The sequence below is a fragment of the Anomalospiza imberbis genome, chromosome 1, assembly GCF_031753505.1.
Source record: "Anomalospiza imberbis isolate Cuckoo-Finch-1a 21T00152 chromosome 1, ASM3175350v1, whole genome shotgun sequence".
Lineage (NCBI taxonomy): Eukaryota > Metazoa > Chordata > Aves > Passeriformes > Viduidae > Anomalospiza > Anomalospiza imberbis.
Window position 1 is genome coordinate 88,306,290 of NC_089681.1, and position 121,896 is coordinate 88,428,185.

The following is a 121,896-nucleotide window of genomic DNA, read 5'->3' on the forward strand; positions in this document are numbered from 1 at the left end:
AGTGCTAGTGCTCTGTAGCTTACTTCTGGGCATCTCTAAAGGTGTTGCATGTGTGTCTTGCCTAAGTTTCTGGAACAAGAGTGGGACACAGGTGGAACAAGAAGTCAGAGTTTTGACTTGGTGACTTCGTTACAGAAAATATCTCATGATTTGGCAGCAGTTTTTGTTTCTGTATGTCAGATAGTTTCATATAATTTCTTCTACAAACCAAATCTGAGCTCCAGATGTCTCTCATGAAGGTAGAGAGAATGCATGGCTCTATTGATCTATCACCAACTGGAGTACCAGCAGATCCACCTGTAGTGCAGTGAACAGACAGATCTCTTGTTGACCACAGAAGTTCTCTCTTCCTGTGTGTCTTGAGGTTCTCATTTGGGATGTGGAAAGATAATGTTTCTTTTTTTGCTTTTTTTGTTTTACTGGTTAAAGGTGTAAGATCTTTAGTCTGGGTCTTAATGGTGTGTATGGTCCAGCATCTTGCAGATTAGATATCAAGGTGCCTGCAGACCTTAAATTTTATTGTAGTGTGAATGATGTCTAAATGCAGTAAACTGTCCCACATACTCCATGGTGTAAGAAAGGCTGTGTTTAAGGTGCAATTTGCCATCTTTTCCAATCACCTCTATTGCTCCTGTCTCATTGTGCTGTGTTCCCAAATTTGATCATGTGTTTTCCACAGTGTAGGCCTATTCACCGCCAGGATGGTTGGGGTCTTTTGTCAGTAGCCACAGTTGATGGGACAAAAGCCTGTTGAGAGTGGATTGCAGGAGGGGAAGGAACAGTAGGGTGGATAACACTGGTCACTGTTGCCATGAGCTGTGTTGAATTTCTGCCTCTACCACTGAGTTTCTTGTGTTGAGACTGAGAGATTCTGTTACACCAAACCTTTGCAGCCACCCACTAATGGTGAATGCTGCACTTTGCTTTGAGATACCCAGGCACAAGTTCTGAGTTTATGCAACAACAGTTGTTCCACTATGGTGACAGTCTGGTGCAAAATACTGCAAAAGTGCAAGGTACATAAAAAAACCCCAAAACATCAAGGTCTAGGTGATGTAAGCTGAAGATCCAAAATTAGCCAACAATTTTGGCACATCTTTTAATCTCTCTGTCTCTTAATCTCTCTATGCATCTGTTTTCTGCTGTAAAATGAAGATACCAGTTCCACATCAGCTTTTAATGACTCAGAAGATGAAGTTGTTAGTGTTGTGAAGCAGGCACTCGGTGGCTAAATAACGGAAAAGATGATGAAGAAACTGGTAGTAAACAGAGCCAAGCAGTGAGCACAGCTCAGTTTGCGCACTGGCTTTGTTTGCATAAACACCCTTGCTTTTGGCATCCTCCGACTTCTTGCTGCTTCACCTCACAATCTTAGCATTTAGAAGGTATTCTTAAAGCTTACTTCCTAGCTTCTAAAATACCAAACTAAAGACATTCCACCATATCGAACCACAGAGTTCTTCTGTGAGTCATTGATGTTTTGGGACCTCAAGCTGCAGCGCAGGTTTCTGTTGTGTGAGCTGGGCAGCGTGTGCTGGTGTGCCCTGCCTGGACTTGGCACAGGGCTCTGGAGAAAGGAATCTCTCCCATCATGTGTCAGAGTTTCACACTGTTGGTGAGAAAGCCCCTGAAGCCAGGATGGAATACTCACTGGCAGGAAAGGTCTCTAGAGAGGAACACCTTTAATGTCATTTCCCAGTTGGTTTTGAGACTGGTTTAAGCCATTCCTGCTGGAAGAGGAGGTGGTGTAGTGGTCCTGCCTACCTCAGATGCTTGTTGCCCTTCTCACATATTTGCTGGCCCCACCATGGAAGAAGTAGTGGCAGCCAGAGCGAGTTAGGCCAGCATCATTTGGGTTGGCTTTTTGTGCTGGGTTGGTTGTTCCCTGATGGTGTACACCCTTGCTGGAACTGGTGGTAGTGGCAGACAGGGAGAGACAGTGCAGAGGCAGGAGTTGCCTTGAGCCTCTTGCTTGAACTCATAGTGAAACTATGTTGTAAGCCTCTATTTGCCATCTGTGAGCAGCAGGCTTTTTTTGAGCTTCTTTAATTGCCCAAAAGCAGGTCTCGATTTTCATGAGGATAACAAAAGGTGTGTTCCCTGTTTCTGCTTTCTTTGCTTTGCCTTACAGAACCCTCCTTCTCCTGACGAATTTCCAGACTTCACAAGTGATGTAGATTCTTAATAGATGACTTTAGGAATTTTATTGTAGTGATAAGCCAGCAGGAAACTGAACTGGTCTCAGCTGACACCTTAAGGAAAAATAAAATAAAATACTCTCTCTAAAATTGGCATAAAACTTTCATTCAGAATGAAAAAAAAAAAGTGGCTAATATTTAACAAATTAATAAGGAGGTCCAGAAAACTAAACTTGATTGTAGCTGGCACTGACAGCTCTGAATATGTATAGATTTTTGCATATGCATGCTAAATACTGGGAGAAGAGAATTGGGATAATACAAGGAGAATCTACTGGATATAGACCATGGTGAAAATAGGTGCTTTCAGAGGGAGTTAAAATAACATGAAGGAGGAAGGTGTAAGAATGGTACTCCAGCTAACAGGATTGCAAAGAAATACCTGCAAGAATGTTGATAAAAATAAAAGAATGGAGGAAAGAGCTTAGTTCTGCTCTATTCATTTGAAGAAACAACAAATTTTATTTTTATGGAATAGAAAACCATTATAGTTGCAGTTAGATATCAGTCTTGAGCTGTAAAGAAATGGTCAAGGGTAATCGCAAAAAAATCGAATTCCTATGGAAACAAAAAAATTAGCAGTGAAGTGGGACTTGAAAGCTATGTATAAGCCAGTTTAGATTTCTTTCAGAATTCAGTGAAGTGGAAACAGTGCATGTCTTTAATTCTGCATCACCTTTACATCTGTATCTTCTTTATTGCTAATTGAGCGTGGAGTAATAAATGCTACAGAATTTGACATTTGCTGAAGCATGAACTCCAGTGTGAGGAAGGTCATGAAGAAAATGGTAGTTGTGGAAAGAGAAACAAAAAGTAAGATTTCAGCAGTTGTTCTTTCAAGCATTTCTGTTAGAGCAGGCAGTTGACTTTGGGATGAAACTAAGACCAGTCTTTTGAGACCAAGAACAATTACATTTTCTACGAACCAAGCTTTCTCATGAGCACTTAGAAGAATACAGCTTTTTGTTTAGTTCTCTGTTTTTTTTTTTTTTTTTAATCCTTGCACCTCAAAATTGATATTTGGGTTGCTGCATGTATGTAAGGTAACTTTAAATGGAGGGAGGGGGTGTGTGCGTGTGTGTGTGTGCACGTGTGTTTGTGTGTAAAAAACCAAAGCAGCAAATGAAAAACCCAGCAGCCACCACTAATAAGTAACCATCTGAAATGAACATGGAAATAGCAAAATTCCAGAGAGCCTTGGTTAAGAGAGCCTTCTTGCAGATTTATGGTCAACTACATCTTAAATGGCTGCTTTGAAAAAGGCAAAGGCTTGTGGTCTCATGTTTTCGCAATTGACTTTTTAGGGCTTCAGAACTATGCAAGTTTGTCGGTTGACTCCTGTCAGTATTTTCAAACTTTGAAGTTTTCAGTCCACTGGGCTTTGCAGTGGTGGTAGTGTTACTGATGTGTCTTATATCCAGCCCAATAAACTGTCCAAGAACATTGCTACAATTTTAAAATACCTTGTTCTAATTAATTCTCCTTAATAAAAAAGATACCAGAGGAATAAACAATAAAGCCAGTGCTACTATGCATGAAAGGGCTTGTGTGCCAAATACTTGCCTGCTGCTCCAGGTGAGGATTCTTATGTGTGGAAAGATTTCCCAGTCCTTAGCTGAGTGGACCGGCCTGCAGGACCTTGGGCAGGGAGCTCAGTAACAACACAGTTGCATGTATGTTAGGCGGAAGCATCTGTTTGACCTAACCCTTTGCAGAATTGTTGAAAAGATGGGAACTGCTTTTCTTCTAACCACAGTCAGTTGCTACCTTCCAAACACTCATAGCCCACCTTAATGTATTCAGGAAACTTTGCAAAAGACTGTTTTGAGAGTTATGTTGTTCTGTTTTGGTTTTTAATACAGGAATTGTTCTCTTTCATGGTATGTATTCTGAGATTCTTCTTACAATCAGATATTTTGATTTCAAATTGCAAACTGCTGTAAATATTTATGCTAGAAAACATAAAGGAGACTTCCTAGAGCCACACATTTTCAGAGAGCTGGTTATACCAGTACAAAGTTCCTAAGCTGCTTCATTCTTTGGTATGTTGGACTTCTGTGTTAAGCATTTTAGTTCAGTAATGGCTTATGAGATTATGGAGAGAGAAACTGGGGCTCTTAGTTGGGAAAGTAAGATTTTCCTTGCTATGTTAAAACAGATGAATAAACTGGACTTTAAGTTTCCAAATCACAAGTGTTGGGCAAAGTGCAGTTTTTCCCACTGCTGGTTTAAATGTATCATAACTCAGAATATTTACATTAAGAGGAAAGAGGGGGGAAATAAAATGCCATGGCAGATTTTTGGAGCCTTTAGTAAAGCATTTATGGGGGAAGTAGAAAATCTCTAGTTCAGTAGGTGAGGCAGTGCTGTTTGTTTTTAAATAAAAGCTTTTTAAATGCCTTTAAAGCTTCTCTCAGAATGAGGCTGCTCAGAGACTCTGCTGGCTTAGCAATTCCTGTAGGGCCTTTGGTGGCAGGCTGAAGAAGAGATGTCTTTGTAAGGATCCACAGGTTGTGAAAAGCAGAAGGAGGATTTTGCCAAAGCGAAGTTGAAAAAGCATCTGTACTGGAAAATTTAATCTTTGTCGTATGCATGTGACCAGTTCAGTAAACTGGATTTAACATCTTTGATTACCAACAGAAAGTAGAGAATGCATGTTCTTATTTTAAATACCCTATGAACTTCCCCCCTGAATTCCTAAAAGATAAGTTCCCAGCAAGTGCCCTTTGTAAATCCCAGGACAAACCTCCTGAGCTGAAACTGGGAAAGGTTTGGTTGAGCTGCAGGGAGAAAAAGCAGCGGTTCAGCAGGAGCCCGTGGTGTAGTGTCGCTACAAAACAACTGTGTGTGTGTTCCTAGTTACCTATGAAATATGTGGCTTACTCCCTGCCAGCAGTGGTAGTCATGGAATATCCAGAGCACACCGCATGATTTCCTCTGATTTTTGGCCTAATTTTTGGGGCTGGGAAGTAGGGTAAGTTAATATTAAATGGCATTGTTTTTAACTTCTGAGCTCTGTTAAGTAAGATGGAAGATTGAAGGCTTATTCTTACCCTAAACGTTGCAATGCAGACAGAATACAGAGCCAGCAAAAAGAAAAAAGTGTATGGAAGTGGCACTTAAAATATAATTGCTGTGGTCGTTCTGCTGTTCCATTACTGTAAGGAATCTGTAGCCACTGTGTTTTTTGAAGTGAAGTGCATGTCTCATATTCAGTAGATGTATGGATTTTACCTTTGTCCCTGCTTTAGGATTTCTTATAGAAAGAAGTATTTCTGTCACAGGTCCATGGAGAAAACACAATGGTGTATGTATTAATAGTGTTTAAAGTACTGTATTCTATAATTTTTTTTAGCAGAATACCTAAAATACCCAAGTGTTCCTGTAATTCTCCACTGTCAAGAGGCAGAGCAAAATATGTACATGGCATAGTCTAATGCCTGGAATAGTAAAAGAGTTTAAGGGCAGTGCTTTTGTGGCCAAGAGGCAGATTAGAAACTGTGAAAATACTAAACTTTATTGCAGGAATGATTTAGTAATTTTTAAATGTATCTTTATGTAGTTTACAATGAGGACTTGCTGCATTTGTCTCAAGTATTGCATGTATTTGTTAGGAGGTGTGATAGTACCTTTTTTGTGTTAACAGTTTATGGGACATTTAATTTTGTTTTCCCCTGATGTTTTTTCTTTATTTTAAACAACATACATTTCTGTGACAATAAAATATTACATTTATTTTTGAACACTGCCTACGTGTGCTATATCCAGATATATGTGTCTATTAGTATGTTCAGAGTAGTGTTTTCCTTACGTGCTTTTTTTCCTTTTCTTTCTTAAAATTCTGAAATGGTGATGTAACTTTTGGAGATATCAGGAGAAATTGCTATTCTCATACCAGATGGTTTTCCTTTTGTCAGACTTATGAAATGCAATTGGTCCTTAGTGCCCTTTCAGCAAGGTCTGGTACCAGAATTGCTGCAGAACCTGGCTGCCATCCCTGTTCGTGTACATGAAATCCATTATTGCAGTGGAAGAAAGCATGCCAGTTTGTCTTGTTTGGCTGCTAAAATGTGGGTCTGCTTCTCTGTTGAAAGGGTCAGTCTTCTCTCTCTTAGACTCATTAATTAAGCTAGAATCCTGTTTGAGAGTGAGGGGGCATCATACACAGATGGGGCACATCTCAGAGCTCGTGGGACATTTTCATAGGCACTCGGGTGGGATGTGGGCTTGGCAAAAAACACATTTTAATTATTAATGTTTCCCCAGTATCTTATGACTGACTTCTGTCATGCCTTTTCAAAAATAAAGAGCATATTCTCCTTTACGGCTTTATTTTTAATAGCTTTTTCCCCTTCTTCTTCTTCTTCTGTGCTTTTTATTTTCTGCAATTCTGCATGCTAATGCAAGTATGACAAACAGTCTAGTGGGCATCTAGGAAACAGAAAAATTCATAGTGTCGTCTTACTCCTGCCTGTTTTTTCCTCCTGTTTCTAAACCTGAAAAACCTTGATACTGAGAACATCTCACACATTTCAGTTTGCTCCTTGAACAAAGTTGTAGATACAAAAAAATTGAGTGTGTTCTTCAGGAATAACACCTGTATAGTGCTTTGAAAAACCAGAACAAGAAGTTGGTTGTAGAGAAGCAGGTAACCACTACATAAATGTGCCTCTGCATTAACCCTTTTCTGTTATCTTAACACCAGGCTTTGTCTCCTCTCTCCCTTTTCCTCATGACAGTAGATTTTAAAATATTTCATATTTCTGAATGCCCTTGCAGAACTATGTGGTTAGCCAGAAACTTTCAGCTCTGGAAAACACCAACCACTACATCCTTTTCAGGCCAATATTTCCCACTTGTAAGAAATTAATATTCAAATTCTCATCTGTTTCCAAGTACTTTTTAACAGTTTTTATAAATTAATATATCCAACTAAGGAAGGCCAGTGCTGGTGAGCTAGGGCTGTCACTGGTCATGCTGTGCAAACTGTGGTTGAGCAGTCAAAAATCAGAAATCTACAAGAAGCATTTGTAAGATTTTACCAGTTGAATGCAGGCAATACTAAGGTCCACAGAAAAATATATTCTAATGGTTTCAATCTATCTTTTACCCTTGAGGCTACAAAGTGACGCAAGAAAGGAGGCTGTGAGGCAAGTGGGGCACATCAGGCTGCTTATCACACACAAGTTTCCTTTGACTAAAGAGATCTACTGGAAAATCTCATCAGTGTTTTGCTAAAGCATGGACGTCTCACATTTCTAGGAAACACTGTCCTGAAATGTGTCTCTTGAGCCAATGTTGTAAGTAATCAGCTTTTTCTCCAAGAGGCTTTAAAAACACAATTTTGGCAACAGTAACTAAGGCGGTATTTTACAGAAAAGCCCCCAGTAAATGGAAAGCAAGCTGGTAATCAGTTTTGATTAATGGATCTGCATTCTGTTATTTAAATGTTTATATCCTGATTAGCATTTAGGCTGTATTTAAATATGCAATTTTATTTTAGCAAAATATGAGGCATGGAGCTAATCTTTCAGATGCTAAATGCTGGGGATGTAAGGTAAAAAATGTGCACCCACCTCCCTCAGCCTTGTAAAGTGATATTGATGTGACTGATATTTTCACTTCAGTTGTGGGATTATGAAGTTTCTTAATCAGATATGACTAAAGGAAAAAGTGTTTGTGTCACTTAAGTTACAAAACTAAATTTTAATTTAAGTATTAAGACTTTTGTTCGTGAACTAAATGTCTCCTGCTCCTCATTTTGTTAAAGACAAAGCAAGTTGAGCTGGTACAAAAGTTTATACGTTTTTTCTTGATTATTATAAGAATTGCCAATCTATGATAGTATCTGATAATTTAAATATGCATTTCCATTGCTTCATATATGTGTGGAGAATAGTTATGATTTCTTATGTTGCTTATAATGTGTTTTGTTCCATGCAAAAGCACTGATTCTGATGACAGTTGTTAGGTACCAGAGATGATGGTTTGCTTTGCCAAATCACTTCGGTTGCAAAGTTGATACTTCGTGGACAAAGGAGCATGCACATCTTTCTGGGTTGCAGATCCCAACTTTGTGAAAAACTGACTGATTCAACAGAAAGGTTGGCCTGCCACGTAAGCATGCCATAAAAAACGAGCATCTGACAGCTCTGTGGCTTGAAATAGTGGATCTGACACAGGCATATGGAAAACTCATGCAACAGGGATACTGTATCAAAACAATTTCTGTAGAGAGGCAAAACGGAATCCTCTCCCTCCCTTCCTCCCCTCCTTTGCTTTCTTGTGACTCTCTTACCCTTTGCCTTTTAAATTATGCCTCTTTAAAAACTGACATCTCACACAAGGATTGAGCTGTTCTCAAAGAATTTTTAGGTAGAGTGATTTAACTTTAAAGGGGAATATTCACACAGGGATAACATCAGGAAGGTGGGACACTTCTGAAAAGCCATGGCTCCTCTTCTTAATGTGACTGCCTGAAGGGAAAGACAATGTACTGTGCTCATGAATTGGACAGGGAGTTCCTGCATAGGATGACTTGACTCTTCCTTCTTCCAAAGCAAACTCAATATCCTTTCTGTGCCTTCTGATGACACAAACCTTTTCTCCCCTCCACCTGCTGTATTTCTGTTGCGTTAGGTTTGATATCCTCTGCTAGGTTCCTTATTAGTCTTCTACCTGGGCTTGTAGAACAAAGACTTCTGTTTACAGAGAAGGACTTCTGTTGTTGAGTTGGCAGAGGTTTTGAGGACTGGGAAGGGATAGAAAGTAAACATATGCAAGCAACAAATGGAACAGTTGCCCTCCACTCATAGTGAGCAAGTCTATAAGTGATATTACTGGCTTATTTTTTTCATAATTTTCTTTTTTTTTTCCTTCCACCTTCTGCTTTTCAATTTTTCACCAACTGTCATTGGGGTTTCCATAATTTTAGCAGGACTTCTTTCAACAGACTTTTGAAACTAAGATATCACTTTTACAACTACCACAAAGTAAAGAGGAGGAGGCACAGGAAGATTAAGAGACAGCTTAACCAAGGTGTGTAGGCACCCACTCTCTACTAAAGCCTGAGGAGCTATTGTGCCCAAAGTCCTTGCTGCATCGTGCCTTGGAAAGGTCAGTTAGGGTCATGCTGGGGAATGAAGCTGGGTCTTTCCTGGTTGGCCTGGGTAGCAGTGGTTACTGTTGACCCACAGTTTTCCAAGAGAATCCTTTCCTAAAATGTTTGAGCTCTGTGGTTCTCTTTACAAGAGCCACCCACTCATGTATTTGTGCCTACCACTACAGGGTATAGATTAATGAAATATAGATGTGTTTGTGCAGGAGCCCTTGCCTTACGCTGCCAGTGGGATACAACTGAACAGCATCACCAGCTGCCCAGTCTGCACTTTCCTCCTATGAGAGTTTTATCTGAGGGAAGCTCTCTGTGGTGAATGAATTACTGAAATAAAGTGCCTGAAGACACAGTTAGACTTTCATTCATCCTGAGAAGTAATTAACATCTGGATATCTTGCTCTGCTGAGAATTAATTTCCTTCAGTAGTGGCCAAGTCCTTTTCTGTGTCCCTGCAACTGTGTTTGTGTCATCCATTAGGCTGGACTGTTGCAGTGAATATGGCAGGTATGCTGCTGAACGTGAAGAACTGTGTGTAGAGTGAGCCTGTGCAGTGGACTAGGGCACATACTCTTGATTTTGAATCACCAAGAGGTTCAGTGGAGCCTGGCCCCAGTTATGTACAGGCTGTGGAATTCTCATCTGTATGCAACCTCCCTGAAGCAGCTGACTTCATGCCTATGGAACTGCACTAGACTAGGAACCATAAAACATGAATCACGGGAATGAGATCCTCATGGGAAGATAGAGGGAATAGACTTTTGGCTGCCCAGAGGGAGGAAAACTTATTCTAAACCACTGTGTGCCCAGGAGTGCTGAGGACCTTGGTATGATGCTGCATTGGTGAAAACTGACATGTGTTCATCCTTTATATATGGCCACATGAGAAAAATGTATTTGGTACATGAATTTTAAAAAGCCAGGTTTGTTTCTTCTGCTTCATATGTAAATCCCAACATTAGAACTGCAGATCTGCTTACTTAGTGTTTAGAAGTTGTGGAGGGCTAATGATGCTGCAGCTTGGGTGCATGAAGCCAGACTGCTGCTTTTTGTGTCATGTCTTTTTTTTTTTTGTTGCATGCAAATCATCCAGGAGTCTGCCAACGCATGGAGAAACGGATGTCTCACTCCTGGTAAATTGCTTCTTTGGTCCCTTGGTAAAACTGCTGGATCCACACATTGCTTGGCTTCTTTTGGAGTTCTTGCTAGCTATTCTAAATATTCATTAAAATAACAATGCAGCCTTCTAAGTAAAAAGCTCATTGGAAAAAAACACCAGCTTTTTCCAGAAGCAAATCCAATCGCCCCACCCATTTTCTTCAGAAACTGGAGCTGAAGCATTGCTACAGAAATTCTCTTCCAACTAATGGTGGTTGCTTCATCCCCTTCCTAATAACTGCACTCCTGTGGTGAAGTACAGAAATGCTTGCAGGCTCAGTGTCAAAATCCTCCATGCAGTCACCAAAAAAAGTAGTTTGCAGTTAAGTGGATAAATATATTTTCAAAGAAAAGCTTTGTCCATAACTGTCCTTATCTGACACTAATGGTGGAGCATGCAGCTGAGAGAAAGACGGGGATAAATATTCCAGTATTCCAGCTGAGTCATCTTTGCTTCTTCCTGATTATCTCTTTTCTTTTCTTGATTAATGCCCATGGAAATATTTTTAGACATTATTTGCTCTTCTTTTCCTTTTTCTCAATAAAAATTATATATGAAGTATCTTACCTTAAAAATTAGATTAAAAGAACATATTTGTGCAACTAAGACAAGAACTAGAAATCAGAAAAGCAGATTTGTGGGTTTTCAGTCAGTATTGATTCATTTTACATGTGTTCCTGTCCTGTATCGGGTCGAGTCTTTTTCTCTGCAGAAAATGAGAAGCATGTACTCATGTCAAGAGCGTAATTCATAGTTATTGTCAGCAGGTACTTAAAAACATTTGTAAATTCCAGCTTATAACTGAGCAATTTACCCTCCACCCCCTGTATGTAAATTTGTAACAGAGGATTCAATAAGGGGTTTGAGTGTACAAACGATACCTTTTTTTTCAGTGTGGAATTCCCATTGAGAGGCCAGGCCTAAAAATATCAAATGTTTCCACAAACAATTCCTGCACACTGCATGTTAAGCAATACAGCTACAACCAAGGGGAGAGCTCCTGCTGACAGTTGAATGCAGGAGTCCAAACTGAGTTAAGGTATATATAGTTTTTATTACTGGTCATAAGCTCTTAACAGGAATCCAGATGTGCTTGAATCATGCAGATTAATGACACAAAATGACTGTGGGTGCAGGATGAAGGCTCCTTTTGTGTATCAGAGACGATACTGTAACTTCCAGTTAAAACACTTCAAAATATTTTACAGACTGCAAAGGAGCAAGTTAAGGCATGTAAACAGAAGTTGCCAGACTTCTTATCAAGGTAATTACATGGAATTGAAATGTGTGATTTGATTTAAAGAAATAATTTTGTTTTAGTGCTGCCCTTTTCTAATGGGGTGTTTCAATAAATATATATTTTAAAAAGAGAACCCCTAAAAAACCCCACCTCAAGAAATTCTCAGTATGTAAAAGGAAAATTCAAAAGAGAAAAGCCAAAGGGAGTAGAGGAACTTTACAGGGCAGACAATGTGTCTTCTAAAATAGTAGAAAATCTTATATAAGGGAATCTAAAATGCTTTGGTTTTGGGATGTATAAACATAGCGTATTTTTGAGTGGTTATTGATTTGAAATGTTAAGTTCTTCATGTAAGTTAGTGAGCGTACGAGTCTGGGTGTTTCTCAGTGCTCATATCCAGTTGGTAAATAGGCATGTTTGTGCAATATCAAACCCCTTGATTTCTCTTTTCCCTGCTCCTGCTGTACTGTATGTTCCTTGAGGAAAGGAACATTTCATGTCAAAGTACACTCTCTCCAGATTAAATCCCTGCAGAAGCAGGTGAGTGGCATAGGGAACCTCTTTGTTGTGGCTGCATGCAGCCAGGTACACGTTTTCTTGTTGCTCCGGGTTTACTCACATTTACTCATTTATTTGGCAAAGAAATTGATTAGAGCCAGGCTGTCACTGGATTGGTTTCACCAGTATCTCTGTAAGAATGGTTTAAAGTACAGTATGTAATTGAAAGCAATATGGGAGAGGTCAGCAGCCCTTGTGGAAATTTTGTCTTCATTTTTGCCCCAGCTGATACAGTTTCACCCCTGAAAGTGAACAAAAGATTCTTGTAGACCTATCAGCACTGCCCTTTGGCACTCAGGTCAGTCACTGTGTCACAGAGTCAGCTCAGGACTGTAATTTCCACTCCAACAAATCTGGTTTAAAACTAGCACTGGGCTCTACTTACACCAGCAGCTGTTTTAGCCCAATATGTGCCCATGAGTAGCTGTATTTTTCAGTCTGTATTTGAAGTCTAAGCTGTTAATAATGGTTGAACTCTTTCTAAGCTTATTTTCAGGGTTTTTTTTTTTGGCAGAATATTTTAATTACTGTCATAGACTGGGATGGGCTGGATGTTTCCTCTGTGTTGTGAAGCTTTCACATAGTGACTTTTTGCTTGCCTTAACTTCTGTAGAAAGCCACCTTTGAGAAGAGGGTAGCATTTGCACCAAATTATCTGCTTCCTTTGGAAACACAGAAAAAGGAAAACATGTTTCCTGTTAGTGACTGTTTTAATTTGTATTTCTGTTTGCATGAGAATATATCCCAAATGTACAGAGAGGGATTTGTTTCAGGGTGCTGTTAACCTGAAAACTTTTGGGAAATTTTTTTTGTTTTTTATTCCTGGCAGTAAGATTACATTCACTGTTTCTCCAGTTTTGAATCTGATTTCTAAATATTATGGGAATTGTAATGTAGTCATCTCCATGAAATGTCATATTATGAAAACTTCCAGGTTTTTTGGGGTTGTTTTTTTAACCAACGACTTGTCTAGGCTGGGTATGAGTGGGGCTGTTTAGCCAGAGGCATTGGTGGCTGTGTTGGGCATGGTCAAGTATCCTTTAGTCTTTGATCACTGTAATTGTTAATGGTACTGGGTGTAATGCTGATAAAACTTCCTGAAAACAGCAAAACTTTTGTGTATGGGTTGGTTTTTTTTTTTTTTTTTCTTTGTTTGGTTGGTTGGTTGGTTTTTGGGGTGTTATTTTGAGATGATAGGGATGCTGAAGGGCATTTAATTGTTCCTAAGGCAAGCATAATATCAATACAGAAGTGTTTTCTCTTGGGACATCAGAATTGAGTCTGGTTTTTCTGTATGCGTACTTAATCCTTCCAGGCTTGTAATATTCTCTGGAATTCCCACAGTTTTCTGTGAACAGCTTTATTATTAGATATGCATTTTCTGAAGTCCCCATTTAGGTTACCTTCAATATCCTGATGATACTGAGCTCACAGACAGCAGCAGCCGGACAGCCCAGGTCATATATATGCATATGTAGGGGAAAGGAGAAGTGGACAGGGAACACAGGGTAGATCAAGGGGTTATGGAGGAAACAGAACTATGTAATTTACATACCTCTATGGGAAATGTCTACATCTAGTTATGAAAGAAACTTTCTTAGATGTTTCCTCAAACTTATTTTTTTCTATTTGCCTGAAGTAAAGATATTGGAGAGAGATAAGACATTACAACAGGCTCTGGTAGAGATTCTCATAGGAGTATAGATTTTCCTGTTCCAGAGAAAATTGTTTTTTAAATTACTGATATGCTCTGAAAATATGTAGAAGAAAAGGTAAGAATGAGGATAGATGGTTGGTGCAAAAAACACCCAACAAAATTAGATCCAGATGGAGGGAGTGGGATCTATGTTCTTGAGCTGTGCAAAGGCTGTCCCACATTTATTCCCCTTTCCCATTATTTTCAGCACAATGTGAGGAACTATGCTATATTTATGTATTGGAACTGAGAGTAAGAAGGTAGTAATGAGTCTGTTGTCAGCATGTTGTGCTTTCTTTAATTTACAGCATCATCCCTGTGTTGTGCTGCCATAAAGGAGAGAATATAGCCTTTGTCCCCGCTCGGCGCTAGCGGAACCGAGAGTGATGCACACAGTTGGCTAGGGCTGCAACAACAGAGTCCCCATTCATCGCTGCCATCAGAGTAGTTTGGTTTAGCTGTGTTACATAAGCCATTTGTGGTATAACTCAGGACGTTGCACAGAATAATATTGGGCATGGATATCCAGCTGTTGTGCGAGATATTGAGAAGGGAATAAAGGTACCTTATTGCAGTCGGGGACTGGGGCACTCCTTCAGAAGCTCACTGAATTGAAGTATTGCGACCCATTCCCTCAGCAACCATCACATGACAAGTGCTAGAAGCAGTATTGAGCTACTGCTCTAGACAGCCTTCTTGCACAAAAAATACTCAGTTTTACCCTTTGTGAGCCTAATGCCAATCCATGTGATTTTGTGACCAGACTGATAAGGGAAAGCTTTTTCTGAAAATATCGCATGAGTTAGCAACCTTATGCTGTAAGGGTGATGCAGGGCTGTAGGAACTATAAAACACATAATATTTTTGTCATTGAGCTCTGAAAAGCTACTGCCATTAGCTATTGGGCTTCCTGAAGGTAAATCCACCTGCCTTTTGTAGTTAGTATTCTGCCCGAGATGATGCAAAATAATATTATTAAGTAGAATGTTTTGGCTTATCATGGAAAGAAGGAAAAGAGCTGCTGAAATACATCAGAAGTTGGCAATGGAGAAAATACTGCCTTGCCATCCTGAATATTATCTGATGAAGAAAGATGCTGCATAAAATTCTCCTCAATTAAAGTGATGGGTCTCAGTGTTTTCTTTTGGAGGACTAAATAAGTGAAATCAGACATTTCCCAGAGTCCCTGATTCTTTGCCTTTGTTTCGTCTGCCCTATGCCAGGGAGAAACTGGACATTGCCTGCTTGGCAAAAAGTCTTGCTTTTCCTGACATTTGATATCACTGCTCCTCAGTGTGACCTTGCAAAGTGACTAGAGATGCTGAAGAAACTTCAGGCTGAAACTAGTTTTGTTTCAGCCAGGTGGTGGTTTAAATCCTTGATTACTGAGTTAGCACAAACAAAAAATGTAAAGCATAAACCAAATTACACAAAGACTGTTGTAATATGTTCTATTCAACATGTTTCTCTACGATTTTCACCAAGGTGTTTTATAGCTAAAAAAATCTGAGAATCCAGCTCTGCACAGGTGTCTCTTGCCTTTATAATGTCCCTTTCTAAGGGGAAATTTTTCCTAGAGTTAAAGAAAGAAAAATTCACATCATGTTTCTGTTGATGTTTTAAGCTCCTTTTTTCCTGTTTTGTCTTCAGTTATATGGCAACCAAGATGCTGATCCTGTCATATCTTTAAATCCTATTTGATAACAGGTCTTGAGGCTGAAGAGCATCCTTAAAATTCCTGTGTTTTACCTTATAATAATTCACTTATATCATGCACTAGAAGCACTTTATTGAATCATGTAGCACTTTATCTTCTAGAGCAGTAACACTTTATTGTGATTATGTATGACATTAACATGAACTATTACTTTTACTTGGGGACCAAACCTGATGCATTACATCAATGACACACTTGGGCTTGTGGGGTGATACTTCTAAATAGTCTTCAGCTACTAGCCTGTTCTACACTTAGTAATTTTTGGGGGCTCTGGCCATCATAGTGATGAATTACTGAAAATAATTGGAGCGTCTTATTGTATACAAATTTTGGTATTCATAAATATATATGGGCAGGAAGTGCTGATAAAAGTTCTAAGTAATTTTTCATGGTTTTGGGCCTTCTTTCACTGGATTATAAAATTGAAAATAACCAGTGGAATCATTTTATTAGAAGGCAGCATCCATTCCTTACGTGTATAACCACATCTTCTGTAGTTGGACCATGCAAAAAAAAAAGTTTTGTTTTACTTTTGTTTTTTTTTTCTATTTTTGCATTTCAAATTAAATTCAATTTAAAGGATGTATAAATGTAAAGTTAGAGAATGTTCCAGTTCTTGAACAAAACCAAGTGCTCTGTGTCTGTTCAATTTTACCTATTTTTTAAATAGAATAATTAATTGAGAATAGCTCCTAGCTGTGCTTAGCTAGGATTTGAGTGTACAAATGCTCTCAGTGTCTTATTTGGGCTCCTAAGGAGGCAGTGCCCAAGTATTATTTAAGTATTGGGTTTCAGGCTGAATGTTTTCTTTCTGCTTGTTTTGCAAGCACCTAAAATTACTGTAACTGAGAGAAGGGGGAAAAGTGTAGTTTTTGCTTTTGCTAACAATATGTATGTAATCAGCACCTCCTGGTTAATGAATTAGTTGGCTGTTTCTTTCATACAGCAGTAGAAGGGAAAACTGCTGGGATAATCAGCAAGTGTTGGCAGAGGGATTCAGCAATGTATGTATCAGTTAATATTTCCTTTAAATAGTTTTCAAGTAAACTAGATCAAAATTTTGAATGGGCCCCCTATGTGTCTAAATATTTTTAAGTAGCTGAGGTGAATAAAATATTATAAACGTGAAGTATTTAATTACTTTCCTAAAACTTAAGGAAGCACACAGAATGGTTTTATTCCCTGTTCACAATGCAATCACAGCTTGCAGAATAAACTCCTAATTTTGAATTTAAAATGTTGAACATAATTGAAGGTTTTGCTTGGGGTTTTTTGTAACCTAAAAGGCCTCCTTATAATGTCAATATAAATAGCTTTTTCTTCTTAAATGGTGATAAAAATATGTTCTTTCTACAGATATCCTTTGCAATTGCAATGTATTAAATACCTTAGGCTCAACCATGTGTGGAGCCATCCCAGAACTCAAGTGTTAAGAAGTAGATGCATCAGCAGAAAACAAATTTACCTTTGATGATGGCTTCCAAACCTGTGCCCTCAACAGTGTTATGTTCCAGCACCAAGACTTGTCTTTAAACATCGTCTCTTACCAAGTGGACTGACAAACAAGCCAAAGTGGGCACAGGGCCATTTCCTGAGAAAAAAAGAGAGGGCAGTGCATGGATGACCACCAAGTGATGGCCATCTCTTCCTCACAGTGAGAGGAGCAACAGCACAGAATGGTTGTGGTTGAGGGGACGCTCTGCCTTCAGCTTCACTCCAGTGCCTGTCTCCCCAGCCCCGTGATGTTCTTCAACACAGATCTGCTTCTGACTGACTCCACACCTTGGGAGTGAAGTGCTGGTGAGGAAGGAAGCCAGACAGCTCCTAGGACAGGCTGGAATTGAGTACTGCAGGGGGAACAGCCCTCTGGAGTGAGTGTTTGCAGGGGATGTTTGACATGAGCTTCCTCTTGCTATCTGCATTTAGACAGATACTTCTGCTGATGGTGGGGATTTGGGAGCTTTTTCTGGGTATTCTTTTGTTGTTCAGGTTTTTTTATTTGGTTTTGTTCTGTTTTGTTTCTTTTGTTTTGGCTTATTTAACAGAACCAACAGTATTTTTTTATTTAAAAGAAAAATGCTGTAAGCTTAAGATTCTTTCATCTTGGCTATAACAAAACAGTAAGCCAAGCAGATGGCTTGGAATGGGTGTGTTTTTCCCAATTAGCGAGCCTCATTGCTAGCACAGTGGTTTTGTAAAGCTTATTATTTGCTGTACATGAATGTGAGGTACAGATTCCTTGCTCAGTGATGGCAGCTGCCACCCAAGGACACCAGTGCTGGGGAGTAGGATCTTTTTCTGGGCTTGCATCCAAGCCAGGTGCCTTGTAGGGAGGCTGATCCCTGTCCAAGCAGGGAGCCAGGCTTCATGAAGTGCAGAAGGCTTTGCTGACTGTGGCTCTTGGGAGGATCCAAGACCTCTGTTGCTTCATGTGTGAAGGTAATTTAAATAATTTTAGCCTGACCTTGGGGATCACCGTGCCACTTTCTGCTGGGTGGTAGTGACCAGGTCTCAGTGTGTTCTGGTGATTTGATGTGACCACTTTCCTTCTCTGCTTTATTGGTGAGCCAGTGAAAACTCATTATTTTCTGTTTAACAACCCTACTGTCCTTCTGTAAGAGGTTTGGTAGCAATATAGTAAATTACAACAGTATTTTTGTCAAATGTCCAGCAAAAATAAGTTTCTGGAAGGACTCAGAATTGTGGGAAGGTGTTTTGCAAATGTCATTTTCTAGTGCAATATAACAGGAAGAAACAATGGTATGTATTTTGCATTTAGAAATAAGACCAATTTAAGCTACGAATAATTGTAGAAGTTGGGATCACCAAGATAAAAAAAAAAATGGTCCACACAAATGACTTAAAATTTTTGCATCTGACTGTGTTTGTACTTTTCTCATGTCTAAAGGCTGCCAAATTCTAGATGCTGTCTTTCCTGGGAACTAACCAATGCTCTCTGGCATGATTTTCACTTCCCCTTATGTCTATATTTGAAAAAGCATATGTGTAGTCCCTAAATGAATATAGTGGTTAACAAGCTATGGATGACAACCCACAAAACATATTTGCTAAAGCAAGTTTCATACTGCTTAATGGAAAACAAATACCAGAACAACTAAATCAGGGGTATTGCTATACATGCAAATATTTCACGCATGAGAAAAGTTGAAGGAAAAAAATCCCCTTCTGAGTTTTTCTTGGGCACGCTTCTTCCCCGCTAGAGTTAAGTTACTATAACTCTGGGGGCAGAACTTGGTTCTTCAGTACATATTTATGTTTTCTCTGGTAGGGCAGGACATGCTATATGGCAGAAACGACTAATTACTGTCATTAGATGAGTAATAGCTTCATCCTTCTTAGCTCCTAAGGAAGGAATCATCCTTCACATCTGAAGGAAATAGGGCCAGCAGCATCCTCCTAAAGCAGCACTATTAAGTCATTTTGTAGTAAACAGTGTCTCTGTTGTTCCTAAAAGAAAAGAGGCCATGGAGAATTTTCAAGCCTTCAAGACTTGTGTCTTGTGTGCAAGCGACAGGACATATGTTATGCTGGAGAAGCTTGGGGAAGGACTGCAGTGCGTGGAGAAAACCCCTCCTTGCAGGTAGTCCATCATCCCTGGCTGAGGGGTTCCCTTGGGGGCAGGTGGGGAATAGACCATGGCTGGGATAGAGCAACTCTTTCTGCATTTTTCAACAGCATACTGCCACAGCTGCATGGAGCTATTGCTGCCCAACCCACTGAATTTGGAAGCTCATTCAGGTAGTAACTGCTGGCTTGAACACAGCATGAAATTAGAGGTTTTGTTACAAAACACTAAAGCTTAGTAGTGTTCTTACCCTTGGGTGCTCAGTCTTCAGCCAGAGCTTCCTGAAGCTTGCTTATTTTATTAGATTTTATTTTAATTTAAAAGTAACTTAAAATGTATTTACTTGCCTTCTTTCATCTGGTGACTCAAATTAGTTTCTTCCACATGACTGTTTTGCTGAGAAGGTTAGGAACCTAAGAAATAAAACTGAGATTTCTGTAACTTTCTGCTTCCTCTATCAAATCCCTTAAGAAATTATCAAACACTGGCAAGGTTTATGATGTCATTAGAGCCTTTTATAACTGCCTAAAGCTCCAAGTAGAAGAAGAAACTTGGTTATAACATGTTGTGTAACCAAGCACACTGGTCTTAATTAACAGAATTTAAAGCCCATTTTTTTTTTCAAATTACCTTTCAGGTACTTATATAAATACAGTAAGTTCTGGTGAAATCAGTGAAAGTTGTTAAATGGGCAGCACTTTCTCTCATATGAACCACAGCTTTGTTGTGTTTTTCCTTAATTTTGGTCCTCAGTTTCCAAATAGTTTGCTGATACTAGTGCACTTAGTATTTGGGAAAAAGGAAGTAACTACCATATTAGTTACCGTATTAATTAATATTAGTTACCATATTAACTAATATTAGTTAATATTACCATATTCACTTCCATATTAGTTACTAGGTTTTGGTAAAGCAGCTGTTGTAGAATATCCACCCTTTTGCCAGGGTTTAGTCCATGAATTGTTTAGGAAAACAGCCTTGCACATGCATGTCCATCTAAGTTTTTTTTTTTAGTTAACTATTGTGGGAAACAGTGTTTTTCTGATGAACTTTATACAAACCAGGAAGAAGTGGCCTTTCTCATTTGCTGTAGGTGAACTTGCTGTAGCAGGGGGGTTGGACTAGTCCCTTCCAACCCCAGCCATTCTGTGATTTCAAAATGAGTTGAGGAGTGGCTGCTGGGTACTTTCCAAATGAGTGCAGCATGACATCGGTGGCCCACGTGAACCTCACTCAGGCCCGCTGTTGGTACCCTGTCAGTGAAGCCAGATCTGCTATGCCCTTGCATGAGGCTTTGGCTTCTTCAGAAAAAATGGAGGATGAATAGAAGTATAAAATAAACTTTTTTTTTTTATTTTCCTTGAAGTTCAGAAAACATGTGTGTGTGTTTGAGAAATATATATATTTATATATTTATATATTTATAAAAACAGAGAAACAAAGCCCAGTATTCCAACAATCCTAATGCATGTTCAGGGGAGAAAAATACTTTTCAGATAAGCACCCTTGGTCCTGGCTATACCACGTAAGTGTCTGCCCAGTAATGGTTCTGATAATTTTTTTGTTAAAAGCTGTTGTAGTTACACTCAACAGTAGCTTTGCATGAGATGTGACTCCAAAACAAGTTGCTGAAACTTAGTTATGTATGTGCTGTGGACCAGGCTGTGCTAAGGCAAGCATATGTTAGTAATAGTAGTACTGTTGTTACTGAGGTGTTCTGCTCTGCCTGGATTGTTTCCTCTGAGAGCTTCAGTTCTTAATATAATGCCAATTTCTCTGTTGTGGTAAAAGGAAAAGCCAAATGAACATGTATGTGTGGTGGCTGAGATCTTCACCCAGACTGCAGTCCTGTTGATTTTCACCAAAATGCCCCAATCTAGAATGTTTTAATGGGATCTCTGACAAAGGGTAATGGCTTTAAACTGACAGAGAGTGGGTTTAGATTCATATTAGCAGGGAAAAAGAACTTCTTTGACTGAACCCAAACTTGTAGCTGTAGCTAAATCACAGTGAGGAGGGAGATGCAACTTGTTTGGACAGCTAACAGCTGGTTAGTACCTATAATCAAATGAGAAAGATCCCTGCTTTTTTTGAAGGATGGTGTAAATAAGTAAAATGGGTTTTGGCCTCAAAACACTAGTAATCTGTGCAGACAAAATACACATAAGATGGGAAAAAGCTATGTACTTTATATAGAGGCAGGGTGCCGGAAAGGCTGATGTCCTCAAATAGTATGCATTGTGCTGGTAAAGTATAAAGAAGTGAAAGGTAGTGTTGCAGAAGACTTTTTCTTATTTCTGGATCTCAGCAGCTAACTGCAAACCCCTGGTTTTACTTTCTTTGTAGATGATTGGAAGGATGCTGGGGTTTTTGTGCACTTCAGATGACTTGCAGTACTCCACATAGCTACATCATCTTTCATCATTCTGCCTCAGACTTGCTGTTGATGGGCAGGCTGTACTTGAACTTCACCCAGGACTACCAGGGACTGCAAGACTGAAGTCTCTCTTGTTTCTGTATTTTAAAATAAAGGGACTGCTCCTCTCATAGGGCCTCAGTGGGCATTTTGTGCTGGGCAAAGTGCAAGGCAGTTTGCCTGCATGCAGAACCACAGGGCTGAACTGTGTGCCCAAGGAATGATCCAACCTGCTTACCCTAAGACAGTGTTGGCAGAGTAATTTCTGACAGCAACTGGCATCTCTCTGCAGAACATATAGATATATATTATCATTCTAAGATACAATATATATGATACATGATGTATATGTATACATACATATATATAAACATATATATGTATGAAATCTATTCATGTGCTTTTCTTTCTGTCAAAAAGCTTTTCTCACTCTCTTGGTAAAGTCTTTCCTCTTTAAATTTGAAAATACATTCATTTCCTCTTTGCATCTTCCTTCTGAACAGTTGAGGACCATTACCTTCTCTGCCTTCAGTTTCCTTTTGTTTAGATTAGATACTTAATTTATCCTCTTTCTAGTCTTCTCTGAATATCTTCCAATTTGTCCCTATATCTCATGGAGAGCAGCAGTGAAACTTGACCAAAATGTTCCTGTTGACATCTAGTAATGGTGAGTACAGCAACAGGCTTTCCTCACAGACCTCTCTTGCTGTCTGTTCCAGCACAATATTTGCTTTTTTGCAAGAGTGTGATATTGTTGATGCTTATCTAGCTTATTGTGTGCTGTAACCTCTAGCTCTCTTCCACAGAACTCCTGCCTGTCTGGGAGGGTTCAAGTTGGGCTGTCGATGAAAGATAGAAACCTGGTTGTGAGGCTGGTTTGGGATAGTGAAATAGAAAAATGGCTAAAAATGGCGTAGAGGAAAACTACCTGATTGAATACCAGAGTAAACATTTCACTGAAAAAAAGACAAAACATGGAATATTTTTTTGACAGTTACTAAAGCAGATGCCAAAGGGATTTTGGCATAAAATGTGCTTAAGTTCAGTTTGGGTATCAAGGTTATAAAGTGTTTGAGGCTAGGAGACTGCCAAAGAAATGTTTTGCTTGTATATGCAAGACAGTGTTCTTAATAGTATTAACACTAACATTTGCCTTGCTCTGGTGCCTGCTGAAGTCTGTCACTTTGCAGCCCAAGCTGCTTTTCTGTGTTACCTTTTCATCTTCCTTATGGAAAAAATTTCAGTTCAAGTGATTTTTGTATTTGATTAATTCAGTTGGGTTTGTGTGTATGCATTTTCTTGTAACAATAGTAGTTTTGTATGTTTCAATAAGTGGTACTTTAGATTTTTGTGTGATCTTTCTAAAATCCCACATAAGGAAGAGCAGTGTTGCCTTGCAGTGTCTGGAGTAGGGACCTATGCAGAGCAAGTCCCACGTTGGTTTTGGTTATTTAGAATGTTCTACGCATGCACAGTGAGGTTTTTTCTTCCTGAAAAGAGAGGAAATCCTCACTAATTGAAACAATTTGTCTTCCAGATTGGGCAAAAAAAACATGGGTTTTTGTAATGGGCTAAAATCATGCAAAATTTCAGCACTGTATTTTTTCCAGTAATCCCAAGATTGTTTGTTCAGCTGCTTTCATTCAGTGTAGCACTTAATGAGAGTATTTTTAAGAAAGAGAGCTGGTTAGAGCACGGAACTTTTTTTTTTTTTTTTTAAGTTCTTTGACATATACTTGTTCTTTCATACCCCTTTCCACATCCATATTGTGTGTGTGTAAAGGAGTGTGTGAGAGGCACTCCCAGGAGGGATGTCAGCAATTTGTGCTCCTGAGTCAGCAGAAGTTGCTGGAAAAAGGACAGAAGTGTAGTAACTGCTGTGGCGAATGCCGCGCTTCGCGTTGTGTTGCCTGATCCCGATTATGGGTCTTAAGCCCCTACTGACAGCCGCAATCCCCTTGTTTATGAATCTGTTTCTAAATGCTTTCTTTCAGAGAGTCACACAGCTATGACTGCACCTTGGTTCATTTTGACATTTCCTTGTTAGCCTGAAGGGAACTCTCTAAAACCTGCTACCCCATGCTGCTTCAATCCTCAGCAGGAAAGGGGATGGTTTTACAGTCCTGTGCAAGGGCCAGAGGCTGGGGTGGATTTGGGAGCCAGGAGGGAAGGGCTGCATGGTGGCTGCAAAACCATGTCATCAAATATCAGCAATATTCCTTTATAATTTCTGATCCAACTATTACTGTCTTGGCCAAGGACTGGGTTGAAATCATATGGGACTCTGAGAACTTTACATCCCTTTGGGTCATTCACCTTGGGCTACTTCGAAACAGAATGGCAAAAATTTAATTAAAATATATTGTTCAATTTAGTGTATCTTCCACTCATAATGTGGTCTGGGTGAGGGAGTTGGGGTTGCTTTTTTATTTTGTTTTTGTGCTTTTAAATAGCTAACCACCTGCATCCACAAAGCAGTGTACTTAATAATCCTACTTTGCTTCTGTCCTTGAGCATGTGCCCTACTACAAATGAGACAATCACCTGTAGAATTGACCTGGGCTTCATCTTTTGAGGCTTGCACATTGGTGACTACATAATTTGCTGTTTAGCATGTTCTGTGATCAATGCTAAAATTTGAGTTGCACAGTTTGCAGAAAAGCTAAGTAACTACTGTTTCCATGCTATTTTGTTCTAAATAATTCAAAAAGATGCTTATACAAAGCTGTGGGTGCTTTCCTGCATAATTAATACAACAACAAAACCATGGCAGCATTAAAATTAATAGTCAAAAAGGAGCCCTGCCTGTCTGCCACCTACAGAGAAAATTCTGTCCTACCTTTTTATTGCTCTGGAAAGGTCTCTACACCACCAGTTTAAAATAGATAGCTTTTGCTAAAGTCCCTCAGTTGAAATTTAAGGAAGAACAGGACCAAAGAGCTGACATGCCCCTGGAGAGCTCAAAGGAAGGAGCAGTGGATGGAAAGTGAAATCAAATATCTGCTCTCAGGAAGGCGCGATCTGTGTCCGCCAGTTTTCATAAAGGTACAGTAAGGTTTGAGCCATGCATGGAGCTGGGTGTAATAAGGCAAGTCTTGGCATCACCCTGGTGAGTAAGCCACCAACTTTTCCTGAATTTTTTTGTAGAAGAACCCAACATGAGCTCTCAAGTGTGGCTGAATTGTGAATTTTTTTTTTTGATTGGTACACAAAATACTTTTGATGCTGAAAGTTAGGTTGAAAGTTAACAATTATTCCTTTGTAGCAATCCCTTTTGAAGACGACAGTCCTATAGCTACAAGAAAACACTACACAGAGGGATAAATTCTGCTTTCAAGTCTATATTTTATATTAAACTATTCCACTGAATATGTAAGTATCCCTGTCCTTGCTTGATTTTTCTTCAAATAATCAGCAGCCTTTGGCATTTCACACCCTTCTTGCAGAAATTTTCAGTAATTTCTTCCTGAATGCTGATACTTGGTTCTGTTTTAGCCATTTGATACTTAAGTTTCTCAGAAAGCTTTTACATCTGTATTCACTGGTCAGAAACTGTTTGGCTGCTTTTTTGAAGTTTCCATCTTAATTCCTATCACAACATTTTCTAAACTATGTCACTTTTTCTTTTTTTTTTTTTCCTAGAAAACCACTGGTGTTCTCAGCTGTGGCTGTGCTGCCATATCCAGCAGGTTCATGGCAGGGCTGTGACCTGATGAAGAGCTCTTTCCCAGGCTGGTCTGAGAACACTAGTAATGGTGCTGGTTGCCTCCACCAAACCAAGTTTAGCACCAAGCACAGGGAAAACACCCAGGACATGCAAACACAGCTGCCTTGGGCCTGTCACAGGCTGCATTGCCTCATGTCATGCAGAGCTGTTGTTGGTTATTAAAGGCATCCATGCTCTCATGTTGGCAACCTACCAGACCTATCTTCTTCCAACTGAGCCTCAAGGCTTATTGTATCACAGCTCAAGAGAGACGTGCCTACATGCCTGCCCTAGCTGTGTGGCTTACAGTGTCAGTCAGACAGGTGATGTGGGGTAACTGGCCACTCTTGATCACGTATTTTGTGCCTGATTTAAGGGCCCCAGTAGATCCTAGGTCAGGAGAGCAATGCGTGTGACTGCCACGGAGCAATGGGGTTGAAACCTCAGCCTGATGACAGTCAGAAGAAATACTGTTTGCTGGGTCCCCACAGTTGGACCCATGACAGTGATACACCAAGAACTTGTAACAAATCCTGTGAGTCATTCCATCACTGCTTGACATCTCCATTTCCTATACCCTAGTGCTCAGAGGTAGCCCAATCACTTCCCCCAGTGACTCCTTCCTTCTTCAGCTTCATTCTCCACCTCTGTGTGGTCTGGGTAGGTAAGACACTTGTTGTAGGAAAGAACCTTGGTTTGTACCACCACACTGAAATCCATCCATCCTGGAGAACCAGCATTAGCATGGAGTGAGAGCCATTCTGTCATCAACTTCCATGAAGTAACTGCAAAGTTATGTTATAAAGAACGTGAGGTTCTGATCATCTCTGCAGAACATGCTGTGTGACAGACAGCCTTGCTTAGAGGTCTGTATCTTAGGGAGTGTGTTGAGTCATACAGTTGATAATCTAAATGTAAATAATAGTTGATATGTGTTAAAATAGGAATTTCATTAGCTGGAGGTTTTTAGACTTGAACAAATGATTTTTTTTTCATGTAATGCTGTAACATGCTTACTAGCTTTGACAGAGTGTTTCCCCTGATACAGAAATAGCAGATAATAATAAGCAAGCAGACAAGGTTATGCAGCAAGGGGGTATTTTAATCATCTTTGTTATGGAGAAGACAGGCCAGAGTGAGGTACCTCCTGGAAACAATCTACTTCACTGATACTTGGCTTCAACAGATTGACATCATCTCAAGAAAGAAAATAACTGTTTGCTATTCCTGTCATAGACTTCTTTCAATCACTGCGACAGATGTTTTAAGCATGTTGTTCCTCTGTTAGGTTTCTTTAGCAGTAAAAATACTGTGGTCTAAATATAGTTTAAATTGGTTGAGGTACCTTGTTTGAATATGATTCAAAATTGCATTATATGTGGTTTAAATCAGAGTGTAACAGGACAAAACCATTGGAAAGTCTAGTTAAGATAACTTCAAGCCTAGGTAGGAATTCTTATTCAATCATATTTAAAGTGAAATGCTATCTTTTTCTAATATATCTTACAACATGATTTAGGATGAACCTGGATAACATAGTGAACTCCCCCCGCTGCTCATTATTTGAAATTACCTTGGACAAAAAATGGGAAAAATACTTAGTTAAATAGTTCTTTTTTCCTGTATCTGCAATATTGTCTTTTGTGGCAACTGAATGTTCTACATCAGGAATACAAAGATTCTGTTATCCTTTTCCTTCAATGAAACAGAGTTTTGCGCTCAGGAACAATTATGATGGCTGAGATTAGAGAGAGAACCAGTACATATGCACAAGGTACCCATTACTTCTTTGGAGACTTTGGAAGCTGAGAAGGCTACGGTCCTTACGAACCCCCCTTTCCTCTGCCAGTGAGTTCAGTTCAAAGCTCTTCTCTGTCATCTTTCCCGCTCACTTGCTTCTGGGAGAGCTAACACAATGATGTAGGCAGAGTTCTGCTGAACCTGTTGATGGTAAATAGCTCCTCTTTTTCATTCTCCCACTCATTTTGTACCTTGATGATTGGTTGCTGCTCACCTGGCCCAATTTTTGAGACCACTGGGTTGGGAGCACAGCTTCCTGCCTGGAACTGAGTAATAGTGGTGTGACAGTAACTGCATTGGTGTGTATCCCTTCCAAGTGCAATTCCAGTCAGTGATGTTGATCAGGGGAATGCTCTTGTTTGGATACTGGCTGGCTGGAGCTTTCTGCTCCCTCTTTCTGACACGTATACAGATGAAGTTGCTAAATTGTGGTGTCTGGGACAAGGTGCTCTTTTGTTTCAAAAAATGATGAGTAAAGCAACAAAGTTCAAGGTTTATTTCATCACTTGGACTTTTACTCCAGTGATAGAGACTGGGAGTTCAACTTTAGAAAATTGAGATCCTCAGTTTGTAATCTGTTCTTGTTTCATTGCTAGCTAACATTATTTAGTAGACTGTTAAAATAATCCTCCAAGAAGGAAGTAAATGTAGGGAGATACAGGTGCAATGATTTCCAGTGCCTAATGACACTGACTGTTAGCATCCTTCATTTTGTGCTTGTTTTGGGGGGAGAAAAGAGAAGCTTATGTGCTGATCACACACTGCCAGGTCATTGCAGGGAATCTGGTGCCAGCAGTAACACTCTGTTCAAGGTCCTTCTTCTGTGGGAAAACTCATGGGTGGTTATCTTAAGCATCCAATTTTGAGCCTTCACAGGGGAGAGTGGTTCATGCATGCTTTTTCTTGAAGCCATTTGGGCCCTGCTAGGATCTCACATGAGGGGACATTTTCTTCTGGATTTGGCTTACAATTTTGGAGTTGGGATCATTCATATTGATCTTTGGTTTCAAGCTTCTTTGTGCAGCAGTGAAGGTTGTAGTTGTTTACTTAGTAATTTCATCATCGTACTTGTGTTGATTTAGTGCCCATAGGTATTTAAGCTGTGAGAACAGTGAAAAAGACTTTTACATCTAATTTTCCCCCTTTTTGTTCTTATAATTAAACAGATATTCTACAGCATTCACCCAAGGAGTCGCTCTGTAAAGTTCATGGTTAATTTCACTATCCATGGACAGTTGAATGCACTTTGGGGGCTTTTTTGCAACATGATCGTGGCCTTCTCTTAATGTTTCTGTGACAGTTTTATATACAGTTGGGTTTAGAATGAAAGAACAAAAGGATTCTTCAGCATTCAAACCGGCTGCCTAGGAAAGTGGTTGAGTCACCATCCCTGGAGGTATTTAAAAGATGTGTATACATGGCACTTAGGGACATAGCTTGTGGTGGACTTGTCAGCACTGTGTTAGCGTTTGGACTTGATGATCTTAGAGGTATTTCTAACCTAAATTATTAAATGGTTCTAAGATCCAACCTACTACTTCCTGAGTTTGCTCTCCTGATAGAAGGGCTAAGTCAGGCACGTCAGGAAAGTTGTGGTATCTGGGTTTCAAACTTCATCTCTTTTGACCACCTTCCATGCCAAGTATAGGAGCATGGTGAGACCTTTAGTTCTTGAAAGGTAGATTGGTTATTTAGGGACAAACATTTGAGATTATTCTTCATTTCTATTGTCCTTATTTGTTTATAATAGCAAGGCTTCCAGGAAGAAGATGCTGCCTTTAGTTCAGGATTTAGCAGGGCAAATTCCTTCAAGTGGGAAGTTACTTAGAGGTGAATGTAGCAGAAGTGCTCCTCTGCTTGTATCATTTAGATATACCTAATAAGGATGGGAAACACCCTGACCTTAAGGTAACCTTCTGCCCTCCTACTTTGCCATCTGTCTCAAGACCTACAAAAGATTTCACTGCTTCTCACACGCTCTTCTACCAAGGTTGTCTCCCAGACGGGGAAAAAGAAGTTACATAACAGTGTTTTCCTCCAAAACTATGTGTTATGGAATTCAACCAAGACCCTGATTTTAGCTCCAGTAGAAGTCTAAAACTGGCACAAATTGTTTTCCATGGTCCCTTTTTCTCTGTGTATAAAGCAAGTAAATGAACCGATAGTTTAGTATGTGGTGTAGAATATTCCTAAATAGCAGCAAAGGAGAATGGTTCTTGGGAAGGGCCACAGCCACCAATTCTAGTGAATTGGTTAGTGAGCTTTCCTTCTCCATCAGGGGATACAATTTCTTTGTCAGAAAACACCACTGGAGAGCTTGGAGGAGAGGAAATGTGCTGTGATACAGAAATGGAACCCATTTCAGATACGATACCCTCCTGTTGAACATTAATGAACTGCAGCAGTTGTATGTTAGGTTTGTGGCTTGTTACATATGCTTAGCTTGTCAAAAGTTTCTTGGGGCACTAAGGGCAGGCAGTGTCATTTGTGCAACAGGCAGAGCTCTCTGCCTGTGGATGTAACACTGACCTTACTTGAACTGATAAATAGCCATCTTATCCATGACCTTTAATAGCTGAAACGTGTACACCATCTACAGCCTTTTTCAGGTTTGCTTCAAAAGAGATCACTGGATAAAGCATATGTATGTATGCATGCAGTGCTCTGTGTGATCTTTTCTGGCTTGTAACAGCTCATCAAGAGAATTCCAGAGTTTAGGAGTAGCAGAGCAATCACTTTTCCACGTGCTCTTTCTTCCTCATGAAAGGTATTCATTCATAGGGATGCATGGTGTTGTGCAGCCAGCTGATCTTATAGAAAAAAAAATAAAACACGACATGATGTAATGTTGGGTTTTATCCTCTTAATGTAAAATAAGACTTACCTTCTGTTTGCATTCTCTGGTTTAATTTGAAAGAAGACAGAGACAATATTAAAATATAATGAGGGCAATTAATTTTGTGGTTCACAGTGGCTCAGATTTAGAAGAGAAAAACCCCTCCTTAATCAGCACAGTACTTAAGGGCTCCCTGTAAGAAGGTTGTGCTTAACCTTCAGCAAACGCTTATGGGCTGCCCTGAATAGTAATGGGTTTAAGCACATGCTTAAGTGTTTTCCTGAAGGAAGACCTAAGCATCTTCTCAACTGTTAGATTACAGCTTCATTTACCTTATTCATAAATCCCATCATCTGAGGCAAACTTCTCTTTCACCTCTTGGCCAGTATCTGGGTGTATAGATTTTTCCACCTCCGTTTGCCCTGCTTTCTGTGGCTCTCTTGCTGCAATCTGATCAGCCCAGGCTGACCTTCAGGGGTGCTACACATGGTTCGAGAGCCTGCGCGCATGGCTCCGATTGCACGATCAAAGTCCGTACCTTGCCTTTCATCTGCCGGCTCTCTGCCCTTCCCAGGGTTATTAATTTGAAGAACTCAAAGGCGCAACCCCTTTCTGCTGTGCCTGTTCCTCGGGAAGTAGGAATGGGAATTGCTGGGCTTGGCTGTGGTCAGTTTTCCATGGTGGGAGATGGGATTGAAGCGGGTTAAATCTGTACCAGCTGGTTCTTGGTTGGCTGTCGGAAATGCAGTGAAAAAAACCCAAAAAACAGGAGAGGGGGGAAAAAATCCCACACCAACCCTACAAAAAATATGGCGAGAGGGGAAAGAAGGAAAGAAAAAAGGGTGGGGGAAGGAGGAAACAAGAAGAAAGAGGGGAAAACAAAATAAAGAACGCAGAAAATGGGAAGAAAAAGGGGGAAAGAAAAGAGTAAATAGAGGTGTAAAGGGATAAAAAAGTAAATAAGAACAAGGAGACAAAGAAAATTAAAATGGGGGGAGTAAAACAAAAAAATGGAAAAAATAAAAGAGAAAAAAGGGCAAGAAGGGAAAAGGAGAAAAGAGGAGAAAGAATAATATCACGGGGGAAAGGGAGAAAATAGAGAAAAAAGAAGAGAAAGAAAAAGGAAGGAAAAAAAAAGGGGGGGGGGAGGGAAAGGGAAATAAAAAAAGGGGAGAACACCCCCCCAGCCGAGCCCGCCGCCCCCCAGCGCCGGCAGAGCCCCGGGCCGCAGAGCCCCGGGCCGCAGCCCCGGCCGGGCCGCCCCGGGGCCGCCGCGGGGCCCGGCCTTGCGCGGGGCCCGGCGCGCGCCTCTTGCGTAAGCGGCGGCCCCGCCGCCCTGCCGGTGGTGCCGTTGCCATGGCGAGATAGCGGGGGAGGATTCCTGGGATCCGTAAGCCGGGGGAGAGGGACAGATTACGTCTTAACCCGTCACTCCGCGGCGCCTAACGTGATGTGGCAGGGTCGCCCAGGTGTCCCGGGGGGGTGACCCGGCGGGTAGCTCCGGGCTGTTGCAGGCATCGTTTTAAATAAAATAAAGCTGGGGGGGGGGAGCGGGGGTGGCTCTCGGGGTAAGAGGATTAGATGCGTTCGCATGGGGGCCAGGATGAGAAAAATACTGCAAGGCTTGAGAGAGGTGGGTTTGAGGAATTGGCCTCGATGGAAACGGGAGGCATCATTCCTTATGAACATTCCTAGTGCCTGCTGAGAACTGCCTGGCAGGTGCTGGAAGGGGATTCTTTTAATTTTCATCTGCGTATTTTATTATCACATTTAGTTGTCAGCGTTTTAATTGTAAGATGTGCACATAAACACACCCTGAGAATCTCTAAGCAGCGAGTCCAAGTACCCAGCCCTATGCTGATACCGAGCCTAGATCAAATAATTGACAGATGTCTTTTACATGAATGGAAGGAATGACGGGAGAAGGCATCAGTGTCTGCTTGGGTAAGTTTCCTTTCCGTTATCTTAAATCATTATTAGTATTTTACCCCGTCTCTTCCTCAGTGTCAGAGTGGGAGCAATCAGCTCTGGTGGGGGTCTTCTTGTGCTTTTGATCTTCTCACTACTCTTTGCCTGCTAGAATTCCTAGAAGCAGGTGAGGATTTATTGAACCCTTTTGCCGTGGCCTCTTCTTTGTCGCTGCAAGGATGTCATTAGAGCAGGAAAAAACTTTATCAATTCCGATGTTTGATTTTAAATTTGGAAAAGATGATGCCTGGTCTAGAACTGAGTATGGAAAATACCTGTCTCCAAATTTAATGTGTTGTAAACATGTTTCTTAAGAGAGCAGCCCCTACCTGTGCTAATAATAATATTCATTGCCAGAAAACAGATGTGTGTGGGGAAAAAGTCTTAAGTGAATTTAACATTCTTAAACTGTTTTCCAGCAGTGGGGTAAGAAATGTAAGAGAGAATACTACTGGGAAATGAGCTTGAGTTACACCCACAGAGCATATATTGTACATTAGTTATAACCCTGTTGTTTTTGTTGCCTGCAATTAATTGAGTAATTTCTTCCATGACTGAAACTGCAGGTTAAGCATGTTTGCTTTGAAAGCCAGTCTTCTGAATTGAGATGGCTTTTGCACTTACCATATATTAAGAAGCTTTCGCAAAGTACATTTTGTGCGCTATGGTTCTGAATTCCTGAAAGGTGTCAGTGGGGGTTAATTCACTGTTACATAAACAGCCAATAACAGCTTCCGACTGTACTGGAATTGCTCTAAAATAGTTATTAGCTTCAAGGCCATTATGGAGGAAAAGGCATTTCACTTTTGCAGATATTATTTCTATGAAAAAAACAGAAATGGACTACAAGAACTCTGAACCACTGAAGTGAGGACACTGCTGTATAAATAGGCAAAGCTGTAGCATAGCTTTACCATTGGGTTTTACAACTCTGACAAGACCTTTACCTCCCAGTTATACTTGGACACCAACAAAATCTCAACCAAACCAGTTTTCCAGAAGCTGAGCATTTATTGTATGAAGACATTTGAGTAAAGCATCATTGCTTTAGTTAGCAAAGCCTGGCTGGTACCTGTGTGCATGCATGCTGATACTATAAAAAAGTAGAAGTCAGAGCTGGCCTCACAAAAAGCCAAATCTTAGAGCAGTACTGAACTGTGGGAGCACAGGGGCAGCACGGAGAGCCAGACGCTGGGGTTTATTGCAGCAGGGTTATGCAGCAGTTCAGCTCACTCCAGGTGGTGCAGGAAGGAGCTGAGAATCAGTTTCTGAGCTCCCTGCCTGGGAAGCAAGGGTGCCTGGAGGGTGGAAGATACGCCTGCAGCCATTTCTGGTGCCTTCTGGTTTTGAAACTTCCAGTGGGGAATTTGCTAGATAGTTTTGTTGCTGGAGTGTTTATTTAGCAAAGCAGGCCTGGTACCTGTTGAAGCAGCCTGCAAAATTGGCTCCGTGCTCTCTGGGCATGAGCAATTGTTGTTTGCTCAGAGAACTGGAAGCGTTTGGATATGAGAACTTTGCTTGTATTTAGACATCTTCGGTTGCCCCAAACTAGTTTACACCTTGACTTTTCAGGAGCTGGAAATACTGCTTCTGCTGCATTTCTAGAAGTAAAAGAGTACAGGAAGGGGTTTTATACGTAGTTCAGCTGGTTTTTGTGTATGACTGTTCATACTGACTGCTACTTTCCAAGAGATAAAGTAACTTTATGTTTTGGTTGTTTCAGCTATAGGATTTGACTCCTGTTTATTTTAAATGCAATGTTGTTCTGTATCACCAGCAAGTTATTTATTTAGGTGTCTGAGGGAAACACATGACTTGGCATTAGGCTTTCTTTTCCTCCCATCTCCCCTGACCCCAAAGTAGTTCAGCCTGAAACTTGATAAGTTAAGCGCAGTTACCTTGGCAAAATTATAAACAAATTAAAATGGATGAAGCCTGGCCATAAAATTATTGCGGATAGGCTGGAAAAATGCAGCTGAGAGCATTAATTGCTGCTACTTTCACTGCTACCTTTGACAGTGTAAGGTTTCAATAAGTAATTCTTCCTTGAAGGAAGGGGAACATGCCATGTCATCTGTTTCACTTCTGAAGCCTTTCTGAAGTTCCCTGGATTTATGACTTGTGTTAATCAATGTTGTGTAGGTAATTCTTTCAGATATTTTCACTTTTCTGGTATGGAACCAGTCTATCCCTGTATCTTTATTTTGGTATATGTGTGCTTGTCACAGGGAATTACATGTCTTTGCACTGTTTAAAAATGGCAGACCCTTACTACAGTCAATATAGTTTTAATGGAATTAATGGCATTTTAAATTAAGAAGAATTTTTGCTCATTTGTCTGTTATGGACCATAACTTGATTACAACCCCCAGCAGTGCTGATGGCCCTGGAGATGATCGATGACAGGACACAGCACATGCTGGAGGATCAGCTGTTAGTGTTGCTTCATCCAGTCCTGCTTATGTTGTGAAAAGACATTTAGGAGGTGCCTAGAGCTCAACAGTGGAATTTATTTAGAGGGAGATTTCAGAAGAACACCAAGCATAAGTCTTCCCATATTTGCAAGGTTTTTTTGTGATATTAAATCTGATGGTGCACATTTTTGTAGTCTATTTTACCAAAAGTGATCCTAAACATTTGCAAATTGTCTTTCATCCAGGAGGTGGGTAATACAGCAAGACTGAGAAGCAGGGATAAGGCTTTTGAATCTTAATGAAGCTAGCTCAGCCAGAGGGGATGTGTCAGCTGGGAGGCAGAGCTCTCTTTAAAGAACCACATGGGTTTCTTTTGGTGTGTTCTAAGTGTCCATTTGAGACCCTCTGCAGGATTATCATACTTCTTCAGTCTTTACTTGTTTGGGTTTTATATATTATAAAGTATATGGTTGTGAACCACTTCATACTGAACACAGTATTCATTCTGGTTTAACATCCATGCCTTATTATATGTCTTTATCATCATTGCAAGATAAATATCAGGGCTTTATGACTTATTATTAAGTTTTATCTTTAAAGATCATTTTCTAAGAGATTGAAATGGGTTGTTACCTCACCTAGGAGTTATGAGTGTGATTGTCAGGAACACCTGAGAGTTGAGTTAGCTGAATGCTGTTTTAATTGGCAGGAGATTACCAGTTTCTATGGGAAAATGAATTAGTTAAAACCTGTCACAAAGGCCTTTTGAAAATTCTCAACTGCATTATGAAGATTGTTGATTTTGAAATTAATTACTACAAGTTGGAAGAAGAGGGTACTTTCTAAATACCCCAATTTTGCATTATCTGTACAATAATTGGTTTACACTGTATTTAGGAGACACATGCAAAACAGCTGTGTTTTTGCAAAAGGGTTTTAGTAGTAGCTTTGCGTGGGCCCACTCTGAGACAATCTGATAAGGTCTGATTTTCAGAAACCCCCTGCTGAAAACCAGGCTGGTTTAAGAGAACTGTGGTTCGGCACTTTGATTCATTAGCTGTTTTGGAAGTCTCCGGTCTCACTAGTTAGTATTACCTGTCAGAATGTGTAAGGGCAGGAGGAGTTTGTGGCTACTCTTGGATGCAATAATAATACCTGATGAGACACTGGCAATAGTTGCTTGGAGAAGCAGTGGATGCCCCATCTCTGGCAGTGTTCAAGGCCAGGTTGGATAAGTCTTTGAGCAGCCTGATCCAGTGGAAGGTGTCCCTGCCCATTGCAGGGGCGTTGGAACTAGATGATCTTTAAGGTCCCTTCCAACCCAAAACATTCCATGATTCTATGAAATAGCAAAAAAAGCTGCCTTTAAATTTTTGTGTATCGTTGGAAAGGGCACTGGTAAATGAGAAGATAGGCTCAGGAGGGCAGGCAAGCGGTTAACTCTAGAGTATCTCTATGTAAGTAGTTGGCAATAAAGTATCTAAATATCTCTGTAAGTCTTCATGTGTGCAGCCACTATGTTCCTTAGGAATAAAATTATCTTTCCAATAAATTCTTGGAGCATGGGAATCTTCTTTTATGGACTGAAACTATAAAGTACACAGGAAGGTTGTGTTGGACATTGGTACCAAACTCACATATTCCATGACAAGTTCCTAAACCCAGAGACCAGACTTCCCCTCACTAAGAAATTCCCTCACCTCTCCATCATCATCCCACACATTCTCTTTTGCCTTCACATCACTGAGCTATGTGGTCAAAAACAAGAATCCCCTTCCCTTTTCCCTCTTGCCTTAAAAGAGGGAATTTTGAGCTTTTGGTAGGTGACTTGCTGCCTGCTGTTTTTACTGCTCTGTGCCTGGACATTTTCCAAGGCAATCAGTCCTGACTTTCATCTACACCCTGGGGATTCCACAGGTGCAATGGAGAAGTGAACCTTTGTGTGAGATTTGGCTGGTTTGCAGTCTCTTGCCACAGGGGAATGGAAGTAATAACAAGGGAGTTCCCACAGATAGATGGGTGTTGTGAGGTTATGCCAGGAAGTTTTGGTTTCCTAATAAAATTGAAAGACCAATTTCTGCTTCTCTTAAAATCCTTGGGAACTTTATAATCAGCCTGAGCACTCTCTGAATTTTGGTGAGGAGTCAAATGCTCACCTGAGACTGGAGCATGGGGTTGGGGAAGGCATTTCAGCTTCATCTAAGTCTAATTTATTCCGTGTGAGATATTCACCTGTGTGTGCCTGCATACTGCTGCAAGGGATGGGTGGATGTATAGCAAAGAAAAAGCCCTGCATTTTGACATCCATAAATGGCTACAATGGCTACAATGTTGTTAGTGCAAAAAGTAAAACATATCCCTATCGAAATTGCTTAAAACAGATGTGTTTTCAGAAGGAGTCCCCTAACAGTAGTAAATTTGTTCACAGATTGGAATAAGCAATAGATGTTAAATCCACTCCTATTAAGTGTGTGCCAAGCCATTCATTGTGGGTTTGTCAGATGACCTTCAGTGTAGATTTGTTCTGTACTCAAACATCTACAATTAAAGTTCATTGATATTAGATTCATAGGACAGTGTTGACATTATTTTTAGAAGAGTGATTTTGTTTTCTTTTATAACTTGTATTTAATGAGAGAAAACCTACAAAAACTAAAATGTTAGAAAACTCAAAACTTGTCATATTTATACAGTTTTTCAGTTTTTCTGAAATTATGTGCATTAAATGAGGGATTCATTGTTATAAATTTTACATACTTGGTACTGAATTTGAATTTTCAAAGTCTGAATGACCTCTTGTTTAAATTATTAAAAGACTTGAAAGAAAGCTTTGGACAAATGTTTTTTGAGGTTTTTTGTTGTGTTTTTTAAGGAAAGATGAAACTGTTCATTCCAGAAATAATTTTGTATTGTAAAGGTTGCTGAAGCTCATCCTTTGCACAAATACATTAAATTTTGGTAGTGGTTTTTTGTTGTGGTGTTTTTTTTTTTTTTTTTTTTTGTCAGATTCCCTCTGGCAGCATCTTTCTGTCATCTCCATGGGAGCTTACTGTTTTAGGGAAAGATAGGTATCAGCCGTCATATACTATAGCCAAATGATGTGTCTTTTGGTAGTATTTGAATAGGAGAAGTGGCCAGTACATCATTAAAGAAAATTTAATTTATTCCAGCATTTTGAATTGATTTCAAAATGCTGGAATATCTTAATAAGAGTCCCAGTATTGACTCTGGATTTAGGAGTCCATGTGCCTTAACAGTGTGTTTCCTAACCATGACGTGTTTCAATTTATTTTGCTCAGATTTTATGGATATACATTACTTGTTTTGGGGATAAGTGTGAGGATAATGTGCCATGGAATGCATTTTAATCTCCAGTTGACATTTATTGTCAGCCTGTTTTCTTAAAACCTATATATAGGGGGAATTTCAGGTGAGAGCATATGGATTGATATGTTTGATCTGGTTCTTGTTATGCAGGATTTGCTGTATAATACTTAAAGCCCCTTTGATAATACAGCACAGAGTTTCTTATTGGCCTGTACAAGGTATTCCCAAAATGTGTTTGCTAGTGTGGTTTAGTGCAGGATTCAGGTTTTCCTTGGCATTATGTCTTAGGAAGCTTTACTGTTGCATTGTTTGTTTTCAAATTTTATTTCTTAAATATTAATTAGATGTGATGTAAAGCAAAAATTTGTAAATTAACATGGCAAACCATCTCAAATCTGAGCTAGAAATAAAATATTTGAGCTAGAAATGAAATAAAATTTTGTTTTGCTCTAAGTCTGGTTGATCTGTATGAGACAGAAGGTATCATTTCCTGGTGTGTATCTTCAGCAATCAGCAGTGAAACAGCAGACTGATTGGTTATTTACTTTTTATTTTCTCTCCCATAGATCTTATGTCAACAGCACTCAAGCGGAGTGTAGCATGGTTATTTTTACTGTGTCTTTATTGGTTGCACAGATTAAAACATGAGCAGTTTTATGGAGGTTGCCTTTTTGCATCCTGACAACTTCATATTTGTTCTTGTCTCTATTAAAACATTTTTAATTTCTCTCAGACAGCTTAACCTTTTTCTTCTGCTTCAGATAATGACAAAGACAAATATTTGTCAACATCCTTTCAACTTGATGCATTCACAGCTCTGTCAGTATCTTGGGGGTCTGGAAAAATGTTTCTGACCCTTCCTGTAGCCAAGGTGGTGGCCAGATGTGGGAATGCCCATCTCTGCTTCCACCTCTGCAGCAGTTCTAGTGGTGATGTGCAGCTGCCCTGGCATCACCACCAGCCCTGAGGGCCACCTGGGAAGCTTGCTTTACTGACACACTCTCCCAAAGCCCTGAGTCGCTGTGGGAGCATGGCAAAGAGCAGGCTGCAGGTTGGGTATGTTTCACATCTTCCTTTCTCCTAGGGTATTGTTCCAGACCTATTAGCTGTCATCAGGTGTAACATAGCAACAAAGCAGGCAAATTCTACGGTACATCCAAACCCAGTATAGCTGTGGAGTTCCACCCTTTTGCTTTGGATAAAATGATCAGAAATAGTATTTGGAGGGAAAGAATGCACATCACCTGAACAGACAGATTGCCTTTGTCAGGATGTGTAGGGTCTTGAGCAGAGATACGGGTTTTGGGAATCTGCAATGCTTGTGAAATAGAAACAGTATTTTTTAAGAGTATGGATAAGTTAAACTTCTTAGGAGGAAGGGACTAAGTATTTTTTTCCCTTTTATATGTATTCGGCACACTGCTCAGGAAATATAGCCCTAATCCTTCCCTAGCAGACTGTGATATGATCACCAAGTGATTTCCCCATGTCTCCTTCAGACCTGTGTGATTAAAAACCTACGTGTGTGATTAAGATCTTACATCAGCATTGGAATAATTTGTATTCCTTCATGCTTTCAGCTATTCAGGTTGTCAGTAAAAACGGCCTATTTCTACCAACATGTGATCAGAGATTTTTGTCGCACTCTGCCTGGCACAGACCTAGTGATGCTGGATGTGACTGGTACCTACACAGAATGTTCCTGCCGTGTCTTTTCCTGAATGTGTGCCCAAAGGGAAGCTTTCCATGGTTTTTGAATGGTCTTTAGCTGAAGACTTGTTCAGGAGGCAGAAGGTATTTTAAGGAAACTGTGGTAGGTACAAATCCTGGTAATAAGGCTCTTGTGGTCTGTGCAGTGCTGCCTGACAGATCTGTATTTGATTTCACTGATGGCCTTTCAAATGCAGAGTTAGATTCTTCCACATGTTATTGCAGCTGAAAAATTGCAGGTATCTCCCCACAGAAGGCCCCATTGCCTTTTCCTGGGCAAATACTCCCTTATTTGTTCATATCCTGCTCTTTCTCTTTCAAAATGAGTTGAAGTGTTTAATTTAGGAAGAACACAGTCAAGTATTTTGTGCTGTGAGATGGCAGAAGGGGTGTTTGTTCCTGTTGTGGGGCTTGCTGGCGTAGGTGTCTTCTGTGGCTTTGGAAGGAATGTTCAGCAGATACTTGATGACCTTCTGTAGGAGGAAAATAGGTGCACAGGTGAAAATGGAGGAGGTTCTTGTGAATGTCGAGGTCTCTTGCAAGTCTGGAGCTCAGCCTACGTTTCAGTACATAGAGAGAGAGTTGTGCTGCCAAGAAATTAATGTCTCTTTTACTGGGATAGTGAGAGTCTCAGTGCACCACATTCAGAGCACTTCTATGGCTTTACTTAAAGACCTAGGTTTGAAAAAACCAAAAATGTTCCAGCTGGAAAGGAACTGATTTTTCTTTAAAAAAAAAAAAAAAAAGCCTTAGAGCGCCTTGGGTGTGTTGGGTAATTGTGTACTCAAGAAACGCACTTACATAAGTGAAGACACTCCTGTAACCCTCGACTGCCAGGAAGGCAGGCACTGCAGAAAATCCACTCATCAAAGAGAAACCTCCAGTAGGTGCAGAAGGGGAGGAGAACCTTTGTTCTTTGTGCTGTATTTATTCACCAAGAGAAGTTGTCTTTGGCGTGTGCTTGGCACCAGAGGATTCTCGTTTTTTATCCTGAGGAGCTGCTTTTTCTTGTCAGTGTTGCGGGTAGGTTTCCTTTCCTAACGCGGAAGGGGAGAGGTGGGTATTTTCCAGAGTTCATCACACGGCTTCGTCCCCGCTGGTTGAAGAGCCCAGCAGAGCACCTTCTGGAGGCAGGGTACGACTCAGAAGCAAAGTCCTGGGCAGCAGCTCTGGTGGGTTCCATTCCAGTGCTGTTTGATGAGAGATGGGAAAGATAGGGGAGGATGTAGAGGTGGCATGCAGCAGGGCACAGGGTGCAGGATATAGGTCTGGGTTCTTTAGTTCAGTAAGGAAAGCCCACACAGATGGGAAGGGACTTAATACAAGAGCATTAGTGATAGGACAAGGGGTAATGACTTTAAATCAAAAGAGGGTGAATTTATATTAGATATAAAGAAGAAATTATTTACTGTGAGGGTGGTGAGATATTGGAACAGATTACCCAGAGAGGTGTTGGGTGCACCATCTCTAGAAACAGTCAAGGTCAGGTTGGATGGGGCTCTGAGCAAGCTGATCTCCTTAAGATGTCCCTGCTCAATGCAGGGGATTGCATTAGGTGATCTCTGAAGGTCCCTTCCAACCCAAACTATTTTATGATTCTGGCACATGCTCAGTAAATATGGTCCTAATCCTTCACTAGCAGACTGTGATATGAACAGCAGTGATTTCCAGATCTGCCTCTCATGCTTAACAGTGTGCATTTAGGGGAGTTCTAAAACAAGGACGCTTTCTGGGCAAAACTAGGCTATACTGTATTTACCAAGTAAGCACATTTTCCATTAATGTAGTTTATAAAACATACAAACAGACCTTTGTGTTTGCTTACATTGCTTATGGTACAAATGTCAAATTTAAATGCATGTGAAACTTTATTTCATATGTTTATTTCAAATGTAATTTGATTTTACTGTGAAAACATTTCAGGAGTTAAGTTTGAGATGTGTGACAGAACAGCAAAGATATTTAATACTTAGCTTAATTTAGAAAAATGACCTTTTGGAGGAAAAAAACGTGCTTGTCAAAAATATACTGATGAATTAATTTTTTGTGATGCCAGTATGATAGCTGACTTTTGAGAGCAACCTTAAAGATAATGAGTTTTATTTTTATCTTAGATCTGTCTGATTGTAGTGCCTCTCACAAATCAAGTCACTTTACTGACTTCTATGGCTATAAATACATAGCAAAATTTGGAAGCAAAAAAGAGCAACCAGAAAAAACCCAAACAGAAACAAAAAATGCCAACCCCAACAAAATTAAACCAAATCAGAACAACGCAAATCTGACCCAGTGTGGAGGAATACTTGGGATTTTGAATGACATTGCAGTTGTAAGATCAGTATCCCCTTTCATCACCACCACCTCCCCATTCCCCATCTATAAACCACCCTTGCAATACTATCTAGAAATACCAGCAATGTAATCAGTTTTTATATGTCCCTAATAGAAATGTGGTAGCAATGCTGTCTTAGAAAATACTAACTTTGTTTCCCGAGACTGGCAACTGTTTCCAGAGACATGTCAATGACTTTTATTTTGTAGCAATCTACAAGGAATTTGAAAGCATTTTTAGTACTTCTTGTAGGTTTCTGACTGCTTAAATTGATTTATGTTTAGAACCTAATCTTGCTCACTTTGACAAAGCTGGCAGCTTTAGTGGGTTTATTTGTGCAGATAGAGTGAGAAAGATTCAGCTTTTGATATAAATACTTTAGCTTTCTGGTTTCTGAGAACTATTTTCTTACAGTTAATTATGCATTCTTAAAAATGTGTACATTCATAGGCATATGTAGAGGGAGACATGGCAGCTTAGTTTGCAAAATATTGAGCTTCGTTTTGCCTATCAATGTTTTTAATTTTAGTCAGAGCAATCTCCAAAATGTTAAGACAGATCAAGACTTAGATGTCATGTCATATATATTGTCACATGTAGCACTGTAAAATGTATAAGCATAGCTATTACTGGAACATAAGTATGTTGCAAAACATTGTTTTAAACATTTTCACTAGGTTGGTTCAAAATGGTCCTTTGAGGTTCATTTGGGGAAGGACAGATGTCAAAACAGGAGCTGGCTTTGTGTTCTTGTGGGCCATGGGTGGCTGTCAGGTGGAGGGGAGAACATGGGAGATGACTCAGCATGGATGGGCCTGGGAATGGGTTTGTGAAAGCTAAAATATTGCAAAACAATAATTCCTTTCCATGCTTGAATTATATTAATTGAGATGGTTTGAAATAAAGTGGTGCCAACTGGAAACAGCTTACAAATTTAAAAGTCTGTATTGTTTAAAAGAAATACTGAAGTGTCAGTGATCAGGTGTGCTTCTGACTACAGCTGAAGTGTTTGTATCAGCAAACAAGAGAATGTGAATTCATCAGTCTACAAATTTGCATTTTGGGTGAGATGTGACCATAAAAATGCATGGTAAAACTACATGGGTTTACCTTAATCATTAAATCTTAGTAGTAATTTAATTTTCTTAATTTAATTTAACTTAATTTTCTGGTGTAAAAATGTCATCTTAGTTATTTGGGTTGAGTATCAAATTTGCTGAAAATACCTTTAGCTGCAAGCTGCTGTTGAAAATAGACACGCTCCTCTTGCTGTTTGATCGCTGTGGTTGTGATGGAGTTGGTGAGCAGCAGTCACTGTCATGTTTTGGTGGTTACACTGAGGTCACTCCCAGCTGGGCTTGGGAAGCAAGAGTTACAGAGCTTCGGTTTGGTCTTCTATTCCACTAATGCTCAGTTTGACCTTCCCTGTATCATTTATTGTTTAATATACCCTTATTTCAAATATTCCTTACCTCTCTGTAAATTAAACTGCTGTAAACTTTCAGATTCTTCTCACTGGGAATCATCTACAGGCTTTGTAGATGATTCCCTTTGTATTTGTATTGCTCTTTGAACTTTTTTTTTATTTCTGATATAGTTGTATTGTCTGTATTTTTCCAGAAGCAGCCTAATATTTTTTCTGTAAAGACTGACCCTTCCTACAAAGAATTAAAAAAATAAACCAGCAAAGTGCCCAGGAATGAACTTTATGTGCTATGTGGTTATTTTCAGAGAGTCATCAAGACCTGCAGGTCAATTCTTCAGCACCACAGACCAAAAGATCATAAATTGAATGTTATGAGTAGTTTAAAAAGATACAGGGATTTGACCTATTTCTTTCTTTATGTATTTCAGTGCTTTGATTGTGGCTTTTTATCTTAGCATTCTTGTTGTAACAAAGCATTACAGGTACAAACACTTTCCCGTAGTCCAAAATTTAGGCTGCTAATGTGCTGGTTGGGCTGCATTCCTCCAGCTGTCCTGTAAGAAGGTGACTCGAAAGGTATGACAGCCTGTAGTTCAGCTGGGAATTAAACCAGGAAATTAAACTATTTGAATGCTCAGAACTATATCCTGGTAATAATTTTTATCGGATTTTCCATATTTAAGTCCTAATTTTTCAAGGGGTATTTAATGAGTGCCACTGGATTTGTCCCTGCTTTTGTGTTAAATTTGGAGTGATAATTTCCAAATTTTCTGTTTACTGTAGCACATGAGGTAATGAAATTGGAGCCACCAAAATCTTAAAGATCATCTACTACGAGTGTGAAAATTTTATCTAGATGATAATTGGTAATTAAGGTTGGATTCTGTTACTGAATCCTGGCTTGAGGTTAATGAATAGTGGTTGAGTATTCAATTTGAATAAAGCATAATTTCTAGAAGTTCTTAAAAATAAAACTGTCTTCATTTAATATGGTTGGAAGTAATTACTAAAATGGTTAAATGAAAACTAAAGTATTTAAAGACCTAAACTAGAAACTTGATATGAATGGAAAGGGTATGGGATGTGAGGTTGACTTTTGGATGTGGTTAATTTATTGATTCTTTTATTTCTTTCTCTGAAAGTATTCTGTGCTTAAAATTTATTCTACAGCATGAAACCATAAGCCAAATACTTGACAATCTATAAGAAATTGGTTAGTCTTGTCTCAGAATTAACCCAAGATTATTCAGTTTGTATTTATGAATTGTAGCTACAGAAAATAAGAAGCTGTACAGAAAGACTGCCCAAGATATGAAAGCATCCAGGTCATTTGCTGTAAGAGCATTTATTTTAATTAAATTTAGTCACTGATAAAGTATTGTCCATTGTTTTGTTAAAAAGGGAAAAGAAATGGGAAATAATGTGTTTAGTATTTTCCTACTTGCTGTGATTTCTCCTAAGTAGATTCCTCAAAATATGAACTGATCTATCATTTTCTCAGGAAAAAGGAAGCAAAAGAAGCAAATAATTTCAGTGAATCATTTCTACAGTGTAGCCACTTTTTATATGCCTTGTATTGTACTTAGTAATATTTTTCTTTTTTTTTTTTTTCCCTGTGCTATCTTTTATGCTGCATTTGTTCTCCTGTGTTATTTCCTTCTCTCATCAGTTTCCACATGGAGCAAACTATTCCTATTTTTGAGTATGATAAAGAATGAGAGGAAAATGAGGTCTCCTTCAAGTCAGAGCCATCAGAAGCCTTTGACCTACTCTAGTTCACACTGGCAGTAACAGATCTGTGCATTTGGTGGATGCCCACAACTCACAGCCCTAAATATCAGCACCAGGTGAATCTGGTGGCTATAGGTGGGAGGAACTTGGTCTTGCTGATGTGATTCTGGCTGAGGAGGGGTTGGCGAGTGAGAAAACCTGAGAGAGGCTGAGGAGCACGGAGTCCAGCCTTTCTTCTGTTTCTTCTGTGCTAGAAAATCCAGTCATTCCTGCAGTTTTGTGTGATGATTCGTAACAATGAGCAAAGTGAATTTGGAGAAGATTATAAGTGGAGAAGAGTAAGTCTTAGGGAAGCAACATTTGTTCCTTGGCAGGCCATCACTATGATTTCTTAACTTGGTTGAAATGTTCAAGATGTAAGCTTTAGTGAGAAGTTGGCCAAGCCTTTTCCCTCAACACATCTCCAGGTGCTCAGGCCCGGGAGACTCAGTGGTTTACTAATCACTGTGAACCTCCTCAAAACAGAAATCGAGAGAGCAAGAGAGGTCATCCAGTTGGCCTTGTTCTCTGTCTTCCTTCCCCTCCTTGTGCAAATGAAGTTTCCAGTGTTCCTTTCCTTCTTATTAACCATGCACAATTTTTATCTCAGCCTTTCTCTGCCAGGAAATATAGAAACTTCAAGCAGGAATTTATTTTAGCTGAACTGTTGGGGAAAAAAAGAGAAAAATACTTCTGTAAACAGGTACAACATTTAAAACTGAAATAAATAGATTAGAGTATATTTAGGGGAAGGGAGGACATGCCCTTTAAAATCTGAATAGTTCAGGAAATTTGGGTCTGTTTCTTGAATCATTAATTTTAGTGCTACCAAGAAAATGTCCGAACAAACTTAATAAAAACAAAACCAAAAAGCAGTTTCAGGACATTCTACTGGGTTCTCATTTTCATTGTTTTAGTCAAGTGTCACATTCTGATAATCTCTTCTCCCACCCACCAAATTTTCCAGAAGTCATTGTTCCAACAAAACAAAAAAAATCTTACTGTAAATTAGTTAATGAAGTTGCATGTAATTATTTCTACTCTGTTGTGGCATGGGGTCAACTAATGTAAAATCTTTATGTCAAAGACCAAAAAAAAAATTTCTTTGAGCACTTGAAATCCTTGGATGTTCACTTTGGCACATGGTTTTTGAAGTAAGCTCCCTCCAGGTTGAATTGTTCACTTCCAAATGCAGGAGCAGGATGGTGTGTGCAGCAGCTTGCTGTGGCTTTCTCCCCCACGTTCCTCACCGCCCCCTCATCTTCAATCAGACAGCACAAAATTGAGCATGAATTCTAAATAAAACAGAGAAAAAACACTTGGGTGATGTTCACATTGCAGAGTGCCATCATTTCGTAGGTGTTTAAGAAGTAGCTCATTAATTATCTTCCTAAGCTTGCAAGTGCAGAAATAAAATTTCACCACTGTGCCTAGCAAAAGAAGGGAAGAGGGCTGGGTTTTCGATTGGTGTAGATTTTACTTGTTGGGTTTTTTTAAATAATTCATAGTAGCTTTCTGTTCCATAGCAATAAGAACTGTACTTCTTGTGGGACAAGGTAAATGTGAATTGATCTATAAAATTTTTTCTTCATCTTTCAAAACACCTCATAGCATATTCATAATATACTTAACTATCTGCACTGCCATATTTGTTTTCTATTATTTATTTACCGTACAAAACTTTCTCAGCTACTTGTAATAACTAGGGATTTTTGTATAAAAGTCAATGAGCTAAATTTGCAGTGTCAGTATTCCAGGATATTTTTTTCCAAGAGCTGATTTCTTATCCAAGGGTATCTTGGAGATAATCAAAATAGGAATGCCAGATACTTCAGCCTCCCTTCTTTTATTTCCTGGGAGAGAATGTATTGTCTTTCATGGAGTGGAAGAGAAATGTCATTTTAGGGTTTTTTCTTCAGATTTGGTGCTGATTACTGTCTCGGGCAAATTTTTTAAAAACTCCCAGCCCTCCTTGAAGTGAGAGAAAGAAAAACAATTTTGGTTGGGACTCTGCTTTGGAGGATTGATTAAAGATTTCACTGTTCTATTCCCTTTCTGTATAAATTCAGTTGTCTCTGCTCCCTTTTAGTGGATTTGTATGATCTGAGCAATTTTGACTTCTTGCAGTGGTCACAAACATGGGTACTGCTGTCCATATGGGTGAGCCAGGGTGGGCAGGGTGTCTGTGGGTGAAACCAGGAGCAGGGAGACTGCAGCAGGGGTGGCCCTGGGACTAGCCTCTCTTCTTGGCTCCCAGGACCAACTGGAGCAGGCATGGAGGAGGAGAGATAGAGCTGGCTGTGCTGGAGACAGGTTTTAACAAGTACTTTGGGACCAGCACAATCCTGCTCCAAACAGAAATCTTCTTGGAGAACAGAAGCAGAGGAGAGCTTGAAAATGGCTCATATGGTTTGTAGGGTAGCCAGGTTAGTGCTTAAAGCCGAGCACAGCCTCAGCACAACACAACCTGGTGTGTGGTTGTGACCAGAAATTATCCCTTCATAATGATGTGAACTGTCCTTTCAGTACCGAACATCTCCCTGGCACACCTGATTTCCTCACTGAAAGCCTGCTGATTGGTCCCCTCCTTCCCCAAGTCATTCCTTGGGGTGTGTCTGGGAAAATTTGGATGCTGTAGTGTAATCACCACACCACTAACTTGCTCTGCTTAGGGTCTGCCAAAACACAGGCAGGGCATGAACAGTTTCTGGGGAAATGGTTTATCCTCCCTCCTGCCATCTTTGTCAGGAATAGCACATGGGTTGGAAAAGACCCACATGCTCACTGGGATACTCTAGACCTAGTTTTTGACTCAGGTATTGAAGGAGGATGGGAGCAGATAGAGGATAACAGTAAAATGAGCCAGTGAAATGAGATATTGGCTTAATATGTATCACCACCAATTTATAATTTGACCAGGGGAAAGAACATGAACTCCCTAGGGCTGTTTGGTTTGTAAGCCTCTTAAAGTGGCTAAGCCCCTGTTCCTGGCTGCAGCACACTGCTAACATGAAAAATGTCATATATTTGTGCCTTTGCTAAAGTTTTGTGTTTCAGGTACACTTAGTTCTACATCAGCTTGTATTGACTATCTTTTCAAAGGTGTTTTTCATTTTGTGAATCTGGTTTCGATGTTGGTTTTTCACTTTAAAGCTGTAGCTAGTAATGTTTCATTTGGCATGTAAAATTCAGGGCAAAAATAGAAAATTACTATGGAAAAGTAAGCTTACAAAGTCTGTAGAGCAAGGTCTAGTATAGCGAGCGATTGGTGGATTTTTAGGTTTTTTTGTTTTCTAGCACTAAGACTCGCTGATGCTGTTATGACAGTTCGTATGTTAGACTGACATTAAGACTCACTAAGTTCTTGGAAAAACAAGTAAGCAAACAATGAGATACCTTAGTCAAGTTAATGAAAAACTCTGACTTTTCGCTTAATGCTTAGTCATGCTAAAAGAGTGATTTTATATTTGAAGATATCACTTTGCAGCCCAGTTGGAAGAGGATTTACTGACTAGCATAAAAAGGCAGCTGCCCTTCAGTGTGGAAAAGCCCCAAGCTGTGTGTTGGAGTTGGTCCAGTTGTTGAGGTATCACATGAAGATGCTCCAGCACAGGCAGGAGCTGGTGAGGAAGGAGTATGCAGGGTGGCTGGAGGTGGCGACCCAGAGGCGCTTTGTACTTTGGGCTGTACATGGTGTAGGAATTACAGTGTTTGGGCAGGCTGGATTTTAACGACAGGTTGGAAATAAGGGCAGGGTTTTAAAGAAGACACAGTATCAAGTGAACATCCCCAATATAGCCCAGCAGAAAAATCCCTTGTGTGTAAATTTACTGAGAGGCTGATATTTACACATTTTGCAGTCAATATCTGCTCCTTAGCAGGCAAACATTGCCTGCTGTTTTACAGTTAATAGAAATGTGCTACTGTCAATTCCCATTTGCTTGAGTGATCTGGGAAAAGAGCAGGAAGTGACAATGTTGCTGATTTGATGGAAGTTATCAAGGGAGATGAAGATGAAGATGCAAATGAAATTGCGCAGGATTTCAAAATGACATTAGGTTGCTGTGCAACCAAATTGCAAAAATGACGAATGAAATTCAGTGCAGATAAATGTGATGTCCATAGCAAAATTATTTAAACTTTTCATTTAAATTGGGTTGCTTGTTAACACTTGGGCATGAGATCTGGGGGTCATTTATGTGGCAAAGTCACGTATACTTGCTAGCTGTCAAAAAGCAAATAAAGCATTAGGAATATTTATGGCAGTAGTACAGAAAAACATATCTGTCATAGTAGCATCTGTCATGGTGTGCCTTCATTTCTAACAGTGGGATCAATTCTGATGTCTTCCTTCTAATTGTCTTTCCCTTCTTCACTTCCACATCCAAAGAGGATAAAATAGCACCGCAAAAGCTGCCAGAGGTCGTAAGTCTGTTGAACAGTTTTTGTGTAAGGAATGACTTACATAGATGAGGCCGTTTGAAGTTTGAAGAAAGATGTGAAAAGCAGTATGAAAAGCTCCCATATATTCATATGATACTTGGAGAAACTAATGTAGGAATAATATGTGGGACCCATGAAGTTTAAGAACAGCTCCTGGGGCTCACTTCAGAGCTGCCTGGTTTCAGAAGCTGCAACTTACTCCTCTGCTTTTCCCTCAACTTCCGCTGTCAGCTGCCTTTGGAGGCAAGATGTTGGGCTGGACTTCTGGCTTGTCTTGTGGGCTTTCGATTTGTTTTGGTTTTTTGCTAGTCATCAAAAACTTCCTTTTTCATTAGCCAGCAGTACTATTTATTGTCCATCTTAATATCAGGTAACTATAAGAACTTCAGTATCCAAAGTCCTACTAAAGATCTCATATTTTAAACCATTTCTATAGACACTTTAGAATCTCAATAAAGAGATAGTTTTTTAGGGTATATGCTAATCTTAAGAAAATTAATCTCTGCTTCAACAGGGTTTTTGGTGCTGTAGGTTCCTTGTGCTGAATGCATCTCCTTACCTGATGTCTGTTGGAGGAAGTCCAGAAATAGAAGGAGAAATTACAGGGAAGTTTGACCCCTCAGAGAACTTGCAGAAAGCCTCTATACTGTTGTCTCAGGTGATGAAACACCAACTCTTGGTGGTGTTCTACCTGTTGAACCAGTTTTGTGCCTTTTTGTCTTGGGCAAGCCCTCCCTCACTCACCAGCCATGCAGCTGAGAAAAAGTGCTTTCAGAGTACCAGAAAGATGCATGGAAACTTTTTCCCCTGTTTGGCTGGGGAGTGGCTGGCTCCAGTGTTCGTTGCTTTGGTTAAGGATGTGTATTTGAAAAAATACATAATTTAATGAAATCTTTTGCGCTGCACATACTATTATTTTGATATGTTTCCAGTGAGTAGAAAAGCTGCCAGTTTGGTTTGTTGTTTTTTTTTTAATGGTTTCAGTTATTTCAATGGCATTTATTTAATTTGTGTCAGACTTCAAAAAAATATTTATATCTATATATAATTGAAAACCACACCTTTTTCCAGTTTTGGGATAACAGATCATAGGCCAGTAAACCTGCCAAGGGAGGGAGCCTGTCTCAGTGCAGAAGGTATGAAGGTGCTCCTAGCTGCAGCTTGGAGAAGGTGGTGAACTAGAGCAACTCATGGCTTTAATATTTTAACTTCTAACACTGATATTGGGTTAGGTATTAAAAAAAACACCCAAAAAGCCAAAGCCCAGCCTCGGAACAGTGAATACCCTAGAGGCTGTTAAGTAATTACCATGCAGATTTTAGTGATAATAATCACCCTGTCCTAGGTAGGCAGCTGCAATTTGGCAGTGGGGTAGAACAATGCCGTAGGATCAGCATAGCGATGGGTTAATTATTGTGCTAGATGGCTAATTAGGAGCTATGCAAATGCATGCAATCAGTACTTGTGTTTGTTATTCGGTACCAGAGGGAGACAATGTGTAAAGGAATTATCTCTGGCGACTCAGCTGGGTGCTCTCAGAAGCACACACAGGATGCAGGATCACCTGGCTTTGTGGGGCAGGTGGAAAAGGAATTAGCCCTGGCAAGTGTTGGCTTACGCAGGCTGAGAAGGTGCCAGGCAGGAGGTATTTCTGAAGATACTTCACCTACACTTCTGAAATTTTATGCTTGGCAGCTACTCTGCCTCTCCCCACAGGTGCCTCGCTGTTTGCTATATCCTTCTGTAAGGCGACAGTCATCCAAAAATTCTCTTCCTCCCCACCCCCACCTGTGTTCAGTTTTTAATGAGTTTAGAAGCCTCATAATAAAAACTCAAATCATGGGAACAAACAAACAAACAAACACAAGATTGAAAGGTCCCCAGTCACAAATAAATGACAGAGGGACAGAGTTTGGGTTCAAATGTAAAGTGCTTATGTAATTTATGTACATACACCTTGCCAACCTCATCGGGAGCCCTTAACATATTTGAGTAAGATATGTGATGGCAAGGATAAAGCCATTATATATTTAATTTATATACAGCCTTTGCATAGACTGTTTCATTGTATATACAGTACAGCAGATCATTGCTGATACAAATTTAAACTGGAGATTATAGATTGTATTTTCAAATATACAAGCCAATTTTTTTCTTAAAATGAAAAATATTAAAAGGAGGATTTTCATTTTCTGTTTTCAGCAGGGTTATATAAAGTATCTGTCACGAGTTCTTCATTTTTAAATGCAAATAATTATATATGGCAGGGAGTATGATGAGCATTCAAAGTTGACATTAAAATGAAAATGCATCAAATTTTTCTGAAAAACTGATCAAACAGGTCATTAGTCAAGGTTATAATGACTAGTGGAACATTTTAAATTGTTTAAAATCTCATTTTAGATATTTAAAAAAGTAGTTTATAGCACTTAATAAGATGACTGCTGCTGCATCACCTTACTAGTTGTTAAGAGTTTTGAATTTGCATCGTTTTTAAGAGATCTTTTTTTACCCCTGTACAAACAGTCTTCATATCCCATAGTACTGGGCAAACTTGAGATTTAATCTGTTTTACCTTGCATTTTTGATAGGCTGGGGACATCCGTGCTATCAGTTATCAGGCTCAGCATTTGGCAACTCACTAAGCTGTGATGCTGTGATTCTCTAAGCCCCAGCTGGGAAGGAGAAACCACAAAACAAGTCATACGCCAAAAAGTGTCAAGTTCCCACAGTATGAAATTATAAAGATGAAAAGACTGTATTTCCTCATCTGATCTCTTCCTTTTAATCTTGAGTGTTCCTCATTAAACTGGAAAAAGGAAGTGTATGGGGACAGAAGAGGGGTTTCTAATTAAAAGTAGATTTAAATCTGAGTGAGAAGAGTGCCTCGTCCAGTGGGTTTCATGAAATGCCTTCTCGCCGCTGTCTGCCAGCTTTGAAGGTGTTTGCTTTGTGGTAGGAGGGCAGTGGTGGAAACTTGGGGCCATCAAAGGCATCCTCAGCTACCTGTGTCTGCCAGCCCTTGCACCCCTGGGTGCAGTGTCCCCTCCTTCAGCATAGAGGGACGGTGCTGCCGTGCCCAGGGTGCAGTCGGGACCCCGGCTTGGCTGGTTGGGTTTCAGGTTTGGAGGCTCTCCTGCAGTGTGGGGACATGCAGGGGCCTGCCGAGCCTCTGCGCTCCCCAAAAGGCAGCATCCCACCGGCTGCACCACCTCCCAATTAGCCTAATGGGCTCCTTGTACAGACAAGACTCTGGGGTTTTGGGTTAGGTTTTTGGTTTTTTGGTTGTTTTTTTTTTTCCTTAATGAGCTGGTTAAAGGAAGTCTTGGGATTCATCTCAGTTAACCAAAACACATTAGGACTACAGCGTTCTTGTTTTAGCAGGTTGTAAAGAGCCTTTCCTCCTCCTAGCAAAAGGGAAAGACAAGCATCACAGCCCCCTTGCAGTGGAGCGTGGGTGCTTCTGCATGCTCCCCAGTCCCAGGTGGGTACCCACAGCTGCAGGCAGGGTGTCTTGGGATTAAACACTGTCTCCCGTGCCAAGGGAACCTGCCATCTGGGAAATCCTCCAAGCTTGCATCATCTTTGCGTTGTTCGTTGGCTTCATGTGGCTGCCTTTCCTGCCCTGCCTGCACTGCAATGGGCACTGCTACTTCGAGCATGAGTCTTCCCTCTGGGGGAGGTGTGAAATGGCTCAGATGGGATGTGGGGCGGGGCTCAGGTCCTCTGTGTCAAATCTGAGCCCTGGAGATGTTCAAGACCAGGCTGGCTGGGGCTTTGAGTGTTTCAGTGGAAAGTGTCTTTGCCGGTGGCTGGGGGGCTGGAATTAAAGGATCTCTGAGGGCTCTTTTCAACCCAAACTATTCTATGATTCATAAGATGTGCCATTCTGCACCACCTGTCTGGCGCTCAGGGTATTCTTTTTATTTGTTTGTTTAAATTATTTAATAATGCTTTCAGGCACACTTCTCATCCAATGAAATGTGAAGCACTTTGTTACTTGCACATGAGCCTGGTGGGTTTCAATAGTCTGAAGACAGAGATTTTCATGCAGGGACTCAACCTGTTTTCACTTGCTCTCTGAATTTAAGTAGTGGATGCAAAATGCAGCATTTTATACTTTCATCAGTGTTTTTCTTAAGCTGTGCACACCCCTCTCCCCCCACACATAAAAGCCCATTGACAATTGTTTTCAGTAATACTGCCCAGTGCATAAAGACTGATTGTATTAATGTACTTCAGCTGAAGAATATTTTGTCACTTTGATTTTTTTCTGCCCCAATCTACATGATCAATGCAAGAAAAAATAATTGAAGTGACATCTTTCTTTGTGTCCGTCTTAAAACCATAACAAATTGATTTTCTAAATTACTTTTCAAATGTCTTCTGATGCAGCAAGGTAAGAGAGTGTGATTTATGAGAAAGCAAGAAGAGAATCTGCTGTCATCTGAAGCTGTTTTGCAGGAGGTATTTTTAGGATGACTCAGGCCTAAGGCCTGAGAATTGTTCTTGTCTTTAACTGAAGGGAAAAAAATATGCTGATATTTTCCTTCCAGTTGTTTTGGTTAAATATTTGAAGATATAACTCTAGCCTTTCAGGCAAGATGTAATGCTTGTATTTTTAAAAGTTTTGATGTCATAGCCTGTTCTCAGCATCCAAAATGGTCCAAATCTGCTAATTTTCCACTTACCTGTAAACAGAGTATCTGTGATTAAAAACCTAAATACAGCAAAACACTTACTGTTTTAGGGCAACAATTGTACATCGTAAATAAGAAGCAAAAAAATTCTCCTATTTACAGTGATACACATACAAATATGTGCAATGAAAAATCCTCCTGTTTGTGTGCTTTGCAAAAGCTTAATGAATTTACACCGACCACTCCCTTGTAAGCTTTCCTGGAAGCTTAAAAGTAGGTCTTCCTCAGTGACTTAATTCGTCTGTGTGTTGTCATTGTATGGGGTGGGGTGACTTGTTCAACAGGACAAAGTCATCTCATTATGCTGCTCTGGGGACACTTGTGAGCAGAAAAAAAAAAAAAAAAAAAGCATACAGAGATGAAAAAACCAAACCCACAAACACCTACTAGAAAATACGTTGTGCTCCAGCTTAAATTGCTGTCGTAAATTACTGGTTTTGTACTTTGCCAACCTCACACTTTTCAGTATTTCTGCTTTCCCTGCTGAAATTAGTAAGACTTTATTTTCCTTAACTCACCATCTAAGTAAGGCCTTCAAAATCTCTCAGGAAATTTGTAATGCGTATCTGATACATAGAATACTAGACATATTCAAGGTTTTATACATTAATGGGATAATATCTTTGAAAAAATCTCTGTAAATTACATTTTATTTATGAATTAATTAAAATCTGTGAGGTTCTATCTTTCAGTGAATACCAAAAATAGAGACTGTAAAGCTGTTGAAAAATCTGGTTTATTTTTTCATTTAAAACCCCACCACAGTGCCACCATATCTAATTCAGACTGTTGGTATCCTTGTAATGATCTATCACAGCAGGAGGTGTGTAAAACAAGAAGCGTATTTTACTGCATGCCAGTCTCCTTCCTTGCATTCCTAAAAAGCACAGTTACATTACATATTTAAAACCTCAAGGAATTTGATGGTATTTCCACACAGCAGATACCTGCTGGGAGAGCTGTGGTGGAGAATAACAGGAAAAGTTTTCATGCTGGCGTAAGGAAAACCATTGTGCCCATTGTTTCATTTTCTTTTACACATATGCAGGTATGTGTGTGTATATATTATTTATATGTAAAATGTATAAATAAAACTATTGCATTATGCTACTTGTGATTCGCATTTTCGTGGATTGCATCTGCGTGGGATGGCCAAGAGCTGGCTCTGTGGCTCATTGCAGTGCTGTCACATGGAATCTCCATTCTCTACAGTGATGCACATGATGATTTCCTCTTTCATTGCACCTCTACATTTTCCCCTCTAGTAAGTGCTTGGTGAGAAGTGTCCCATCTTCAATGAGAGTGTGTCTGTCACTAACATTTGCTTCTAGATGTGTGCAACTCCAGGAGGCTGTCTGCTGAAGGTTGGGGCCATTAGGATAGTAGTCAAGATATGTAATAGTCTGGCACTTAGCGGAAATTAAGAGAGTGCCATATCTACCATGTATTAGAAATTCCCATTAGTTAAATGTCTTTCTCTTATCCTAGTAGAAGTAGATAATATTCCAGTGACAAGGAAATGTTTCCTTTGTAAAATGTTCAGGTTAGACAGTATCAGAGATTTAATTCTGAAATAATATTAAACCAAACAATTATTGGATTGGGTAATATTATTTGCAATTAAATAGAGGACTTCTTGGTTTTTCATTCCTCCTGGGCTTTACAGATGATTTTTTGTGTGGTGTATTTTTGATTATAAAGCGTTTTCAAAGGTGTGCACCATTAGAGCACCTATAATATAATTATGACAGAATGTGGGATATTATCGGAAATAATTTTCCTTAGGATGTTTGACATACAGCTAATTTAATGGCACACGAGGAGATGAATGGATAATATAAATTTGTTAGCAAGCTATTGCTGGCATACGTGCGAGTTGGCAGAAGACCTGGGGAAGGCTGCCTTTTGGTGTTGCTGGGGTACTTGGCTCTAAGCCTGCTCTTGCCACCTGCTCCATGGCCCTTAGGGATAACCCAGTTCTTCCCTCCAGCCTGAAACACAGTGGTCTGTCAGGCAGTTGCCTGTGTAGGATCTGTAGCTGTAAAATGCAGCAGGGCAGGAAGCAGCTGCTGCAGATTTTGTGCGATGGCTTGGACATGCCTCGATGCAGTAGCCAGAGCAGGTAGCATGTGATGCTGGCCATTAGGAGGATGTAGACCCTAACAAAGCATTTAGCCCCAAACTGATGTTATTGCCCATGTCTCATTTACAGTCCAGATCACTGGTTTTGGTTTCCAGCATCAACACCAAGATTTTTCAGTGTTCAGAATGTTCAAAACTGTTCTACACAGAAATACTGCCATGGGTATGAAGAAATATACACAGCAAAAATAACTCCTTGGGGAAAACGTATCAGGAGAGGCAGGAAGTGTAGGAGACTTTCTGGCTGTGTACCAGTCACCTGTTTACCTAGCTATTATTTCTGTTATCTGTAGTTCTTTGTTTGGGATTACAGTCTGACAAAGAAATGGTTGGGAATTACTGATATGAACTGATATTTATTTTTTTTTCAATAAGAGAGAAAGAGTATTCAGTTAAGGAGATCAAAGCCTGTAATCTTTCTGGCAATATCATGTAGTGTGATTCCAAAATACTTAAGTAATTTTTCTCTAAAAAGTAGGATGATTGTGAATTTAAATGCATATATTTCTTGTAGCATTTATGTGAAATATGCAGATAATAATTTTAATAATAAAACTACAGTTGTCTATGTACTTAGGAGTAAGTTTTCTTGACAAAACATTTACTCTGAGAGCAGAAACACCATATATTGTGCATTAAATATATCTCTAAGCATAGGGAAAGTGAGTTTGAGAGCCAAGCTATAGATTTGATTTCTTGTTGTCTTTGGTAAAATCTACAGCTCCATTTACATGGCTAATTTGTTGATACTTCTTTTTTCCTGTGTGTTCATATATTTTATCGGCTGTCCTGCAACTTTGTAAATTGCTTATTCCATCACCTTTCTGCAAAGCAACAGTCTGTGGAAAAACCATGTAAAATTGCTAGATATATTGTCCTCTGATAGTATTAGTGGCACATGTATATAAAATATGCTTTGTTTACATTTCCTTTTTTTTTTTTTTTTGTTGGAAATGGTTATTTAAATCCCTTCCTATTAAAAAAAAAGTATGAATACATTTAGTATTTCAGCTGTAGTATTTAATCCAGGAAAGCATTAAATATTGAGTCTTCTGTGTTTAAAGTAAGCCTGCTTAACTGGCTTGGTAAAGAGATGGTGAAGGATTGTGCTCTTTTTGAGTTGTGTTTGTCTTCAGCAGCCAGTAAGTTAGTACAAAAGAAAATGTGATAAAACTTTCTGTTAAATACGTACGTATGTCTCACTAACCCCAGGGGAAGCAGGAAGAAGTTTGGCTTTTAAAATTGCCGTGGTAGTCTTTCTCATGAGAAGCTTGGGGAGTCTTCTCAGTTAGCACCCTTGTGAGATGTTCTGGTACATTCTCTGGGACAATGTACAGCGGATAAGTTACTGAGATTTAATGAGAAAGGAAACATGGTACTTGTTCTGAAAAACAGAAATTCAGAACCAGAGTGATCTCAACAAAACTCAGTCTTAAAAGCTGCAAGGGTTTGATTCAGTTACTATTATTTGGTTCTATGGAGGAAATAATCGAGAAACCGTATCAGACTTCAACTGTGAACAAAGGGTTCCAAGATGCTTGAGTGATTCTGCTGATAAATAGTAGAGAAGTCATTTAAACCCACTTTTTAAGAATTGTGTTGAGGAAAGAGCCATTTTTTGAAACCTTGTGTTGTATAGCAAGGTTGAGTAAAAGTCAGACTGAGTGAAGCCTCCATGCTTGTAAAGAGAGAGGTGAGGGCTTTGCAGGGCTGTTGTCCTCCTTCTGTGTATGGCAGCCATGAAGTCTGGCATTTCTTGAGTTGCACCAATAGAGTCTGAGGGATTTAGGATGAATCCAGTTATATTCTGTTGTTTCAATTTAGTTCAATAAAAACTGACCCCACCAGGGGAAAAGAGGAAAAAAAAATACAAGGAAAAAAGGTTTTCACAGGTATTTTAGAAAATGATCGTTTACATCTGAAAGCCATGTTCCAAGCTCAGATAGATCTTGGTCAGTCAGGCCATAGTGTGATGTTCAGAGCACCAAGAGGGAGAGTCCAGCCTCTCCCAGTGCTGCTGCTTCTTACCAATGCAACCTTTGATCCTGAACCTACTCAGAGGACTGTTTGCTTTCAAAAGAAGATCGGTTTCGAATTTTTATTCACTCCAGTTGCATCTTTTCTTGCTTCTTGCTCTGCACATGCAAACATGCACACATGCAGAACAAGGACCCCTCTTTCCATGGGACCTTCTATGCAACAGCAGGCAAAGCACAACTCTCCTTCCACTCTGCTTCACTTAACAAATCCTGTTTGCTGTTCTTCTCACTATGTTTAATGCAACATTGACTTGTTCTAATAGCATTTTTCAAAATTGTATTAAAACACTCTGTAATGCAACATAATACCTATTCCAAAGAGTCCCCTGACTGCACACGTTATTATAGATGGTAGGAAGCTACAGTGGGATTAGCTGTTAACTGCAGATCCAGTGCCAGTGCTTTTCTTTCTGTGGTTCCGTGTAATTTAACATGTCAATAGCCTCCCTGGTAAAACATGATAAAATTTTATATGGTTGTATTACTCATAATGTACCACATAGTTACACAGGAATGATATCACTTCTAAATATAAACAGATATTTCAAGACTGATTTCAGTAAATTATTTACTACAATCTTGCCTTTTTTATAGATGTATTTTAATAGTGACCTCTCTTTCTTGCAGACAAAATTGAAGAAGCACAAAAGCAACTTAATGGAACAGAAGACCAACAGAGAGGTAATAACAACCCCCAAAAAATTAAATAGAAAATAAGTATTGTCATTCTAGAAGCTGCTCCAAAGCCTTCCTGTGTCAGTGAAAAGACTTGGCTGGACTGGGCACTGGATGAGGCCCCAGGCATGTCTGTCTGCATATGAGGGGCTCTGTCTGTAATGTCCCACTTCAGCTGAGACACAAAGGCTTTGTTTTAACCACTCAAGTAGCTGCCTTGACCTTGATGAGATCGCTGAAGCTGTAGCATCAGGGACATGAACATTGCTGACCACAGCCTGCGCTAACCCTTAGTTCATTATGTGATTTACCTAATCATTAACAGCCATACTCAGTTTATGGTGAGCAGTATGGTGATGATTTCCAGCAGATGCTGAGGAAAGGGACTGATCATCACAGCTTATTTTAAGAAACAGATGACCTGTGGCAGACGTAACCTCTGTGTTAGAGCTTAGAAAGCTGGTGCAAAGTCGTTCTATTTCAAGAATGGCTGACTGAATGCAGTGATATGTGTGTGGTTGTGTCATAAATCTCATCTGCATACCGTGGGGATGCCCAGACACAGTCTGGGGAGCCCAGACAGAACTTTGCCAGGTTACTACTGGGCCCATCATGGGAGAGACATGAGAGGTTATGTCAACAGCTTGGAGGAGCAAACGAGCAGGAAGAAACCCAGATCAAGGACTCAGAGAAAGAGTGATCCTGCCCAGTCTCCTCTCAGGCCTGTGCCTGCAGAGCCCCAGCCCATGTCTAGGAGTGAAACTGTCTCCATGTGGAGTCAAGGAACAGCTCTGCAGTTCACTTTTTGGACTAAGAGTTGCTAGCTGGGGGTGTAGAACACATTAGGGGATGCAGGGTAAAAGCTTTTGGGGGTTGTGTAATGCTCTGTGCCATCAACTCTGGTGGGGCTGCAACCCTGAGGGCTGATATGTCCAGGTGCAGCAACTGAGGAGTCTGGGATCCACGGGTGGCTGAGCCAAGCTGCTGGTGAGATCCACCCTGGATGCATAGAAATATTTCCATTAGTGGACCTTTGCCCTGCTTAGCCAGATCAAGGAGCAGGATGAGGTAGGAGTGCTCAGAGTGTCTGTCCAGGATCTGTATGTCCAGCCATATATATGTACGTGTGTATGGGTGTGTGTGTGTTTGATCTGTGTATATGCCCCTCTTGGGAGAATATTTTCAGCCTTACTACTGGTTGGACCTGAGGGTGTGGAGCAGCAGCAGCCTTACTTCTCTTGAGCTGCTGGATTTAGCAGATGAGATATTTTCTAGTACCTGGTGTCAGTGTTTTGGTTTTTTCTGGGTTGGCATTCACCTTTCAGTGGTGGTGAGCTACCCATCTGGCCTGTGACACATCTGTGAATAGTGTTGTAAATTGTTGATGCTCTGTCCTGGAAGGTTTATTATCTTTCAAAACAATGAACTTTAAAACTTTTTGAAGATTAGAGAGCAGAACACATACCCAAGTGGATCTCAGCAGGGTCTCTCTGGCCCAGCATTTGGCCTCCAGTGGAGGGAGTGGGATGTACTGTTCAAGGACACCACATAAGTCTGGCCACTTCCTTTAGCATCTTACCCTTAGGGATGTCTGCCTCATCCCTTTATAATCTAGACACTCATGGAGCTGTTATCTATGAGTATAGTTGATTAAATGCTGCTTGCACCCAACATTTTCTGGCAGCAAGTAGTTCACTAGCAATGACATTAAAAATACAGGATTTTATTTGTTCTCCTCAATTTCCAATTTTCCTTTTATTTTCAACAGGAAACAGCCCTAGCTAAAGCATTGTGAATTGTTAAATAGCAGTTCTACACTCACCTTATCCACTGCCTTCACACTTTTATAAATCTTGTCCATATTTTGCTCAGCTTTTTTTTCTCCAAACTTGTAGCTGGTTTCATATTTCAAGATGTTTGATATAAACTGTCTCATGAGTATCAGGACTGCTCTATGTATTTATAAAAGGTGGAAAAGATAAAACATAAGTGGCTAGATAGCGGGCTTTCAAATGTTTGCGGAGACTTTTGAACAAACTAGACCTTCTATTAAGCATTTCTTATGTATTTCTATTTAGTGTATCATAGATAAGGGGTATTGTCATCCAATGGCACGTAAGGTATTGCTGTCTGTTCTTGTTGCTGATGGTCTCACAAAATTAATACTGCTCTGGATGATTTTTTGTGATGATGTGTTCAAGCTAAAGACGAGCTAACCTCTGCTTTCAGGCATTTGTTCTCACGTGTGGCCCAGTAACATCTTAGCATAAAGGAAGATAAATTCTCTAGGGTTAACTTAGCAATGTACTCTGAAAGGGATGGAGTTACAAGGGTTTATGTGATGGTAGCACTCAGCTTTCAAGCGTTTCAGAATCAAAGAGAGATTTGACTTAATTTTTGGCTTCTAGCCTAAATTGTTATGGCTGGAAATTGAAAAATAAAGTTTTACATTGAAAACTGATACAGAAATAACTGAGGTAATAAAGTTACTATTTTCAAATTAAAACTGTCCTCTGCCACTGTGGGTTTTTTTTAGTTTCTTAAATGCCTGAATAGATCACATTCTTGGTCATATGAAGTAAATAAAATTATTTATTTGAAGCTTTAGACTCTGAAGGCTGCTGAAAAAAAGAAAATACATGTTTTGAGCCAAACAAGTAAACAAAAATATGCACATATTCACATAAGTTATTGTAAATCACAATCCTGTGTATACAGATTTGTGTGAAGTATGACAGTACATTTTTCCCCTTGGTTAATTTATTTTGGCTTTCAGTTCATCTATATCACTTTAAATTTGTTTATTTTCTATCTGAAATGATTAAGAAATGTAATTTTGTGGAATTTATCATAAGTTGAGTCTTGCTCTGTCAGAGGAGCTGTCAGTGGCACAATGTATTTGTGGGGAGGAGTTTTTCATAAGTTTATTTGCGCTGAGTTTCTGCTGAGTAGCTTTGTGCCCTGATCAGTCATAACTTTATATATGTTTGGGATTTAAGTTGAATTTAATTGACTACAGAAATACATGTATTTAACACCTCATTTTGCCATTAGCTATAGTAATCCAATTAAGTGCAAATTGGAATAGGACTCAGGCACAAATGAGGCAGTAAATGGGAAGACACAGTTTTCAAGTTTGCACTTTAGTTATTTAATATAAAGTTGCAACTGCTTTTTTGTTTTTTGAAGTGATAGTCCACAAGTTATTCAAATGGCCTTGATTCAAATAACCACTTGAGACCAGAAACATGTTCATTAGGGGCTGTGCTCAGCTTTCTGCTCAGCAAGTGTGGAAGGTGGCTAATTCTCGGTGTTGTTTCGTTTTCTCTCTGCTGCCCAGTTATTACTCTGAATTTTCAGGAGGAGAAACTGTGCTTCTCCTTATTTTTGCTGCTATCTCCCAATGCTCTTTTACACCCTGGGTGTGCCCCCACTTTGCGGCTGAATTTTGTCTTCTGAGACATGTTCGGGGTTTAATTAGTGTGATAGAGAAGGTCTTGCTCCACATGGTGTTCTTTAAAATCTGGAAGGGATGATGAGCTTGAACTACACAAAATCTCTCCTTGAGAATGCAGTTGAAGTTTTCCGTGGTGTGGGACTCACTGGATATTGTGGGCTGGAAAGCATTCAGGTGAATGCAGCTGCTTTATCTTTGATCTGCCAGTGGCCATCCTCCTAAGAAAGCCACTCCAAGGATGTCTCTCTGTCTTCTCCCTTCCAGACAAGTCAAGTTCTGTCAGATTGTGATCACCACAGAGGCATCTGATTTGGTCATCCTCAGAGACAGTCCAGCCTCTGGAGTGCTGTAAGCATTTTGTTTCCTGCTTTAACCATTGCAGCAGTTCTTTGCCTGTCACAGCACTCTGGATCCTAGGTACATCAGCACTACCACCACGACCATTGCGTTCCTTAGGAGTAGTGGAACAAACTTGTCTGTCTCCATACTTGGTGTCAGCAATGCTGACTGCCGCCTAAATCTCTCTCTCTCTGCTTTTGGATGTTCAGGGAGCATTCAAAACACTCAAGTTGGTGACAAACTCTGGCAGCACCAAGATTTGCCAGAAAATGGATAAAAGGTTTCCAAAAGGACCATCTCATCTCATAGGTAGGCAATACAGATGTATGCTCTGTATGCCTACCATGCCTGTATGCCTGTATGCCTGGGGTCTCTCGGGCTGTTTGGACTCCATCATTTCAGGTAACTGCTTCTTGCTGTATCACAGCCAAAAGGGTCAATGATAAATTTCTGGGTAAGATGAAGATGGATTTCTTCGTTCTCCTTATCATTCATGGCTATTGTTGTGTCCTCAGACTATAGGGTGGTCTGCATTGAACTGGAAACATGCATGTGTTCATCAACCTCATTGGAGTTTAGATTTGCAGGCTGTCCTGCAAGGAATAAGCTGTTACTTAATTCCAGGTCAGTTATGTTGGTCCCTTGCAGTTTGCTCATTCTGATAGTGAGTACTCATTATGGAGTACTCACTTGAATTAAAGAGTCTGTGCTAAGGTCTATTTGGCACCTATTTTAGTCTGTAATTTGCCTACCAGTCAAGTTGCTGTAGTTTCTCACTCCATCCTTTCCACATTCCTTAAAGAGCTTTTTCAGTGTCTTGCCTTCAGGTGGAGATGCAGGAATTTAAATACTAAGCTGTTTATTCTTTTGTGTCATCAGTTTCAGATCCTCAACATAGCTGTTCACTTTCTAGTCTGTGAAGCTGAATTTCTCAGTTACTCTCACTTATTCCAGAGGCCAACTGTGGCAGATCTGTCTTGATTATAGCATTCCCTTTCATAGGTACTGCAGTTTGTCCCTGAGACAGTACCAGAATTTCACCCAGATCAGCTCTCTTTCCACAGTCCTATGCTTTGATATCAGTAGAGCCTCTTCAGATTTATTTTGAGATACAGAAACATTGTTGGCAGGTTTGAGAGCTTTGCTTGACTTGATCAGTGATTGTTCAAATAGCCGGAGGTTCTGTCAATGCTCACTGAGAAACCACCTCAACAGAACCATTCAAAGCCCTGGTTTGGACTCCAGCAAGGTCCAAGCAACTTCTGGGGTGCTGTTGAAGTACACCTTTATTTCCAGCCTCTGTCATGGAGCTGCCTGAAACCTCCATCATAATTTTCACTGGGTGCTGATCTGTCTCTGAAGCCTAAAGGTTGAAGCAGTGTTTGGTGGAGTGGCTCTGTAGTCACTGCTTGCGTGTAGAACATGACTCTCCATTTGCTTCCTTCGGTCCCAGTATAGCTGTGTGGAACCACCCCTGGAGGGAGCGGACCTTTGAGCTGTCGTGCATAGAAAGAGGAAAGAAAGGAGAGATTGTGTTCACCACCAAATACTCTCTGAGATGCACAATCCACATTGCACATATGTTCCCCTCCCACACTTGCAGTCCCTTCAAAGCAGTGTGTTGGCATGGAGAAGAGGCAACCAAAATTAAATGCCCTTTACCTTGTTTGCCCATCTGCTGTTTTTTTAACTGGAATGTTATTTTTCTAGTACACTGAACAGCACTGAGATTTGAGTGAGAAGATTTGTCTTTATAAATGTAAGTATGAGACTTTAGTTCACAAATATATGTTCTGCTGCAGATTCATGGTAGACATATTATGTATCTTGAGAGTTTTTCTAAATCCTCCCCACTTTATCATCCCCCTTGTTACCTGATTGCATGTTGTTGACAAAATTATAGAGGGAGTTTGAAATCAATTATTGTAAATATACCAGCATTCTGCTTAGATAAACAAAGCATTGCATATGTCTTACTTTAAAGATTGCTGCTGTTTTCATGTTGTCATGTCCCAGCTTACAGATGACTCTTACCAGCCCACCATCTGGCCCCAAAGGAGCAGCCAGGTACCTTCCCTCCTCTCCCCTCCTCACAGGCACTCCCATTCCTGCCTTCTGCCACTACACCTCTCCAAAAAAGCAGGTGGGAGCACTGCATGCTGGTGATATGCCCTGCTCCCTAGGCCATCACAGAATCATAGAATGGTTTGGGTTGGAAGGGACCTTAAAGATCATCTAGTTCTAGCCTCTTCCAAATCCCCTGCCATGGTCAGAAACACCTTTCACTAGACTGGGTTGCTCAAAGGCTTATCAAACCTGGCACCTTGGCATTGAACACAGCCAGACAGGTGCAGTCAATACTGTATTCTTTCACTTGGGGGAAATAGGAAGTGAAATGAGAAAGGGAGGTATCAGACAAAAATCTGGAAATGTGATGCTGAACAATTTACATGGTTTGATTTACATGCTTGGTGTGATTTCATCCTCCTGAGATGTTTCCTTGAATTTTTCCAGGAAGCTCGCAGGTACAGAAGCTCTCTGATTCTTTGCTGCTTTGTGGTACCAGTGTACTATCCTTAGTCCAAAACATTTTCTTTTCATTTTGTATTTGTAGGAAACTTCCTTACTTTTTGGGCAAGGTACATAACCAAGACCCAGAGTTTTATTTGATTCTTTTCATCTTCTCATCCTTATCTTTAGCAACCCTATGGGCTAGAAATACAGTCATTCTAAATGGAAGTATATAATCTTCAAAAATTGCAAATTACAGTAATGTCGTGTTTGTGACTTAATGCTGGTGAGAGGATTAGCTTTTTTATTTTCTTTTACATACACCAGAACTACCTAGCTTTTACTTTCAAAGTGTTCAAAACTACCACTTAGCAGTGAGATTTTGAGCAATTCACTTGTGCATTTTCCTTATACTTGATTTCATCAAGTGTTTGTATCTGCATTTAAATATGTCAATACATCTATCTGAGAGGTAGTTTATTTAAATTGTTCTCTGTGTGTCAAACTATAAGGCTTTAATTAAAGACTGAAATGTCTTCCTAAAATATTTACATCAGCTCAGACATCTATGATTGGCTTAATGCAGGAACTATTCATGTCTATAGCTCATGTCGTACAAGATCTCACGTTTTCATAAAGTCACATCTATTCTTAAAATCTCTGATGCTTTCACATTGAAGGAACATTGTGTGCTGCTAATAACAACAGTGACAACTTGAGAGGTCCTTTCTGTCTTCAAGCACATTCAATACAGGGTTTGTGCCCACAAAGAACAGTGAGAAAACTCTCCTGACTTTTGCAGGAACAGAAATAGTCTCTGATATAATTTAACCTCATTTTTCCTTGCTCTTGTATTCAACAGTTAAGTACAGTTTAATGTCCCCACTTAGCCAGTGGGGGCAAACTGATAAAAATGGAGATGCTTACATGTTCTGTGCTCTGACAACGTTAGACAACGTTAGACTATGGGCTTAACCCAGGGAAGTTTTCTGGCTCCTGTAGACCTCCTACATTGTGAGTCAATGTCTGTATCTGTTATTTCTATTTAAATTTTCTTCTGTTAGTACATTTAGTTTAGACAACTAGCAGATGAAACCTGCTCGGTATATCTACTGCTGGTGCTAGACATAGCAAGAGCTGGTGTTGTTTTGACAGGCAGACAAACAGATTTACAGTTTTAAATTGAAAATTTCATCCTTTGGAGCTATTATGAGAACTTGGTTAAAACATTAATGGGATATTAAAGTGATAGTATTTTGACTTCTCCTGACAAGTATGGCAAATTTTCTGAGTGACAGTTCAGCAAAAGAGATTCCAACCTGCAAGTATAATTTTCAAAGGGACATTTTACAAATTAACATTATAAAACAATCATTGGAAAAGCATCTTCCTGATAGTAAATGGAAAGTATCTATTCCAAATCCACTGTACAGTACATTGTTAAATCAGTGGCTATGTTTTCAGACACAGCAACATTTTGAGCTTAGTCCTGCTTTAATGAATAGAATAATTTCTTTCAACTTTATAGAATCTGAGGCCAGAACAAGCTCATTTTTATGGTGGGAGGATGCTGAGCTAACAAACTGGCTAATTTGAGAGCATACCTACACACACGCATGTAGTGAATTCAATAGGGTGCTAATTTTAGCTGATGTGAACTGGGAGCAAGCCAGTTGTGGAAATGCAAGGTTTTTACTTGTTAGCTTCCTTGTAGTCTGCCTTACATATGAGTAATGAGTGGTTTTCTTCATATTTTCCTGATACTCCTTTAGCTCTGGGAGTTGTTAGTTTCCTTTGATCTGTTTCAGAAGGGAAAATACAATATAAAAATGGATGAGTGATGAGTTGGATGAAATGTACCACTCTCTGGTAACTATATGCTTATTGGGCTGACCTGCATGGAGCCTTTCTTAGGAATCTTCTTGAATATATAGATGTGTGAGACTGTGAGACTGTGCACAAAAAGAGAGACTGTGCACATTTATGGATAAAGGGCAGGTGAGGCTCGGGGAAGGACTCTGAGTAGCTCGGAGGTCTCAGAATTGGGGGCTTCCCACTGATGCTGAAGCAAACCTACCCTGGGGGAGATCATAATTTCCACCTGCAGCACGACACAACCACAATCTGGATATTCCTTGGTTAGGACATTTCTCACATCTAGATTTCAGTCAAATGGACTTTTACTCTACTTCTGTCGCGTTCACAGCACCATTTAGTCCCAAAAGAAAAATCTGCTGTATGGGACTTTTCCTACTCTCTATGCCAAACCTCCTAGTCCTTTCCTTTCTCTGTCTTTAAATGAGGTTGTTAGGTGTGAGCTCTTTCCTACTCTTTATTCCTGGTGAGTTAGTACAGGCAGTATGGAAATGGCTCCATTTCAGCCCTGCTTTTCAGATGGAAGATTATGTTAAAGAAATTCGGAGAATGTGACTAAGAAGCTTGTTCTGTTTGAACATCATTATTTGCAGGGATGGTTTAGTTAACCATCTTGTTCCTTTCATTTCTGTTTTTTCTCCCCAGATTCATGTTTGGCTATTTTGCATTCAGTGTCTCAGGTGACCATGTAGCAGTTGCTCTCTGCTGAAAACCCTTAAACTGGCTGCTGTTTCATGAGCCTGTCTATCATTCTGTTTTCATGGCTTTTCTTCTTCAGTGGTGTTAGAGGTAAAAGTTGCTCTGATTATTTGTTAGCCAAATCCTGACTTTCCAGTAACAGTTGGACATCCTTAAATTACAAACAGGTACTTCAGTTGTGAAACCGTTGACAACATTGCCTTACACTCAAGGAAAATTTCTGAATGTCCCTGAGCTATTTTAGTTAATTTCTGGCGGTGTAGTTTCTTTAACTATTTATATTTAAGTAGCTTTTATTTTCACATGGATAATTAGGTGGAACTGGTTCCTGCTTTGGCTTAGACTGGGAGCTCATTAATATGCCTTTTGGGAGGCATCCTGTCTTTTTGCTTGTCTTTGGGGTGCCCAGCAAGGAAGAACTTCTCAGGCTGTGATGGCTGGTGATGTGAGTTATCCTAGCATTGTCTCACTACTTACTCATAGTCAATGTGCTTTATCTTGACAGCACCTAAAATGTGATTACTTTTTTTAGATTAGCATGAAGGGTTCTGTGTAGATTAGTAATAGAGAGCTGTTAAAGTGCTATAATGCAGAGCCAGTACATGAGTGCCATAGGGCTACTTAATATAGCAAATATTTTAAATTTTTTTCAGGATGTTTAAAATTCTGTAATATATGCCCTTGCTGAATCTTCATACATTGCCATTTAATGTGTGTGGTTAGGCATTAACCATGGCCTGTGTGGTCCGTGTCTGCTGTTTTTGCATTGCTTTTCCTCTGTCTTTCAACGTCAAGTCTTATGAAACTTCACAGTGGTTCAGCCTCTCCTGGTTTCTTACACCATAATGGTGGGAAATCTTGATCAGTATCAAATGTCATGTTTCATTTAATGTGTGTCATGCTGGGCAGGAAATTAATTCTTTTTTGGGGAAAAAAAGTCCTATTTTGCTTTGGTCAGAGGTTTTCAGATATGTTGAAGTGTTGCATTTGATTCCTGTTTGCATGTGGACATTGGAATGTCTCAGTTCAGGCTCTCGTGTTACCTCAGTTGTCAGATGTTTATTGCTGTTTGATCTTCATGGTCTTCCTCATCAAGCATGCTGATTTTATGGCTAAAAATCTGCTGGTTGTTAACTTTCTTCACTTGAGATGCTAGATGCACTAAATGAGACCAAACTGCTCTAAAGAAGGTATTTCTTGGTCTTGTTGGCTTAGGGCAGTTACATCCTTTACACCCTTTACAGAAATCAAGGGTGTCTTGATGTGAGTAGCCATGACTTAAAAAGGTGCCGCCAGTAAGACAGCCCCAGACTGCAGCTTGTCATTTACTCTTTACCTGTCCCAAGGCCAAACAAGGTTTGGCAGGCTCTCACATCTGAGATGAAACTGTATCATGGGAGAGCTTCCTGATAAGTCCAAGCCCTGCACCTAGGGGTAAAGGTGTCTCCCTTTGCTTATGCTAAAATGTTATTGCACAATTTATAAAGCTAATCCTCTCTGCCCTCGCAGTGGTATTTCACCATATGTGAGGACTAGCCCAGAGGACACCTTTGTGGCTGGAACCTTTAAACATATCAGTTCCTGTATTTCACTTAGGAGGTTATGTGTGTTCCAGTTTCTTGGGGAGGAACTTGTTATGGTTTGAATTAATTGCTGACCATATCTGTATCTCTTCACTGTAGCTTTGAACAGTTCCAGAACGTTATTCTCCCCTTTCAGCTTCAGTGTAACTTTGCAACTTAAACATTGGTGAGGGAGGTCCTGAAACCTGGGGGCTGAGGAGCCCCTTGCTCACTCCCACACCAGCTTCTCTCTCTCCTAAAGAAGAAGTATAGGCAGGCCTGTTTCCCTATTTCAGGGAAACATTACTCAAAGGCAAGAAATACTTCTTCCTTTCCTTGGTGTTACCTTCATAGGTAACATAACTTCACAATTCACTCCTGTAAATATGGAATTAGTAGAAACAGTAGATTGTGTAGTTTAAACTTTGCCGTTTGTACTAAACATTATTTAATTATATTTTTCAGTTCTTAGCAATTGCTTATTTTTGGTAGCCAGCAATATGGGTATTTCTTGGAATGTCTGTAGCTGAAAACCCCAAAATTCCATATGAGCAGAATGCTTTTATATTGCATTTGTTTTGTTGAGGTGCCTGTTAGTTTTGCCATTAGTAAGGTGAAATGTGAGCAGAATTTAGTGGTGGGATTTGTTTCATGATGGAAGTTGCAAATGAGAAAAGGAATTAAGCAAAAAGGAAAATAGAAAAGCAGGATTCCTAGGCATGCTGTTCCTGGTGTAGTGAGAGAATATATCATTGGGGTGTATTCTGATCGTGATGACTTAACAAGCTGAAGACCTGTGGAAGCATGCAAGCAGTGTCTTGGGTATGAACATGAGCAAAAGTACTTTGCAAACATTCAGCTTTATCTATTCCAATCTCATAACAATGGAAATTAATGCAAGCTCTGATAACTATGATAAAATGGCTTCTATTACAGAGTTGGGGACAAGGGGACACTGTTTCCCACAATATTGCTGTATCCAGATTGGTAAGGTCTGGCTAGGTGGACAACCAGACAAGTAGTTCAACAGATACGAATACAAAGCCCTGCAGCCAGGCAGGAGGAGCTCCAGGCCGGGGACTGACAGGCCAGAGAGCAGCTCTGTGGAAGGACCCTGGGGGTGCATTTGGCGCCAAGCTGGGCACTCACCAGCAGCACACCTGGCTGCAGGGGAGACCACAGCATCCTGGGCTGCGTAGATGAAAGCATGACCAGATCAGGGGAATGAATTATCTGCCTCTACTCAGCGATCCTTAGACCACTTTTAGATACTCTGGTTATACCAGCAGCATCCTACTCTCCCCAGTGCAGGAGGAACATCAGAAACCTGGAGTGAGTTCAGTGTTGAGTCACCACAGCCATCAGGGCTGGACCATTTGTACTCTGAGGAGAAGCTGAGGGACCAGGGCTCATACAGACTTGAGAAAAGATGTTTTTGTAGGTGGTTATCATGGAGTCAGTCTCTTTGTGATAGAGAATGGTGAGAGGATGAGAGGCAACAGGAACAAGTTGAAACAAGAGTGATGCAGACTGGCTTGTTCCCCATGAGGACAGTTAAGCAGTGGAAGATACTGCTCACAGAAGCTGTGTAGACTCTCTTCTTGTAGGTTTCCAATACTTTACAGTTCAAAGCCCTATGGACTCAGGTCTGATCCCATAGCTGGCCCTGATTTGAGCAGGAGGTTTGACTAGAGATTTTCTAAGGTCCCTTCCCACCTGAATTTTTTTGTGATGGTATGAAATAGCAATTTTCAGTTTGGATAATTCATTCATTGGCAGAGGTACTGGATGTGATTTCTTCATGTGTATAGATCAATATTTATTTTTCTGTACAATTACTTTTAATATATGAACTTGAGAAACACTGATGGTAGGGGACATTAAAATTTAATTTGACTTTACAAAAATGTTTGCTGTCATTGAAGTTAGTGGCACTATTCAAATGGGTGCAGGTACTACATACTAACACAAGTGCACAGGAGCTTGTGTTAAGAGGATATTTGGTATTTTGGTTAATAATGAGAAGTTATGCTGATAAAATAGTCATTCCAGTACAAAAATCTGGTGTGAAATGATCCTTGAAAGAGGATTGGGGAACCTGTGCTTGACAGCCAGTACAATACCTTTGATGGGTCACCAACATTGTCAGTTAAAAACACCAAGAAAAATAATCATGTTCTTTCAGACAGTCTGAAATCCTGAAGCCATACTCACTTTATGCTTGCCCTATGGAATCATCTGCTGTTTGCCGGTATGAACAAAAGTACAAATGTTGGCACAGATGAGCACAGGATTGATCCAATCCCTGTCATACTGCTTTAGCCTTCGAATGTCAGAGCTCCTGCCTACTTTTCTTTTCAACTTTTCAACTAATCCCTGTGAAATTGTTTACATACAAATCCAGTGTTTTTAAGGGTCTGCTAGATATGTTTGGACTGGTGTTCTCAGTAATAAAAGTACATAAACATGCATTAATCCTGCTGACCGGGGTTTTCAAATACCACTGCTGGCTTGGAGTGCCCCAAGTTCTGTCACTTGCCTCCTGACCTCTGAGACAGGGAGTGACCACCCTCTGGCTACTTTATGAAGTCTGAAATTAGGCACTGAAATAAGACTGGTAAAATTGTTGGTGATTTACTTTAAAATCCTATTCTATTTGTACTTAAAATTAAGCATGACACTTGTGTTAATCATGTTCAAATCTTCGTGTTGACTTGTTGGCTGTGAACATTGTCATAGTCGTATGGATCAGTTATGTAATCAAGGTTTTGTTGTTTGGGAAAAAATGTAATTTTAGTGAAAATATTTATGGCTGTACTTAACATGTAGGAAGCACTAAGAATCTAAAAAGGTAACTTATTAAAAAATGAACACTTAGTTATTCCTTGCTGCATTTAATGTGAGTTCTGGTGGCCTTATATTTGCCAGCAAGACTTATATTTTCATTTCATAATCATGTTCCTTATTTATTCATGGAAACAGACCCAGTGAGGTGATTCATGAGTGCTTTTGATAGTTTTGGTGAAATCAAAATTAAAGAGAATGTAAAGCTTAGCTTAAAACAGAATAAGATCCTTAGTAACAGTCTCTCTCTTTTAGGAACCCTTCCATCTTTGGATCACTAGCATTGCTGGGTGTCAGAGTAACCTCTTAGCCATTCATTTAAGACATCAATTAGTAGTTGAAGACTTTCAGAAGAGACTTGGTCTTACTTGCAGTGCCCTGACAGCCAAAGTACAGATTAGGAGCTAAAGATCAGGCACTTGGATTTTAAAGTTTGGTCTTTTTATGGGAGCCAACAGTGATTTTTTTTTAAATTCTGCAATGTGAAGTGAGTGCACGTGATGAAAATTATGGTGCTCATTGGACTTCAGAGATAAATAGTGATTGCTTGCTCCATGTTCACAGGATGGCACTGAGGGAGAAGGGAGTGGTGCCCTTCCTGGGTTCCCTCTTACTTTTTTCTTTAAGTTCAAGCATGTAGCTCTATTAGAAGGGAGAGAAAGAGAGTGGGTGTTATAATAACATGTAGGCTTAGAGACAGGCAGTTCTGGAAGTAACTTAAACAAAACCATTGAGATCATTTTGTCAAGACACTGTCTGGTTCACCAGTTAATGCTTTGGAAGAAAAAATCAGATCACTTATAACTTCTCTTATTTGCTGTGTGAGTTACTCTGCAGATTGCTATCTACACCATCACACCTGTGTTCTTTTGTTCTATTTCCTGTGCATAGAGCAAAGTGCATCAGAGAAATTGCAGGTGAACAAAATCATGTTTAGAAACATCAGTTTTTTCTTGTCATGTTTTGAGTGCAGAATTCATGCTGAAGCAAAGGAATTAAGTGGAGGATCTTGAGAGCAGGCAGAACAAAGCCAACCAGGCAAAGCACAAAAGAGATGCTCTGGTGTCCCTGGAATGTGAAAAATGAGGTATTGAGCACAGTGGCATTGTGCCCTCTTCTCCTGGCCTGGGTAACTCAATCCTATTTGATGTAATACAACTTACGAGAAAGATTCTTTTTTGACATCTTACTGAGGTGACTGTAGTTCTCAAAAAATACCACTTCACCACCAGAGGAAAGGGGGGATTACCACTGAGTTATGAGAATGGCTGGGTGACTGCAGAGAGGCTGAGCAGAGCACATGGCATGGCAGAGAGAGAAAGAAAAGCAGATGAATTTCATACTTTTTTTCCACATGTGGCTATTTTTACATTCTTTTTGTTCAGTGTCAGTTTGCTGGTGTGGGTGCACGGACGGCCCTGGCAAGTCATCGCACTCCTGAAAGTTGCAAGGCAGAGGAGTATTTAGCATCTGGGGACTTATGGTTTCTGGCAGTTTTGTTGATGCCTCTGGAAGTACTGATGCAGTTAACCTTTGTGCAATCATGTAGCTCTAGATTAAGAAACGTGCAGTGGAATACCTTCAACATAAACTGGGAATACGAAGCAAAGAATTACACAAAAAGAATGACAAGCTAAAAGTAAGTGAAGCAAAGTTGTTGGTAGTTCCTTTTTTTTCTCCATATATGCCAGAAATTTGGTTTTTAGCAAACATAAGGTTAATATTTCCATTATTAATAATAATAAGGATTTCTAAGTTATCCAGGAGTATGGTAGAACACAGGGCTTAAACAATTTTTAAGCCATGTAAAGTCATTGTCAAGTAAGTACCCATTTTATAGATGGGTACACTGAAGCAATTCTGTGACTTCATCTCTGGGATCACAAAATCTGTAGAGGCAGAAATACAAATAAGAAATTAGTTCTCATGATTTCTGTAGACTGGAATTTTATTGGTATAGAAGCAGCACAATTATAGTGAAGACTGAAAAAAACCACCTTTTTCTATATGTAATGCAGTGCATAACTTGCCTTTGTTTATTTTTTTCCTTTTCTTTTCAACTTCCCAAACAATTTTTATACTTTGGCATGTGTTGAATAGCATTTTTAAAAGTAAAGCAGTAAAGAGCTTATGGAAAATTCTGATCTTGTTATTCAAAATGAATGAATCTTTTTAATTGTTTGTTGATATATTAGAGATACATTTTCACTTCCTTTAAGGCTTTTGTAAGCCACATTATATCTTTCAGCTGTGTTGGTTTCCAGGTCACCAGTACATTGTGCAGGTGGAGTATCCTTTTCTTTGGCACTGTATGGTTGAAACCCAGAAACAGTAGCTTTGAATATTCTGATATATCAGGAAGCACCACATCATTTGATTGTTTGATTGCTGCAGTATGAAACAACTTAGTCTTTTTTGTGTACATTTGCTTGGATGTTTGCAATTCATGGCAGTCTTACTTTCCTAGCTGTGTAATCTGCCCAGCTCTCCCTGTAGTGCTCTGGTACAAACACTGGCAGTATGATCGCTGTGGAGGCGTGATTGTGACAGCACAAAAGCAACCAAATCACTTATGCACAATTAAATTGGCCATGTTTCAGAGAGATCACCAAACCATGGCTAAAAGCATGCTTTTATGTAATTACCTTGCTATTTTCTCTTTGATTTGTATAAAACTGGGTTTTGTTGTTATTGAAGAAAAAAAAACAGTTGCAGTAGACTATGAATTGTAAAGAATTCACCCTTAATAATAGGAAAGATAAGTTATTAGTTTAAGTCACTATTAAATTGTGAAGCAATGGAAAGTACAAAATGTTGTGATGGAAGACTGCTTGGCTTTGAATAGGTTAAATCCAGCCTAATAGGAATAGGTTTTGATGATACAGCAATAAATCCGAAGTACATTTAAAGGTTAAGTGAACAATTACCACAGAAATTTCTTTCTGAATACCCAAGAGGAGCACAAAGTTACCGGAAGTAGGATTTGGAGCCAGTAGTTCTGGCAAGGGATTCAAGCATCTCTTTCATAGGACTGCTGAATGTGGCAAAACAGACTCTTACTCTTCATAGGTAAGCTTTCTCTAGTAGGACTGGGAGAGGTATGGGTGAGGTTCTGCAGAGATTCCACACTTGCAATGAATTATGTGTGCTGTGGTTTCACCCCAGCCAGCAGCCAAGACTCCGTAATTCCTATTCTAGCCACTGTAAAGAACATTAACTCTACCCCAGCCAAAACCAGCACATTGTGTGATATGTAGGCTTTAATCTTTCAGTTTGCAGGGTAATTTGAATATCCATTCACCCTAACTGAATACATGTGTACAATTAAGTTGGAATTGAGGCAGATTTTAGGTTTTGAAATTCCAAGTATCTGGCGTTACCACACATCCCAGTTGGGTTGTGCTCTGGAATGGAGAAAGCATAACATCTTTGCTTTTTTTTTCCCCTACTGGTCACTTTGCATTCTCTTGTGCTAGGCAAGCTTTAGGCGTGGCCTGGATTTCCTCTACATGGAGCAGGAATTTCACTCTGGATTCATCAGCTACAGTATCTCTTGTCAGATGCACACAATGCATTGGCTTTCCTCCCACCACAGTATGGAATCCAGCTGGTATTTCTGCAAAAGGACAGTGTGTTCCAGTCCAAAGGGTTGTTGGATTGATGAACTGGGAAGTTTGAGATTCTTCCACGTGCCTCCTTGTGAAGTTGGCTGTGAGAATTTCATCCCTTTATGTGTTGTTGTAAGGCTGTTCTTTACCTAGAAGTGCACATAAACCTCTGTTCCTGAGTTACTCATGCAGGAAAAACTGTTTGGGGTTATTCAGTGCTGCTTCCCAAAATGTGTGTGTCTGAACCTTCCCAGAGCCATCCACCCTCCAGTCATGTCGGACTCCTCCTTTGCTTTTAATATTGGCAGTCAGACGAGTAGGGGGTTTGCTAACAGCATGATGAACGAGTTGGTAAAGCCTTCTAATTTACATCCATTTAATATTTAGCTTCCTCTTCCATGCCAGTGATGCTAGTGGAGGCAGTGGCTCTGACTATGCTAGGATAGAAGTAAAAAAAAATAGTTGACAGATTATCATACATTTGAGGTAGACAAAGATATGTAACTTGGGTATCCACTAAAAAAAGGTTTCTGTGTATCAACTTTGAAATGCAGTCTATTTGTGGCTTTTTGTTATAGAGGGAATTGGACTGTCTACAAATCCAAGTGCTTCCTATAAAATTATTCTGCTGAAAAATGCTCCAAATCACTTGCTATTCCTAACCCCCCCAAAACTCTGTATGCATATCTGCACAAAATCAGCAACAAGTGTAGCTAGTAATGAAATAATTCAAATTTAGTTTATTTTGTTTCATGATGCACAAATACGAAGTCATTTAAGTGTGACTGATTTTATTCATCCACAGTAGTTGCTCATCTGAAATGCTATTGAAATTCAGTAATTGGAGCTCTGAAATACAGTATTTGACAGATGGTGTGGGTGGTTGTGCCATTTCCATGATAAATCTACTTACAAATATAACCATGAGGAAGTTGTGTTCATTCCTTGACTATGGGAACATATAGATGGAAAAAGTGACAAACATGACATATGTGTCTTGGTTCTTCGTTTTCTTCCTATAATAATTTGAATTCTTAAACTGCTGCAAGAGAGAGGCTTCTTTTACTTGTCTGAAAAGGAGTTGCTAAAATATTCCTTCAGTAGCCTTCCTTTTCTTACATTTCCTTTGAAGTTTTTCCTATAGTGAATTACTTTTTTAAAGTCTTCAAGCATTGCTCATTTTAGATGAAAACAAAGTAGATCTTCTCTAAGATACGTTTACTGTTAACTGAAAATATTGGAGGCTGGAGAGACGTACAGTCGTCTTGCCCCAGGGCTTACTGTTGAAACTTAGAGATGTGGTAAAGCGGTATAAATATAAAATATACTGCATTATCCAATTTGAATATTCTTTTTTATTCTCTTTGTGTTTTAACAGAAATCACCGATGCTGGTACTAGAGGAACCCAAGATACAATTAAGGGTGTAAAAAGAAAAAAGATTGTGTCTGAAAACCATCTTAAAAAAATACCAAAATCGCCTTTGAGAAGCCCTGCTGAAGCCAAGGTTAAGCAAAATGTAGACCCTTCACCGCTAAAAGCTCTTCCAGATGTCTCTGAACATGCCACGACACAGGATCACCTGCCCGTGCAAAATGGAAATCAGTGTACCAAACAAAATGGGGGAGAACTTAGTGGTGAGATAAGAGTTGAAACAACCAAATCTGAGACGTCAATGCAGACAAAGCTTTCACTGACGCATCAGTCCTTAGATTTGTGTAAACAGGCAGCGGGGGATACTGATGCAAACCAACTGAACTCAGCAGAGAGGAAGCCTCTCTCAAACTCCTCATTGAGTAATACAAAGACTGACAGTAATGAATGTATTAATTTTGTTGATTGCAGTACGTCATCCCCATGTACGCGTACTGCATTCGATGTCTTACTAAAAGCTATGGAGCCTGAACTGAACACCTTAGCACAAGAGTGCCCCCCTTATGGAATGCAAATAGAGAAACTGAGACCAAATAAAACTGTAAGCACCTCTTCTAGTCTCACATCCAATACAATAAGTGTCCAAAATCAGTCTGCTTTGTCACAGCAGGAGTTTGCAGCTGGACCTCCCTATTACCCATGTACATTGAACAATGTGCATGTAGCAACAACAGCCAAGACTGGACAAGCACAAGGCCAATCAGTTTCTCATTCACAAGACCTTATTACTAAAACCAGTCAGCAAAATCACCAGGTTGTTATGTGTCCAAGTTTAACTAGGACGTTGGTGCAACAGCAGAATCAAGAAAACCCCAAGCTCCAGCAGATCTACAGCATAGCAGTAACTTCATCTGTCGTTCACACCTCATCTTCTACTGTAACTCAGGTTTTTTCTCAAAACCCCTTAGTAGCTAGTTCGTCTTCACCATTGTCAATTAACACATCAAGTTCAACACACTTGTCTATAGGTCCTGTGTATAATTCAGCGCAGATAGCATCAGTTGTAAACCATGGTGTAGAACAAATATGTAACCTCTTGAAAGACCAGAAGCCTAAAAAGCTAGGGAAATACGTCTGTGAGTATTGCAATCGGGCCTGTGCCAAGCCCAGCGTTCTCCAAAAGCACATCCGATCCCATACTGGAGAGCGACCATATCCCTGTGTGACGTGTGGGTTTTCATTTAAAACCAAAAGCAATCTCTACAAGCACAAAAAATCTCATGCACATGCTATCAAACTTGGACTAGTCCTGCAACCAGATTCAGGTGGCCTCTTCTTATCTCATGACTCAGACAAAGCACTTAGCATTCATTCAGATGTGGAAGAAAGCGGTGAAAGTGAAGATGAAGGCACTGCAGATGAAAGACAAGATGATCAAGAACTGGAACCTGCACAATTAGTGAAAGTCATTTCAAGTGCAGAAACACTGCGGAAAGGAAGCCCTACTCCATTAAGCAACCTAGACTGTATATCAGGTGACTCTTCATTACATGATACAGAACCTCAAGTAAGGGCAGCTTTACCAAAAGTAGTAGTTCATTCTGTAAATGTTTCTCCAGTGAGGGCTGATAGCCCAAAAGTGACAGAGCCAGCACCTGAGCTTGCTGCAGCACAGAGAAAAGGAGATTCTAAAGTCCCATCTCTTCAGTCAAATTTAACACATACAGCCTTATTCAAGGAGAATGACATAAAGCAGCATCAGAAAGTAGAAGCAGGCCTGTTAGAGGAACAGCCAGGATCTACTGGAGGACCAGTGCATGCTCAACTCCAGAGACAACAGGCAACTGATGGTTCTCAAGATCAGCAAGGAAAATGTCTTTTGAGCCCTAGAAGTTTAGGTAGTACTGATTCCGGTTATTTCTCTCGTTCTGAAAGTGCCGATCAAACAATGAGCCCTCCAGCTCCTTTTGTAAGGGGATTGTTGACCTCTGAGAAAGATCCAAATAAAAATCTGCCCTGTGTGCCACGAGCAAGTGGCATGGTAGCATCAGTGGTACAAACTGTTTGTGCCGAAAAAAATCTGATTCTCTCTGGCCAAATGCGACCTCCCTTGGCAACAAAAACTCTTGAGGAGCGTATCTCAAAGTTAATTTCTGATAATGAAGCTGTTGTGGATGACAAACAGTTAGATAGTGTGAAACCAAGAAGAACATCTCTTTCAAGAAGAGGAAGCATAGATTCACCAAAATCTTACATATTTAAGGATTCTTTCCAGTTTGATTTAAAGCCCATGGGAAGAAGAACTAGCTCAAGCTCTGATATACCAAAGTCTCCTTTCACACCCACTGAGAAATCCAAGCAAGTTTTTCTTCTTTCTGTACCATCCCTTGACTGTTTACCTATAACACGAAGTAATTCCATGCCTACCACCAGTTACTCAGCAGTACCTCCTAATGTCATACCTCCCTCTCATGCTCTTCGAGGAAGCCAGTCATTTGATGATAAAATTGGCTCTTTATACGATGACGTTTTTGTGTCGGGACCTGCTACTCCACTGAACCAAGGTGGACATCCCCGGACCCTGGTTAGACAGGCAGCGATAGAAGATTCTTCTACTGGTGAAAGCCAAGGTCTTGGACCAGTGCGATCTGTAGAAGAAAATTATCTGGGGTGTAATTTATCAAATGAATCCTTATTGCAAAGGAGCAAATCCCTGGCACAGGGATCAAATTCAGAAAAAACAAAGAAGTCCCCTCAGGTGCGAGGAACAATGTTTGAATGTGAAACCTGTAGGAATAGATACAGAAAACTGGAAAATTTTGAAAACCACAAAAAATTTTATTGTTCAGAGCTGCATGGACCTAAAACTAAAGCAGCAATCCGAGAGCCTGAGCACAAAACTGCTCCAAACAGTACACAGCCTCAAATTCTACACTACAGAGTCACAACTTCAACTGGTGTCTGGGAGCAGACACCCCAGATAAGGAAAAGAAGGAAAATGAAAAGTGTTGGTGATGATGACGACCCACAGCAAAATGATACGAGTGTACCATCGAAGAACACAGAAGGCCAAAGCAAGCCAGCAAATTCTTCCAGTCTGTCAAAACACAGCGCCACAACCATGGTAGGATCACAACAACCAAGCAAACTTCTTCTTCAGAATTCCCAAATTCAGCTTGTGGCTCGCGGCACAGATCAGACTACTGAGCCAAAGACGGCTCCACTCATTGAAAAGCAAGCAAGTTCAGCTGTGCAAGAAAAGGTGGAGTTGAAAAGACAAGGGACTGGCATTTCAGTAATACAGCACACAAATTCACTGAGCAGAAATAGTTCATTCGAGAAATCAGAGATATTTGAAAGAGCATCACCAGTTTCTTCTCAAGAGCCCAACAAGGGTGCAAAGCACCGCTCTTTGAATACAGTTGTAATCCAAGAAGACAGACACTCTCATCTGAGCACTCCCCAGCGTCACCAACCCTTGTCGTCAGAACTGCCCAGAGGGGAAGTTCAGGGAAGCCAATTAGTTTCTAATGAGAGAAGTGCGCCACTTCAGCCATCAAGACTCGTTCGCCAGCATAACATCCAGGTTCCTGAAATACTGGTCACAGAAGAACCAGACAGAGAGCAAGAAAACCAGTGCAGTGACCCAGAAAAGACAGAAAGGTTTAACTGGCCACAACGCAGTGAAACACTGTCAAAATTGCCAACAGAAAAGCTTCCACCAAAGAAGAAGAGAATTCGGTTGGCTGAAATGGAACATTCATCTGCTGAATCCAGCGTTGACTCCACACTTTCCAGAAGCCTAAGTCGGGAGAGTAGCTTGTCTCATGCCTCTAGTTTCTCAACTTCACTTGATAAAGATGAAACTTTAAAGGCTGAGAACCCTTCCAAAGCAGAGCCTGTTAGTAAGTCTTCAGAATTCCTCATGATTCCTGCTGGCTCACACGCACTGGCAGTGCCTGGACCTCATTACCGGGAAATGAGACGTGCCGCCTCAGAGCAAATCAGCTGCACGCAGCCCTCAATGGAGGTTGTGGACTACAGGAGTAAGTCTTTCGACTGTGGAAACATGTCTCCATCAAAACCTGTCTCGCTTGTAGAGGTAGCCAATCCGAAAGTGTCATCTGCAAATGGGGCTGCTGGACATGTGCCTCTGCTAGAAAGGAGGAGGGGGCCATTTGTAAGACAAATATCTTTAAATATTGCTCCTGAAAATCAACAGCCTCAAGTGAAATCAACTTCTTCATTGCAGGTAACTCATGCCACAGATGTGCCCACAGTGCCACTGCACAGGCTGCAGACCTCTGGCAAACCCTCGGTGGAGTTTCCTTCAAGTACTCAGCATTCACAGACTAACTCCAGACCTCATTCAACAATTCAAAATTGTAATCCTGTTAGCCTGTCTTCACCTCAGCAGCCTCTAGATCACACGTTGAATAATCAAGGCCAGCCATCCTTGACTCATCAGCCTTCTCAGCCATCTACTAAAACATCAACCCAAGGGGAGCAATTAAGCACGAACTCGCTTTCTTGTCATCCTGATGAAAAAAAGGACTGTTTTGCTCCAAAGTATCAACTTCAAGTTAAAACATTACATATAGGTCATCCATACTCTTCTAAATTGCTAAAAAATACTTTATCAACTCAGACTGGTCCGAGTCAAGTTGGGGTGGACGAGAATGCATCTTCCTTTGAAGTGCAGACAAAACTCCCTGACATGTCTAATCCATACTCTGTGCCTCCTCTAAAGCAAATTGTTCCTAATAACTGCAGTAGTCAGATACATCAGATTCCTCCTTTTGTGGTTCCCGTCCGTATTCAGAGCAGTATGCCATCCTATGGCTTCGCAACTGTTACAACCCTGCCTCACATTTTAGTGACCCAGCATCAGGGAAATCAGTCCATCTGCAAAACAAATGTTGTGATGGTGCCAACGCTTGAAGGCAAAACTCAGCTGCCAAAATCTCACAAAGATCATCAGAGGACTTTGCCAAATTCATTTGAATTAGAAAATTCACCACTGGAAAGTGGAAGCAGAAATTCACCTTTGTCAAGCTCTTCGAATGTCATTCAGAAAGTGCCAGTTAGCGGACTCTTCCCTCAACCAGAAGTTGCAGCTTCAAGTAAACGAATGCTTTCCCCAGCAAACAGTTTAGATATTGCCATGGAAAAACAGCAAAAACGTGTTAAAGATGAGAGTGGAGCTGCTTGTATGACAGATGCTAGACCATTGCATTCACTGAGCATTAGATCTAATGACCCTACTAGTAAGCAAAAGAAACCAGTTTTAGTAAGACAGGTTTGCACCACAGAGCCTCTTGAAAATCACCTCTTGGATCCTGATGTTGTTACACAGCATGAAGAAAGCACCAAGGCCAGTACTTCAGACCTGCCTGACCCTCAGTTATCTGACACTGGGGTTTCAGAAACCCTAAAGAAGTTACCAGAATCCGAAGACCTTAAGTCTTCCACATTGCCGGTGTTTGTAGTTAGGAAACCTTCTGAATTGTCTCCAGTGAATAGCCAGAGTTCTCTTCTCAAGGCTGTAAGTAGCAGCCAAGAAAGGTCCCCAGCTAACAGTGATGAGAGCACCCACATCAGCAGCCCGGGCCAAGCAAAGCCTGTAGCAACACTGGCTGTGATAAATGCAGGAGAAATGCAGAGGTTGTCATTTCCAAGCCTCAAGACCACAACAAATTTTACCTGGTGTTACCTCATGAAGAGAAAACCATTGCACCTGCTGCAAAATGATCAAAAAATCTCTGCCTATTCTACATGGACCATTAGTCCCAACAACCCAAATCCACTCGGTTTGTCAACAAAGGTAGCTCTCTCCCTCCTCAATTCCAAACAAAAAGTTGAAAAACCACTGTACACTCTAGCAAGAACTACGCACCCCAGATCTGATGTATTGGTCTATTCAAGCAAGTGGAAGAACAGCTTGACCAAGGTACTTAAGCTCTGTTTGATGTATACTGATCATTTACAGAGGATTTGCTTTGGAAATCTTGCTTCATATTTTAGAGAATGTAATATGCCTGACACATGCCATATATGTGCTTATTTATTCTAATTATGCTAGATCAAACTGCTAAAAAGATCTTAAGTAATTCAATTAGGAAACCTGTTCATAAGGATTTATCATTTTTAATGGGATTTAGTTCCAGAGCTTAAATCTGTGTATTGAGTGTTCATTATAGCAGGAATGTGTTTGGCTATTTGTTTGTCAGGCAAAGGGTAGAACAAAATAAGTCTGATATAAATATTTTTAAACACTTCTAATATAAATTAATTTAAAATAATAATTACATATTTTTCCTTAAAAGCCAGGTAAGGAAAGAACAATAAGGGTATTTTCTGCTTCCAAACAGTACTCAGCTGGAGCAGGTGTCCATGGATACACCAGTTTTCGCCGTCACTGATCATCTAATTGTGAGAGGAACAGTATAACATTTCCCTTTCTCCCACCTAAGTTAATGAGTGGTGTGAAATAATGACAAAAATAGCAAGGATTAAACAAAATTGCCACTGCCATAAAACCACTGACAACTTCTTGGATTGATATCGCTCCAAAGATAACATTAAATCTTGTGCTGAAGAATGTAATCCAGGCAAAGGTTGTGACCCACATAAAAAACCCCACATCATTCCAGAGTCCAAAGTGGCAGAGCAAAATAGTCTCTTCTTATTTCTTTAGCTGTTTGGGGCTGCACAGATGTGATCAAGATTTTACTTGCTGGGCAGTTTTGTTACAGACAGGACCAAAGCTGTTTGGTTTAGACTGGATTTGGTGTTCCTTAATGACGGAACCACCGCTGTGCGCGGGTGAAGGTGGCTCTTAGCCCTGCATTATGGCAGCAGGTGTCTGTGTCTCTGTAGTGGACCCAATAGTGGATTTTATTGTCCCATCTACTGAAGTTGTGAAGCTGTCTGAAGCCTGCAGCATGATTTCACGCTTTTGCTTGCTCTGCACTGCAGACACTGTGTCTTTGGTGCCAAACACATTGGAGCTGGCAAAAACAGGGCATCAGCAAAGCCATAGAACATCCTTTCTCCATGATCCTTCAGGGCATGGAAATGGTTTGGCAGAAGGGTAAAAGTAACTGTAATTTGTCCTGCTGCCATCAGCAAAACCTCCCAGACCTTGGGATTCAGGGTCCATAGGCCAGCAGTCACTCTAGAGGAGACATTCCACAGCCTCGGGAAAAGACCCCTATTTGTGTGGGTTTTGAGGGACAGAAACTGCTGCTGTCAGAGGTCACCCTGGAATGTTTCTGTGTCTGCTAAATGTTTTGCTAAGGTACAACATTGTCAGTGGGGAGAAAAGCAATAGGAAGAGAATATGTGAGAATATGTGTGAATAGGTGGAGTAGTTTCAAAATTACAGGCAGATATGCTGAAACCTTTAAGGCCAAAAGGGCAGTGGGAGACTTGTTAGGATTTATATCGGAGTTCAAAACTTTATCCACAATGTTCCCTGTAGAAAATGCATACAGGCTAGTGGTTTTGTTTTAGTGCTGTAGTTGAATTGAATTGTTGGTTCCATGTTAGTATGCTGCCTTGGTTTAAACTCTTACTGCCTTTTTTTCTTCAGTCTGCTTCCTCATGCATTTCCTGAGATATTGCATTTAAATAGTGCTAAATTAAAAAAATAAAAAGGAAATAAATGTTTAGCTTTTTTTCATTGTATATAGTTGAGCAAGTCTTTCTAAGGAAAGTCTCACATCCTTGTGTCATTGAGTCAAGTTTGTTTTATTTTTGAAGAACAGTCTATCAGAAGAAATTCTGTAATAGCAAAGCAATTGTATGTCTCTTGAAAAACAGATTTTTTGTACAAACAAATTCTGTTTAGAATGCAAATAATGGATAATAATATTTTTAAAAAATATTTTGACAGCACCATTTTAAAATACTCCAGGAGTGATTAAATGCTGTAATAGGCAGCTGTCAGGTACGTTTACAGTGCTTCTGCCACAAAAGAAACACAGTTACTAATCTTTCTTCAGTCTTTCTTGCTGACGTTTTGAATGAAGCACATGAACATGATGGAAATGAGGAGTTTTTAAACTCTGCTTTGCTCGGAGCCATTACTAAGGAAAAAACTACAGCAAATAGTACCAATTAAATTTTAATTGGCACCTCAGATCGTATGAGCAAGGTGTACCATGGCAGAAGTTAAAAATTTCAAAGACCTGATAGGTTTTTCTTTCTAATACTTCCAGAGTTTGTCTACTTTCCCTTCTAATGATTAAGGTAGCAGGATTTCAGCTGTTTTCCAGACTGATGTTGCTGCTGCTGCTGTTACAATGTACCTCTGTGTTACCAGTCTCCAGTTAGACCTGGTAATGGAACAGCTGACGCCAACTCGGAATCTTCCTCACAGAAGCCATGTCTAAAAAAAGCAAAAACTGAAATTCCTCAGCTCAGGTCCAGTGATTCCACTGTTTTGGGTTTTTTTTTTTTGTTCTTGGTGGGTTTTTTTTGGGTTTTTTTTTTTTTTTTTTTGTTTTGTTTTTTGTTGGAGTCTGAGGATGGAAAACATTGGAGATCATTTTGGAAATTAATATTCCATTAAAAAAACCAACAAACACAAAACCAAAAAACCCAGCACAAACAAAGCCAACAAAGAAAATAGCAAATAATTCTAAAAAAAAAAAAAAAAATAGGGTTGATTTCTTACTTAGAAGCTTGGCAGGGTCCTGAGTTCCTTGAGGAAGCATGGTTTGGATTGCAGGTGTTGGGGTTTGTATTTGCTCAAGTGGTTTGCACATTTTATCCCTGATCTGACAGAGAACTTTAGTTGCTACCACAATCCAATTTACGAATAATAATAAAAATGCAGTACTGCTATGTCTCACCTCCTCTCTCACAGCCATAGTCCTTTCTAGACTCATTTGGCATATTCTGCTTGTGGAGCTAAAACTGCCGGTCTTCTCACAGAGGTAAAGCAACTTGCTGAACTGTTCTGGGTTTGCCCCTAGAACTAAACCATGTTTACAGACACCTCGTGCTGCTGCATAACCACTACTAATCACTGTCACAAAATAAGGCAGTTCTTTCAACAATAGGTGCCATGGGAAAGGAAGATACACGTGAACAAAATGCAAACAAAAAGGAACCCAGGGATTTTGTTTGCTCTTCACAATTCACTGCTCAGAGGCAATAGGTGAAGTTGCCACGTTCCAGTGATTCAGAAAACAAACCACAAAATGTTATTGTGAAAGAAGCTCCTGGAATGAGCGCAGCATGTTAAAATGTAACAGGAGGTTTCACCTGCATGGAGAAGGCTTATTTTATCTCCCTCATCTTTTTTTCTTATTGTTCCATTTATTACTACTTTTCACCAGTTTTTCTCACTTGAATTCACTGGTGTTATATCTTCCTCAAGCCTCCACATTGATCTTGGCTCTTCTCGCTTAAGTGAATCAGTAGTGTGTGCAATATTCCAGGGTGATTATTTTTGAGCAAGGATAGGCTGAAGAATGGAAAGTTTCTCCTAACTGTGGATAGCTTTCCTTTCTTAGATGATATGCCACAACAGTCCAGTTCACCACTGGAAAGTAGTTAAATGCAGAAGATTTTTACATGTAAACTAGTAAAAGGTTAAATATATTAAAAACATTTTCCCCAAGTAGCTGTGTGCCAGTGGGAAAACTGTTTAATGAATATTCTAATCTGAAATTTATAACTGTAGTGATTCAGGCTGCGAGCGTGTTTTTTTTCCAAAGGATGTTGTAAAGTACCAGAAGTATCTGTTGACCTCTGGTCTCTGGGCAGCCGTAAGAGCAATTTTTTTTTTCAGTTTGATACCAGTAATTGAGGACAGTGGAGTTAAATCGGAGCAAAATGAGTAAAGTAGAAATGAATCATGGCCCTTTTCTCTATGGGAGTAGAGAGACAAGTTTCTCTGTTAAAAACAGAAGACAGAAGTAATCACAGAGAGAAATATTTTACAGCATTGCTGTTTTTCTCTCCTTTCCACCAGTTCATGTGGGGCTTGGGGGGATTTCAGGTTAGGTACATTAAAGGACTCCCACACAAGAAACCTGTGCTTCTTAGAGACTGGTTGCTCTTTGAAATGTAGAGAGGGGCCAAGTCATTTTCATCATCAGTTTGAATTTTTTCAGAAAAAGCTAAACAGACTGCTTTTTTTCATTGTTGGTGAGCATTTCTGTATGTGTGTGACATAAACTCAATGTTTCTGTTACTCTAATATATCAGCATTTTACATGTCCAAGACACTGAAACAATTTCCTAAAGCAGCAAATAACCATTAAACTAAAGTACAGCAGGGGAGGTAAATAATTTTAACACATAAGTCTTATATCTGTACATAAACGTGTGTTTAAAAAAAAGATTGGGTAGTGGGAGCATCAGAGGTACTTGGTTTCATGATAGTTTTTGCATTCTGAGTACTTTTGTAAATATACGACTTACTGTAACAGTTTCATCATAGTTTGGATAACAACCTGTATCTAAGACTTCTGTAATCTTTCTTTTTCCTTTGTCTTTTCACTACTTAAAATTAAATCTGAAAGAAAAGAATTGGTATATAGTACTGAAAGATCAGGCACTTTAAGATTGCATTATTTCAGCTACTGGGAATATTTATGTGTTTAGTTTATTGTGTGTATTCTGTATTTTCCACAGCTCTCTTCCTGTTAAGCTACAAATCTCACCTTGTTACTCTCTGTTTGCAGTGGAAACAAAAGCAGTTCATGTGCCAGGTAGTGTATAGGAACTGCAGAACTGCTGAGTTGTGATTATCAGAGCAGGCTTCACTTCTGATATTTCTCATCCAGAGCATCATCTCCTTTCACCTTGTATGAGTGCTGTTAAAACATGCAGGATGAAATTTCTTTCTTCCTACACACAGGCAGAGTTGTCGTGTGCTTTGGTAGAAGTGCTCAGACGTTTGAAAATGTAGCCTGAATCAATCCAGAGGGCTGTATGAGGGCGTACAGATTGGGGTAGTGCTTGTGCATGTGCAGTTTCCCAGGGCTTTCAATTGAATAGGAAGATGCTTTTCCTCTGATCTGTGTTAATTCCTTATCCTGTGGGAATTAGAAGTGAAGGCAGTGTCTGTGACTACATGAAGGACAATGGGCAAGAACCAGGTGCCAGAATGATGTCACCCTTCAGTGTATGTAACAACCAGCATAACTGATCAGTCATTTTAAGCCAGCCAGTGAAGTCATTCCTCATGCCAAGAATTCACAAGCTTACAGCATTAAATTTTATAATGAGTGAAAAACATAAGGCCAGACTTTTTTTTTTCCTCTCATCATTTTATTCACTTATCAATATGAGCAAATGAGGTAAATGTGCCAGCTACGTGGGTAGAGCAGTTTATAAATATAGCAGTAATAATTGCTGGCTAATTGGATCATTCCTTCATTGTTGCCCATTTTATAAATATCCTAGGGTTGGAAGAGGTAGATTTTAATTGGCAAATGTTGGGGGAACTCATCCTCCTTAAAACAAACAAACAAAAAAAGTTCTTTGACTAATAATCATGGAAAGTGACAAAATACAATTTTGTTCTGCTAGACAACTTTATGCTTTTTCTTGTTATTTGGTCTGGCAGTAGGAAATTAAGTGTTGAGTTTTGCTTTGGAAGGGTTCTGGAACCCCTGTTAATAACCTCACCAAATCAGGAACAGTCAGTCTCCAGAGCAAAAGAGCTGTAGTTCTTGAAAAATATTAGCACTCAGAAATGTCACCTGTTAATAACCTCCCTAGGTTCAGCCCTCCTTCCCACCCTTCTCCTCTCTGCTGTGCTGTGGGAAGGCAGCTCCTGCTGGCTATGAGGTGCTGCTGTGTCCTGGATCAGCAGACAGGTTGGTCCAGTGCTGCTGTTCAGGAAGCACTTCGGTTTGATTGTACACATCTTTCTCTGAAGGCTATTTGTGAGCTAAAAAGCATCACCTTCATCTTCCCAGAACAAGGAAAAGGAATGTTCTACTTCAGACTCAAAGGATTCCTGGTTTCCTACAGGGCCATAATCTCTATATAGATTTAGCAGTCCAGAAACAGGCAATGCATAGTAGAGAAGAATTTTAGCAAAAGATATTTTTTGTTTCATGTATCTTAAGAGTTTTAAAAACCATTTATTAGAATTGTGGCTTTTATGATGTTTTTATTCACCATAACTTGAATGTTTCAATAGCATATGAAAGACACTAATTTTAATGATAAGCATATCTCATTTTCTTTCAGAGAGCATTAAATAGGAAAAAATTGACTCCAACTGAATTCAGCAATAAGGAAAACTCTGAATCAAGCACTGAGCATGATAAAGAAAACTCATTTATCAAAACTGTACCAAGAAGAGTTAAAATATTTGATGGAGGGCAAGTATTGTACTTTGTGTACTAGATATCATTGGAAAGATACTTTTTCTTAGATTCTAGACTTTGCAGAGATGTTGCTTCTTGATTGATTTATTTTAAACAACGGTTCCCATATTATGGTCTGTGGATGTTGGTTTATATTTCCAAGAAAAATGGAAAGTCATCAGTAGCATGAAGCCATGAGAGTTATGAGAAGGGGTAATAAAATAAAGAACAGTAGGCTGTGCGATTCTTTTTTTTTTCCAGGGAATGAGCATTAATCAGTGCTAAAGGCAGCTAGATATAGCCAGAGATGTAAATTCTGTTCCTATGTTTCTCTTACATGATAAATAATACCTATTCTGCAGCAAGGATGTATAACTGTAGCTGGCAAGGAAATAGTCCAGGGGCTAAGCAGCAGCCCGCAGTGCTGTCTCTGGCAGCTTGCTGTGGCATACACAGGCTGGAGAGCTCTGATTTGAAAAGTGCTATGGAAATATTTACTGAGAGCCCTCCTCCCTGCACCATAATAATTTAAATCTGTTGCCTGATGCAAATAACAGTTGCTTTAGCCGCAGTGTTGCACTATGTACAACATCTTATAAAACAGATTTTTAAATAGAAAAGTGCCAGTGTCACCTGTAAAATTTTGTAGCACAAATAGGCATATTTGAGTAATTTCAATGGTCAGCTGTAGGGCTTTAGTTACTGGTTCCCAGTTTGAATCTAGTCTAGGCCAGCAGTTAAATCATTACCAGCTGCCCAGGTAAAATACTGTTGTGTCTCTGCTCAGATCCAGACATTGCAAGGTCCAGGTCACAAAAGCTTAACACAACATTTGGCATCCTTGAGTGGAAATATGAAGGGCATAATTGAATACAAATTACTTTTTCCATCTAGAGACAGTCCCCATAGGCTGAGTCCAGAGGACATTGATAGGGAATTTTAAAGACTTTCTCATCATTATAACTAATGTTACTCCTTTTCTGCATAAGGCAGAGCCTCAAAGATGCTCTTTTAAAGCTCCCTCAAACCTGCAGGTGCTCAAACCTACTTCCAAGACACCTTTAAAAGATATGTTCCTGTGTTGCTAAGAGGAAATTTGAAATCTTTAAATGTTTAGTAGCAACAGTACCTTTATTTAAAAAGATTAGCTGCTATTCCTTAACAGGTCTATGAATAAGCTAGTGATAAATATAGATATTAATTTAACAAATACATACAGGAGTGAGCAGAAAAATAGCATGATTGGTTTTGTCAGTTATTTATATTCATTTAATGAGTTATTTTAAAAATTCTGGTAGATGAGGGTTTCTGGCCAGACTCATTTTCCCATTACAACTGATTGCCTTACTCTTATGGTACTGTTACTAGGTACAAGTCAAATGAAGACTATGTGTATGTGAGAGGGAGAGGGAGAGGGAAATATATCTGTGAGGAATGTGGAATACGTTGCAAGAAACCCAGCATGCTGAAGAAGCACATTCGCACACACACCGATGTCCGTCCTTACCACTGCAATTACTGCAACTTTTCCTTCAAAACTAAAGGTAAGGCTACTTTATAAGGTATGTTTTCCCTTTTTTCTTTCTACTTTAAAGTACAGTTCTTTTCTTCTATCAGTTGGCTGTTCATGAGCTAAAGAGGTTCCCTCTCTGTGGCATTTTATTATCTAATGCTTCAAATACTAGTAATTTATTTCCTGCTTGTCCTTTGTCTTCTATATATTTTTTCATATGATCACATCTTCATATGATGAACTATCTGGCATGCCACAGTGGGTGAGAAATCGGAGTGGAAGAGGGAAATCATGGGAGTATGATGAAAGTTAGGTGAAGACAAGTGAGATGGTTAGCTGCTCATCCTAGATAGAGATGGGACAGAATTTTAAATCCCTTACAGTGTCTTTTGGAGGTAGGAGATGGATGTATATTGTACTTGTATTGGCACTCAACCAATTGCTCTAGGAAATAAATTTGCCTCTAATAAATCACTGTATTGAATTTTTTTTTTTTTTTTTTTTTTTTTTTTTTTTTTTTTTTTTACTCTTGAAGGACAAAGGTTTGCTTTCCACTTGACCTTCTAAGACCCAGAGCTGGATGTCTACTTTTTAAAGCCTTTTTATTACTTTAGATACTTAAGTGTATCCCAGTTTATGCAGGCAATATATTAAACAGTGATACATCCAGGACTCAAGTGAAACAGACAGGAGAAGTTCACAGCCAAAATAATTTCAGGAAAAAAAAAAAGCAGTAAATTTTTTCTTGGCTTTGAACATCATTTAGCAGCAATTCCCCCCCCAAGCTGTAACCTCAGGAACATTTGTGTTTTTAATGGGTTTGAGACTATGCAGCAGTTGGATTGAAAACTTCCAAGAAATAACACATTGCTGCACAAAGTGGGATGAATAGGCTTCAGATGTGTCAAAACTCATCACTGCATCCTGACAGGCTGGGTCATCATATTGCCTTTACAATGAAATGCTGGAGTGCAAACCCAGTAAATTCTCATTATGGTTTTTGCAGAGGAGGGGTGCTGGCCAAGTTCAGGTAATTAAGTTCTGCCCGTGTAAACATCTCCCTGGTTTCACTTGTAGCAAATACTTGTATGCATATCCTCTTCTGCATTTGCTGTGCCTGGCTCGTGCCATTGCTGCTGGCAGTAGGGTCACACAGTTGGGTGTTTGATGTTTGGTAAGCCTCTCTTCATGACAGGACAGTGTAGCCAGTAGTTTCATGAAGTGTGCGAAAACTGGAAAATTTGCTATTTTGTGAGTCAATATATTCGCAACAATTATTTTAACATTTGGGATGAATCACCACCTTCATTCCAAAGCAGAAATAAAGTACTCCACAACCATAGAAGAGTCAGCATTATAGTTTAATTTTTCCTAATTAAATACCTCAAAGAAACATTTTTTTGTGAAGTTTAAGGTGGGCACTTACTTCTAGTAACATACATTTCATAAATATCATCATTTACAGATCTGAGCCACTCTTCTTAATATTTACCATATTTTATTTTTAAAGGAGAGGAGGAGAGCAGCCTGTGGGGCCTCTCAGCTACACATTCACTTTTGAGATTCAGATCAAGTATGTTCATGCTCTTATTTGTAAAAAAATTAACATGTTTGCTTAAGTTGGCATTGAAAATGTTTACACTAAAAATAGAATTCATCAAATACTGGAAGAGCTGCAAGATACAAACTTCAGTTTCACGTGATAGTTTTCTGTCAACACGACTTTGAATCACCCCTTAAACAAAGGAGCGATCTCTTACACCAGTACAAAATACATCATAATTTAGAATTTCCATCCTCATCTATTTTATCTCAATAAAAGACTTCCTGAAATGTAGACAGCATGTTGGTAGCATTCAGGATGGTGAATCTGCTGCAGCCCTTGACAGCTTGCATTGAGGGACAAGGTTCTAGCAAGTGTGAAATCAAATTATAACATTGTTATAAATGTAGCTGAAGAAGAGATGGACACGTTGAGCATATATCTGTAGACATTTGTGTACTCACAGAGCAGATAATTTTGGGTTTTTTTTCTTAAGGAAATTTAACAAAGCATATGAAGTCAAAGGCACATAGCAAGAAGTGCATGGATTTGGGAGTCTCAGTAGGCTTAATAGATGACCAAGATGGAGAAGAAGAATTTGGTAAGAAATTAAAATCTTCTTTCTTTACTGATTTTTTGTGTCTATTTTGTCATCTCAGCTTCTTACCCTTTCTTTTCCAAAGCTTTTTAATTCTTGTACAGGGAAAAGATACAGAGATAAAAATCTTAAGAACTTAAGAACTAGTCCAAGGGAGCCAGAAACACTGGAAAAACTTTTCACTGAAAGAAATGACAAGCATATGCTAAGGATAAATTGCTGCTGAATTTTTCACAAAGTGTTATGCAGTTTAGCTTTATCACTTTCACAGATAAATATGACAAGATTGAAAATACCAGAAAAACAGCTGTTTGCCTGGAAAAAATGCAGTCAAGTGTAGTGCTTCTTTGAAAATAGTTGTGCATGAAATGGTCCAAGTTTCGGGATGCATATTTCATAGAAATTAAATCACTAACATGCCACACAAATCACAAATATGTTGCTGAGTGCTTTGCAAGGAGGTTAATCATCTTCCAGCATAGAACTCTGTCCTCCTTCACAAATAATTGGGATAAATCTGCAGATAGAGAACATGCAGAAATTAAAAACATTATTCATCTTCACCTGGTCTACTTCTTCATTAGTGTTGAGAATGTTTTCAGAATGAATATATTTGCTAAAAAAATGGAATTCTGCACTTCCCAAATCCCAAGAAGATTCTGCTGACGAGGAGATGAGACCAAGGACAGTAAAGGGGAGCCATACCAGGTTCATGAGTGACTTGTTTGGCATGATAAGAAAGGTGTGCCTGCACCAGAGCCAGTGAGATGGAGAACAGGATTGTGCATTAGGACTGTTTGGGATTTTGGCATGTCTCAGTGCAATGATGGCATTTTTCCCTGCCTCACATTCCTCTGTGGGGAGATGAGTCCTGTTGCCTTGCTTTGGTGTATTTTTCTCCCTCCAGTGGAATAGTTTATTAGATTGTGGTTGAGGCTTGGAGAGAAGAAAGCAGTAGGGGTCTTTATTTAAGCTGTAAGGGAAAAGAAAGATGAATGCACTTGCTTCCATATGACAACCACTGGCAGAATAAGCGAATCATCTTGAATCTAATTCTAAATAATGCTGGGAATATGACTCAGCTGCTGTGATTCAGTAGTGCACTAGGTAGAAAGAAACCTGCATTTTTCAATATACTCTTTTTTTAATAAGGAAAATATATGTCTCCCTTCACAGTTTGAGGAACCAGATAAATAAAACAGAAGATAAGCAGCAGAACAAATTACTGTCTTTTTTATTACAGAGGAACAATTTTTATTAATAATTTCAGTCCTCACATGACAGAAAAATTGTCACTGTTTAAGCAATGTTCTGTAGCATTGGACATTTTTATGAGTTTCATAAACTACAGGTGAACAGATATTACCATTTACTAGGAACTGAAAACATTTTATTGATTGATAAATTGATATTCCAAATTGCATGCATCAAAAGTTGCATTTGTGATTACAATGCAATGGGAAATGTTTCAAATGTTAACTGAATGTTCAGTAACACAGGGTTGAAGGAAGCCACTTCAAACCTTTGTTGAAAGAATGCTTTCCTTTGACCTCAAGACTATTTAGTTAAGAAAGAGAGAGGCTTTCCCTTTTTACATATCATGTACAGGCATGTTTGACCATAGTATATTATATATGCCCTAAAATATGTTCTTTGCTCAGCACGGTAATTACTAATAAATGAAATACTCTATTTTGGAAAAAAAAACCCCTACCTTTTCCAAAGGATCTGTCTCAGGTACCCATAGCAAAACCATCAGTGCAGCACAAAGTTCAGCACTAGAAACCTATCCAAGAATCAGGGTAATTAAACCTCTGATAAAGGTGCATTTGCTTCAGCCAAACCAGTCCGGCATCTCCAGTTGCTGCAGAGCACAGGGCCTTTACAATTATCCATGGAAATTTAGTAAGCAACCCTACACTTCAAAAATGTGATTTCATCCATCTGCTCACCGGGCCAACCGTGAAGGTTTTTCTCATGATAATTCAGAATCTTTCTTGTCAGCTTATTTTTAAGGTAGAATCAGGAGGGGAAAAAAGTGTGATGTATTTGTGTACGTATTTTTTGGTGTGTGGTTCAGTTGCCCTCTCTGAAATCCTGAACATGCTAATTTTAGGAAGCGCTTGAATCAGCTTCAACCACCTCTTTGGCTGCCCTTTCTTTCCTCAGGGCAGAGCAGCAGAGCTCACACTGGGGCCAGCACCCGTCGTGCCAGGTCTGGGCTCCAGGGACAGCCCTGGCAGCAACACGTCACCCACAAAGGACCGTGTGTGATGGGCCGTGGGTACTGAGCTGCACTTGTGGTGTTACATCTTTGGCGCTTCCACCCCTCCTCCCTCTGGCATGCATTGCTGGCACAGTTGTGCCACATATCCTTCAGATGTTTTAAAAACCAGCATCTTCAAATGCCTACATTTTTGGGGTTTGGTTGTTAAAAATATTCTGTCTTTTAGAGAGTGGTATGTCTACTCCCATTGCTTTCCTCAGCTGGAAGGCAACGTGAGAAGCAGTAGAGAAAGGTGCAGAAAATCTGATACGAAATAATTATGACCTCAGAAAAAAAACTTCTTCCTGAAGACTGTGTGAAATTGGCCTGTTTCCTGACCTGTAAAATGTCTGTCTGTCTATCTGTCTGTCTCCACCTAATTCATTATCTGAACATTTGGAATACTGATTATTCTTATGGTAATAGAAATGTCTGCACCTTTGCTTAAAATAACTAAGCTGTATGCCTTCCACTAGAATTCCACTTTGAATTAGAGAATTTACCCAGAAATTTAAGAAAGCCACCAAAGGACTTTGCTGGTTCCAGTCCTTTGTAGCTTTTTTTTTTTTTTTTTTTTTTAAGTCTGGGTGATCACAGTTATTTCAATATACAATTCTTTAGATTCATATGAGAAGCCAGCTGTGACCAACAGCAGTACAGATTAAATGGATGGAGACTGAACCAGGAGTGCAAACTCATGCACAATCCTGAGCACAGGCAGACACACACACACAGAGTCTGTTTTTTCAGTAATCTGAGAAGCTGAAATTTTGTTGTGCTGTGGTGTCTCGGGGAAAAAAGAAAGATGCTCTCTAGCTGTCTGAGACTGTATGTGATCAGAGCTTTTAACATAGCATTCTTTGTATTTGGACTTGTCATCATTTGGGTATTAGTAAATACTTTCTGGCCTGGGTTTTTGTATTCAAAACTATTCCCTCATCCATTTATCTTTCATCTTCTGCTCTGTGGAATGTTCTTGTCACCAAAATACAGGGTTACAATGTGAGGAATGTTAATATCTGAATTAAATTGTCAGAGGAGGTGAACTGTTTAGTGTGACAGACTGCAACTGGGGATATCCTCTTTGGCTTGCTCACACAACATTTTGCTATCTAGTCTTAAAAACAACAATAATATGTGTTCAAATTACAACAGTTAAAAACTTTGAACTTGTAATAAGCTAATGTATGAATGGTATTGGTATGTCTGAGTAAACTTGCACAAGAGAATTTCTTGATAATGGAATCAGTAGATGGGCAGAACATTTAAGGGGTTTCTGTGCAAAAATTCTATCCCAAAATATTCATTACTTTACCAGTAAAAAGACCTAACTGTAAGTTTCAGATACATATTTATAAATACCTACACCCACACACATAAAGAAAATACTTCCAATTTCTGCAGTATTATTACCACAGTTCTAAGTTAATTAGCTATATGTTACTGACAGTAGATTTTAAGTGAGTTTCAATGGCTCTTCATTAGCTTAATCATGACTCAGTCTATTGTCACTGAATCTGCATTTAAGAAGAGAAAAATAAATGAAAATCCTTGCAATAATATCCTTCTTTTACAAAGAGAATGGAAGGCTGATTCTGTGTAGTTTACAATAATTATTTTAAACTTTTTTTGTTAATATCAGTGTCTGTTCTTCAACTAGATGTACATTAGGCATCTAGTACATGCTGGAGCTCTATGCCCACAGCTTGATATTAGACTATGTAGTGCTAGGTTTGATTTACAATATACAAATTACTTAAGAAGGTTTAGGTGTAAATAATCTCTTTAAGCAGAAGTTGCTCTTACTTTTTGGTGTAGTTCACTTCATGACTTTCTGTTGTCTAAGGAATGAAAGTCAAAAGCCCACAGATTTTCTTCTTCCCATTTTTGAAGAGCCCTGATAATGACCAGTCTGAACTTAACCCAGTAGATGTCACTGTGAGTCCTGTTAGAGGGTGATGAGCAGTGGACAGTAGCTGAAGCAAGACTGAAATCAGATAATTGAAGCCTATGGACAGGCTTAGAATGACAGGACAGCAGGGTTGGGTACAGATGCTGGCATTGTTTAATGGTATTTTACCACTCTTTAAATTTGTGTGAATGGTTGTGGAAGGATCTATTGCAAGTCTAATACAGCAGGTGAAAGGCAAGCCTAAGTTGTAATTGTGTAGAAGAATGGAGTGAATTGATGGCATGCAGATTTATGCATGCCACTTTCTGATTTATGATCATATAATGACATGCTGAAAAATACTTCTGTCTTTCTTGCCATAGTCTACATTTTTTCTTGAGTTTGATGGAGAATATATGGACTGTAGAATGGATGCATTATATTTAAATGTTTTTATGTAAATGCCAGTCCATAACTGAAGATACTTCCAGAGCCTGAGATAGTAAACTCTGCTTTGTGTTAGTCAGGTGCTAAAAGCCAATAAATGTAATAAATTTAGATTTAGATGCTAATAGATAGTGAATAGCTACTTAGTAAGCTATGTCTTTAATCTGCATAAGGAGAGCTAATGGCAGTCATATAGTTATCTACATAACTGCACATGTCCTTAGTAATCTTTAAAACTGAGCAGTCCAGACTTGTATTTTCAAACTATTCTTGTCTTCCTGCCACTAAAAGAATGAAAATTAACATTTTGCTCTTTATGTGACAACATACTTAAGATGATTAAGTTATAAATATGACTAAGTTACAAGCTTTTGAACTTCATCACTGCATTTGGTGCAGAAATTGCTGAATCTGTAACAGGTCTTCAGTAAGTCAGGTCATGTGGCAATGATACTGCAATTAAAATTAAAAGCTGTAAGTTGAGGTTCTGAAGAACCTTTATTTTAGTACTTTGCAGTATGATGATAATTAGACGGCTGTTGTTAAAACCTTGTACGGTAAGGATTTCCATAGGAAAAACTTCTAATAAAATTAAAAACTTCAATGTACATAAGGAGACATATTTCAATTACCTAATTCATAGCATCCCAGCTGGAAATAGCAGTATGTGGACTTACCAGCCCAGGCACTTCACAAATGGACATGTTAGGATGCTGATAATTCCAGCTAGTGCTATTGTGCTAAAGAACTTGGAGTTCTTTCTTTTCTGCTCTGGGGTAAAATGTCACTATAACAGAGTCTTGTCCAACAAGCTCACCACCAACATAAACACAGTACAGAGCTGACCAGCTGAGGACTGACAGCAAAATAAATGAAGGACTAAGGTACTTTTGTCTATGATTTGTAGACACTTCAATACATAGGATAAAAAATTCAGTTTTCTTAAAAATAATTGTAGCTGGCATATAAACAAAACCCCCAATCAAAAGTTTTGTCCATGTTTCTATTAAGCCTTTATTTCCAGCTGTTCCTAATTTCTGCAGAGTTCAGGTCTGTAAAATTCACTTACTGTGAAGTCCAGGAAGAAGAAAGAGGCTTTCTAAGAATTTAAAAGAAGAGATTGCAGCAGTTGATAGAGGATGAAAGGCATCACCTACTCTTCCAAAAAGACTCTTTGTAAAAAATTGAGGCTGTCTTGAACAGTTTATCTGTTAAAATGGTGAGAGTTGTATTACAAATTCGAAAGAGAAGTAGCTTTCATAAGCCTTCACTTAATAGTGTTAAACTTTTTTCCTGGTTTCTTTCTAAAAAAAGAAACTGAACTTTCATGCCAAAAGCCATTTCTCCGTATGTTAGGAGCCTTTAAATTTATGATACATCCTTCATTCGAAAATACCATACACCATTTTACAACCTCATACAAAGTTAAACACAGAAGTAATTTTGTTCCCTCTGGAAATTGAGTCAGTTCTAGTTATATGTATGTATGTGTGTATATATATATATATATATATATATATATATATGTATATCAGCTACATAAGCATATGGTTATAATTGTGCATAGTTCAAGATAGGAAGCGAAGAATTAATTTTTCCCCAATTAAAACTGCCAGGGAACTTTAGTAGGCAGTGTACAATTACCAGAATGGGACTTACTGCTTAGTTAAAAAGACACTGCTTGGAAGAGAATCTTCCACCACAAGGAGTGGTCATAGCCTCAGCCCGATGCCTCCTTCAGAGGAGAGCCATAACCCTGCCTGGGTCTTCTGTGGCTTAAAACTCTAGCATGAGGTCCTCTTGTAACTCCACAGTGATGATCACTGATTGGAAAAGCCTGGACACCTTTTGTTTCAGCAAATGTGCATGCAGGTATAAAAGCCAGAGCAAAGCATTCCTTTGTGCATTGCCAGAACAAGCAAGTCAGGAATCTTATTTTTTACTCATCTGATGTTGCAAAGCAGTGTGGGAGTAAGGGAACCACATTCATCGCTGTCACCTCGCCTACACTGCAGGCTCTGGCTCTAGGTAAAACCACACTCAAATAGAAGCTGGCAAATGCACAAAGGGTGGAGGTAAACAGAGAAACAATAGAGGGAAATGATACCCCATGGAGTCCTGCATGTAAGGAATCTGTGTTCCACACAGAGTTTCCCTTTCTCTTTCCATAACTTTGTTGTGGAAAGCTGGGATGTATGCAGAAAATTCCTACATAAGCAGCATTTGCTGGTAAATCCAGTAGTATTTTTAAATGTTGATTTGAAAGAAGATAGTTTCTTCTAAATCATTGTTTGCACATATGTTTTCCTTGCTTTACAAATGCAGCAAGTCAGTTTAATCACTTCAGGTAGTTCCTCCTGCCAGTAGAAACAGTCATTCATGATTGACATCAGCTTTCATAGAAAATGTGAATCATGTGGAGAGAGGGAGAAAAAACTACAAGAATCAGTAGGATTTCATAGAGAACAGTTATGTGACATTGGTAAAGAGACTGAATTTAAGAGGGAGTCCAGAGTGAATTCCAAGACTTTGCACTGCACCCTGCATTATTTAAAGAGTTGCAGGAAACCTGTAGGTCACTCTTTAGATATGACACATGGAGAAGTCTTCAATATCTGTTACAGAGGCATTGAGGAAATTACAGAATATTCAGAGTTGAAGTGACCCACAAGGATCATTGCAGTCCAGCTCTTAGCCCTGCACAGCACCATCCCCAGGAGTCACACCATGTGTCTGAGAGCACTGTCCAAATGCTTCTTGTACTCTTTCAGGTTTGGTCCTGTGACCACTTCCCTGTAGAGCCTGTTCCAGTGCCCAACCACCCTCTGAGTGAAGAATCTTTTTCTAATACCCAACCCAAATCTCCCCTGACTCAACTTCAGTCCATTCCCTTGGGTCCTGTCACTGGTCACCAGAGGGAAGAGATCAGTATCTGTCCCTCTTCTCACAAGGAAGTTGTAGCCTGCAGTAAGGTTTCCCCTCAGTTTCCTCTTCTCCAGGCTGAACAGACCAAGTTACCTCAGTCTCTCCTTGTAAGGCTTCCCCTCAAGGCCCCTCACCATTTTTGTTACCCTCCTTTGGATGCTCTCTAACAGCTTGATATCTTTTTCATATTGTGGCACCCAAAACTGCCCCCAGCACTCGAGGTGAGGCCGCCCCAGCTCAGAGCAGAGCAGGACAATGCCCTCCCTTGCCCAGCTGGCCATGCTGTGCCTGATGCCCCGCAGGACAGGCTTGGCCCTCCTGGCTGCCAGAGCACTGCTGACTCATGTTCAACTTGCCACTGACCAGGACCCCCAGGGCCCTTTCCATGGGGCTGCTTTCCAGCCTCTCATTCCCCAGTCTGTCTGTACATCCAGGGTTGTTCCGTCCAAGGTGCAGAATCCAGAACTTTCCCTTGTTGAATTTCACATAGCTGGGGATTGCCCATCTCTAATTTGTCTCTCTGCAGGCACTCTCTGCCTTTAAAGGAGCCAACAACTCCTCTCAGTTTTGTATCATCTGTGAACTTGCTCAGTGTCCCTTCCAGTCCTGCATCCTAGTAATTTATGAAGATTTTGAAGAGCACAGGGCCAAGGATGGGGCCCTGTAGAACCCTGCTAGTGACAGGTCACCAATCTGATGTCACTCCCTTCACTGTAACCCTTTGTGCCTGACCTGTGAGCCATTTGTTCACCCATCACGTGATGTGTTGTTTGTCCAGCTGTAGGCTGGACATTTTAGGCCAGAGGATTCTGTGAGAGATACTATCAAAATATTTACTAAAATCCAGAAAGGTTATAACAACTGGCTTCCCTTGGTCAACTGCGTGGGTTACCTTGCCATACAAGGAAATCAGGTTTAATAAGCAGGACTATCCTCCCCTGAAGCTGTGCTGGCTGTGACTACTGGTTGTGTTGTCATCCAGATGTTTTTCAATACCTCCTGGGATAATCCTCTCCATAACTTTACCAGGCACAGAAATGAGACTGACTGGTCTGTAGTTTCTGGGGTCCTCTTTCTTGCCCTTCTTGAAAACTGGGATGTTAGCCAGCTTCCAGTCAGCAAGGACCTCTCCAGATTCCCAGGACTGCTCAAAAATGGAGACAGGCCTTGCAATGGCATCAGCACTCTTTAAGTATTCTCAGATGAATCCCACCAGACCCCATAGACTTTAGGCATCCAGCTGGATCAGCAGTTCCCACACAACTTCAGAGTCGACTGGGAGTTTATCATTCTCACAGCCATAGTCCTCCAGTTCAGGGTGCTGGGACCCTCCCAGGTTGTTGTTGGTATTGAAGGCAGAGGTAGTTGTTTCCATTCAGAAATCAGACATATGTAGATGTTCTAACATTTTAGATATGTTTGCTTTGCAAGTTACTGAAAAAACACTGTTTATATGAAGAATAGAAATGACAGAATTATAGAGAAAAAATACCAAAAACATTTAGCCAATCCACATGTTATTGTTAATAATATTTTTAACAATCATACTTGCAATAATTTTGGAATGGTAGTTAATGAATTAGTTTTTCCATCAAAATGTATTTTCTATTTTTAACAGCTTTGTCTGTGGATGAGAATTATAAATTAAGACTATTTAAAATTCTGATAAATATTTTTTTTAGGATCATTCCAATGACCTAGAGGATTTGGGGTATTTTTAATAACATGTCTAACATGTTCGTGTCTGCTGTAGTAAATGTAGGAACTCTAATTTCCATATTTAGCTAATGTACAAATTATTGTGTAGGCAAAGAGGGGGAAAGTCATTACAGATGGATTTTTTTAAAGAAGCTATTAGTTCCCAATTGCATTGCTCATTTGAAACCATATGATGGGTAACTTACTGAAAGGTAGCTCAGTTAACTAATTTATTTTATCTGGAGTTCAAAATGTTTGTTTTGATTTTGGTAACTTAGCAGCCTGAAGTATATTCAAATTCTTTTAAGGGTCTGATTTTTTTCAGAATTGTTCATTTTGATGATAAGTTGTTGTGTAGATTTCCCTAGAACAGCATCTTTGAGATTTTATCTAACCAGACATCTTTGGTTTTACAGAGCCAAATTATTTTTATGCAGATATTTTTTTTTTTTGGACAGCTCAACAGACAGACCTTTAATCAAATACAAAATATTAATGTATTCAAAGCATTTTGTCTTTTATAAAATATGATCCCAGACAGTCTGGCTTAGAATCAGACATAGCAGATGGGATTTTCTGTCGCTTTACTAAAGATGACTCTCTTTCCAAGTTAGATACAAAAGAAGGTGAAAAGCTGCAGTAGAACTGTATTTTGTAGAGAAATTTACCCCTAGACAGAGGTTTGGCTGTAAGGAGGGCTTTTTTATCAAACAAAGATTCATAAGTAAGTTTTGATACAATTAATGCTTTCTTGGCTCCTAGGACATCTCGGGTAATTTTTTAATAAACTTTTCAAAACGTCAATGAAGTGAAGAAATCTAGTAAGGTCTAATTTTGGTCTCTTGCCTGTTAACAAGACAGATTCTTGACTAACAGCCTCCAGTCTTTCTGTTTGCATCCTTCAAAAACCTTTGCAGCCGTGATTCATATTAGGTACAAGGACACCCACTTATGAGTCAGAGCCATCCAGAGAATATCCCACTACTAAGGTTGACAGACCAGCCCCACATGTCAGCACTGGGAACCTAATGAACTGGGAATCTGCTCGCTGCTCCCCGAGCAGAAGAGTGAAGGGTGACTTTGAGCAAATGGTTACAAATGGCATGGAGGAAAATGGCCAAATTCAGAAGGTTAAAAGCAATATAGAAACAGAAGATGCAAGATTATGTAGCTGTACAGTTAAATATGTAAGCTGGAAAATAAAAACCAAAATGCAAGTCTTCCCTGTTGCTTTGATGCAGAGGGGTGTGAATGGAAAATACATGTGCCATGTGGTTTTTTGGTGGTTTTAGTTGTTCACTCCTGTTTCCTTCTCAGTCAGTCCAGGGCCTTCATTGTCTTAACTTCTACTTTTCCCCACTTTTGCAGGTGAGAAGCAAAGATTTGGCTATGACCGGTCAGGATATGACGTGGAGGAGTCTGATGGTGGTGATGAAGATGAAAATGACAATGAGGACGATGATGAAGACAGCCAGGCTGAGTCAGTGCTATCCACCACGCCCTCGGTGACGGCCAGCCCCCAGCACCACCCCTCTCGCCATGGCCTGCAGGATGCTGCCAGCACCGATGATGACATCAGGCTTCCAGACTGCTTCATTGGGATGCACACGGACTCGATGGATGGTCTCCCAAAAGCGCTGCTGACCAAGATGACTGTCCTTAGCACAATGCAGTCAGTCAGCAGGACTTCCAGGTCACCAGCAGAGTCCACCCATCAGGAAGCACATGAGGACAAAGCCCAGGAGAGAGGAGTGGGTCCCTGTGGTGCTGATGTGGCGCTGACGGACATTGCTCCTGCATCTCCAGGTCGCCAGATGTCTGTGGATTACCCTGATCCAGATACAGCCTTGGGCCACTCCTTAATATCAACTGCAGCTCTTACAAAGGTAGGAGTGTCTAAAACCAGGGAGAGAGTGGGATTTTAAGTCCTCCTTCTAAAAAGGTCTTTTTGGAGATTTTTCAAAGAATAAAATGTTTGTCTTTCCCTTCATTCTTGGTGATGAGTCTTTCAGAAGAGTTAAAATTAGTCCAAGCACAAATATATAGGACTGTAGACACAAGGAGCATTGCTTTTCAAATTCTTAAATTTGGTCGTATTCTTCCTGAAAGGTATAATTGTAATATGGTCATTTCAGCTGATGTTTGGAGCTAATAGATTGTATTACAAATCAGAAGGAAATAACAAATACGTGAAATGAACATATGGTGGCGGTTATGTTTTCAGGGGAAAGTGATAGAATTCAGCAATCATTTCACTCTGAAATATGATGATACAATCCTTGGTAATTCCAAAGGGAAATTAATCTCACCCCAAAGTTTTTTGCCTTATCACTTAAAAAAAAGGTGCAATTGTTTATCCTCCAAATATGCTTAATAGTAGAATTAGAAAGAGCACCAGATGTTCAAGGAAACTAGGAGATTGCCCTTCGCACAATAACAAAAGGAGAGATGAACACAGGACTGAGACCTGAGCTCCCAGTGCTCTCAGCTTTTGTCCAAGCTGAAAGAAGATTTTAATCAGAAAAGGATGTATTTTGCCCATGCACGTGTCAGACATGTGGATTTTCAAAGCAGTGTGCAGAAAAATGAGGTCAGTCTGTGCAGGTCTGTGGGAGCATTCAGTAATTTTGGCAATTGTGGTTTTTTAAAACTGTGCCCATGAAATCACAGAGGGAAGTGGCAGGTGCTGAGCCTTTTTCAGTTCAGCAGTGGCTTTAATGGACTGTGATGGGGATGGTAGAAGTCACCATACTGACCCTAAAGATAGCTTTTGGAATTTTTAATTCTTGCTACAGACCATGAAGGCATTTGAGCTTTTTAGAGCAATGCTCAAAAAAAAAAAAAAAAGAGATGCACAATAGTTTAATTAAAGGGGTAATCAAAGCACTGCCTTCTCCATGATGAATGTAATATTTAGGAATATTATATAGAACCAATTAATCATTTAGGTTGGGGAAAAAATCTTGAGATAATCAAGCCCAAGCCTAAACCTAACTGCATGTAGTTACTGAAAAAAATGTAGCAGAAAATTTTCAAAAGCATAAAAAGTAAAAATTTAAATCTGTTTTAAGTATTTAGTGGCTTGGTTTTTTCTTTGAAAATTTACACTACTAGATTTATTTTTTACACAGTTTGAGATAGCAAACTGTTGACATGGAGAAACAGTCACTGCTCAATTGTATTGTTTGACACAGGTTCATCCCTGCTTGTAGGAACTGTGAGTTCATGTGCCAAATGTAAATTGGAGCGAGTTTGTAGTATGACAGAGAATAAAATGAAGTGGTCTCTGATTGCTGTGTATGCCTGCCATAAAATGGGAAGGGTCCTAGTATTTGGAGTTTAGGTTCCGTTGTTGCCAGTGGATACCAGAAGGACATTTAACTGAGTGTACTCCCTCATTAAATGGAACCACTGAAGCCTCAAGGAAATATTCATGCAATTAAAAATGTTGAACGGTATTCATTTACATAGCGTTAATAATTGCCTACATTAATATATTAAAAAAAAAAGAAGGAATGTAAGTAATACGAGGAAGTAATTCCTTTCCAGATTTTCTTTTCCTTTCCCAGATCAAAAGAAGTATCAGCCTTATCTCTCCAGTGGTTAATCTACAGTCTGTTCCTGTTGTGAATGGCTGTGGATCCCAGTTCTTGCACTCAAGAAAAGGAGTCCGCATAGCTCAGGAAGGTTGTTGTACGTTCCTTCGAAAGCATCCATACCAGTTTATCAGGATATCTTGTGAGGTGTCAGTTCTGAGAAATATGTTGACTTCTTTCTCCCACCCATCTTCTCATTTAGACAGAATGGCACTGCATACACTGCATAGCCAGTAAATCACATTCTCCCTTTGCCAATACATTTTCTATGAGCAGATTTCAAAAGCATTTCTGTCTGGTTTTGAGTTTTTTGCCCGCTCTAGAAAATTTTTGAGAGTCAGGACTGTAAAAACTAAGTAAGGTTGCACCACTGTGTGTGTGTGTGTGTGTGTGTGTGTGTGTGTGTGCGCGCGCGTGTGATGAATGTGCCAAAAATGAAACTATAACCATGAGATCACAATTGCACTTTCAGACCACTCATTTTAGGAGATTCTAGGAAAGGAGTTGCAAGCCTTGGTCAGTAATAGGCTGTAGGAGAAGAAAAGGGAGGATAATAATAGCATTATAAATACAGGTGTGTGCACCAAATAAATCACAGTGAGCTGAGGCAGCAATGGATGTGGATCCCACATCTCACTCCCGTATCCACCCATCACCTCCACCTCTGCAGAAGCTGTAGTTGTCAGCCATCTCCTGTCATTGCCTACCCTGTCTGTCACATTAGAAGCACCTATGACAAATGTGCTGTGTTGCTGCCTCTGCCTGCTGGAGGCTGTAATGCCTTCAGGAGAGGATCCCAGTGCATCAAAAATGTCAGCTTATGCTTATTTAACCTTCTTGCCTGAGGTGATTTCCACATAAAACAGTTCTCCAAAGTCTTCTCGCCACTTAAAACACACGTACAAAAGATACTCCGCAATGTTTTTGAGCACTCGTGTTTGAGAGAAATTAGGCAAGGGTAATTAGGAGAGGGAAATGCAATTAGTGGGTGAGGAAGAAGGTGGAAAAAGAAAGAAAGGAAATCAGTTCATTGTTTAAGCTGAGCACTATATACTGTGAACCATTTTTTTGTTGTTCTTTCTTAAAAGGGGGCATGGGAAGCACTTCCATCTCCCTCGTGTTTTCATGTTGCTGAAGGGCAGCGGTGGCTGCAACATTAACACGCCTGTGTTGTTCTCTCCCAGAGCACGCCCTCCATTAGCTCCCCGTCCTCGCTGGCAGACCACAGCATGCCGACGACAGCGCCATCACCCTACACCGAAATCCCGGAGAAGTCGGCTGCCGAGCCAAGAGCTCCCCAGACTCACCTCTTCAGCCACCTGCCCCTGCACTCGCAGCGGCAAGCCAAGGCTCCCTACGGCATGGTGCCAGTCGGGGGCATCCAGGTGGTACCTGCTGGCCTGGCCACCTACTCCACCTTTGTTCCCATCCAGGCAGGGCCAGTGCAGCTCACAATCCCAGCTGTGAGCGTGATTCACAGAACTACCAGCGCCCTTGGTGAGACAGGTGGCACGGCCGCCAGCACTACCACGAATCCTGTGGGAGTCGCCGAGGTGAACAGCGTGGTGCCATGCATTCCCATCGGCCAGGTGAGCGTGCCGGGCATTCAGGGGCTCGGCACACCCAGCCTGCAGCCTCTGCCGCCGCTGGGCATGGAGACAGTGAACATCCTAGGCCTGGCAAACACCAACATCGCCCCACAGATACGCCCTCCGGGAATTACCCTCAACGCTGTGGGCCTCCAGGTGCTGACGGCTGGTGCGGCCCCGCAGGGCACCCCCAGCCCACAGGGACACCTTCCTGGCCTGCAGATCCTGAACATCGCCCTGCCGACCCTTATCCCCTCCGTCAGCCCCGCCAGCGCCAAGGGGCACGGAGCCTCCGAGGCACTCACCGCAGGCTCCAAAGCCAGCGAGGTCCAGCTGGAGCCATCTCCTGTTGGCTTCCCCATGGCCGAGGCTGGCCAGGCCGGGCGGGATGCTTCTCCTCAGGCAGTGGCTGGCAGCCAGCGGTACGGCGGGAAGAGTCATCCTGAGCCCACCCCAGTGACCAACCCCGTTGGTCCCGGGAAAGCTGATCCTGAAAAGACTGACCTCGCGAACCCCAGCAAGCCAAAGCGTGACCCCCCTGCCCTCCAGGTGAAGAGGGCTGCCCTGGCAGAGCCCCGCTCCAAGGTGAATCCCAACACATTAACCAAGTCCCCAGTCCACCGAACTGTCACCCCGGACAGACAGGTACCCAGGCCAGCCGCCCCGCCCCAGCGGCAAAACACGGTGCAGTTTAGTGATGGCAGCAGTGACGATGAGGATAGACTTGTAATAGCAACCTAGTTTTCGTTTTTCATTGTGTTTTTATTTTTAGAGTTTTTTGGGTTTTTTTATAACACTTGCAGGTTTCTTTGCAAACCTTCCTTTCCTTAAAGCACATTTTTCTGACACAAACCCATTACTAATCTTCGTGCAATCATGAACTCTTGACCAATAATTGTTGTTTCTTGTCAGCTCCAGCCATTTTTGTACATGTTGTATAGACGATTGTGCCTTTTTGGAGTTTCATGTTTAGAAACCTGTACAGATTGTTGAATATATATATATAAAAATATATATATAAAATATGTATATTAAAACCAGGTAGTTGCTTGTGTTTAGTAAGAAAACATCCTATGTCAGATAAATAAAGGATTAAATTATATGTTGCACTGTTAAATGTAAATTTTTATGGCTGTGGGACAAAGTTTCTGTGTACAGATCTAGTATGTAAAACTCCATATTTATTGTATCCATATTAGTCTTGGAAAAGGGTCTGTCCATCTTTCTTGTGTAAGACGGTAGCTTTACACTTCAAAGAGAAATACAGTATCTGTGTTACAAAATATTACAGTAAAATTTTGTTTACTGACTTTACCATTGCTTATGTTGTGCCTTCTTGATGCAGTCCGGTAGCTAGAGAGGTGCTTGACTCATTCCTTTCAGTGCCCTTCCAGCTGGTTCAGCTTGAAAGGATCTGGTGGTGGTAAAAGCCCCTGTGGTCACCTGCCATGGGAGAGAGAGTAACTCATTGGTCTTTACTTGGAGTAAAATCTTCCATTTCAAAATATCCAGCAATTGCAGAGTGGGGAGGAAGTCCCTCAGCTTTCCATAGAGGAAGTATCCAAGCCACCTTGTGTTTTTTTCCTAACTAAATTTGAAGATTTGCCTGAGGGAAAATGGCAAAAGGGTCACAATTAAATATTTTTTTATTTGTAATCTTGAACTATAAAACCACTTTTTACTGACATTAAAATGTTACACAAGAAAGGAATAATTCTTTGTGTGTTAATTGCAAAATCCAAAATACAGTTGGTGAAAATGTCACTACTGTAATGAGGGTTTGGCATTACTGATTACCATCAACTTCTTAGGAGACTACATTTCAGGAGATCTTCATTTACAGGTAGACAAAGCCATTTTCTCCCTAAATACAACTTTGTCTTACGCATGCAGGAAAAGAAGAAGGGACTAGAGGTTTTACACATACAGTTAATGTGCTGTTTTAACAACAAACCTGTCATACTGGGCATACAAAACTTGGATGGATCCCGGAATAATGAAATTTAACACTCTTCTGTTTGCACATAGTGAAAACAAATAAAAATTATCACTGAATTGTTGAGGCATTCCAACTGTGGCAGGAGACACGTCTGACAAGCAACAGGGCTACACATTCCTAGAAGTTTCAAATTTACTTGGGATTCATGCTGTAATTTTTAAATAGAGTTGGTTTCCGGCTGTGTCCTTTTATCACGTTGTTACTGAAGTTTTTATAAACCCTTTAATAGCCAAATTCCAGTAGGACACTGGAAGGTGTAAATTAAAAGCACGATCACCTTTATGGAATTAACAAGGATGAACACATATAAAACAAGTGGAAGAAAAGGACAGGAAGCAAATCTGGAAAAAAAGGGAGCGAATTTGAATGTGAGTTGGGCTGCATTGTTCACAGATTAACTCCTGTATCCATCTCAAGGAAGTAATTCATACCTTGCACTGCTCATATTCAAAAGCAGCACTACCCTAGATCCATTTTTAACTTTACACTGTCTTTTGTACAGTACTCACATTGTACTCATTACATTATTCCATTACAGCGTGTTGTAAAACTGTAGGCGATGTTGAATGAGCTTTATTAACTTCCAGAAAGAGCACTTCAGTACCAGAAAGCCATTTCTATTACTCGTGATTATCAGCAATTGTACTAATCTAGCAATTAGGAACACACACTAGAAAGGGGAAATTACTCCTGTCTCTAACATGAATGTGCAGAGCCTTGCTGAGGGCCCAAGCACCCAAACCACCAAGCACTCTCAACTCACATTGAGCTTCATGAGAGTTAAAAGTCCTCGGCTCCCCACAGCGCCGGACTTCAAAATTTTGAGTGTCTTACGTGCAACCCCTGTTGTGAAATGTCACTGTGCATTTGTATGTTCATATAAGTGTAGTAGTGGTGTCAACGTGTCTTGTACCATTATCATTTTTACCTATGTGAAATTACCCCAACTGGCCAAAGCTAGAACCAAAACATTGCTGTGTTACATGTGCTTTGAGAGCCTGAAGCTTTTTCTAGTAGAATCAGGTGACAGTTTGCATTTAATGAACTCAAGAAATTTTGCATTAGTTTTAGCTTCTTTGAAATGAACACCTACCAGCAAACTAGAGCTATGATAATTAATTTGAGCATATTTGTCTAAAACATGACCACAAAAAGATGAAAGAATCAGCTTTACAGCAAAGTAATACTATCTCCAAAATTTTGAATACTACTTATTACCATTTTCCTGAGTTTTATAAGGCAGCAGTGGGTAAGGAATTGCTGTTGCACATGCCCCTGAGTCCTGATTTTACTAAACTCCAGAGATTTACTGTATACACATCTTAAATATTTACTTGACGAGCAATTTGTGGTGTGCTCGTATTCTGCTCAGGATTAATTCCAGGAAGTCTCCAATTTAACAGAAAATTCAGCTTGGTGAATTGGGTGATCTGCATCTGTCTTTTCTATTCTAGGTGTTTTGAAAACATCAAGGGCAAGAGATGGAAGCATATCTTGAAGAGTAACAATGACATGACAACAGATATGTCAAAAAGAGGAACATTAAGATGTGTCATTTGGTAAGTTCATTTTAGGACAATAGGGAGAAATTATAAGAGAGTGGGCACTGATTCAGCCATAAGGCCCAGAAGATGTGAGTTGCTTCTGGGGATGTAAAGCTGCAGGTCAAGAGATCCGAGGACAAATACTGCATCATCACTTACCCATGCAAAGCAGATAAGCTACATTTGAAGCAGAAACTACTATTAGCAGGTAGTTGCAGATATATCTAATGGTCACATCAAGGCTGAAGGAAATCAGTTTTGTAGAACACTGTGGTCTTGAACACTGTTTCCCTTCCCTCTAGGATGTTTCCAAATGGATATTCCTTGAGTTGCCTCTACAGCTTGTGCAATAAGAAGCAGCTAATTAGGAGTGTGACCAGACCTGATAGAATTCTGTAAACTCTGTACATCTCCTCTGTTAGTGCCTGTAACCAACACCTATAAATGCGTCAGCACACGAGCGTCCTGCATGAGCACAAGCCTGTGACTGCTGTGTTAGCAATTACATTTTCATTCTGATTTAATTCCTTTTATTTTAAATTGTGTTGTATCTTTTATTGTCTTGTCCAGAGTTATCAGTGATGAGGAAATCACATTCCCCTTGCCACAAGGATCTTTCTGTTCAAAGTAGTAGCAAACATCTCAGAAACCTGCCAGTACAGTATTAGGCTGCTCTTCAGATGGTGTGAATTATCACAGCTGAATTGGAATAAATAACACCGGGCTGTTTACTCAGGGATCAGTTTTTAATGACTCTGTCAGACACCCTCTGGCAAATCCAGCACAGCTGTTTAAACATTAAAGGGCCAGAACAAGTGTTGTCCCTCAGTGTACCCAGGCACACTCTGGCATCTTCTCACAACCTATTCCCCTTAGGAGGGTGTAAGCAGGTGCCAGCTAAAGGCTGGGTACAAATACAACCAGAGTACAGACACAGCATAGTCAGCTTCTGTGTGATCCGTGCAGATGGTTCTCTGTGATCTGCCAAAAGCCCTCACTAGATAAAGAATCAGTGGCCAGTGGCCTGTAGCTCTTTCAACTAGACCTTACTTGATTTCTCTTTGCAATACGTGATGTTTGCAGGTGATGTGGGTACCTGATTTTGGAGGCAGCATGTCCATATAATAACAATAATGAGTTTGAAACATGAACTCTATTAAATGTGTCTGTGTTTCCCGTTGGGGCTTTAATAAGCTACAGCATGGCCTACCTGTCACTTCTTAGGTCAAGAATTAAACCAGAGACAGACATGTCCAATGTCCTGGCCTCAGATCTCTTGATCTGCAGCATTACATCCCCAGATGCAACTCCCAGCTTCTGGATCACAGCTGAAATAAAGTACTTTGTAGGTGCAGGGGTGCTCTGCCCTGCTTTGATTACTGCTGCTGTACACACCTTTGTCCCTTTCTTTCTCAAGTAATTTGCTGAGCTTCAGGTTGCTGTGAATTATGCCCTGAGTCTAGAGCAGCCCACACTTGGTCCATATCAGCCAGTCCCCTGCCAGAAAGTCTGACAGCAGTGTTTTGCATACACATTCAAGTGCCCATCACATGCATTTCATCTCAGACAACCTATGCAGGCTGAACACAATATGGCCCACCTCAGAGCCAGAGATGTACCATGAAACAGGCATACCATGCCTTACATTTAGCTAAACATTTTGTATGGTTTCTTAACAGATTTTTCTTGCCTTGAGTTTACTGACATGTGGTTAAACAGAATATAAAATTAATTTGTCACTATATAACTTACTCCAGAAGTCCTCATTTTTTGCAAGATAAACCTCACTAAGCTTTCATAAACACTGTCGTTTAAACCTGTAAACTGCCCTTCAGACATGTGTTTAACACTGGGACAGTTTCATCAAAACAAAATAAAAAATTCTCAGTTCTGGCATGAGTGACTTGCCAAGAGCCATGGAAACCAAACAATCCACAAGTGAGAGTGCTCACTCAAGATACCTTCAGCTGATTTATCTGATGGGCCACTGCTTCATTGTTTTGGAAAGGTTCTCTGAGACGAGTATGACCATCTCCTCCTTTCCTTGCTTTCCTGGTTTTTCATGGGAGCAGAAAGTGTCACCCATCTTAGGTGACTTCTGGCCAGTCTCTAATTGTGAATGTTACATTATGAATGACTTAAAAAAAAACATGGCTAGAATTGTCTTCCCATGTCTTAGGGAAATTTCTGTTCCCTGTAAGGAGTCTCAGCACCTACAGATGGTCTTTTCAAATGATACCTAAAACACCAAAGACTTAACACCATTTCTGGCTTATATCTTTGAGGGTAAGACCCCTTTCTTAGTTCTAGACATCGGACTGTTGATTCTGTTACTGACTTAGGATGAAAACAAGCTACTTTAAAGTACTTCAAATTGATTATTAGGTAATTTTATATGGAATGTTTGTGGGTGGATGAGCATACAGCAACAAGGGTGTAACGGCTTGTAATTTATTGATGTTCATGTTTTGTTCCAGGAATGTTAAATCAGGGAAAAAAGAAAACCAAAAAAAGGTGTTGTTGACATATATGTTTGTCTGTACATTTCTCCTCTTTATACTGAACAGACCACTCAAAATGTTAGGAGGTGACTGGTGATTTTCAGATATTCCATGAGATGTAAGGAAACCATGCTAGCTGAAAGATGGCAAGGCTTTAACATTCCGATGGTTCAGTCATGGAAACAAAACTTAGAGTTCTAAGATGAGTCAATTAGCTAGGCATGCTTAGTTTTCTTTGGTAATTGTAGGCTTGTTTTCCCCAATAAGGTCAAATGTTAAGGCTTGTTTGGTTTTGTGGCCGTGCTCTTTAGTGTATTTGAAATCCATTACCATGCATGAGGCATTTGTGCTGGAAATGGGCCAACTGAAGGCTATTTGTAAAGTCAAATGCCCCCAGCATTTCCTCTTTTTGTTGAGTTTAGGCAGTTACAACATCCCTTTGGGCTTCGGGAGTTCTATTTGCTGGTCTGAGGCATTTTGGTGTTGGTACCTAAATACCTTAGGGTAGGATTCCTCCTTCTGAGAAAGAGACAGTTCCAGAAAGAGGTGACAGTTCCATCTCATATCATAAATAATAAGCTCTCCATTAAAATCACTGACCGCTAAGAGCCGTTTTCCACCCCATCATCTTCCTGCTCCAGATCCAGGTATGGAAGTGAATTCAGAGCCCACAGCTCTCATCCCCATTGCAGCCCCACTCTCCTGAGGGGTTTTTCACAGATTGCCTGTGGAAGGCAAGAGCGATCCCTGGACATGAACTTGCAATGAGGGACACAGCACAGAGGGAGCATCATTGAGAACATCCACTCACCTCCCACAAGGACAAGGTGCATCAGTAGGGATTTTGCTCAGTGCTGGGCCTTGTGCAGGAACAGATTTTGTAAAAGGAGTTTGCATCGTTGCAAGAGGGTTGGAATAGATGACCTTTAAAAGGTCCCTTCCAACTCAAACAATATTCTATGAACAGGACCTACTCAGACCTGAAGCACTTGAGTGGAAAGCCATCATCTTGAGACTTAACCCTTCCTATCCCTTATGATCAAGGCAAATCAAGTCAAATTGAAGGATTAAATGGCATTTTTTGACAGAAATTGTTGACTGATCAGAAGGAATTTTGACAAGAAGTCAAAATTCCCTGATTGAACGGAACATTACTACATCCCCTGAATCTGCTAATGCTCAAACATTCCCCAGCCTGAGCAGCTGCCCTTCTGGCATGCAGCTGTCCTGCACAGGATCTAACAAAGTAGTAACCTTCAGGAACACTATGTCCAGAGTGATCATGCCCTTTGTACAACCCAATCACAAGGGCTTCATCCTGAATACGTGAGCATGAGGAGGAGGAGATGGTGCTGCCCATTTCTTCTATGCTCATCTTCCAACACCAGAGTGGTGGCAAGTCTCTGCCACCAAGAGGTGCCAGGGAAGATGCAGTCACCATCCTCTAGTGCAGCACCAGCTCCCTCCTCATCAGCCAGGGACTACACAACAAGGGAGGTGATGTCCCTCAGGTCCCTGGGTGAACAGGCACCTCCATTAATTACACTTCCTTCTCAGGAGGCTGCTCCAAGCTCCTGTGCTCTGGCCAGGCCAGCTGCAGGCACTCACTGGCTGAAACAAGGCCAGGAGAGAAGAAAGAGGGAAAGATAAACCAAGCTGCAAGACAGAGCAAGCCAGGGAGAGCATGGGAGACAAGGAGAGCATGGCGTTGTAACCAGGCTGCTGGGCTGTTTGGGCACAGGAAGGCAGCTCTTGTATTTCAGACCTGTTAGCCAGTGTTAGGTGTGTCCCTGGTTTGCAAAAACAGTCTGGGTGCCAGAACAGAAGCAAATGTTGAAACAGTGACTCTTTGCAAAACAGAAGTCATGTTTTCATCTGGACACCAGACAGTTTTGCTCCACCAAAAAATCGAGTGGGTGGTTCAGAAACCATTTTTGACACCTAGAGATTTAAATTGTGTTTCTCTCTTTGTTTATTCCCACATCTATAATGATCTGTGATGTTTTTCTTATTTACAGTGTTTCAGAGCAAGAGCTCACACATCTAATGCTGATTAATTCTGCTGGACTGAGCAACTGGCTCCCCTGTGGATATCCTGTTTTCCTGTGAATCATCACTCCTTGAGACATCTTCCAACTCAGATCAAAGGTCCCGAATGTATTAGATACTAAGACATCAGACAGCTCTAATAGATTAGAAAAGACACACACAAAGAAACGTGTCCCATCTTCTCCCTCCTGTCCTGCTGAAAACTGGCACAGTGAACATAATCCTAAACTCTTGTCATAAAAACTAGAAAGACAAAAAGAAGAAGAATGGAGAGAGATTTTGGGAATGTAGTTTACCCAAAGATTTCTGCAAATTGCCCTTTCTAGGTATTTGCACTTTTGTACTTACTTAGTTCTCCCTTAGAGTTGGGAACTTCTCAGGCTAGATTCTCATCTGATGGAAAATGGCATCTGTGAGCTTCAGCAAGACCTGCACCAACTGCGTCAGCAGAGGACTTGGGACTATCCCTTTAAGCACTGAGCCTTGCCTACAAACACAAAAATTAAAGGAACATGAACACCTGTAGTCTGTTTTTTTCAAGTTTACATAGTCTGCTGCATCCTTCGTGGTTTTATTCAATTTTCTATATAGCTACATGAACAACTGAAAGGGTCCTGTACAAGTGAAATGCCAAAACCTGAGGTCATGAGGTCAAACTAGATTATCTTAATAGTATCTTCTCCTCTTGCAATCTTTGCACACAGGTTTTATCTGATAAAGAAGTTAAAGTCTTTATTTCAGCAACATTTGATCTTGAAGATTATACAAATAATTAGTCTTTTAAGCTTCTGAGCTTTTTTTAAAATAGAATTTTAAACTCTCCTTTTAATGGATGCCTTTTAATCCTTATGTTTAAGTGTAAGAACCATGCTTGATCCCAGAAGACAGACAATGTGTTTGGATAGTCAGAAGGCCATTTTTATGGGAGTGTTTGAACAATGCATTGTGTTTTTTCAAGAAGCTCTTCCTCCAATCAGTGGAAAGAGCTGACTGAGGGACCAGAGCACAGTCTTTTGCTGTCGTTAAGCTCATATCAAAGAAGATAGAATGTGCTGCTCTTACATCTTAGAGTGGACTCTGCCAGGCTTTTTTTTAGTCCTAAACTTCTCTTCTTGTATCCTTCTGCACTAGGAGGGGAAAATAAACCCTTTTAACCTTATGCACTGTGAATACTCACTTGAAGGCAGTGGAGGAAAGAATACCCAGCAGGAATACACTCTGTAAACACTCAGCAAAGTCATTAGATCTGCATATTTTTAATCAATGAGGTCTTGGCAAAATAAAGAGTGGTGGTTTTTATCCAGACTGTAGTTTGTCCAAGTCCTTGGGTGGGGTTCAGCTGTTTATGTTTTCTTTGAGGAAAAATGTCCTCAAGGTCTGGTGCTGAGTTGTTCTTTGCCTCCAAAAAAAATAACCCCAATGTGGGAGTATCATATGGCAGGGTTGTGAGAGACATGTGAACTGAGCCCAGAGTTTGCCCCTTGATGCAGCTCAGGCATCCATCAGGGCCACTGCAACCACCCAAAGGAGTGGGACTGGGTTTGAAGAAACTAGGGCCAAATGACAAGGAAAATACTAACCTTCTGCATAGAAACAGAAACCTCACTGCCCATTCCTGAGGACAAATAGATAATCTTTTTTATTTTCAGTATCAGTGGAATTTCTGTTGTTTTCATGATCTTCCCCTTTTAATTGGACCCACGTATGCAATACATATGTACTTAGAAATGCACTGGAAATAGTGATGGATAACATCGTTTTCCAACATTTGAAAGAGGGGGGGGCAATTGTTGGTATGTCCAGTCCAGGAAGCAGTAGGAATACCACAGCATATGCTTGAGACTTTGCTAAGCATGTAGGACATTAAACCAGATGCTTCATCTCCCCCAGATTCTTCCCTCTCAATTCATCTGGGGCAGTGATGAGGGAGCTGAAGACTGCTGGCTTTTTACCTAGTGGTACTTTGTTCCTCAAAAGGGTTCAGACTCTTAGCTCCTCCTGCTAGGGACCATTTACTGAGCACACCTCGTGTTCTGTATGTGCATGGTAGCGCAATTTTGTCAGGCCCATCAAATTATGCAATGCCTTGGGTTGGAAGGGACATTAAAGGCCATCCCATTCCACGCCCCACCCCCCCCCCACGCCATGCGCAGGGTTGCCCCCCTTGTGGAATACTGACCAAACAATAAAGCTGTCGGAATAATGATGCCAAACCATCACTTCCCAGGGGGAAAGTGGAGCTGGAGGTTGTGTGTGTCTCACTAGCAATTATCTTGTGACTTTCTGGCACAGCATAAAAAAGAGAGCTGTCTGAGAAGGGGTTGGATTTTATTGCTTGGGAAGGTGATGTGAAATACTTTTCAAATATTTGTTTGGGACAGAAAATTAAGACAAAGAAGACAAAGCCTGGCCTCAGCACTGTCACAAGCAGTCTCCTACCGCCTTTGGGAAGGCCAGGATTTTGCTCATGGATTTTTAATGCTGGCACAGAGACAGTATCTTACAACAGAGCGTGGGCATTTCTGGCACTGTGGGGATTGCTGTTAATGACACCGGAAAGTGGGTTTTTTTTCTATTTTTTTTTTAACCTGGCATTGCTCGTTCAAGCAAATTAAAGTCTGATACATTCGCATTTCTATGTGTCATTAACCCAGACACCTACTGCAGGGCCTAAAGCTTGTGGCTGCTGGAGAGATTAAATCCTACTAATGCACTTTTCCTTACACACTGAGGGAATCTGGAGTCTCTCCTTTTGAAGCGGACTTGCTGTTTTGACTAATTGCTTCTGGTAACAGTTAATAGCATTTTGCAAAGGCACTTCATCTGCTGACAGCAGATTGATGTAAGGAAGGGACACAGTTCACATTTCCAAAGGGAGTATTGGGAAACCCATTACCAGCTTCATTAATCTGTTAATAATAAAATTAAAGTACAAATAAAATGTGACAAATTGAGTTCTGTTGTGAAAGTCGCTTTAACAGGAGGCTCTGAATAAAGGTCAAAACAGACTCTGATTTCTGCTGTGTTCTAATAGTAGAATCAGAGGAGAGCATTGTAGAAACACTGTAATTAATCTGGCAATACTATAATTGTCCCTTAGTGAGTTTGAGGAGATTTTTTTTTTCCTTTTTCCTTGAGAGCATTTACAAAACCCAGAACATAAAACTCTGTCACACAACATTTAAGTGCTAATCCAATTTCACAGGAAGCTTTCAGCAATGTAGGTATGGTAGGCTTATTCTCACTCCTGCCTTCTTGTGGCTGCTACATCAGTCAAAACTCAAGTTTACCCAGCACAAGGGCAAAAGAGAGAGGAAAAGCCGTGCAGGAGTAGATCTTCTAACAGCTTTCAAAGAAATCAGCCTGACACTGGAAACAAGCTTCACCAGAGTCAACCAGCCAGATCAGACATCCCTTTTCTGGCAAGGATGGCATTGGCTTGCCAAACTTGTTTAAAATTAAAATGGATTTACTTTTAGGGTTATCCCCCAAACCTATTGGTACTCCCTGCATCAACCTTCCTAGCCACATTCTAGGTTAGCAGGATATCTTAATCTAGACTATTGTTAAATAATCCTCCTGCTAAGACCTTCAGCTAATACTGCAGGAAAAAACTGCTAAGAATGAGACTGATTCGTCTCTCCAAGGCACAGTGTGAATGGGTTCTGTAGAAAAAGATCAAATTTATCAAATTCCTTCCTATTATTGTTGAGCAATTGCCCCAAAAGCAGCCAGTCACAGAGCATAATCTGGAGACACAGCTGCAGTGAATGGAGAGCTTCCTGCAGCCTGGCAGAGCAGCCTCTGCTGGGAGCACCTGAACCAAAGGCATGCTATTAAAGAACCCAGCCAGGCAAACAAATACATAAACATGTTAATGTGAAGTGTTTGAGGAGAATGGCTCATTAAGTCAGGCAGAATAACAATACAGAAAACTAATAGCTCTATTTTAAAAATCGGCAGGAGGAAAGGGAGAAAGTTGTCCTATTGTTCTATGCAAGCCAAAAGGAGTCTGTAGAGCCTTCTCTTCTCCAGTCATTTCAGGGATAATCCCAACCCTGAAGAGACCAGATTTCCAGTTTGAGGAGCACCATATAGAGTTGGCTATGTCAGGAAAGATGTAAGGGGAGGGTGAAGATAAAGAATAAGGGAAGAAGAACAAGGAACCATTGTTACCTGGTCTCATACAAGATGTGAATAGCTAGGTGAGGAATTGCCCCAGAGTTGATGGGTTGAGGGTCTGGGTAAGGCAAGAAGCCTGAAGCAGATACCCATCAGTGTGAAAACACTCATAGATTGGAAATAGGATATAAACTGGGCTTAGCAGCCAGAAATTTATGTGGGTTATAGAGGAGCTCTTAAGCAGAGAGGCAGACTGTGGAAGGGAGAGAGGGCAGCAAGAAAGCTGCTGGTTCTGGATGGATGAATTTTTCATTAGCACAGTGGTCTCACAGAGGAAGGAGCAGGACAGAGGCTCACATGAGCATATTTTTATGCCACAATGTATAGCAAGAATTATTCTTGTGCTCAGACTGACTCTAGCTGCTTTACACTCAGTCTCACATTTAATATCTATTTGTGGTAAACACCAAGTCAGACCTCTAATTCTTGTGGTAGTGATTTGAGCACTAGAAGTGGAGCAATCCAGTTCAGTTTGGGTTCACAGAGAGCTAAGTTGTCTGTGCATGGGGGAAGATTTTGGGAAAAGCAATGATGGCCAGGCCCAGAATTGCAGCTGCTTTGGGATGTGGAACTAACCTTATTTGAATTTTCTTTGTCAAGGACTCTCTCCAGCTAAGAGGCATTATTATTAGGGCAAAAACATGGCCTTGCTGGCCAAGCACCAAGAGCCTCAGCTGAGGTAAACATCTACGTGTCTGTCTGTTGTGCCAGGGTCATCTGTAGGAACAACCATCACAAAAATTGCCATACAGTCTAAATGGCTGTTGTCTGTCCTTCAAGAGGTTCTCTTTAAGCTCTTCAGGGCTTCTCACACTAAAATAAAATGGTAGGTGATAGAAAATAAAGCAGCTTGCAGCAACAAAATAGTTGCCTGCTCATGTAAGTAGAGAGAAGTATAAGTGATGGTAGCTTGGAAAACCAAGATATCAAATCTCAAACAAGGGCTTTTTTTTTTTTTTTTTTTTTTTGAGGTAGGAGCAGAGGAAAAAAATTTTTCAATCTGGCAAAGAATAAAGAAGGAGCAAAGACCTAAAGCTAGAAGCTTAAGTGAGACATGTGAGTTGTTACAAAGATAGAAGGCAAATGAGGATATATAGTCAATATGAGAAGAGTTTAATATGGTATGTTCGCCATTCCTTTCAGTCTTATGTTAATATTTGGATAACTTTCTCCGTGGCTCAATCACCACTTCTGAGATGACGCAGAATTTATTGAAGGAGCCTCTTTGGCTCCAATTAAACAAAAGATAGAGCATAGATTCCATGCTCCCCATGGCCGTACAATTTATAGACATATGAATTTATGGGAAGGGAGTTTGCTTTTAAGATCCCAGTGTCTGGCTGGTTGCCTGGTGTGAGAGAAGGACAAATCTACCTGCAGGGATATGTGCTGGACACTGAGGCATGCCTGACTTCCAGGCACTCGGTGTCACCAATGTCCTCAGCTTAGAGCTATCCAACTGAGTATTTTCAACACATTTTCTAGGGGAGAGTTTATATCCTAAAGTTCAAGCCTGAAAACTGCCATGATTTATGTGCTTGACCCACTGCAAGCAGTGTAATCGACTGGGGGAATGGTTACCACATCAATCACAAACCATAAAGTCAGGTGTGTATGAAGTCCAAGGGGCAACTCATTGCTACTAAACTAAAATTCTGGAGAGTTGGGTGTGTGTTTGAAGTTTCAGGGCCCAGAAGGTTCAAAACAAGTATAGGTGAGAAAATATTGCACTGTTTTGCAGGCCTGGGCACTGCGGTCTCTTAATCAGTTTAAGAACATAGATTATACCTTGGTTGTAGAGGCATGAGGAAAGATCTATAATCAGAAAAGATACTGATAAATGCTGGATGGGGTAGCCTCTTCTTTCTGGAAGGTAGCATCTCCCAGGCTTGGCAGGAGCCCCGGTCAAGTTCCCCAGGCAGCAACACCAAGCTCTCAGCTGGGCATGGGGACAGTCCTGCAGGGAAGGGACTGCCA

General features: G+C 40.2%; 1 protein-coding gene and 1 long non-coding RNA gene across 2 annotated transcripts; one reads left to right on the top strand and one right to left on the bottom strand.

Annotated features, from left to right (window-relative positions):
* Positions 1-25,302: 25,302 nt before the first annotated feature.
* LOC137479218 (uncharacterized) lies at positions 25,303-30,805 on the bottom strand. The gene is made up of 2 exons (XR_011002052.1): positions 30,359-30,805; positions 25,303-30,000 (listed from the first exon to the last, which is right to left on the bottom strand). It is a non-coding gene; the product is annotated as an uncharacterized lncRNA (long non-coding RNA).
* Positions 30,806-31,939: 1,134 nt separating this feature from the next.
* HIVEP1 (HIVEP zinc finger 1) lies at positions 31,940-108,958 on the top strand. The gene is given in 12 exon segments (XM_068186231.1): positions 31,940-31,970; positions 40,235-40,326; positions 40,328-40,398; positions 40,400-40,468; positions 40,470-40,501; positions 58,925-58,978; positions 77,246-83,190; positions 89,460-89,593; positions 90,947-91,122; positions 93,131-93,235; positions 103,828-104,345; positions 107,240-108,958. Coding segments are annotated over 12 exon segments (8,373 nt in total). The 3' UTR covers positions 108,386-108,958.
* The last annotated feature ends 12,938 nt before the right edge of the window (positions 108,959-121,896 follow it).